Source organism: Strix uralensis, chromosome 4 (assembly GCF_047716275.1).
Source record: "Strix uralensis isolate ZFMK-TIS-50842 chromosome 4, bStrUra1, whole genome shotgun sequence".
NCBI lineage: Eukaryota > Metazoa > Chordata > Aves > Strigiformes > Strigidae > Strix > Strix uralensis.
Genome location: NC_133975.1, coordinates 122577219 through 122721397, shown reverse-complemented (window position 1 = coordinate 122721397; position 144179 = coordinate 122577219). Strand labels below are relative to the sequence as shown.

The 144179-nt window shown below is 39.8% G+C and overlaps 1 long non-coding RNA gene across 1 annotated transcript; it reads right to left on the bottom strand.

Annotated features, from left to right (window-relative positions):
* Positions 1-79310: 79310 nt before the first annotated feature.
* Positions 79311-133312, bottom strand: LOC141942293 (uncharacterized). The gene is made up of 3 exons (XR_012628594.1): positions 133180-133312; positions 90914-90955; positions 79311-79763 (listed from the first exon to the last, which is right to left on the bottom strand). It is a non-coding gene; the product is annotated as an uncharacterized LOC141942293 (long non-coding RNA).
* Between the last annotated feature and the right edge of the window lie 10867 nt (positions 133313-144179).

The following is a 144179-nucleotide window of genomic DNA, read 5'->3' as shown; positions in this document are numbered from 1 at the left end:
GCCAGCAGTGTGCCCAGGTGGCCAAGAAGGCCAATGGCATCCTGGCCTGTATCAGAAATAGCGTGGCCAGCAGGGACAGGGAAGTGATCTTACCCCTGTACTCAGCACTGGTGAGGCCGCACCTCGACGACTGTGTTCAGTTTTGGGCCCCTCACTACAAAAAGGACATTGAATTACTCGAGCGTGTCCAAAGAAGGGCAACGAAGCTGGTGCAGGGTCTGGAGCACATGTCGTATGTTGTTCAGTCTGGAGGAGGCTGAGGGGAGACCTCATCACCATCTACAACTACCTGAAAGGAGGTTGCAGAGAACTGGGGATGAGTCTCTTTAACCAAGTAACAAGTGATAAGACAAGAGGGAATGGCCTCAAGTTGCACCAGGGAAGGTTTAGAGTAGATATTAGGAAGTATTCCTTTACAGAACGGGTTGTTAGGCATTGGAGTGGGCTGTCCAGGGCAGTGGTGGAGTCCCCATCCCTGGAGGTGTTTAAGAGTCGCATTGACATAGCGTTGAGGGATATGGTGTAGTTGGAAACTGTCAGTGTTAGGTTAATGGTTGGACTAGGTGATCTTCAAGGTCTTTTCCAACCTTGATGATTCTGTGATTCTGTGAAGGCATTGTGGATCTGCTGCATCTAGGCATGTTTCACCAGCTGGAGGTAGACAAGGAGGCTTAGAGCTTTCAGATATGTAAATCTCTCAGATTGTTGATGTTTCAGATGGATTATGAGTTTCTTGAACAACCTGCCTGAACATGTTCAGCTCTTTGAGACTGGATCAGAAGTGCTACATAACATCAATCATTGGTGGGAAAATCTATCGGGGGCTATTAAATGCAAGTAAAGAGCTGACCCAGTCCTCCCCTCTGCTAGTCCACAACTATGAGCGCTGCAGACAGCAGATAGCCCCTCATGTTCTCTCTAAACATCTCCTACCACCATTGCCTATATTATCAGGCTGACACTTTGTGCTAAGGAAACCTAACAACCCTCTCCAGAAAAGGAACACCTAGCAGGGGAAAACACGAAGAAGCCAAATGAAGTCAGAAAACATAAAAAATAAATACAGGGAAAAGGTGTATGGGTCATATGTCTGAAAAATAAAAACAGGAAACCAGCAGGACACACAGATCACAGTGATCCCAATGTTTCCCCCATCCCTGCACATGTCCAGGGAGCTGGTGGACACTGACCAGACACTGGACTTGGTGGAGCTTTGTCCTGACCTTCTGCAGCCTTTCTTTTATTCTTTTTGATAAGTGAGGGGATGTACAAATCGGAGAAAATGGTATGTTAAGAATGGCTGATTTCTCAATGGCATTAATACCTAGGTCAAAAGAAAACTCTGAGACTCACTTAAAATCTGTAGGTAACTCTATCTACAGCAACTGGTCTTTAACGCTCAGACCTTGTCCTCCCTCTCACTTCTCCAGAGGATAACACAGTATGCATGTGAGTGGGTAGGAGAGGTTACGAAGAAAGCTATTAACCCTAAAATAGAAGTCAAAACACAACATTAAAAGAAAAATATGCAGCATTCAAAATACAGGTTTTTATTACTAAAATGAAAGAAAATTTTACAAAGCCAAAGATGGTAAAAAGAACGAGGCATGGTTTGGTGTCACCAATTTCTAGTTAGCATTTCTACATCATCCCCATATGTGTGCCATCTGCAACACAGTTGTTTGGCAGCAAATACAATAAAAATAACTAGCAACCACAGCATGCTTTCTGAAAGATGACAGAGGTACCCAAGAGACCAGAGACTTTAGGTTACAAGGCATAACTGGTGCAAGCCTGTCTCAGTAGCAAAAGGTATACATAGACAAGCAAAGCTTCCTCTTGCAGCAATTTAGACTGTCTCAGGTCCCCTGTGATTGCCTTGGAGATATCCACCAGCAGCCTACAGTGCTGACAGGGAATTTGAACTTGTGTAACTAGCATTTTTGAAGGCTGGCAGGGAATATAATAGTAAATGATTGGCCATTCTCACATGAATTTACTTGCGGGAGTGCTAGTGTTACCGCAACTCAGACCCTCTGGAAAGTCTACTGGGCCCAGATTCTCCTTCAGTCTAACCTAAATGTGCTACACGAAGGAATTAAAAACCTTGGTATACTCAGATTTTCATTGAAAATTGGCTCCATATGTATTCAAAATTTTGGATTTGGAGCCTGCTACATAGTTTTGATGAAGTGACCCTGAAATCATTGTGATGGTATAGCAAGTTCTTGGGTTTTAAATTGAACTCCTCTTACGAAATACGAAAAACTAGTATTTATTGTTACTCAGAAACAGATGTTGGTTAAGAGTTGACACCCATTCATTTGCCTCCTAATCTTAAATTGTCCAGATGGAAGTGGTCCTAGGGTGAGACCATAAGATGGGTCACTAGAGCAAAATTTTATAAACAATTTGGAACAGTACAGAAAGATCATTTCCTCACTGCAGTGAGAAGAGGGTAGATGTCTGATCCAGCGGTGAGAGCACTTGAGTGAGACTCAAAAGATCTGGGCTGCACTTGAGATCCCTTTTGGTAAGCCACTATACTTCTTCACATTTTGTATTTTCATTTTATAGTATTAGACTAATGTCCTTTTTATACATGCCTTAATAACCTGACTTGAAAACAGCACAAGGAGCATCTCAGTAAAAAAAGGGGGTTTAAGCAAGAACTCAGTAGCTCTTCCTGTAGTGCAGTTTCTAGTAACACACTGGGCTGCTGTCTAGCACTAGCTTACAGTGTTATTTAGGAACTGACCCCAAAGCCTCTGTTTGCTCACTTTGTCAGAACAGAGATTTATAGTGCATGTTCTTCCACTAGAGTGAAAGAGTCAAGACTTCCCTACAGAAACGGGATTTCCCCTGAGGGTTTTGAATCCAAGTACATCCTGACCTTACTCACTGTCTGACAAAAATACTGGTTGTAGTGCTTTGTTTCTATGACGTCTTGAGAAATGCTGTAGTAAACTCAACGTTTCAGGCTGTGTGGATTGCTAAACCTCTTAATTTTGGGATTATAGCAATTGGAAGAGTTGTCTTTTGTACTCCATTTGCCTTCCTCCATGAATAGCCAGAATCCTGAAAGCTGCTGTATTTTTCATGAACAAATGATTTTGTCCAAACTCACACCTGATATTTTGTCACCTGGCCTTTCTGGAGGCTTACTGCACTCAACTGCAATAGTAGAGTGGTTACGTGATACCTTGCTAGTCCAGAAAGTCTATACCTGGGTTACAGGAGCACACAAGAGGGTTCTTGCCTTGAGCAGACCGCCATGGGAAAAGTTTTGTTTTAGTATGCATTTTCTTGAAGGTACTTTTTCATCTATCATTGTTGCAGTTTGTAGCCATTTTTTTTCTAAATTCCCAGTCTTTTGTTTAAAGTATAACACCTTACCTGGCCCTCCCTTATTGTAAACATATTTGTAAGAATGTTCAAGAAAATGGTGAGCTTACTCCTAAGCAACTGAATAAACACCAGAGCTGAGGAGAGTGTCTAGTTTGTGGGGACCCCTGATCTGACCAGTCATGGCAATTCCAATACATGCTGTAGGTTGACAGTAGACACCAACAGTAGACACCAAAGTCAAGTACTGTATTGGGCTGAACTAATATTCATTCATATGTTATTTGCTTAGATGTGACATGTCAGGGATTCTGGACAGTATTGGTGAAATTCCACCTTCAGTGTCAAAACACCGTCTGATTTCAGCAGGGCCAAGATTTTATGAGTCTTCTTGTGTGGGACATCGACCATATACCTTTGATGGAAATGAAAATATCAATAAAGTTGCAGGATTGCAGGCACATTCTTCCACCTGGGACAAAGGTACAAAGAATTTCCTTGCCATAGATTATTCCAGGAAGCTTTATAAGTAGTTCAGAAGTCTCTGTAAGTGTTGACTGGACTTCCTGCTTTCAACAGTCAAGCCTCAGGTCATCAGACTCTTATACTGTAAAGGACTCTTACACTGTAAAGGAAAAAAAATCTTTAATCACCAGCGTGGACTTACTAAATCAATGAGAAAGTTACTTCTTGGCAGCATACGCATCACTTTTCCACTCTAGGAATGAGTTCTATATCTTCCACAATCTACTCCACTTTCAGGATAAATTCTGTTTTGTATCTCATCAGGATAAAGCTGGCATAACTCCAGTGAAGACAATGAAGCAACTCCAGATTTACCAGGATGTCATGGAGAGCAGATTCTGGTCCTTCAGTTTTATAGTTGAGACAAACAAGGCCACAGACAGTGTGTTCATCATTGAAGGGAAAACTGGAGTCTAATACTTACTGGTCTTTAAATGCTTGGCCTCCTCCCGAAAAAGCAAACAGAGGGAAACTGTATGAAAATTATATAAAGCAAATCAATGACTTGGTACTTGATAGCTCCCTCCTGAATCAAGAGTCATCAGTTCATACTGCACAGGCTAGCTAAACCCCCTCCCACTTATGACATTTCTTATTGATACTAAGAAGTGCTGAGAGACACCAACATTATTAAGAGACTGCAGAGGACATCAATAGAGGACACAGAACAAATTAGGAGTAGTTTAAAACTCTGGGCAGAGGGGAGGGAAAAAACAAGAAGCCTGCACCAGTGTTTGCCCTAGGAAAAGTATAAAAAAGGAAAATGTCACTGGAAAAATAGAAGCAGTAGAAAAAGGAGAGAAAAAGCCCTCAAAAGCAAATAAACAGATTGATGAAAGAAAACTAAAAGAAGGGCAAATTCTATTTGGGCCTATGCTGCCTGCTGAACATTTTTTTCTCCAGCAAGTATATGAGACAATCCATATTCTTAAGCAAAAAAGAAAATCATTCCACTGCAATCTAGATAATTTCCCACTCCATTTGATGACATAATGCACTAAGAGCAAAAAGCTCTAAATCATCTAGAATAACCTACCAGTCTCACTTTTCAGCAAAAAGGAATAAACCTTATTCTAAACTGTTTCGCTGTCAGTGCTAATGCCTTTTATAGCCCCTATTAGGTATTCTGTACTACGTACTGCATTTCTCCCACATGGAAGTGGAGGTGGACGTGCCAAATAAGTTCTTCACGCAGGTGTAGCTGGTCTAACAGGTGTCTGCCTATACATACAACAAGTAGTTTCTCCTTTCCAGAGGCCTCCCCAAGATCATTTCAACAGGATAGGCATAAGCAAATAAAAGGAAACAGAGATTGCATTAAATACCTCTAGCTGTGCTAAGTAATTGTTTTTAACATTATTCTGCCCTTCTCCTGCAGTAGCAAGTTGCTGTTGTGTTTTTTCTCCCCTTTTGCAGAGTGCTAAATCCAGCCAGAAAACTGTTATGAAAAAATACCCGAGGGAAGTGTGATGGAGAGTTTCTCTTCACTGATTTCTTTTCTAACATTGTTTCCTTCCTTCCTCCCCTCTCCACCCTGTGGACTCGATCCTCAGCCCATTGATGTCAAAGGAAAAACCCACACTGACCTCATGTGGTTCTGGATCACGCTTCCATTCCTGGGCCATTTGTTTTTATAAGTGAGCTAACGGGAGCACTAAAAAATCCTGTCAGTGGAGCTCTGAAAGTGCCATCCACTGCCCTAATGGCTGGTGTGAGTTTTCAATAGAACTGCATCATTTGAATCCAGGATAATATTTTACCTTCAATATACCACCATTATGAATTCATTTGACATTCAATGTACAGTAATAACAATGAATTTGCTGGATATTGAATGTCACATACTTTCACAAGTACAGCATTTCATTGTAATGCACAGCAGCATTAGTTTAATGATACCAGAGTTTTTCCAGATTCCTCTCTTTATGTCCCCCCTTTCTCAAGGAGAACAATAAATACTCCTTAGCAATGCCTAAGAAAAATAAAATCATCTTTTGCTTTTGGAGAGAAATATGATCTATACGCAGGCCTCTAGCAAGCTGAACAACAACGCTTCCTGGGACACTGTGAGCATGAATTTGTGCGCAGACGCTTTTTCTAACCATAAAATGCATGGCCTGGAATATTAATCAGGAGTTTTTTGATTTGTTTTGCTTTGCTTTGTGGTTGTTCGGGTTTATTTTTCCTTAATTGATTCCAGAGTGCAAAAGGAAATAACCTTGCTTCAAACCATCCTGCAGTAAAATATAAAAAGATATGAAGATGTTAATCTGAAGGATGGTCAGGAGATTAGTTTTAAAATGAGCATTATAGAGTTGCTTGCTGAATATTTCAAGTAGTGAGGAACAACATGGAGTTGTTTTTTGCAATAAAAGATGCAAAATTCATGGCCAAATCCTACCTCTGTTTCCTACACAGGTTATCTGTAGCAGATTAACAGGCCACACTGCACGAGTGTGGTGAGCTGGACTGAATCCCCCTACTGATGGAGTGAGGCGCTAGGAAGTGAGGAGGGAGTGGGTTTCTCCAGTGCCAGATCAAGGGAAGGCATGGGGTTTTCATCCAGCGTTAGGGAAAGGCAGTAACAAGGAGGGGCTACAGCCTTCTTAGACTTCTGGCCAAGCCTGCACCTTTGTGAGGATGTCACCCTTGAAGTATCTGTGCCAGCCTTCACCCCATCACAACTCAGGTATCAGCTGGATATCTCAGTCAAGGTGGACCCAGTTGGTTTTTATAGTAAGGATGCACACGTGCAAGTGCTTCACTGCATGAGGGAGTTCATGTCACTTATCTGCTGTTTTTGTGAGATGGCCATCAGCTGGTCCCATTTCTACACAGTGGTGCTGAAGCCTTGTCATCCACTGTCACATCTGCCGGGGAGGTTCTCAGGATGGCAGCCTCATCCTCCTCAGGAGACAAAATGAGTTGTATGCAGAATGGGTTTTTTGGCTGCCTGCTGGTTTTACAGGTTATTCTAAAAAAAAAAAAAAAAAAAAAAAAAAAAGAAAGAAAAGAGAGAGATAGACAGGCAAGTTATCTTTTACTGTAGAAGGAATGATCACCATGTAAATGGATTTTTTTTCTAACCTGTTTTTGTGCAAATTGTTTGGATATGCAGTGACTGTAAATGTCCATGAAGAAACACAGATAAACCTTCTTTGATTAACCAAACTATTTTCTGAAGCATTATTGTTTGTCATTTTAAGGGGAAAACTAGTAATATTTCCGGTGACAAAGTAAACACTGACATCAGCTGAACTGCTAGTAGTTCAGAGTCCCTCAAGACTTTTGTCATGGGAGGACTTTGATTATTGCCTAACATTTTGCTGAACTCTACTGAATCACAGATAAATCCATTGTTTCTATAAATGGTCCTTCAGCAAGGTGAAAAGAAATATTGAGTAATCAAATATGACAAGGATTGATTGAGAAAGACTCCTTGATGGGCATGTGGAAGTCCAAGGAATAAGAGTAGACTGCAATTAGCATGTTTTTATGTGGTTTATTGTAACACGAGTGTGCCGGTCCTCTCTTTATTTAAAAGCTCTTGGAGCTGCAAATTTTGAAGCTGTCTCTTCAGCTTTATGTTTGCTTGCATGTATTCTAGTTTTCATCTGAGAATACGGAGGCTGTTTCCAAGGCAAGGTGCCCTTCAGTTTAAAATACAGAAGCATGGTGAATATATTAAACAATGAAATGAGTAAGACAGCAACTGTAACTATTGCAGCTAATGCTACATCACTCAGCCTTGCACAGAAAGAGTTGAATTTACACAATTATTTGCAATGAATGTGCTCCAGAAGGCCAATCAGCATTTTGAATGAAAGAGAACCTAGGGGAAAAATTGCTCATCTCAGATAAAATAATGAAGGCAATAATCAGTGGGATAAGGCAAAATGGATGGCAAGACCCGCTTGTTAAATATTAGCTCTTCAGACCCGTACAACAATAGAAAAGAACTGCATCCTAAATGAGATACTGTTATGTCACCTGTCATTGATGTTTAATCATGTCTGGACAACATTATTTTTTCCCACTTATCTCCTAGTGCCAATATCTTATCCCCAGTACTGTATGTAGGCTTTCAGGCAGCTGTTCACATATGGTAGTTTTGGAGATGGCTGGGTTAGGAATAAGAAAGTCTGAAATCTGGGTTCCTCATAATAACCAATGTGACATTTCTATATCCAGCTCTCGCACCACTGAATGACCAAGAAAAAATTTCACCATAATTAGATCCTGTTGATGAAATGCTGCAGACAAAAGGTCTCTATGCATGAGGATGAAATGGGCTTGCCTCAGATATTTGTTTGTCACTTATTTAATGAGACATTGATTGATAACTTACCAATCTCTGCATCGCTTTTTGTAGGGCAAATACACCAGTATGTTCATGTATATAAACAGATAAAAGACAAATGGAAGAAGCAATGCAAGCAGACATGTTTTAATGAAGAATTACAAATAGTTAAGAGATTCCAGACAATACACAAAAGGCAAAGGTTTAGATCAAACTATCTGAACAAACAGTGACTTGAAAGATTTCAAAGCAAAGCATAGGGATGTCTCAGGAGGGTTTGTGAGTTTTACCTGTCAATTCATACAATTGCCTATCAGATCAAATCAAATATTTCACTTATAGAGTCCATGCAGTGATAGAGCACAGACAGTTTTTGATGTGTCAGCATGTCAGTGGTGAGACACTAGACACGTGATGTTGCACTCATGATGAGCTTTGCTTCATGAGCTTCACTTCTTGGGCAACAGTGAAATAGCAGCAGAACTGCAGCTCTACTACCTGGCTGATACAATTACCATCTTCGAACCAACGCAGGCTCTATGAGCAAGATGAGCACAAAGCCAAAGATACTAATTGCAATGATACCTCAATTGTGTATATCACTTTTCTTCTCCAAAGCACTTAAATCAAGAGCAGGGAGTGTTTCATGCACTGTTTAAAGGAACATGATTGCTTAACAGCACATGGCAACTCTGCTCGAGAACTTTGGATCAGAAAAGAAGACTAGCCCACCTAATTGAAAGTGTAAGGCAGTCACATAGGCAGTAATCTTTCAATATGCAATGAGAAGAGGATTTCTATCCTTACTCTCTCTGACAAGTGCAGTTTAATGCTTTGTGAAAACCAGCTACTGTGACTTGAGCTTTACATCTTTGCTGATGGCAATCCCAGAAAGTCAAACCTGTTAACTCCATGATGGAGAGGATGCTTAATTTTATTTTAGAGGAAAAAAGTGTAATGCTTACTGAATTAGCTATATCACTTCTTCTAGCAATTTAGAAGTCTTATGGACCCTGAGTTTTCAGTTATGAGATGTGACATGATAACAGCTTTGAGTGAGGCAGCTGCTCCTTATAATCAGATGGAATCTGATCATTAATCTAAAATGTCCAGCTATATTTACTGCTTCTTTTAATAAAAATATGAATTTCATACATATTCCATCTAGATATGTTCATGAGCTGCCTGAACACACAAAACTAGACATTTTTCATTTTCATCAAATGCTGTTATGTTGTGACACTTTAACTCTACAATTAAGCTCTTTTAATTTCCTAGAAAGAAAATCCATCATAAACTATGTGTCATCATTTCAACACTTCCTGTCCTTTTACATAACTCTTACTCTAGTAATCTGCATTTTGAAAAGGCCTGTTTGGCCACATGCAGCCTCCAACTTCAGAATCTGTTTAGAGAATTACAATGCTTACGAGGGGAGATGTGACATTTGGCTTGAGCCTCTTACAGAAGCCGGAAAAAAACTTAAAGATACCAGAAGCCAGATTGTTAGGAGATAAATGAAAACATGAGTTTGTGTTACTGAGGTGTTTGAATTTTTCCTGGACTTTGTCCTGTACAATTAAACAAGGTATTTAAGTACATGCCTAAATTAAAATCTCTCTAGCTTAGTCTCATTTCCTCCCACAGATTTTATTTCTACAATCTTCCCTATGCACACTTCCCTTCGTTCTCTTCCTCATCCTCATTGTGCTCACCCAACCTGTAATTCAGTTCCTGAAGCACACCGGAAACTTTTAAATTGTTTTTAGAGAGTAAAGTCTGATTAAGTACTGTGACATCACTCTAGCACTAATGTTCAATCCCAAATTAAATCTTTGGTGGTTTTGGTTCTGTGTGTGCGTGTTTTCTTTCAGACGCTAATGACAAGGCTTGGAATATCTGAAACTTGTCTCCCTTTCTCCACCCTAGTCACATCCTAAATAAACAACCCACCCATAAGTGCTTATTCTGCATTGGATCTAGTTTTGCTACATCCATACCCAAATTTGATACCTCTTATATGCTATGGTTATCCAGGTACTCCTGGATTCACAAGGCCTGACTTGCTCCAAAATCTCCTGTGATCCATTTTTTGGTGAAGTTATCTGTTTCTTGCATAGCTTCCTCTTAACCACATGTGCAATACAGGCATCCTCAATGGAGCTGTCTGTAACTTTTGCTGGCTTCTCACATTGCTTTTTGTCATATGCAGCAATTTCTCATGTTATGTCCAGCAGTTTCCCACATCCATTTGGTGAGTTAAATCTCAGCTCAGTCAGCACCTGGTCATCTGCCTGCTGCCCTAACACTTTCCCTGAAAGAACTGCACCAGCCAAAGATTTCTCTTCCCAGTTCCTGCTCCCTGTCACTGTGCACAGGAGTCAGTGAAACTGTCTTTCTTTGCAAACAGCTGCCTAGTTCTTTCTTCATGAAGCTTTGCCACAGTGATGTTTCCTTTTTTAAAAAAAATCTTATTTTGGTAAATAAACCATCATAAACTGTTAATGAAAAAGCAAACTCACTTGCAATACTGATGTCCCTACTGTATGGACAACTTGATTTAAAATCTAATAAAAGAGAATGTCTTTCAGGTTTTGTTCCCTGTTGCCCAGCGATTTTTAGTTAGTCTTTTTCACTTCAGGATGCTGTATTATTTTTGCCTTCAAACCTCATATTGGTAAGATGAGGAAAAGCAGAGGAATTGAATTTGGTTTCATCATCATTTCAGTTTTCTCTGATTCATGTCGGGTTTACTCACAATGGAGCAGTCCACTGCACAAAGGCTACAGTTTTTTAACCACCAAACTCCTTCTGCTTGAACCTAATATCACATATAATATGCAAGATTTTGCTGTTAAACTACCAGGTTGTTGCAGAAAAATGCAGACTATGCTATCAATACTGTATATGTTCCACCTTGCACTGACTCATTGCTTGCCCCAAAGTGCACTGAGCACTGTCACCACACTCCTTCACCCCAGCCTTGTGCCAGATGGCACTTCCACCCCAAATTTCTTGTCCTCAGTATTCTTGGTCTCTTCCTGTCCTTCCACCTGCAAAACCTCCTCCCAAAATTCAGGCATAGCACAAATGGCTGAAGGCAAGTGGGACGGCACAGCTCACAGAGTAAACTCCACACAAAACAGGATGACATCATCCAAAAGTCAGTACTGTTTCTGGTTCATCTTCTATCCATGCGCAGGACTGGTATGTACAGACTAAATCCATGCCAGGCAGAACTCTAATGGCTAAATAAGGATAAATATTGCATGCTCAGGTATAGTTGTAGAGATTAGGGACTGAGAAATCATCCTTCACTTTTTTAAGTCTTTTCTTTCATAATATATCAGATCTAAATATATCATATTCTTATAGTTCAGTGCAAACTGATGATATAATTCCTTTCTCTACAAAGCAGATCCTTGGTAGTAAGTGGTGGCAATATTAACAGAAAACCTAGAGAGGAACTAGTAGATTGCAACATGTCATTAGTGAAGATATGGGAAAAAATGGCAAAGGAAAATGATGTAGCTTAGTAAATATGTTTGTTTTTCAGTGGTTGTCACACCTAGAAGACCATTTAGTAAAGGGGTGGGGGGGGACACAAATGGGGGGAAAAAAAACAGGGAAAATGAGATGGGAGTAAGTGACAGTTTGTCAATTCTGTGTACAAATGCTGAGGTAGTGAACAGCAACCATCACCTACCGCAAGCTATCGCAGAGCATTTGATATTCTGCTCCAAGTATTTTTTTGTCAGCAGCTGACCACTCACTGTGAAAATTTCTCAATTTTATACCAAGCATTTCTATCAGTTCAATATTACAGTACATTCTTTCTGAGCTTAACAGCATCAGCAAAATAAAGAATGCAAATAATGTTCCTGATCTAGTAACAGCAGCAGCCAGACAGATCACTGTCTCTTTCCATTTAAACTGAATATTTATGTGTTGAATTTTAAATATCATCTTCCTATCACTTTTAAATAAATTAATTTCTTTTTCTCACCCAAAATGTCTTGACCTGTGACTGCATAATATTGGTGTTATAGGGACTGTCTTATTTCCAGCCACAGATAATTTATTTAAGAATGGCCCAATCCTGTCACGCAAATTTCAGCTGGCCAAAGAAGTCACCATTCTGTGAAGAGATAATAATGTTGACACTAATCTGTTTGCCAGCTGACCTCTGTTTATAATTGTGTACCAGTTAAGACCTAAGCTGAAAGTAAGTCTGGGAAAGAACTTGAAAAAACAACTCAGAACCTCAGACCCTGCAGTACACTAAAATCAGCAATATGATTTAGGTGAAAATGTAATTATTTTAACATTGCCTAGATGTAATTGCAGAGAGCAGGGTTTACAAGTAACATGATCCAGATCTTTGCCAATATGCTATCCATTCTGCTGATTTTACACCCACAGGGATTTTCTGGAGATTTAAATCCAGATCTTCAGGAAACATGAGCACTGAAGTGGTCTGTAAGCCACCAGCAAGTACATGTCCAGTTCATGTGCATGACAACTGGGTGACTGACTTGAGATGCTTCCTCTCTTTTCCATTTGTGTTCCTCCTCTGCCATTTGTATATTGCATATTACTGTACTGGTATTAAGATAAGAATGACCATATTTTCTCCTATCACCGTTTTTTCCCCATTTAATTTCAAGTAATTAAAAGAAAGCAGTAAAGCTCAGGAAAAAAAAAATTATTCAAAAATTGTACCTACCCTGGAAGACTCTTCTGCTGTTGTTCTGTCCCTAGGAAACTGGAAGAAAGCAGCAAAGTTATCCAGGAGGGCACTGCCAAGTTCATCGGTCATGGGAGCTGGGAGGAGAAGACAAGAAAGTGTGTCCTGGCAGGCAGTGCAGGTGCAGTCGTTGACGTCTGGCAGAAGAAACAGAATTTGCTAAATGATGACTGAGCCAGGCTAAAATGTAAAGGTTATAATGCCGTGACTCTTAGCACACGGAGGGCACGTTTCCTTTGCAGTCAAAGGTGTGATTAAGGCATTAATAGTAATAATAACCATTGTACTATTTCTGAGGGTTCCACAAAGGATGATGCAGGAAAACTCACTCATTTCTGCTTCCTCTGCCAGAAAATTTTCAGGGCTCTGGGCATCAAAAAGGATGGGAAGTTACTGAGTGAAATCATCTCTGGCAAGAGTGAAAGCATGTCGGCACACTGCAGACTTGCAGGAGAGTCTGTGAATTTCCTTAGGTAATAAGTCAGTGGTCAAGCCACTGCCACCTAGCTTTCACTCCTGTGGTACCTGAGGTACCTGCAAGATGGAGCTAACTCCAAAAAGCCTACTGATGCAATCACTTGTCTCCACTAGCAAGCATAACCTTGACTTCTTAAAGAAAGAGATGGTCATGTTCTCAGTTGATATAAATTGACATAAATACATGCTATTACAGAAATTTATATCAGCCATGACTTTGCTCCAGGGTTCCCACGGGTTTACTTGTATAATCACACTCTTTTATGGTGCAGGTTGCAAATCAATCTGTGGCTCCTTCAAATCAATCCATAAAAAAAAGTTACTTCAAATGCATTTGTGGAGTGGTACTTAGGTGTGACCTTGGAATCTGAGGCAAAGTTGAGGACTGCCTTTGGTGGAAGTTCTTGCTAGAATGGAGGTCAAAGCAACTGTCTTTTTATGTTGATTTTAAATCAACATTTTGAAATGTTAAGGTCTTTGAATCCTAGGTACAATAATAAATATGTGGTTTGAATAACTTTAAAGAGATTATTTCCATGGAACCTAATAAAATCCTACATAGTTTACAAAACAAAACACAGGTTAGTTGGAGGCAGGAAAATTCATTCTGGTTACATTTCCAAGAGATTAAGTTTAGCAGGATTAAAATTGCTACACTGGAATCATTCAAATGGAATTTTTTGGCTTTGCAACAAAGTTGCCTTATCTTTATTTAACTTCACTGTTTTATCAGCTGTGTCCTGTTTTCTGCTTCATTGACAACTCTGTTCACACCTAATCAGATCACATTAAATTCTGGATTGGAGGTTCGTCCAACAAAAGCTTACCTGTGGGGGACTCTGTGTGCTTTGCATCATTAAGATTTTTCAGCATTCACATGCCATTTTATAGTTTGAAGAGATTTTACAATTTTACTTTTCTTTTTAAAAAATCTTCTTCAGTATTGTCAGCTATATACAGCATCTGGCAAAGTGGTTTTTGAAGTAGTGAAATTCAGGCCACTGAGTTTATTATGTGTTCCACCAAAAACATGCATTTGTAAAATGGGTAGAAGAGATTTCAAAAGGATAGTAGGTCACATTTAGGAATCAAAGATTTGATAGACACAACAAAAGTGGAATTTAGTCTAATCTTGCACATTTAGAGACTTCTAAACTGGAAATAAATCTTTCCAGATACTTGTCCCATAAAATGCATCCCCATGGAATGTCACCGAATTGCACACACTTGAATAATTTCTTTAATTAGTGACATGGGAAGAAGTTTATTTCAAAAAAAAAATGAGTGCTTTCTTTTCCAGCTACACAAAGAAAGCTGAAAATGTTTACATGTGGAAACTAGAAATCTACTTTTTCACTAAGGATATTCTTTAAATTTCACCACAGATTTTAATACTGTAAACTTCTGGAGTTGTTTGATTCTCTCATATACTTTACAGCACTTCCAAGCTCAGAGTCATCAGGAGTGCAGGACAGTGAAATATAGTTATAAAGTCCATGTTCCATATCCAACATACATGGTCTGAGGAAATTTGGAGCAAGTGAAACACATAATGGCTTGATCTAAAAACTAAGGAAATCGATGGAAAATAATTAATTAACTAGGGAACTCCTGGGTAGATGCTAGGATCTCATTCTGTTTTCCTTGAGACAGCCCTGATCAGAATTTCTGTCTCCCTCTCTTTCCCACCCTCATATTCACTGCCAGTAGTCTGCAAAGATTCTCCATTAACTTTGACTGTCTTAACATAAACTGTCTACCCCAGCTTGGCCACCTAGGAGTTTCTTCTATATAGAAAAAGAGAAGGAGATCCTGTTCTAAAAGAGATGTCTGAGACCATCAGGGGAAAATATCTTTCTGGATGTATGTGCCTCTTTTGGTAAGTTCTTTAGACTAAACACTGAACTTTCTAACAGCTCTTTAGGTAAGAGGAGTTCACCTAGGTCAGACTATTCTCTACAGGAAGGAAAATTGATTATTTTAGCTGTTCAGAGCAGAGCAAAAAAAATAGAATCAAAATGTAACAAAACTTGGGTGGAAAAGGAAGAAAACATGGCCATCTCCCTGAGAAAGGAGAATCTCCCATAATATGACACCCTTGCATCTCTCAACCTTAACAGCAGGTTCAAAGCATCATGCAGCCAGCAGGAGCTGTCAGGTGAGCTCTGCTTCTCAGCTTTGGATGGAGGATCCTATCCGTGGATGCCTGCCTCCTCTTAAATGCAGAGTTGCGGGTTTCCTTAAGAAAATACATTTAAAATAGGACTCATACAGTACATTTGGAAATTGTTTTCCTTCCCCTTGACTACTTCTAAGAGCCCACGGATTGAGGTTTGATATAATAAAACATAAACCTGGTTGCTATATAATTAACTCAAAATTTAATGAGCAATAAAAGTACAATTATGCTCTTGTAATGCATTAAGCTTATACTCCTGCTTAATCCATTTGAAAGGGCTCTCTAGGTGTTCACTTGGCAAATAACAAAATAAAGCAAGTCAGAAATTATGCTTATTAAATGTAAATGTGTATCTTCAGCAATTGATAGCTAACGTCATAGGACAAACTTGCCAAACTTAATTAAATGAATAAATGCAATTTTGCACTTAATATCTCCTTAATTACAAGTCTAAATTATCTTTTACATACCATGCTGTACCAAGGTGTGAGCTGGCATGAGAAACCATGCTCTAGAGATTATGACTCATCATGTGAGAACCTACAGAAATGCACAGGGCTGAACAGATACAGAAGAGTTTCTCCTCCTTTTCAGAAAGGGGAAATGAAATATTACAAGATTACATCTTTTGCCACAGTCACATCAGAAACCAACAGCAGACCCAAAAACCAAACTCAATTCATGTAAATCTTGATTCATTACTTTACCTCTAAAACAAAGCAATACCTAAAGAAACGTCTCACCTGTTGCAAGGATATCAGCTAGCTCAAAAGAAGACTTCACCTTAGATAAGTGTTTCATTTACAATTTTCAATGTTTTATTTTTGTCTTTATCCATCCCAATAATAAGCTACAAATAACCCTTAATGTTCACGGGATTTTTATAACATACATTTCCAGATTGCTAGAACTGACTACCCCCAACCCTCCCACCTCACCCCAATAAAATACACTTGATGGGAATTTACCAGTGGTGTTCACTTTCTAAGTAACCAGATCAGAATCCTTTGTTTTAATTATTATTGTGCTTCTCCATTCCAGCTATATCAGTCTCTTTTATTCAAATCAAATGTTGATGTCTAAATGAAATGTTTCAACCTTCTCTAAATAAACTATTTCGATGAAGCATTTTGATACTTCCAAACTGAAGTTTTAAAGAAATGTCATTTTTTGTGCATACTTTTGCAATTTTCATTCCTTGATTTAGGACAAAAAAATGGCAAAATATTGCAGTTTCTCCTATAAAAGGAATTCCAAATTTTGACTAGCCCTATAAATTAAACTAACCCTCGACTCCATTTTGTATGCACAATAGGTAAATAGCACTGGAAATTTGAAGTGCATTTTTAAGGAAAACTCTGCAACATATTTCTCTCATCATCGTTGTGAGTAATGATATAATGAGGACAGCTCTGAACTTTTAAAAACTATCCAGAAAAACTGTAATTTAAAAAAAAAAACCCTACATTTTTTCAGTATATTTTACAAGTGCTTGGGAACCACCAAAAGTCCTTCAAGCCCATATTATGAGTACTGAAAATGCTATGTTGTAATTTTCTCTATTCTCCGGGAATCTTTAGAATCTTTAGTAGGAAGCACGCTGTTTTATCTTACATTAAAGGCAAAAGAATCAAAACACAAAACAGAGAAGGTTGCCCATTTATTGAACTACAGTGCATCAGAGATTTGCAGAATAATTAACAGAGGCCAAAAGGATTAGCAACAAATGCAAACTCCTTTCAGGAGATTCTTTTTGAAATGCTTTATTCATTAAAGAAAAAGGAAAGTTTCCAAAGTAGCTTGTGAGTGATATTATGCAGCAGCATTTAGGGATTTTTGCAAACCAGAAATTCATACAGTGTGCTTTCATACAGCTAAATGTTGCATTTGCATTCTAGAAGATTTCTTGTTAAAGAAGAAGCTTTGAAAACCTGCCACAAAAATATCATGAAAATCTACCAAGTCTGATTACTTTATATTGCTTTAACAGTATATAAGGGACCTACCAGCAGAGGTAAATTACATTTGCACTTGTTTCAAGTGTTATAAATGTGAATGTTCTGACTGGGTTTTTAGAAATTTTGAAGTCAGGTTGAGTGTTATTACCAGTGGTATTATATGCCAAACACGCTGTGGTGTCAGTGTGTTAGGTCAATGCATCTTCACTGTTACTTAGCTACTGCATCATTGAAACGAGAAAGATTTAGGTTGTGATTCTGGACAGAATTTGGCTCCCAGAAGGAGAAGAGTAGTCAACTGAAACTAAATCCTGACCATTTAAATTACATTCACCTCTGAAAACTCTGCTTAAGATGGTAAGAGCTTTGGTTTGGGGATCCCATTATATGTGAAGGAAAATACATGGTGCTCAGCTTCCCAGCTACATTTCCTCAGATATTAAATTCTCCCCATATTTAAATCCCTTTTCTGTTATTCTGTATACTGCCCTTCAGCTGAGGTCCTTGTCATACATTTTTGTTCTACCTTTGGGTGTTGGCATGCTGTGCTCTGCAAGAAAATACACATATACACTGACAGAAACACTCCTATTTCACTTACATCTCAGCTGAATTCAGTGAGATTTCACTAGGAGGAAAAGCTGGCCAAGGATCAAAATCAGGCACAGCCTTCTGGGTCTCTGTCAGGTTCCTCCTGAACCCTGTGCTACGGATGAGGATGCCCATCGGGAAAGGCTGAGGATAGCATCACAGGTGGTGCTGGGACACTTTTCCAAACCACCTTCAGAGCACTGGTCAGACCCCAGGTAAATACAGTCATTGCTCCCTGTCCCCATAGCTCTTACTGTCATTGCCCGGCCACTGCTCCACTTTAGCTGTCTCAGCCAAGGGATATTTGTTTTAGAGGTCTTGGCCATATAAAGGTTTTAAAATGTGGCTTGGAGTGGAGAGGATTCATAGATCCTGATAAATCTGCCCCAGTGTATACCCTCAATCACCCCTCACCCCGAGCACTTAAGGTCCCTCTGCTCCCCCTTGGCTCTCGCAAACACCTTGGAGTTACTCATCACACACAAATATGCATGCCCAAACCAGTGTATGAAAAAGAAGTAAAATTTCACAAGTACAACACTTGTGACCTGACTTGTTAACTATAAAGAGGCTGTAGAGATATCTCTGTCTTATTCCCTTCTCAGATTTATACATTATGCTTTCTCTCTATTTAAAGCTGCAGAAAGGTCTTTGTGAACCCCAGAAAGTGGCTTGTGCTGCATTAGTTTTCCATACCAGGGCCAAAAGATCTCAGGATCCATGAAATACTCTTAAGAGATTTATGGAAAGCATCTAAGAAAAGCAAACTTAAGGGGGTTTAAATTTACTTTGCAGAAATCCATGTATCTATTGAACAATTATTAAGACTCCCACAAACTGAAGAAAATATGTTCTCTAGTATGCTGGCTATGGATATTACTTGTGATTTGGGATCACAAAGTAATCCTTCATTTGAAGGATGTTCAGGAGATGACTGGGGTCTCAGGATGCATGACTTTAATTCTAACCTCATCTGCAAGTGAGGCAACCTAGTGCCTCAGTTTGCCATTCAAAAAATGAAAATTGTACATCTCTTCCCCAAAATGGTGTTTGGGAGATAATTGCACAGATGTTATGAAATGCTCGTGTATTATGAAAATCCTAGAATATAAACATATCCCCAAGCTATGGTCAAAACTAAACAAAAAAAAAAAATCTATTAGGAAAAAGTTACCCTACTTGGAAATGATCGATGATTTCATTTTTTACACGTGAACCATTTATTCAAGACAGAGGAATCATCTATTGAAACAGAAATATATCAAGTGAAATTTTAATCAAGCTGTCAGGCTTCATTCTAATTCTTAGGCAGTCTACATGGAGGAGAGAAAGGGAGAGGAAACATTAAAACTGATTCTCATAAAGAGATGGAGAGACAGAGAGCAACAAGCTGTGCTGATATATTAATTATCTATTTATAATACGTAATCTTTTCAACTTCTGTCATGTTAAAATCAACAAAGAATTTAGCTGAAGACAGCCATAAAATGAACTGATTACAGTTTGCGTACAACAGCGATGAAAGAGCAAATACACACAGCTATGCAAATGTGAAATATAACATGACAGAAAGCACAGCCACGGTGATAACAGCAGGTAATTGCTGGGCTCTGTAGCTCTCCCACCAGACCGACTCTGTGATATTTCCTTTGTTCTGTAACTGGCACATTTTTGGCACATGGGAGGGAGGGGGAGGAAGCAAGCTGAGGCTGAACTCCTTGTGAAAGCTGCTGCAAATGTGCAGAGTGCCAGAGCAATGGGAGGGCAGGGCTACACAGAGCTGAGCCTTCAAGGTACCACCACATCCAGCAACTCGGAAGAATAATGTCTAATAACCATACACAGCCAAAGGTGAAAGGCTGACATTCGCCCTTTTAATTCCACCACTAACTCTCCCTGAAGGCAACATGTTGAAGGCCTGATCCAGCTCACTGGAGTTAATGGTAAGATCCCTTACCCGCATGAAATGGCTTGGGGTCAGGACCAAGTCTGAAAGCTCACTAGGTAGCAAAAAAGACAGAGCCTTTAATGCATATATTTGCATGCACAGCAACTTAGTGGTGCTTCTCGTGGAACTAGAAAAATGTTTGACCTGTGAAGTGAAAAATCAGATTTTGTGGTGTCGTCATGTTGTATCTGGTAGCTGTATCGTTAATCACAGTCATATCATCATGAGCACAGCATGAAGCACATCTCTAGCTGCCTTCCTTCTCTTCTGTTGATACATGCCAGAATTAAAAGTAGACATTGCACGGGGGTAAGACACTTAACCATTTTCTAGTTCTGATGCCTACTATTTTTGGTTGCATTTTTGTAAGCATTTGGGTGGTTTTGTGCAGGCTTGTGTTTGGGGATCCAGACAGACATAAGCCCAGAAGGAATTAGGTATATCCTACCCAGAGGCAGGCTACACTAGCATGGACTCAGAACCAACATGATGCCAGAAACAGATTTTCTGTACTGGAGCTGGGTGAGGCAGACTGGGAAGACTAGGCTTGTCTACTTCAATATCCATCTGTGCAAAACTCCACGTGAGCCTTACTCCCATTTTCAGAAGTGACTTTGGCGGTTGCGTGTCAGCAGCTTCATGAACGTCCATAGCAGACCTACGGCAGTGGTGCAAGTTACTTTGGAAAGCAGTGTCTGAATCCACAAGACAAGCTTCAAAAGTATTACTCCCTTGTCTGTTTTGTGCTTTTTCTCAGGCACTACAACTACATCTGTAACAACACTTTGCTATTACTTCATTCAACAGGAGCTAGAAACTGGTCTTCCTGTACAAGACTGGGGTCTTGTCAGCAATATGTCACCTTCCTTCACCATCCCCTCTTACCTGCTTCATGCCATAGGATCTGGTCCCAGATCCACACTCCCTATTTGTCATGCAGTTCTCTTCCCAAGAGATAGTCCTTCAGGGCAACCCTGCTGTAGGCATGAGTGACAACCAAACATGACAATATGGGCTGGAGCCCAGGGCAGAGCCCAGAAGAGTCCATCTCCATCATTCCTAAAGGGAAAACATTTGAAGTTCTGCTGTACAAACAGTATGTGGAGTTGCAACACATCCCGGTTTGCACCAGACCTAACTCACCAGATTCCCCCCACCCTTCTGTGTTCAGTGTTAAGCAACTACACAACATGGGAATTGATGGAAGTATAATGAAATACTGGTCTGATACCACAACACAGTTGATCCCTAACTTAGCCCCAGTTAATTAAAATCTGTTACTGTGACAGCAACCTCATTGTGTATAGCTAGACCCAGCATAAATTATCAGTGATTTGCCACTTTGATAAATAAATATTAAATGTGTGTCAGGGCCTCTTAGAATCAGAGAATCATTTAGGTCGGAAAAGACCTTTAAGAACATCAAGACCAACCATTAACATAACACTGCCAAGTCCACCACTAAACTATGTCCCTAAGCACCACATCTACATGTATTTAAATATCTCAAGGTATGGTCACTCAATCACTTCCCTGGGCAGCCTGTTCCAATGCTTGACAAGCCTTTCAGTGAAGAAATTATTCCTAATACCCAGTCTAAACTTCCCCTGGTGCAACATGAGGCCATTTTGTCTTCTCCTATTGCTTGTTACCTGGGAAAAGAGGACCCAACACTTAGCCATGTTGAACCTCATACAGTTGGCTTCAGCCCATTGATCCAGCCTGTCCAGATCTTTCTGCAGAGCCTTTCTACCCTCAAGCAGATCAACACTCCCACCCAATTTGGAGTTGTCTGCAACCCTTACTGAGGGTGCACTCGATCCCCACATCCAGATCATTGATAAAGATCTTAAACTTAACTGTCCCCAATACTAAGCTCTGGGGAACAGTTGTGACTGGACATCAGCTGGATTCAACCCCATTCACAACTCTCTGGGCTCGGCCATCCAGCCAGGTTTTTACCCAGTGAAGAGTACACCCATCCAAACCATGAGCAGGCAGTTTCTCCAGGGAAATGCCGAGGGAAACAATGTAAGAGGCTTTACTAAAGTCCAGGTAGACAACATCCACAGCCTTTCCCTTATCTGCTAAGCAAGTCACCTTGTCATAGAAGGAGATCAGGTTTGCCAAGCAGGACCTGCCTTTCATAAACCCATGCCGACTGGGCCTGATCACCTGATTGTCCTGTATGTGTTGCATGGTGCCACTCCAGATGATCTGCTCTGTAGCCTTCCCCAGCACTGAGATCAGACTGACAGGCTGTAGTTCCCCAGAGCCTCCTTCCGGCCCTCCCTGTAGATGGGCGTTACATTTGCTAACTTTCAGTCAACTGGGACCTCCCCGGTTAGCCAGGACTGCTGATAAATGATAGAAAATGGCTTGATGAGCACTTCCACCAGCTCCCTCAGTACCCTTGGGCGGATCCATTCAGCCCCATAGACTTGTGTGTGTCTAAGTGGTGCAGCAGGTCACTAACCATTTCCCCTTGGATCATGGAGGCTTCATTCTGCTCACCCTCCCTGTCTTCCACCTCAGGGGGCTGAGTACCTGGAGAACAACTGGTCTTACTATTAAAGACTGAGGCAAAGAAGGCATTAAGTACCTCAGCCTTTTCTTCATCCTTTGTCCCTATGTTCCCCTCCCCCCCCCCCCCCCCCCCCCAATTCAAAAAAGGATGGAGATTCTCCACAGACATCCTTTTGTTGCTAATGTATTTATAGAAACTTTTTTTATTGTCTTTTACAGCAGTAGCCAGATTAAGTTCTAATTGGTCTTTGGCCCTTCAAATATTCTCCCTGCATAACCTCATGCCATCTTTGTAGTCCTTCTGGGTTGCCTGCCCCTTCTTACAAAGGACATAAACTCACCTTTTATTCCTGAGTTCCAGCCAAAGCTCTCTGTTCAGCCAGGCCAATCTTCTTCCCCATTGTCTTTCAGCACATGGGAACAGCCTGCTCCTGCACCTTTAAGATTTCCTTCTTGAAGAATGTCCAACCTTCCTGGACTGCTTTTCCCTTCAGGACTGCCTCCCAAGGGACTCTGTCAACCAGGCCCCTAAACAGGCCAAAGGCAGCCCTCTGGAAATCCAACGTAGCAGTTCTGATGACCTCGCTCCTTACTCCTCCAAGAATCAAAACCTATCATTTCAGGATTGCTATGCTCAAGATGGTCTCCAACTGATCACATCACCTCAAGCCCTTCTCTGTTCACAAACAACAGGTCCAGTGGGGTGCCTTCCCTAGTTTGCTCGCTCACCAGCTGTGTCAGGAAGTTATCTTCCACACATTCCAGGAACCTCCTGGACTGTTTCCTCTCTACTGTATTGTATTTCCAGCAGACATCTGGTAAGTTGAAGCCCCCCATGAGAGCAAGGTCTAGCGATTGTGAGACTTCTCCCAGCTGCTTATAAAACGTTTCGTCTTCCTCTTCATCCTGGCTGGGTGGTCTATAACAGACTCCCACCATGATATCTGCCTTGTTGGCCATCCCCTTGATTCTCACCCATAAACACTCAACCCTATCATCACCATCATCAAACTCTAGACAGTCAAAACACTCCCTAACACACAGGCCTACTCCACAACCTCTCCATCCTTGCCTATCCCTTCTGAAGAGTTTATAGTCTGAAGAGTTTATAGCCACCTGTTGTGGCACTCCAGTTCTGCGAGTCATCCCACCATGTTTCCATGATGGCAACTATATCATAGTTTTCTTGCTGCACAATGGCTTCCAATTCCTCCCGTTTATTGCCCATGCTGTATGTATTGGTGTAGATGCCCTTCAGCTGGGCTACTGATCCCATCACCTTTTTTTTGAGAAGAAACCCTAATTCCTACATGACTGTTCTCAGATACTTCCATGGTTTCTAACACATCAATAACCTTCTTGTTATCAAGCATGAAATAACCCCTGCAATAAAAAGGAAAAAAACTTTTAATTATAAATTCATTAGAAACTATCTAAAATAAAATGCTTTGAATTTCTAGTGTTAAAATGTTAAAAGTACTCAATGAACCAATACTAAACAACCAGAATGTAATCTCTGATAGAGATGACACTTGAAAAAGAACAGTTTAGTTTACAAAAAAATACTGCACTTAATAGAAAGAGGATCAGGTTGCAAACCATAGGCTCATGACTGTGTAACTCCTCAAAGTTCACTGTTCTGCAGTGCTTAAGTTTTGATTTATTTATTGTGAGATGTTTATTATACAATGTAGGCACAAGACTGTTCCATACTTTGTTCACTATTCACATTTTGGTGTATATTTTTAAGGTTTCAGGTTTAGCTCAGGCATTGCTTATCTTTTGCTTCTTCCATTTTCCAGTGGCTCCAGTGTAGCCAGGCACTCCTGCATATGCTAAGTAAGCTTTTAGAATGTCAGCTAACCACTGCAGTCAATGGGGTTAGCCTCATGGTCAACACTGAGGTTCAGCCAAAAGAATTACTCACAGATTTAACTCCATGTAGCTGAAAGAAACTGGTTAACTTCGACAGAACTCAGTCCTCCTCCAGCACAAAGCTGAGCATGTACCCTGTGTGTTGACAGATGGGAAATTTTAGAGGCTTCTTCAGTACAGGGTGATTGTTCATTTGGGAGATGAATGATATTCTTGCAGATTTGAGGAATAAAATTTCCAAAATGAAAGTGTAAATTATTCATTTTTTAATATTCAGAAATCTCTGGAATTTTTTTAAAAGTAGCTTTGGGACAAAGAGTTCTGTAGGACAAGGGTAGAGGTTCTGTTTCCTTGAGACAATCCTGAATAAAAGCAGGAGTTGTGTGCTCCTGCTGCTGTTACCTTGTACTGGGTCAGACACTGTCACCCTGTCATCAAGCATTTTCAAAAAGGCCAAATCTGGATTGTCTTTGATTTCAGTGGGAGATATATTCTTAAGATTACATCACAAGGGAAGAAAATAGCCTTTGGCAGAGAAATCAGATCTGTAACTTAAATAGTTGGTATTTCCCAGAAACATAAGGCACAGAATTTCAAGTCTGTTAGAGAAGCGATATGAGCTGTGGTCTTGCATATCTCAGGTAGATGCAGTAATCTCTGGTCTACAGACAAGTGATGGATGATGCAGGGGCTGGTTTTAGGTGATCCTTCATGCCAAACTTCATTTCTGGATCTTAAAAATCTTCTTTGTGTACACTTTACTTAAGCTGATATATTTTTCAGAAAATTTTTGCTGAATAAACACTCTGCCAAAAAAAAATTTTGTCATAATGTTCCCAGCAAATTTTAGTGAGACCTAAGAGTTCTGGATCTTAAGAATTCCTATAGTTATCTTTGTGAAAATGTTGAAAGCAACCTAATGTATTTTCTGGATTTGATAGTATGTAAATATGTATGTAGCACCTAATTTGTTTCTTTAGTTTCTTTTTTCTAAATAAATTCCTACATCCATGTTCGTGACAGTAGAAAGGCAGCCCAAGGACTTCTGTGTTCCTTTGCTATAACCAGAAGGAAGAAAACAATTCCTAGCTTCCTCTATTTCAGGAAAAAAATCTCCTCCCTGAAAAGATTATTTCTTTTCCACCCAAAACCTATGTTTTCCCAGCATTTCTACTCTAGACAGGTGGAAACAGGTCTCTTGTTGCTGACAGAGGCATCTGCTAGAAGGTTACACTTCAGGTCCAGAACTCAGCTGCTCTGAAATGAATGATTATTGCATCAACCCAGTGGACAACTTGTAATTGCCTTGCTTTTTTTTTGGCTGGAAATTTTTATGTCACAATGCTGACTTCCTATTAGTCTACTACAAATAACCCTTTGTTACACAAACATCAAATTAAGCTAATGTGAAAGAAACTAATCAATAGCTTTCTGCTTATCTTGCTTTAGTTCAAACTCTATTCTCCTAAACTTTTTCAGACATCACAAGTCACTCTAACCAGTATCTGCTAAGAACAGCCTTTTACCAAACTTGGCTGTTCTGGCCATTTAATCTTAAAGCATTCACCTGCAAGCTAGCTCCCACCATGCAGAGAGGGATGAGTATGACATGAGAGTTAATCTTGCATTAACAAATGTCCACTGATGGTGCTACTCAGAGAAGGGAGACTGAAATAGTGCACATTACCACAGACTATCAGTGTGGCAGTGCAGGGATCTCAATGTCTGGGGCTGAGGTTGCTAAAGGACTCATGTTCAGCCTACTTCCAAATTCACATACCTTCCTGCATGTTTCACATGCTATTGTTTAACTTTCTTCCTTAAGGGAGGATTTTTCCAGTGCATAGTTTGCAGATGCTTTTCCCTTTCCAAACTCCTTCCATATGTAGGTTTTTGGGTTTTCTCAATATTGACATTTCCATGCTTTCAGGGCTGGTAATACAAGCTTTGCAATGTGAGATCAGACGAATTGCCAGTCTTATCAGCACCCTGTCTCCTGAAGGAATGAGGTGCACTGGGCAGAAACTCAATAATCTTCCCAGAGAAGAAGGGCTGGGTGTTTTGTTCTTTGGGGTGGAAAGGAGGAGAGCAGTAAATACTTATCTTTTCCTGATAGTGATTGACAAACTTCATTCATGTGGATTATATTGATTTTTGTCTAATATAACTTTTTGGTTTTATACAAAAATATATCTTTTTTTTTTTTTTAATTTGACTTTTAACAAAATTAAACACACAGGAGGGGCACAAACAGATGTGTCCTTGCAGACCTGAAAGCTATTTAAACTAATCTGGCTGACTTTGCACTGTTAACAAGGCTCAGCTGTGAAGCCAATATCAAGTAAACAGAAAACAGTAACATCTTGAATCACTATCCAGCATGAAAGTGTTTGCACCATGGTGAATGAAGCATCTACCACATGAACTCTTTACATTCATCCAGTTCTCCATGTTGATGTGAGTATTCTAACCCTGAAGACTTTGCCCAGCCTTTAGTGCTCCTCAATTTTCAGATTTGTTTAAAAGCTACTTCTGTAAATAGACTGTCTCTCATTTTGTTAGAAAAAATGAAAATAAGTATAGACCTTTGAGGAATGAGTAAACTGTTATTATATATAAGTGGAAAACAAGTGGGTTGTGATAACTTCTTGTAGACAGCAGGTTGCCTAAGTATGTAATGAGAAATGATATGAAAGATAACAAGATTGTTTGATTACAAGTGACTTCAAAGATGACACCTGAAGAAGAGAGACAGTTCATCAACCTACATGATAACCAAATCATACCTTCATTCCTTCATTTTCAAGTGCCTATCAGGTTATTAAATCACCATGGGAAGGATAGAGATTGCAAAGTTGCCATGAAATGTCAAAATATTTGACCATTTTTCCCAAATTAGGGAATTAGCATTTTACAGGATTCCTTTATATATGACTTCCACTTCTTCTGTTAAAAGATTAGGTTGGTAGGTTGAAATGTAGAAAAGTGCCTGAAACATTGCCTAGGAAAAGTGGACATATCTAGAAAAAGAGAAACATACAGAAAAGTGCTTGAAACATAGAATTTGGGTTCTGACACCAAACTCAGATTCTAGGGAAAAAAAATCTGCTCTAAGTAGTCAGAAAATTCACAGGGTTACCTGAATAGTACAGTCTTCAGGAAGAAGACAGGGCACACCTTCTGCCTCATTTACCTTCATATATGTGTGTTGAGAGGGAGTACATAATCCCATTTGTATACTAAGCTAATGGCTAAACCACTCATCCAGGAAAAGGGAGATGAACATTTTAAACCCTCACATCTCATCTTCTTCCCAGAAAGATGCCACTAGCACCAGACTAGTCTAGTTCAAGGGGAGCAATAGGGAAAGTGTCAAGTCTGCAAGTGGTGGAAAAAGAAAAGAAACAGGCAAGAAATAGCTTTAATTTGTAATTTAGTGTTTAGGAAAAGAGGAAGAAACCATGTTTCTGGTTCACATTTCAGTTTCCCAGATGAGCATCTTAACCATGAGCAGATTCCTTCTTCTTTGTTCTCAAAGCCAGGAAAGGCTTCCCAAGATAAAAGCAAGCAATCAATGGGATTGGTGCCATGCTCCAAGTCACTAACACAAGAGGATGATCTGGAGCATACTGAAGTCAGCCTGTGGGGTCTGCTCAGGTAGGTCTCCCCCAGGTCCCTAGGCTCACCAAGTGCAAGTCCTGAGTGACTGTCACACACTGCCCTGGCTTCAGCTATGAGAGACTGAGATAACCCAGATCTGAATGTCCCCTGCAGGCACCGTTCCTCTTCATTTTGTTATTCCTTATACTTTTAAGTGTATATCATTAAGCAGCGAGTCTCCAGAGAGCTGTAGTTAGTGTTTTTATTTTTTTCTTTTAATCAAATTATCTCCTAACTGCTGTATCATGAAATTACACAGCACCACAAAATAGAGAGCTAGTTTGTGGGATACACATTTTTAAGAAAGAAAAATTATTAAGAAATAAGTAGAACTGTAATCATTTCCAGTCTACTTAATTAATGATGGTGTTGTCCTTTCCCAAGGGCCCTTGTCACCTGTTCTAATTTGCTGACTCTGACACTTTGAGTGCAACCACAAACAACTAAAATCAATGGGAAATGGAAATGTCCTGACAAGGCCAAATTGAGCCCACCTAGGCTGTCAATGATTTCTTAGCTCTTATTGATGCTGTGTGAATCTTCCTGGCTGTACAATGGTAAATCAAACAAAAGCAGGGCAATAGAGTGATGCAATGCCTAACTCTGATGTGCCCAGCAACTGGAGCAGAGCTCTGGATTTAGACACCCTGCAATACATCAGGGGAGTTAAGGACCTGAGAATGGGATCTAAACCAATCAACATGTTGACTGTAGAGCTGTCTTGCCAGTCAACAGGTGAACACTGAAGACAAGGGTGTACCTTACACCCTACTTGGAAATAACCAGCTAACCTCCCTCTTTGCACCTTACTCCAAATGTTCATTTCAAGCTACTTTAACTTTTCATTGTAGTCCTTTGAAGTGCTGACATACATGGAGGGTTTTTATGAGGATCCACAACAGAAACAGGTATCCATCACTTTTTATTTTGTTCAGGTGAGATTCAAGCCCTGTGATATATAGTCATTTAGGAAGGTAGACCTTGGGTCTTCTCTTTATTGTGCCACATGGCATCTCCATATTCATGTTTTGGAACATTTAAAACTTACTAATTTGCCTTTCAGATTTTTCCTAATTAAAAATTAATATGTTTTAAAAATCAGCTCTTTTACACTTCTCTAATTAAATTTCCACAGGATATTTTTTGGTGGGAGAATTCAATTAGGTTTTAATTTTAGTAATCAAAAAAGCACTGGTGCTTTGAGTATTTGATTTTTAATTTAAAAATTTGACATGGCATTCCAATTAAAATGTTCAACAGTTGCATTGTAGCATAAAAAGTCTATTACATCTGGTAATCAGGAGAATCCAATGACCATAAAAAATGCAAACAGTATATCAAGAACCCTCAGGTAATAACCATATTTAGCAAACACTAAACACTTCAATTACAGCAGCCTATAGCAGCTCTGATCACTCAGAACCCATGGCAGCAAGTGGAAGCAACTATTTACCTATCTCACCTTTAGACAAGGTTGTGCTTTGAAAATGTCATCTAAACTCAGGTTCCAGAAATATAACTAAGCCTGCTAGAAGCAGTATCAGAGGAAGTGTTGCCTCTGCTTCCCCATTCATGCAAGCTCCTTTCTCTCACCTTTTAAGCTAATTCATATAGTATCTTCTTTATAAACATTAGAGGCTGCAACTTGCAAAATCTGATGTATTACTGTGTTCTCTTTCTTATTTTATTTTGCTGCTTGGCTACATATTTGAGTCGGCAAAGTAGTAAATATCTCAGAAAGGTCTTGAGCACCCGATCTGGAAGAAGATGATACACAGCTTCCATTTTGTAGAACTGAGCGTCTGACCCCCTTCCCCCCCCAAAGAAAAACCTTTCCATTCTAATGAGAATTTTGAGAATTAAAACCCCTGCACGTAAAAATTTTAATGACACTTATGATCCTGCATCAAGAAGTATAGAACCTTTCACACAATTGAAAAACAGGAGGTTGGATGTGCCAATCCACAGAATGAAGAAGAAAAATGAATCATGTGTAGTCAAAGGAAATTTGGAATACAAAAAATTTGTTTCAGTTTTCAGCAAGTATATCATATGTATAAAACATAGACCAGTATCTTACCAGTGTCCAGCACAAGCTAGGCTTGTAGCAACTATATACAAGGCAACCCAAAGGTCCCTAAGGGTTTAGTCATTGTCATAATGAACCACAATTGGCTCCATCTAGTCTACTGACCTGCCTCTGACAATGACAAATGCCACTGAAAGATTCCAATATTGTCATTGCTCCCAACAAATTGTATGACATTTCAGAAGAATTGTATCTGTCTGTCTCGGCTTTCATATGTCCTCCATTGCTAAATAATGTAATATTCCTGTTAAATTTTTCCATTTTCCTTTAAATGTCAACTTCACCATGTACTGCTCGTCAATCACGTGATTACTACACATTATTTTTAGAACTCCTTTGCTACACATGACATTGCATGGTACAGACAGCAAGGCACAAGGTCAGGTGCACCTGCATACTTTAATGTGCGCTATGTTGCAGTGGGGAAAAAACATAAGTGAAAAATTTGTCAAGATGGTCCATTTTTTGTATAAAGAATGATATCATGCACTGAGAGAAACAGTGCTTCAAAGAGTAACAACAGGTGAATTCAGAATCTAACCTTGTAATGGACCAGGATGATGTTTGAGTGATGGCTGCTGTGGGTGTGTATGGCTGTGCTGAAGAGGTTGCTGAGAAAGGGAATTAAATTGGCTCATTAGTGGTTAATAGAGGTAATTCAAAAGATAAAAAATTGGAGAGGAATTAAGATGAAAACAAGAGAAAAATGAACACAGAGCCCAGTGGGACACCTTCTCTGCAGTGCTCTGCCAAAGGGTGAATACCACAGGGGCAGGCCTGGGGAAACTAGAGGGAAGAAATGCTAGCAAGAAGGCAAATTTTACTTTTGTCAGATCTAAAAACTATATTAAATTAAGAGGGGAAAGGGCTTCATGAAAGCAAATAGGCCCAAGGACTGCTAAGATATGAGACAAGTAATACAACAAAAGAGAATAAATGGAATTTTAATTAAAATAAATATGATGTGAAACTAAACAGGCACTGATGAAGTAGTCAACCAAGGACAAGCAGGCTCAATGCTTGCTTAAGAGTGCTCTAAGATTGGGATAGCTTCTCTGGATTTAGCACAGTTACACCAAGGTAGAGCCATTTATAGTGAATGAGAGTCCTTGCTCCTTTGCAGTACACTGTGCTGCTGCTCAGTAGGGATGGGAAGACAAGACAAACATGCTGCAAAGCCAATGTGTGATGAGAGCAGAGGAAGCCCCCAGTCTTAGCTAGGTATCTGCCGCCCAGATAACACAGAGCATGCACTTCAGCACACATGCTAGCAACAATAACTACAGGTCACCAGCAACTACACCAGAGTGTAGATCCACTAGACATGCCAGAGGGGAGGCATGGAGGGAATGAGAGCTGAAAGGAAATGTCTGGTTTCAAAACCTGCCTTGAGAAAACACCCATAGGGCTGCTAGAGCGATGCACACCTTGTTTCCACCCCACCACTTGAACAACGGCTTTGTACAGTAGTACCTGTTTCTGCTTATTATGATGACATATCTAATGGCAGCTGTTGTGGGGGGTGAAAGGCTAAAGTTCACCCAGCCCCTGTTCTTGGCACCTGAGAAAGCTAGGCCAAAATTAGCAATCTGTAGTATGCTGGAGGAGCAGCTCCATTTCTCTGTGCTCACATAGTCTCTGTAGAAAACAGAGAAAAAGAGCAGCTGGCATTTTAAGGAATGAATATAAAAAGAGATAAGCTTAAAAATCTAACTCAATATTTAACAACAAACAAGAAAAAAGCCACCAAGAAGATTAAACAAAAGTTGAAAACAGGCTTAAAAATAAAGGAGCAAGAAAAGGAATCATTTACAAACCAAATGAAGAGGGGAATAGATAAGATAAACTCTGAATATTAATGAGCAATCAGAAGAAGGGGAAAAAAGAAGCTAAAATAGATCTATTTTACTACAGGCAAAATAATGCACAATGTTTCAATCTCCCCAGTTAAATTACAGAATAAAAAGGAACCTTAATAAAATATCAGCGTGTAAATCTCTCTCCAAACCACCCACATGCTCACGGCTGCAGGAGACAAATAAGTACAATAACAGGTAGAAGGCAAAACGTCACTACCACAAATGCAGTCAGGTTGATTTTTCTTCTGTTGATAGTAAAGAAAGTATTTTAATAAGCACAAAACAGGAAAATTAGAGCGGCTGAACTGACCAGCAGAACAATTTTAAAGAAAGTGAGAATACATTGTGCACCATCCAAACCCTGTCTGAAAGTTTGGATGTGTAGGAAAGCTGCTAAATAGCCTTGCTAAAGTGTTTAGATATTTCCAGTCAGTAAGCTCTGAGTTTGCTGGTGACACTGAAAGGTGGTTGATGCATTCAAGGTCCAGCCTAAAAAGTCACACTTTCCTTCATAAATGTGGCAGGGAGTCTCTAAAAGAGAATGTGACTCTGCAAGAAAAAAATAATAATTTCTGCCCCTTTCATTATTTTGTTTGGGTTGGGTTACATTATTTAAGGGTGTCCTGGGGGCTTCAGGGCTCATGAGAGTTGCTCCTATTTGGAACAATGGTTTCTCTCATTTGTTGTGGGGCTGAAGAAAACCTTCAGCTTCACTTCTAAACTGCTCATGAGGCATTATGCAGTTCTGCTTGTTATATCCTCAGGGCACCATATACGCTAATAAGACAGAGCAAGAGAAGAACTTATGTGAAAAGCCTTTGATGTCTTGTGCTGAGACTCCATGTACTATCTGACATGTTAATCATGGCATTAGCCATTATAAAGAGAGGCAAAAAAATTCATTTCTACTATAATGAACATTTAGTTTCCTGGAAGTGATTGCACAATCTGGGTTCTTTTCCTGGCTCGCTCGGTTCTATCAGTGGCACGCTGCTGTAATTTGTCTTACTGGTCAGTGTACTTATTCCTCTCTGTGGGAAAGCTGGTCTCTCCTTCCTCTACTGGCAGAACGACACTATGGAAATAAAAAGAGTGTTGTCAGAGACTGCTGGCATCTTCTGTTCAAAGATCCTCCTGGTGAAAAAACCCAGGCTTTCTCATTGCCAGGATATCCTTCTCTATTGCCCTGCAACCTAGCAGAGACCCATGCAAAACTCTGAAGTTCAGTCTTCCTCTACTGAACACAAATTCTGCAGCCTGAACTGAATGAGAGATGACACTGGCTGTTCTTTTTTTTTTTTCTTGTTGCTTTCCAAAGATAATTGTCATGAAAGGTGACAGGTGAATATCTAGAAAAAATACTGGCTAGATCTGCAGTGAAATTTCCCCGGTCTCTGAGAGCCAAGGTGTGGCCTTGGTGAGCTCTGGTGTCCCCCCAGTTCTGAGCAGCCATGAGACTTACCAGTTGTACAAAGGTATTCTTGTACTCCCACTGAGAGGTTCAGTTGTTTTTTCTCTGGGATCCTTTTAGCTAGCATCAGAGACAGGATAACAAGAACTCATGCAGACATCATCCAGGGCCTGGAATTTCACACACTCAGAAGAGTTCCCCCTGAATACTGAGTAGAATCCTATATGATTCTATGATTCTATATTAATTTCTTTTAGACTGAGCAATACAAGATAAGTAATAGAGAAAATAATCCTGCAGAGGATAAGGGAACAATCACCATATATTGAGTAGTGAAAAAAAAATACTTTCATTCTTTTTATCATCCTGAAATTATCTTGTGAGGACTCCGGCTCCAATGAGAGACTGCCTTCTTGCTCAAGGGAACTTCAAATTAGCAGTCAGTTAAACTATAAGAGCTGTTTCTTCTGGGAATAAACATTTGTTTTGTTTATCTCCAGCCAACAGCTAATAGCACAATAATGATCCAATCCCCAGATCCCTTTGGCTGGAAACTGATACCTTAATCTCTGCAGTGCAAGTCTTATCAGTCTTTGCTCCTATGCAGTTTGAACACTTCCTTTATATCCTCGATGCCCCCTGCAATGAAAGACTGTCACAGATTCTGGTTATCTTTACCACGAATTACCTTTCCCTGACCCCATTCACTTCTTTCTCACAAATACCTCCTTTGAAATACTTTCTTATGGCCTCTGTATGACTGTTACTGAAGCCCAATGTTATTGTCTTAATTTTGCTTAACTTTCTCCATTGTTCAATATCCCAGCGGAATGACATTACATTTGATTCAGTGATCAAGACAAACAAGTCCTGTTGTTACCCTGCCTTTACCCAATGGCAATCAACAGAGATGTACAAAGAAAGCACAAAGTGGACACTTCTTTTGAATCTTAAACTGCACTGAACATCTCTATGCTATCGACTAGATCCAGCAATACCTCAATAAAAGATAAAATTAATATTCCCAAGGGTGGTCTTGCAGCACCCATAGGTGGTACCATTTCTTTGGGTTAATAGTCCAGACATATTGGATAGGGACCAGGTTCTAGTCTCATTTAGGGAATCTTTAGCAGAACTGAATCAAAACTAAGTTTTCTGTCAAGGTTTACTCATCATATATATCAAAGCATAGAAATAATTTTGTGAAACAGTGAAAACTCAGGCACAGCACAAGGAAAAACCACTATTAAAAATGAATGCACCTATCAGAAAATATCATCCATCCTTCCCTCTACACAGACCTAACTACTTACCATGCACATCTTACACAGCTTTGAGGCTTCCCTTCTCTTACAGACACCACCAATCTCTCATCTATCTTCCTTCTACACCCTCAGATGTTGCAGCTGTTTGATTTGGTAACTTGATGCATACAGGAGAAATAACATAGGATAACACAACATAAATTTGCCTTCCTCAGGATGCCTTACCAGTTTAATTGTTTTACAGGCACCCCACTAATGTGACCCTCTAATTAGAGTTGTCTTGTCAGATAAGTAAAGGTTAAATGATTTTTACTTTACCTCCTCCAAATTATTGCTTGGTTTGAGCACAACATATATTTCTGTATCCATGGTCATTCACAGTACCTCTGTAGCTGTAGTGCATAGCAAATATCACTGCTTGTAATGAATAACAAGGATTTTCTTCTCTATTTAGGTTTCATTTGTTTCTTAGTATGTTTAGATTTTCCCAGTATCTATATCTCAGTAATAAAATTACAGACAGACAGGAGATGTGGAAACATTCGCCCCACAGTATGCCATCCTCCCATTTATGTCATATACTTCCTTCTAAAAACTAAAGTTCATTGGAGCCTAATTTTGTCTAAAATAAAACAGAATGAGAAGAGGCCTCTAATAGAAGCATAAAGCTTCTCAGACACCATGAATGAGTCACACACCAGACAGTGAAGTTGTCCAGGAATGCAGATAACTGCATGATAAAAGGTTGCAGTGCATTCCTATTTGTTTTGCCTCAAAAGGAAATGTACTCAGAAGTAAGAGTCAAGAGCAGAGACTGTCAACTTGATGCCAGATTTCCTTAAAATGCAAAACAATCCTTAGCATACCTGACCAGGTAAATGCCATTTCTAATTACATGTTTACCATTTTTATGGTAGTCAGAAGGTCGTTAAGGTTAGGACTTTTGGACCAACTGTTTTCTCTTGTCGGAGGAGAAAGAAAGCGCAAGGGAAGAACATGACAAGAGCTTTTTTGTAGCATGGAAAAGTAAATCTACCACATTCTCTTTAGTACAATTGGTTGCACATCAGTTCGCCTGAGGAGAAGCAGCTCTGTCAGAGCATATGGAGTTTACTAGTGCTGTTTGGCATTTTTAAATTATTTTCTTCTGCCTTGTAAAGAAAAAAAAATCATCAAAGTGTGCTGCTAGAAGCCATTTTGGCCCAAAATCTGACTCTGAATAACCCTTTGTAAATACAGGAAAAGCAGGAATCGTTTGGGAATTTTAACATTCCCTGCTCTCCCTTTCTTCTCCTCCTTGTTTTTCCCTTCATTATTTACAGTCCTGCTGATTCAAGCTCAAGAGCCTAGAAAAGCACCCTGACTAGAAACTAACACTGGATAAAAGTGAACTTGACTGTTTAATTCTACAGCCCAGCCTGAGAGAATTGCAAAGAATATAGAGCAACCCAGCTAATGGAAAATAAACCAGTCATTTAAAGTTCTTTCTGTTTTAGTAACTGCAAGTGTTACTCATCAGTGACATGGATGAGGCCTTCTTTTTTAATTACGCTATGTCCTTGCAGCAATTTGGCAAACTCAACGGTGATCCTGGGCTAGCTCCTTTGCCATGCTCCGTGGCTCTCTGTCATTCACACTTGTTGCAACTGGTGTAAACTGGTGTAAAGTGCTACTGTTTTCAATTTCAAGTAGGGAGCAATCCAAACTCACTCACACACTGGAGAAGAGTGTGTAATGAAGACCCACCTTGCATTTGTATTTTGGCCAGCGCTCAAGATGCTTGGCCTCAGTGGGCTTGCTCAGGCCTGTAATGGGATTAAGCTCTTATTTACACTGCACACTGTAGTGAGCCTGTGGATATCTGAGCTGGCTCTGAACGAGCTGCCCAAGGAATCAGGATCAGGCTGAGAGGAAAGGGAAAGTCAATCGATGGCCACCAGCTCAGCCCATCTGCTCCCGCAACTTCTGCACAGCTCTGCCCCATGGCGTGGGTATGCACAGGGACCCCGCTCCCCTGAGAGAGCTGGCTTGTCATCCGCATGGGTCTGTCTAGGAGAGAACAGTTTAAATAGGTCTGGCCTTGAGTCAGACAGCAGGTCAGTGCAAAAGCCAAACAGCAGATTTCCTGCTTAGTGCCTTATCCACATGCCTTTCCTCTCATGGACCCCGTACAGCTCCACTGTTGAAGTCATTTTTGCTGAAACGCTCTGCACGATCCAAATAAGCACAGCTTGACACGTGTTTGGTAGGGGTGTGGGCAGGGAGAGACTCGGAAGGGAAGCAGTGGGTGGTGGAGGAAATGGAAAAACAAGGCAATGTCGGGAGGATTTGAGGGCATAAACATGACACCAGACCCAGGGTCTGCTGGGCAGGGTGCGAGGTGTGGTGGATCCCTGAGGGGTCACAGGAGTCATGCTGAGTTGCCTGATATGCTTGTCCCATGGCTCAGTGGCACTTGCTAGGACAATGCAGCTTTGATCAGGAGAATGCTGCACTGGCAGAGGAAGAAGGAAACATGGGTCAGATCCTGCACTGCTGCCCTTCCATGGAATACTGTACTGCTCTGACAGTTGCATGTTATTTCTCACTTCTTGGTGACAGAGAAATTAAAATGTGGCCTACCACATGCATGGCAAAATGCTCACATAGGAAAATGAAGAGTCACAGGGGAGTGGTAGGCCTCAGTTACCCTTCAACCACCACTGGGCAAGGCCTGGATCGTTCTTTATGTCAGTGAAAGCTGGTGTAGAAGTATGGAAGCAGAGGGATTAAAATGCCTCACTCCAGTTAAAGTATTGAATTTAAGCCTTGCCTCAGACTAGTGCAGTTTCCTAGTGAGCCCAGCTGTACACACACGCCCCTGATCACGGAGACAGGGGAAGCAGTGGTCTCTGGAAGTCCACTGTGACTTAATTACAGAAATTGATGTGCCTGAGCCATGATAGTTCAACAGGCTATCTTGCCTTGTTGTCCATGGGCTCCAAAAGAACTCCACACAGCAGTACAGGAGTCAGGAAGCAGCCAAGAGGCCAGTTTCTTTGCTGACAGACATGAACAAGGTCCCAGCACAGTGCAAGGAAGTGAGGTGCAGGGGAATACCTTTGTTTTAAAGAGAGTGCATGAATTAAGTTTTCTTTCCTAAAGCAGGGGAGATTTTCCCCTGCGCTCATTGAAGGTTACATCTGCATTGCACAAAGACAGAAGAAGGGTCTTGTGCTCTACAGGCAGGAGTTGCCCCGTTTCTGCGGTGTGTCTAGCTGTAGAATAAAACCTACCTGAGAGATGGTTTATCAGCAAGGTTTTTACATTTGTTGCTTGGGCATACAGAAAACCATGCCTCTGACTTCTTGCACAAGGAGGACACAGAGGGTCAAATGGCAACTAGAGTACCTGGACCACATCCTCCCCTGTATCAGAAACAGTGCAGAGGCTCTGACTGTCCTGCCTTGTCATTGGCTATATCTTGCAATTTTACCCCTGCTGCATGTTTCTATTCCTGGTAAATGTCATCAATTTTTTTCTGTCAGGACTTAAAAACAAAGTTATATGTCCATCACTCCACAGAAACAAACTTAAGACATGAGTTTCTCGAGCATCTTCCCCAAATGTGTAGTCCTCTCTCACTAACACAGCCCCCGCTAACTCAGTCAGGCAATTTAGTTATAAATTAAAGATTTCTGCAGGTTTCCAACACTGCATCTGCTGGATCAATGTTCTGTGGGAGAAGAATGTCGATAACTAGCATTAAAGTTAGATTTGTAAACATGATTTTAAAACTGCTTGAAAAATGGGCTTTTGCTGGAATTCCTAAATCTTTCCCCCATAACTTGTCCCTCAACCTTGGACATTAATTCAAGCACTGAACGTTTTCAGGGAAGATGGTTCCTCTCTGGAAATGTGGTCCTCCTGCCTTTTGCTCCTGCCTTCTTGTTTACACATGGTTTTCCCTATATTTCATACGCCACAACATAATCCCTCCCTTCTAGGAGAAAGGAGGCAATAAAGTTGGGCAGAAGCAAATATCATTTGTATGGGAATTCCAGCCTGAGGTGACTATTTGATTTGGATGTTTTCCTCCATTGTCCTGCTTTCTTGTTGGACAGCATGCTTTGTGATATACCCAAGTCTTTTCTCTCAGGGAAGAAAAGTGATGCATTATGGGGTGCATACTCTAATTAAGAAACATAGCTCAGAGACACAAATGGATCACCAAATAACTGATAAATTTAATAGTATAAGACAGTAATAGTTTCCAAGTAGCCAAATTATTTGGGGCTTTGGATACCTAGATTTTCAAGAACATTTCAAAAATTTTCATGTCATATAGAAAACTTTTCATATTATTATATGGAAATGTAAGCCTAATTTCTGTAAGATAAGAGTTTTAGCCCAAGAAAAAGAAAAGAAAAAATGTTGGCAATCGTAATAGTCTCCTTAGATGGCAAATCAAGAAGTATCTAACTTCTGCATTGGTAAATTGGAACCATTTTGTGAAGAGATGTTATTGAAATGATAATGTTAGTGGTTAGTGATACAATGAAACTGTGCCTACTTCAAAACAGAATCTGACATGAGCAGTGGATAAAAGGGATTATACACTACATTTATAAATACAGACTGTATCACAGATATTTGCCTGTAGTAGAGGAATGAATTGATACATTGAAATATAGTAATACAGGTCTGAAATGAAATCAGCTTATCCCTTCTGATGGAGTAAGCAAAAAAGTGTACTGTCTTTATAGAAAGGAAAATGAACCAGAATTAGTCACAGGGCATCTTCCATTTCTGCTCCGGGAACGGTGCCAGATCAGATTGGGGCTCTCTTGTGTACTTGTTCGTTCCTTTACAGCCCAGCGCTGGGAGTCTGCCCAGCAGCAGGATGCTGATAGTGTGTCAGACACACACTGCATTGAGCAAAGTGTAATAGCTAGAGATTTTATAAGCTGCGAGTGAATTGGAGGCAGGGTGAAAGTAAATAGGTTTAGAGCACAGAATAGCAAATCTTTTGAAAAGTTGGTACAAGATTTTTTTAAAATCAATTAAAAGTCAGACATGACTGAAATATTTTTTTTAATAACAATTAAAATATTGGATTAAAATAAGCAGTCTGGAAAATTCTTTAACTCTTAATGGAAATGATCTTTGTTAACATCTCTTTGTGTCAGCTACAGCCAGAGATTTCAAGTATTGGGCTGACAGACAAGAACATCCAAGTGAAATTTATTAGGATGAGGCTGTAAACAGAAGTGAGATAGACTGATCTATTTTCATTTCCCAAACAGAGAAACACCAAACTGTGGTCATCTGGCAGAGTGAATGGAAAGTAATGGAAATGGAAAGCACATTTGAGTTGTAATTGAATAACTCATTATCTGGATCACTGGAAAATAAACTCAGTGTTCGGGGGCTGTTTTGGTTTTTTAATATATGCTTAAAACAGACAACATCCCCTGAAAGATCAAAACTACCACTGTATTCAATCCCAGGTGCAGTTCAACAACAGGGACTCTGCAAAACACAGATGTGTTTCACTGAAGCAAAGTCAATGCGACTTAAGTGCTTTGCTGAACTGGAGCCATAACTGGACCTGAGTCAGAGACCCATCAACCTCACAGTCTGGAGCACTTCCACAGTTCATAGAAATCCTCTTTCCCAGCTGTAACATTACCTGTCCTGGCACAGAGGTGTGCGAGTCCTGCAGGGACCTCGAATAAAGGCATTTCCAGAGAGGGTCTGTTTCCTCATTTGTGCTGATTGTGCATGAAGCTGATGTGACATTGTTTGCATGCTCTTGCTTCTTTGTGATCTTTATAACTTGCAAATAAATTATTTGTTTTATGGAGCTGTAGCATATGGCAACAAAGAACCACTCTGTTATGAGGAACTCCCAGGTGACAAAAAGAAAAAGAATATTCATTGTTGAACTTCTTTATTGCTGTGAATGTGCGAGCACACTCTGATACCTGGTCCTAGGTGTCATATGAGTGTGCATTTCACTCCAAAGACAACAGTGAGGGAAAGAGCCATCAGATCTGGCATGGATTGGTTGAGGGGGATCACCTGAAAGCTCATTTCTGTTATTCTTCTTCCTTATAGCAAGGACCACATTATTTCAATTATAAAAATGGAAATGGAATAAATTATATAAGCAACTGAGTATGCATCTCTAGATAATTTTGTCCTATTGTGTTACAAATAGAAGACACCAACTACAAAGTTCACATCCAGTTGTGGAGAGTAGGTTTGTAAGATGATTTTAGTTTATCTTGCTGTAGAAAGACGGTCAAACTAGGACATGAAGTTTGAAAACCCATACAAGTTGAAATCTCCTTCTAGTTTGATTTGGACTAATCATTTATTAGAGCTGAACTCACCAAGGATCCTTTTCGCATATAAACCAATCTTACATTTATCCATTAAGTAATGGAACAGAATTCATTAGCTGCATCGTATCAATGTTTTGGTGTCAGGTTGTTCCTAAGCTGCGGTGCTGGGTGGATAACAGTCATAAAAGATAGTGAAAAATGTTCCTGAGGATATATTACTTGTAATTGGCTATTTTTAAAAAAGCTATGGATGTGCATGAACATTTAATATTTATTTAGTGCCAAAAATATGTCATGTTAGTATCAAAGCATTCCCTGACCCCAAATGATTACAGTCTAACAGAGAGACACAGGGGAGACATCATACAATAGAAAATCCAGCAGAAGCCTTATATTAATAGGTTCGATTTTTGGTTTAAATTCCCTCTTGTGAGTCTCATACTGCTGCCCTAAGAGTGTCATGAAGGACAGATCATGGTGACTGTCTTTATAATGCCAAATGCCTCATAAATTGCTGTCACATAATGGAAAAATTCTGCATGGGGGCTTGTTTCGCTTCAGCATTAATACTTTAATGCATGGGATATGAGTATGAAAACAGGATCTTCTAAAGAGCTGTTCATTCCCTCATCTGAACCTCTGATCACTGAAGTATGACTTGATAATGCTTTCCCCAGCAATCACCTGTGATGTCACAGGAAGAGGATTATGACCTCAAGTGAGGATCAGTAGCAAGATAAGAAAAAAATCTTAAACCAAAAAACTGCTTCTTTATGCAAATAGCATCCAGTAATAAAAGTGAGGAGAAAATATGTTCCAGTTGGTAATCTGCACCTTTGATCTTACTCTATTCCCATGGTCTCTTAATATTTGTTATGTCTTTTCCTCATTAACAGAATGGAAGTAACTGCCCTTGTTGAAATGGGATCATAAAAACAGTGATCTCGAAAATTCATATTCATAAGTCTAAGTACTGGTATGCAAATATTTAAAAGCAAATATTTACTTAATCAGCACTGTAAAGTCTCCCCTTCACATAGATATCAGTCACCTATAATCTTTGCTTAACAGATGTACTGCAGAATCCACACCTAACAGTCTTACTTACTCACAGGAGGTAAGTTTATTAAATGGGCAAAGTGTAGTATTCACCTTAACATACCCTTTGAATTCCAGGATGTAAGAGATCCTCTTCGACAAGGCCCAAACCTAACACTGGAGATCTGGACTTTAGCCCCTGCTCAGTCCCTGTCTTCCTTTAAATTTGTCTCTGAATTCCAGTTCAGTCTCACTTCTTTGTCTGTAGAAAGGTCAATTTTCACATTTCCAAATCCCATAATGAGTTTTATTCAATGACCACCTGTGTGAGGTGGAAAAGACCCTGACCCTTCGGTCCCGTCATCCAGAGAGCTTTGTGCTCGAGAAGATAAGCTGAGTCCAAGGGGAGGTATTTACTCATCTAATGTGCCTTTTCTTGGAAGAATAAAGATTTAGAACCTCTGCTGAGAAGGGTGGGAGCATGAAAAAGGCGAAAACGCTTTGCCAATAAGTGTGAGAGTCCCAAAACTCATTACTTAGAGGACAGTATGAATAGGGGACTTCTGAACAGACTCTGAGCCTAGAAAGATTTTAGTGGGTCAGGAGTTCAGTTACTCAGGAAAAGTTTCTACAGAATATGAATCAGCAACTTGAAAGCTGCCTCATTTTTGGATGCCAGCATAGCTCTCATGCTCACCAGATCTTAGAAGGTTGGTGTTGACCAGGAATTTCTTCAGCTCTCAGATCAAAAGCATGATCTGAGTTTTCTTTCACACTTTTTAAACCTGTCTTCCATTCTAACACTAAGCTGAATCTTAGTCTGAAATAGGTTAGAAAAATAACAGGATTTGGTTAAGAAATTTTCCTAGAACTTTGCACAAAATTCATGTGAATAGCAGGAGGGCCGTTTTCATGAAACTCCTCTTGGTGCTTTCCAATTTAAATTGACATACTCCTCAGGGCCTTTTAGCAGTGAAAAATTATTAACTGACAGAATTGCAATGGTAGAGTGTTGTAACCATGATGGTCCAAGCATATACTCTTCTCAATCTACGTTTTGTTCTCTTCAGACATAAAATAAGGCTCATGTGCCTGAAAGAGCATTTGTTGTTTTTTTTCCAGCAAGCTAATACCTGTGCTTACAAACCTTGCCCTGGCTATTTGACATTCTCACCACAGCGTGTGGGGACAGAAAGAGCTGGCTGCTGCCAATATTAAGCAGCCAGATTTAATGACCTCAAGGGTTGGACTTGTGCTCCCATGACCAACTTCACTATTTCAGGGGTTTCCCAGTTCTTTCTGCTCTCTTTCCCTTTGCCTCAGCCATATAAACCTCTGACCCTGGAGATCATAAGCACATAGCGAAGGTTTTCAGTGCTCAGACCTAATCGCTGGTGTTACATATATTCAGGACAAACCTCAGGTTATTGCTATCCAATACACTGATCAGAACAGAATAAGTTAAAGTCTGATTTTAGTCCACCTAAAAATTGACAGGCAATTTTTCTGTAGCCTCAGTGCTATGCATTCCTCTCTAAAAATGAATTTTAAAATTGCATTTGTAGTAGTCTGTGTTCAAGAAGTGACAGGACAAATCCATGCAAGAAAATAACCTGGTTTGTGTTATTAGCTATATCCCCCCTGCCTTGGGGAGGCCCTCAGCCACAGACTGCTGGGACGATAGTCTGGAGGAGTGTCGCTAGGTACTTGCTTAAGTGTTACATTACTCATTAGATTTCTACTTGCTTTTGAACACTGTATAATACAGCATACAGAGCTGGGCTGTCCACGGTGCCTCTTCCTGCACTTCTGTATAAGGGGGAAAAAACAACTTCCAATGTTAGTAGGGTAGAAGTGTTCCTGATATGCAAAACAAAGAAAAAAGAATGGGGATTATATTTTTTGTAAAGAGATTAAAATCTGAAAAGGTTTTATGAATGTAGTTTGAACACAAACTCTTGAGAAAATACTAAAAAAAAGAAAAAAAAGAAGAATCAGCAAAAATAGAAAAATGCAGGCCTATGAAAGCTTGCCATGATCATTCCTAGTGAAAACTATTAGAATATGGTTTGTGCAGATACTGAATAACCCCATGCTGGTTGCTCTGAGATATCTGAAGATTGAATTCTGTCAGATCAATATAAGAAATGTGCTTTCAATACAATGTCAACACTTACAGTAATAGGCAGCAAAATGCTGCATCCACATCTAACTCTGTATTGCCATTTCAGATTTGAGTTCAAATATGTAAGACATTTTATGACATGCCACAGGAGAGGGATATAGTTTCTGCAGCAGAGAGTATTTTCTCTCTTAGACATAATGCAGCCTACTATCCTCCATTTGCATTTTATGTGCATTTAAGTTTAAAAACCAAAGAAAACAGAAAATTTTAAGACATTATTCTCCCTGCCAGTGTGGGGATTTTCAAAACCCAACACCTGAACTCCTGTCACCCAGCAATACCAGAAGCAAGCACAGCAAGCCTGGCAAAAAGGGATTCCTTGACTGCACAGTGTGTTTGCTCTGACAGGAATGGATGGCTCCTCTCTTCAGACTCAGAATGATAAAAATACTGCCAAAGAACGCAAAGATGAACCAAATGAATTTTAAGCTCTGACATTTACAAAAGTATTTCCCAGACAAAAAATTAATAGGCTTCATGTGTTGAAAGACTTGCTGTCACCCGTGTCAAGTTTAAAAGTCCATGTCACATCCCTCTCAGGTGCCTTTCTTCTTAACAAAGATGCCTGATTCTAAGACGTAGCTTGATCTCACCAGTCCACAAATACAGAGAAGCCCTTATAAGACAGGTTCTTCTTACTCTGAAAAATAAAAACAGAATGTCAGCAGTTTTTGTTATTATAGCTCTAGGGAACTAAATTGGAATTTTTTAAGGTAAAGGCATCAGACCATTAAAGCATATCTGTTTATGGTTATAGAAAATGGAATAGATCTTTAGCATATACTGTATTCATAGTGTCATCAAACCGTTCATTTCAGGTCTGGAAGGTTTATTAAGTTTCTTTTATGGGTTGAGGGTGCAGGCACAGGTTTCAGAAACAAGGTCATTTCAGAAGCCAAACTACTCTGTAAGGAAATGGACATACTCCAAAACCAGTTTTTAACACGATATTTAATTGCACTTAATGTTTCTCTTGCCACATATCAGTGACTCAGAGAGATGTCTTTTTTCATGGATATAAGTTCACACTGTACTCCTAAATACAGTTAGCACTTTTCAGCAAATCTCTGCCTTATTCAATAGGGAGGTCATTTATCTTCCTATTCAAAAGAATGAAGTAAGGGGATCTCATTTTCCCTCTTTTTTCTTTTGTTTGAGCCTTCAATGCATTGGAGAGCGGGGACTTATTAGGTCAGGAAATGGAGTCAGAGCTACAGATTAATCAATCATGCCTCATGTCCTGATATTGCAACACACAGACTGATGTCATTGGGAACTGATGAATGCCACATCTGCATGTAAAACTCACAGGCTATGTCGGGAACTCATTCCACAGCTATTTTGTGGTTACCTTCAACTCTGATTGATACCATCTTCTCAACACTTCCTTCTGTAGTCCCTTGTGCTCTGTGAAGGAAGGGAACTTATTCCTGACACTTCACTCCCACTAAGAGATGGGGATTCCAGCTTTTACTCACAAACTCCTCCAAAGTTTGGTCCGTTTGGACGTTTAAGATCTAAATTTTGTGCAAATTCAGCAGTGTTTGCTCAGACAATTTTTTTTCTGACACATTTCTCCATTTCTCAGGGCACCTAAGAGCCTGTCAGGGTCCAGATACCATAGGAGGTGATTAATGCTCTGCTCGTTTTGTCTGAATATTGAATGCTTACTCATCCAATATGAGCAGATCAAGAACAAAGGACCACACACATTAAACTGCTAGACATACTACTAGAGAAGAGTTTGTTACAAAAAGTTACCACATTCAGACAAGAGATGGGAGTTAAAAGGAAAAGCAAAACCAGTTTAGTTAAAATAACATTCAATCTGAAGTTATGCCAAAAATGAAAATTGAATGAAAAGGCTTGGGGAAAAAAATCTGACTAATAATTTTAATTTTCTTTAACACAATGAAATTTTCTGTCTCTTGGCGTGAGAAAGTATCAAATGCTGAAAAAAACTTTTCATCATTTCATTGAAAATCCTCATCTCTTCTGTTGATGAGTGCTACAAGTAGTGACCTGAGCACAGAGATGCTGAGAAGTTAGACCACGTTCCTCGGTCTTTTAGCCAGGCCATGCAGCCTTCCAGGAGAGAGCTTGGTGCCTTTGCACTCCAGATAGGAGACCTTCACCTGGTCACCCAGCCAAACATGTACATTAAAATGTAAATTTAAAAATTGTGTTTAAAAATGTAAAATGAAGCCATCCTTATCATATAGTGGATTTGGTTGTGTTCATGTGTTGAGGTTCTGAGTGCACGTCAGTTCATGTCTTCAGAAACTACTTATCTGTCCAGTCCCCGGGGAGAGGCACAGCACATGACAAATGCTTTCCCTGGCACTGTAAGGAAATTAGGGTACAAAAGGCAGACCATGAGCTCACAAGACAATTAATGCAGCAAGCAGTGCATTCATTACATGTATCCAATGGGGTCTTAGGGAAAATGGCAATCAGAAGCATGTTCAGAAGTATTAATGAGAACAGCACTGAATCTCTAAAGTCCAAGTATTTTCTACTCACCAGCATGATGTTTTTTGGGATCCAGACCAGCTTTGGATACAATAACCAAGTCTACAACAGAGTTAATAAACATGCTTTGAAAGACAGGAATAGGGGAATCACTGCTGGGAATTGAGCACTGTGACATGTCTATGGTTCTGATCTTACTGAATTTTATGAGAAATAAGTAATTTTAATTACTGCTTTTCCAAACTAATTTCAAACATTTCTCCAAAATACACAGGATGCTACAGAGACTCATGTGCATAATGAACATCTGTAGTAAAACTACTTTATTATGGGTTGTTTGATGCTGTTTATTGTATACCCATTGGTTATTGGAATAGTATTAGCGAGCAGCATTTTGAAGATGGATGCTAAATTTTGCTGTGGCAAATTAGTGTCAACCAAGAACATATTAGCAAATAAAAGAGTGCATCTGCTCCAAACAATGGTTTTTCTTTGTATCATGATGATGATTGAAAGACTGTAATAAAGAAATGATACATATACTGTATCTCCCAAACTACATTAAAAAGCTGTTGCAAGTAAACAGTAATGTAGCAGGATAGACAACTGCGTTGCCTGTAAACAGCGTTTAGTGGCAGGACACCAAGCAGTTTTCCTTGTGTTTATGAGGAGAACACCATGCTCAGTACCCAAATGCAGTTCAGTGGAAAGCATTTGTTGTCTCCCCTGCCAATACTGTTTTGTTTCGACTATCTCCCATCTGTCCCTATCTCCTGGATATCTCTTTGTCTGAGTTTGTTCCCCTTTCCTCCCCTCTAGATTAATATCAATTCTAGGCCAGGGTGTGTAAACTCCCTTGATGATCATTACAGTAAAACTTCAAGAAAACATCTTTCTGAGATATGGATAGCAGCATATGGGGACAGTTTGGTTTATGTCTCATTTTTCATACTAATGTGGTTATTTTATAGGACTGCATCTCATCTCCTGTCTGACTAATGCCTGAGTTGTGTCTCATTCAAATGAGAGGTTCCTCAGGTTCACTAGAGCACAGGAGGTTTAAAGCTTTATCATGCATCCAATGTTACAGTGAATATTTCCTTAACATTGCTCAGTAGTGAATAAACTTCTCTCATCAGCCTCCTGGATTTTGCCATCTTGTAGGCAGTTCAGTTAACACTGAAATGCCATGATACATACGTGAATTTCTTTTTTTCTTAGACAGGAGGAAATCGTGGTTCAAATCATTCATGTGGTTTAGGTTTTCCTATGCCTGGAATGACACTCTAATGCTTGATGCTCACAGTCACTTGGCAGACTCCTTGTGGGTGTCAAAAATGTTCTTGGCTTGAACTACATGTCTGAGCAAGTACATGTCCTTGAGGACAGTGCTAGACACAGCAAAAATGTCATCCAGTGCAACTACATAGGAGAGAGAAAGATTTTAAATGGGGGCTTTGCGATTAAATTTCTGTTTCTAATTACTGGAGCAGAGGGAATCATGGGGGATGAGGATGGAGGGAGAGGACATGTCCATTAAGAATTTGGAAAACAAAGGTTCTTTTTTCTTTAAAATTCTCCCTTTAAATGGCTACATTTTCAAATGCAAATTCATTTTTAAGAAAAAAAAAATCTGTCAAAAAGATTAGTTAGAAATTCAGGTGAAAAATCTCAAAACCATTCATGTGAAATGTTTCAATGAGTCACATCTGTGTTTGGGGACATGATTTCAGGTTAAGCACATTTACAAGATTTCCACTTTGTCTTGCCTTGAGTTTGGATTTTTTTTTTTTTAATCTTAAATTCTCTTGGAAGGGGAAACTGGGTTTGTGCTCAAATCTATGTCCAAGAAACAGTTCATATTACAACTATTTTCATGCCCATAAAAGTGCAGCTTTGCCAGAAAAGTATATCCAGGAAAACTGAATGCTGGAATGAACTCCCTGATGAATTACAAGTGTAATTAGTGAAGGTCAAAACTTCATATATTAGTTAATGTATTGCGAAGCCCTTCCTCTTACAAAGTTTGCAATAGTACTCCAGCAGTTCACATGCTTTTTACATCTTGACTGCCAGCTCTGATCACAAAGATGAAGTCTTTGCAGAAAGCTGGTGGCTGGCAGGTTCAGTGTGAGCACTTGGTACCACGAAAGCTGCCCACCCACAGTTGTACCCTGCCACCTGAGTCACCATGACACGACTGGCTGAGCCAAGGTTTCCCTGGAAAATGACACACCCTAAGATTCAGGCTCTGGTCTGTGATGAGACTTCAATGCTCTTAGCAAAACTTTAGTAGGATTTAGCTGCCCAAAAGGACAGTACTCAAAATTCCTGCATAGCCCCCACCCCATGCAGAGAGTTATTCACCCTTAACTTCCCTGGCACCTGCTTGAAAGACCTTTGTTTTGGGAAATACATGCACATCACTGGAGGAGAAACCAGGTCCAACCTCGCAGCTACATGATCCAATCTCACTTTGTTCCCTCTGGCTTCCTCACTTACTCCTTAACTTCATACTGTACAGTAAGTCTCTGTTAGCAGAATAGAGGACAAAGCTGCTCCCCCACCTTCTCTCCTTCACATCTTTATTAGTAAGGGGAAAGGCTTGATCTTTGTTACAGCTACCTAGAGTGTGCTGTTTTGGGCACCTCATCAGGACAGGAGAAGTGGATTTGAATCCCATATTCAAAAAATGTCTGAAAAAGACAAATATCCTGTATGGCCGAAGAAGATAAAAAATGTGTGTCCCACTTCCTGGTAACTCCTGTAGCAGCAGCCTTTAACATAAAGAATTAAATATCACCTCCTCTTTCTCTGACAGTGGTTTAAAAAAAGAGGAAGCCATTCACCCAAAACAACAAGCTTGGAACCTAAATGAGGAAGGGACTGGATTATACATCCCAGCCTTACATGGATATTGAATTCATGCCTAGCTGTAGACATGTAAATAAGGGTAAGTAAGGTTACATGGTTAGAAAGGACACCTGAAACCTCATGGTAGATAAGGAGAAGGTGAGTAGGGAAAAAAACAATAACCAAATGAAATTGCCACGTGGACAAGCTCAGTACAGACAGATGGAAGGAATCTGTCACCCATAGAATAGACTATGACACTCATTGACACAGGCTGTTGTAGCTGACAAAAGTTTGTATGGATTTAAAATGCAAGAAGACAAGTTCATAGAATTAAATCAATTAGGAGGTACAGAGCAAAGAGATACCACCTCTGATCTGATGGCAGTTGTGGACTAGAAGACTGTACCAGGAACATGCCATTGCATACTTGCCTCACTGTTACATACTTCTCTAAGCATCTGCTACAGTTCACAGAGACCGGCGTTTAGACTAGGTGGACCTTTGACTTACTGATTTCCCAGCCAGCTTGTTCTTCTGGCTCTTATCTTAAAATGCCTCTTACTTGACTTTAGAAAAGAAGACATCATCTTTTCCCACAGACTTTGCCTTTCTTGAGCACTGTTGGCTGTGCATAATTAGGAGATCAGTTCTTGGACTCAGGAAGATGAAAATTTGGTGTGTTATGATGCAGACTTCACTGTATGAGTGGAACAAAAATTAGACCACTGAGTTTTATTCTTTCTTTTGAATCCAAATTAACACACAAAATTACTCGTTCAAGACCTGTTAGTGATTTTAATGGTAAAAATCACTGTCAATCCTAAATGCACTAGTCCTTAATCTCTGTGGTTTACATAGTCAGCTATAAATTACAACAGAAATAATTCCTTTTTCTCATGCTTCATATTTCTCCTATTTTAAAAATAAAAGCTTCTTAGAGACTTTATGTTCCTCTATGTGTGAATCTGGTATTATGTACAATACAAACATGAATAATACAAATGTTAGCTAGAATGTGGAAGCAGCCACGCAGCTGCCAATTCTTCGTGGTGTGTTGAGTGGTCCCTGGCATGGGATAAGCTGTGCAGCAGACAGCTATTTCTCTCCTATTGATAAAGACCTCATTTTCAGATCTTCTCCTGTGAAGCATCCAGCTCATATTTTCTCACTCTGCTCTTTCTTTTTAGCCCAGGGAGAGATTGGGAGACAAGATACCATATTTTCATAGCTGAGTGAAGCTGCCACATAGCTAGTGAAGGGTTAAAGAAAAACAAACACCCCCTCAAGATGTTCCTGAAAAACTCATGCAGATAAGCACATGGGAAGCTCAGACAGCCGGCCTTCTGTTAAGTATGTTACAGAAATTCCCCATCTTGAGGTAAGGAAGATAGAGGCACTGTTAAATTATGTTTCCCGTGAGTGTTGCTAAGGCATACTTACACATATTATATGAGGTAGAAAATTAGTACTTTGAATTGTTATGGTTACATTTGCAGTAAAGTGTAAGTGTTTGCAGTTTTTCAGAAGTTTGCCTATGGTTTGTCATGCAGTTCACCCACTGAGAAGAAAATTTATTTGCTGTAAAATAGCTGAACAGTTCAACGGCTACAAGGGAACAATTGCAAACCCTACCCAGAGTCCTGTTTCTGGAAGAGATGATTATTTTAGAGATGAAAAGACTTAAATGACAGCTCCAGGCTTCACATTTATCCACTATTTACCTTTAGAAAGATTTAGGCCTGATCCTCATTGCACACTCAGTAGCCATAATGGAGGATTTGCACACACTGGCGTTAGTCTCTGCCCCTCAGAGGTGTGAATCTGCTTGTGAATGAAGGCTCAACACCTAAAATAAGGTTAGGGTTTCTTTGGTAATGACAAGTGTCTCTAGCAATAGTAGAAAAGTGGTATCCAGGGCTCAGAATTTTTTAGATATATATGCATATAAATATATGTATATACTTAAGTATTTTATTTACATGTGTGCATCTGTATTTATGTGCATATGTATATATGATATATGTAAGCTATATACTTTAATTAGGTAGCCCCACCCTGTAAGAAGTGTGAATAAAGTTGAGGTGTGGCAGCCCTGGACAGTGGTGATATGAATTGCTCCCCTTTCTCTCTTTTCGACATAGATAACTAAGTAAGGCACCTACTGTAGACAGGCTGAGCAGATCCCGATAGCAATTGCAAGGGATAATCAACTCTCATGCATGCGATAAATTACATGCTTTTTCTGTATCTACACAGTACACATGTCAGGAAGAAAAAAAAAGGAAACAAGCATAGAAGCTGTCTGGTACCTATGCACCAGCAGTACCGCTCAGTCCCTTACCTGAGCACTGACCTGTCATGAATGCTGCTATCATCACACCATAAATTAGGACAAAGCCCAAGAATGGTAAATTAATGTGTGTAAGGCCACCCTGAGGTCTTGGGTCACAGCAGAGAACTGAATGTATGTGACCCTAAAGACCACTGACCCATTCTTCCCCTACTTGCAGTCCTAAGAAAAATCACTTCAATATTATGGGGTGTCAGATAACATGCCCTTGGTGTGCACATGTGTGTGAGAATAAGTTGCCATGTAATTCCCACATAATTTTCAGTGCTACCACTGTGCGGATGAAGTTTGGCAGCACCATTCAGCAGTATATCAAAACTATTCAATGGCAAAAAAACCAAAGCAAGAGCTTTTAACTTCAAATTCTGAAGTCAGTCAGACTGAAAGCAGAGATCCCAAACCCCAGCTTAATCAATCAGTATAACTTTGTTGGCTTTACCAGCTGTGTTTTTATCCTTGATGAAGATGCTGACCATTCATTTCAACTAAGCATTCAGCAAATGATTCTTGCCTTCCTGTTGCAATATCCTCTCCAAAGTTACATGCAATTGCTTCAAAGGGAAGTTTATTTTCAGTGTCCTTGTCACAGGGACTGTTTTCTTAAAAGCTGTAAGTGCTTTTACATAGAAAATCTCCATCTAGATCTAGTGGTTATTTACTCTTTGAAGATGCTCTGCACATCCAGTGGTGGAACAAGCTGAGTAACGTGGACTGAACATACAGAGAAAAATCACAAAAGCAACATTTAATTTCTCTCAGTGATTCATTTGTTAAGGGTCTTTGACTTTTCTTTTGTAGGGGTAAGGCAAAGATGGAAGTGCTGAATTTGTCTGATTTCTGTTAAATATTAAGTATTCTTTACTGAGTATCATAAGAACCCATGTATCCCCCATCAAATACTGAAAAACCTCAGAACAGGATGCTCTATGGCATAAAGTCACTTACAGGAACAGTAAGGTGAGCAGTCAGTACCTTATTTCCATATCAAAAACAAATGTCTGGAAATATTGGAAAAATGTGTTAGGGAGATAACAATGCCTGGGAGGGGAGAGGCGGCTTGAGGATAAGAGGAAGGGTATTGAGTTCCACTGTTACTAACCATTCAGCAGACAATGGCCCAAGACTGAGTATGTCCTTTTATGGCAGTTGTAAGAGAGCAAATACATCACAAAGAGGAACAGGGATGAGGAGAACTGATTTAGTGTGAAGCAGTTTTGCCTTCCCGTGTTGCTTCTTTCTGGGCAAGCTACTTGTTCACCTCTAAACTCGTCACCTACCACCACAAATGGTCACCTCATTAGGGCTTGTACAATAAACACTGATGCTTAAATTTAATCAGAACTTTTAAAAATGACAAGGGCAGTTAGCTGGATTGCCACATGCAGCACTCTGAGGTGATGTCATTAGTTAAAATCAAAGGTCACTGTTTTCTTTGTTGTCTGCTAATATGATTTTGAATATTACTGCTTTCCAGCTATTACTATTTACACTGGGTGATTGGCTAGACTCATTAAAGTGAATGAATGCCAGGAGATGACATCATTTACATTTAATTGTCTTGTTTATCAGTAAAGTCTATACAGTTGTTTTAATAAAGGGCAGGGGAAGATAAAGGCTACATTTGCATTCTCTAAGGAGCCTTTGACAAGGGTCTAGGATGCTGTTGACATTTATTATTTGCAAATGAGAATCAAATAACGTTTTGTTTTGCAATTGTTGCTCTTTTTTTTCCGTAAGTTATAGTTTTTCATTACTGTTATTATTCGTGGATGTTAATGAACAGATACTCAGTTTCAACTTTCTAGCAGACTCTTATCAGTATTCAGAACAACTAACACTTGTTCAGCTTGCTCAGATTCCTCTTGCTTGCAAGTAAGATGATGCATTAATGCACCAACTTTACTGTAACTAGAACAAGAGTTTAAACATAGGCATAAACTATGGGCTTTTGGGAATCAGGGCATTACAGCTTCAGAAATAAGATGGTCAATATTTTGGGGGGGTTTGTCCCTTTTTCTATCTAAGATTTCCAGACAATACAAATTAAGCATGCAACACATTGCTAAATTTGCACTCTTTTTTTCATTCCATATGTGATTAAAATACAAATGATTTGATGGGCTGATATGTGCAGATGCCATAATCCTTCCTCATGTGACCTCACAGCAGAACTATGTCAGCTGTTGGCTGCCAGATCTCCTGCTCTGAAGCTTCTCCATTATGTCTCAGTCACAGTTCATCTTTTTTCCTTATTTTCTACCCGCATACTCCCTTGAGGGTGCAGCTGTGCTAACTGGTTTTTGCATTTACACATTCAGCCCAAAGTGTTAACTTTATCCACAATAAAGCCAAGCATGCCATTGCCATCTATGGAGCCTACTCCATATTTGACTTTTAATTCTGTCTTCAAGGAATTGTTCTGTGGTCAAAGATACATCAGCCTGTTTCCCTTTCCAGACTAAGGAGGGGAGTGCCTGGCCTTCTTCAGAGCCGGTCTGTGAAGTGTTTTGCTTTTTGGTTTAGTGTGTCCTGACTACCTGTCATGTATCCACTCAGATGCTGCTGTTTGGTGAGGGAAGCTGGTATTTAATGCACACAAGAGAAAGAAGAAAATGAAGGCATATTACATTTCTAAATTATTCAGACAGTGGCACCTAAGGTAGACTCTGGATTTAAGTGATGTCTATGCTCAAGATAGTAATAAAGGATGGAGACTGCCTATTTAACCCTAATCTTTTCAGGAATAGGAAGGTGGGTGTTGTACCTCAGTTTGGGAGAGGTCCCTGTGAGGTCGTTGCAACCCCTCCTTCTCACCATTAGCTGTGTAATGAGCCGGAGTCCAGAAGCCAGTCTGAACTACTCATGGCTGTCTTGGACTTAGATGTGCTAAGAGATATCTGAGTCCATCTTGGGCTTCCACTATGGGTGTTTTGGATAAAACCAGTAAATCCTTTGTACCCTTTCCAAATTTCTCAAAGTTTTTCTTTTAAATTCTGATATAAAAGAGGAACAGCTTTCTTTCATCTTAAAAAAAAAAAAAAAAAAAAAAAAAAAGGGAAAAGGATCTGTGTGCTTGGGAGTGAAAATTTAAGTCTTAACCAGTCTCTGAAAGTCACCAGTCCATGATTATTTTGTGCAGTTCAGTCTACAGGCTTCACTTGTTTTGCTGAGAAGCCCAAGGCAGCAATAGAAGTATAGCTGCTGGTTAGATCCATGCCTGTGTTTAACATAGGTAAGAACATACTGGTTAGAAGCACTGCTCGTGCCAAGAGTATAGATGACATTTTCTCTTCAATTGCCAATAAGCACTTTGGACTTGATTCTCTGCTCCAATTTTACACCAGTGTAGCTTCAGTGGAATTACACTGACTTAGGGTCCATGTGACACAGCAAAAATCAATTCTTTCATTTGCAACAGGACCTAAATTCAATTACAGTGTATATTTGTATAATTTTTCTTTCCTGTTAAAAAACAAACAAAACACACCTAACAATAAGTATTGTGTTGTTTGTAACTGGTGAGTAAAACTAGTGTCAGAGTACCAAAGAGCTACCCCCAGTGGACCCCTGTGTTTGGGGTGATCTTAAAATAACCCATCATTTCTTAGCTGGTATTATGAAACAGTAGCAAGAAAAATAAGCAGACTACTACTTCACTTTTGTCTAATTACTCTGGCAGATGAAGGTGTGAAATGATTAGCCAGTAACATATGGGCTTGAGTTTGGAGAAGTTCCCAGTGAGAATTCATTTTATTCCAGGCATATTTTATCATTTAATTTAAGGGCGTTAATCTATGGGTGAGCCTCTGCCTGCCACTCTATCACTTGCTTTCTCACCCTTATGAAACATATTCCTAATCTTAATCATGCTTTCTTCTGCTTACTTGCAAACAGTGTAAATAACCCCCTGGCCTGATGCTGATGACACTGGTGGGCGGGGAGTCGCATTGTGATGTGGAGGCTGATCTTCACATGACAGCCATAAAACTGAGAATTTACTGTTTGGGTACAATAAGGGGTCTTAACAATGCTGATCATATCTATCAGTCCCATAATGAAAAGAAGATGTCCTTTGCTTTCTCTGAGAAACACATTTTTCAGTGCTGTGAAGGCGCTGTATCACTACTGGTTTTACTTGAACACTGAAGCAGCATTTCAACTCACTAAATATAGGCAGCGTAGGAAGGCACACCCACATAAACACCATTTTTCCACTTCTACTTTAGTTGCAACATTCCCCACATAGCTATATTTAGCTTATATTTGAGGTGCCTAAAATACTTGCATTAAAACAAGCAACTGTGTATTCTCTTCATCTAGCTGGTCAAGACCACAAATAAGAATTGCATCATTTGGTGTAATAATGCACAATTTTGCATGTGTTCATGTATTTAATCCCCTAGTACTCTGCTTGTGCTTGCTGAAGCTCTATAGCCAGCAGATAACAATGAGTAGAGTAGAGACAGGGTTTCAGTTTTCAAACACAGGAAACTTAATCCCTAATCTGGATGCTCCAAATTGCCACTTAGACATGTAAATGTCAATTTTATGCACCTAAGTGCCAATTTGAGTGTCCAAATGCATGACTTGGACATCACATTAAGGCACCCATTGGGTTATATTGCTTGTTTTATCTATCTGAGTGCACATTATGCGCTGTAAGCAATTATGGTCTGTTCCATACAAGTAAATCAATTCATTCAAGTAGCTTTCCAGAAGAAAGTGATTTCAGCACAGCAGAAAATATTAAAAACAAGTAGCTGGTCATGTGTCAGTGTCATACTCACCTAGGTGCCCCTTTGAGTCACCATCAGCGCCGTGTAAATTGCCGGTGCCTGAGAGCCTCCATTTACCATAATTTCTAAAAAGTATCTATCTTAATCTGAGCACGGCCATTTGGGAACCCTGTTCCTGCTGCTGCATTGTAGTCTGCCTGCTGTGATCCCTGAGCTCAGTGGAATATTTGGGGCACTCACAAGCAGGCAAGGTGGGTGCCAAGCCATGCCTCAGAGAGCCAGGAAGCCTGGGTGGTTGGGGAATCCAGGCGTTGCTCACACCACACATTCCAGGGCACTAATGGACACCTTAAAATAGCATTCTGGGTGTCGTTTTGTCCATCCTCCCCTTCAAAACAGTATTTAAGTGGCCTTGAGAAAATGATACTAAATAATACCCACCATGCTTTTCCCCAAGATGCTTTAAAATGCTGTAGGCAGAGAGGCGCAGACAGAGGCCACTTTAACCCCAGCCTTTTCTGAGCAACAATGTCTAATATCTCTTTCACATCACAGCAGAGACTGTAAAATGAGGTGTAATTTGCAGTTTTAAGAGGGTAAGGAAAAGAGAAGCTAAAAACTGGCAGCACATTCTCTTCCCAGGCAAGAATTGTACAGTGTGTTACCTGTTTATTTTCTTCACTCTTTGCCTGACCGAAATGACCATTTCAAAATTTCCAAGGAAAGAAAAGAAGAACCTGGAAATTACCCCTGAAACAAGCCCATACTGTTTGTCTGGGGATTTACTTGTTCTTTAATAGGCATTTTCTTTATCGTTTTTCTTTCTGTAGACATGCCATTGTTAGAGCTCTGTTCACACAGGCACCCTCACAAAGAGAGTCAACATGGCAAATGAGAAATATTACCCAGTAGGTGCAAGTGCAGTGCCAGGGACACTTCTTTCAGTGCTGCAAACCCTCACAGCTTTGCAAGGGCACTGCCTCAGCTCCTGCACCTGTGGGGCACAAATGTCCTTAGCACAGGCAATACCTTACATCCTCTTCCTCGGCAGGTAGGGTTTGGGAAGGCTTGAAAGTGGGAGATCCATCCCACTGTTAATGTCTCCTGAGCTCCCACAGATGCTTTGAACCCCAAACCACATGTGGGTTGAAAAGTTCTTGGTACACCTTGCTTAAAACCCAGCTTGCTCATCCTCTCATACAGTAGACCTAGCCAAAATTCACCCTAATTTCCTATTACATTGTGACTGTGGGTTTGGTACTGGAAAAGCACTACATATACTGGAAGTTACTCCTGTCCTGAAGAGGGTGAGGAACTGAGCCAAACAAGAGGCTGACTGACTCCCTCACAGAGAAGCCATCACAGAGGCAAGCAATTTGTGTCCACAGTGATGAAAGAAAACTGCAGCCCACCAAATGCAGTAACGATCTCTGTATAATTTTGGTGAGGGGAGCCATGATGATTAGCATCTCTTCATAATATAGTTCCCAGGATGCTTCAGCAAAATCCAAGCAAAGACAAGACCGTACATAGCAAAATTACATCTGCACATGTGTGTGGTTACTTGTTATATGCAAGGGATATAAGGGAATATAATAGATATATATTATATAAGGGAACATAAAGGAATCAAATTTCATGTAAATACTAGTCAGCCAATACTTTACATCACCTAATTTTAATTTCCTCTTATACAAACCTAAAAGGAAAAGATAATAAGTGAGCTACCATTCCCAAGCTGCTTTACTTACTATGCTCCCTCAGAGATTCAGGGCCTTTTCTCATTAAAATTATTTTCCTTGCACGTGCTCATCCAATCCACATACAGAATCAATACAATACAAATTATGTGACCCATCAGAACAAACAGTTCAGACTCTCATTATCAGACATTTGTGGCAATATCTAGGTCAATACTCTGTGAAAGAATACTTGCAAAACACTATACTGAAAAGTTACACGTATTTAAATTTTCTTATGGAAACTTCTTCTAAATATAGAGAGAATATATTTATCTAGGATACTATTCACATTATCTTCTAATATAAAACTGTAAAAGGTTTCTTCACTGCAAGTAAAAATGAGATGATTCATATGCACTGAAATTAAAATGGCAAAACACACTGTGCCTTTAGTTCCTCCCACTGTCTTATTCACAGGAAGCATTAAAGAAGTAGAGCCCAGTTTCTAGAATAACCCTACTGAGGTATTCTGCATAACATGAAAAAAAATATCAGAAGTCTACCACTGCCAGTGGGGAAAGGGGTTGTCCTCTTCCTGCAGCTATTTTTTATTCAGATAGAGATAAACAGATGGGGCAGGTTAGCAGAGGGAGTCAGGAAAAGAACATGCATCTTTTGTCAGCCAAAGTGTCAGCTTTCTGCAAAGTATAAATCATCTTCTTTTTCTACAAATTTGTTTCATTTTGGAGGAACAGTGCAGTAAGAAAACATACTTCTTCCTACGCAGCAGTTCAAAGTCTTAGTGCAATCCATGGAAGTTGTCCACTACTGTGTTTTTTGAAATAAGGTTTAGATTAGAGACCAGTCTCAGGAGTCTTCAACCCTAAAGCAAATGGCCATAATCCATCAGAGAAACTTTTCCACAAAGTTTTATTACTCTCAGATTAACTCTGAACACTTACAAATAGAGGTCTGAATATCTACAAATTAATTTAACAGTTCGAATTTAACTAACAAGATTCACATTGGCACTTCATGAAGCAATTTAAGAATGTGACACTGTCTGACATATTTACTTAAGCATTGAGGAGAATTTGGTAGTCCTTGCTATTTCTGCAAGGCTTGGCTGGGGAAACAATGAACACCAATTGGAAGCTATAACACAAAATTGATATAGTATTTTTCAATAATCTTGAGCTAAACAAGCAGACAGCATTTTTAGAAGTAAATGTATAGAAAAGTATGAAATTATATATGGAACGTACACACAGAGGCTTGCAGACATACAAATGAACGTCAGTCCATGTCTCAGGAGCTAGAGCCACTTTTCCCTTTGGAAAAACTTGACTACTCATTAATGTGTTCAAGGCCAAAAATTAGTCATTGGGTAAATGAAATTAAACTTACTTGAAATGGAATTAAAATTATGGAAAACTGCTGAATATAAGTTTTGTAACAATTAGAGTTGCTCTATGAAAATTAATGAAAAGCTCCATCTTAATCAAGTCACAGTCCTGTCAGCATCCCTCTTTGTCATTCTCTATTGTAATTTAAATAGCTAATCTTCCTCTTTTCCTTGCCACAGTTTCTACCTGTCATATCAGGTAGCATTGGTTTGCCTCCAAGTTCCATGATAGTTAATTAAACAGTTACGAAAAACAGCTGATTTAGGCTTCCTATGGCTGAAGGAAAGCAGATACGCTTGTCAGGAACAGAAAACATATAAATGAGTTGACATGCTATTTTTATAAAACTGTGGAAGACAGAGATCAAAACAGCCTCTTAGGTCAACTAGTTCATCTCTCCACTAGGGCAGAATAATTTCCAACAGGAATATTTTTTATGGCTTTAACTAATCTAGTTTTAAGAATCCCAAGTAATGAGGCTTTCATAATGTTGCCAATTTATTCTGATTACTCCTTTCATATACGATATCCACAAACTCTTCTCCTTCTTGTTATTTTTTCTTTTTGCTCTTGTTGTAAATATTATAAAAAATAATAATTATTTTAAATACCAGGAAACAAGCTCTGCGAAATATAAATATTGTGTTGGGTGAAAACATGATTTCAAATGTGAGCAGAGGAGATTTCTGAGACATCCATCAACATATGTCACACCTCATAGATTCTTTAGCTTTGCCCTCAATGAATGTCATTAACATATTCAGAGGCAGCTTTATCAAGAGAGAAGAACCAATTGCATGAATGATCCAATTAACTTGAATCTCTCTGGGAAACTAATCTGTACTGACCTGCTACAGAGATGCATGGATAAAAGTAAAGCTACACCCATGCTGACAACGTATTGTCCAAGTTACATTTATCCCCAAGCTAGTAAGCTGGTATTCTCTTTTCAGATACTAGTGTAAGGGAAGGATGCTGGAAGGAGGGACTGAGTCTTCCCAATAATAGGAATAGATGCTGTTTAATCTTTTTTCCCAACATTCCAAGAAGAAAAATGTTTTAACTGTTAGCTGAAATTCAATTAAAAATCGTAAAATACAAAAATGCACTTGCAAAAGTATACATAATGAAGCACCTTTTGAAGCTGTTTTGATGCTTTCCTGGCAGAGCAGCAGAGCAAAGGATGAGATAGAATATTCCTAGCAAGGGGACAGTCTCAACCGGGACAGGGAGGATCTGAAAAGGGCTCCTTAATCCCACCAGAAAGTGAACCAGATGGGCAGTCTTTGCTCTTCCTGTAATAAACAGAGCAGGAAGTAAAAAGAGACAGAGGGATTGGAGGTGAGACAACTGCATAGTGAATAAGAGACCAGACACACACCTACTCAGGCTGCTCCTTAAAGTGGACAATAACTGCTGGAGGATTCAACAAACACTTAATGAAAGAGTTTCTGTAAGCAACACCAGTTTTGCTCTTAAACTATATGACAGTTAGCTGCCATAAATCAGGAGGACTCGCAGGGATAAATGGACAACTAGCCAGTTCTTTTGCACAGAAATACTATAAGAACTATGCCCTGAGAAAGATACCCAGATACTGTTACAGTGGTAATCACAACACAGTAAAGCAGTAAAACACACCGGATGACACCTGCCTACATTATCCTCATTAGGCAATATCGATATGTCTTTCTCTTATTTGTCACCTGTTTTGTTTATTTAAACTTGGTGCAGAGACTGTTCTTTGCATGCAGCTTAGACTTATTATGTTCATATACTGGCCTAGGCAGGACTTCTTAGATATTGTTCTCACACAGCTAAAGAATAATGACAAAATCAAGCAAATATTGCAACTATCATATACTCCAAATAAAAATCCAGCCCTTTCGCTGTCCTTATGGTTTGTCAGAATTGCAATGTAAACATGAAGTCCAGAAGGCCTTTCCTTATTATAAGACAGTATTTTTTTCAGCAATGAAACCAAAAAAAACCTGGCTTCGAAGAAGTCACAGAGCTGCATAGTACTCAAAATTAAAGAGGACCGAGTAGTTCATTCACACTACTCCTACTCACTGCACCCCAAAGAACACGTACTGAGAGCAACTCGGGTATTCCCAGACACAGAGATCATTCAACAGAAAGTCTTAAGAAGTGAATTTTCTTAATGAGGATTATGTGCCTTTAAACAGATGACCCAGGTCTTTGAAAGTCACAGGACAGGACCAAATTGGACATTATACTTATACATTACACTTTTCTAAACCAGAGGATGCAACAGATGTATTAAAGAGCATTTATTATCGCAGTGTTGTAAAGGCTCAGTTTTTCAGCTGGGCACAGTTTGCTTTTTGCAGCCATGATTTTTCATCTTCAGACGCTGTGCCTGCAATTGGTGCCCACAGAAATAGCAAATTAATGCCTGTTTGCTTTGTAGGTACAAACAATCAGTCAGGACAGCTGGAGACCAACCCTATGGAATTATTTTTCTTATTTTAAGTATGGATTCCAAAAAATGCTTCTCAAAAGTAATCAAGGAGTTTGGGACAGGCCCATTCTCAGTTATTTCCATCTTTTCCAGCACTGTGATATCTCTGCTGGGTTTCCCTATTTTCTTTCATTTTTTCCTTCAAGCTCTTGCTTCTCTTTTTTATTTGCTTTCTGTTCAAGAAACTTTTTTCCCTTTTCAGTGGCTATCTCATTGAGCACCTGCTCAGAAGAAGTTAAAATACAGCTAGTTTTTCATCACAGAGGCACAATGCTCCCAAGAACAGACATGTTGTATTATTGTCTCTGTTAAATGTAACTGTGAATCTGAAAAATTTTACATGGGCTTATGTGTTTTGTTCCAATGTATCTTTGCAATGCTTCCCCTAGAAGTCTTTTATGTATCAAATTGATTTGTTGTGCTTCAAAGATATGATTACAAATCCCTGAAAACTAACCAGTGAATATCAGTAATTTGAATCTATGAAGCATATCAGTCAATACATTCACTCTGAAACCCCTGTGACATGCTCATAACAATGCTTCATTTTTATAAGCTTCCTTCCAGATCAATATTTATCGTATCATTCAAACATTTATTATCATACAACAGTAATGTTCAGGATCCAAAAAAAAGGAAACAGCATTAAATGCAGAGCACGCTTTTAACTGCCTGCAGATCTCAGTGAGTTTTCACTTGTTTGCTTTGCTTAGAGTTCAAACTGGAAGGCTGTGGTCCTTTCAACACAAGCCAACAGATGACCTTCCTGAAGCAAGGTAGCAAACTCTTTCCTGATAATTTCATTCATCACATTCAGGCTGGGCTTCTCCATGGTGCTGATGGGAAAGGAGAGGCTGCACAACTGCCCGTCTCTTCCCCACCACACCCGTATTATGTGTGCCTCTGCCGTGGCTCACTCCTGGCCATGATGACTGTTAAAGCTAGACACCCTTTCCCCTCTAACCCCAGTTATTCCCTCCTTCCCTGCATTCTCCTACATCTTAGGATCTCAAAGCCATTTTTAACCATTAAGCTACTCATCCTAATGACAGTCCTCCTCCGTAGCACAAAGATGAGGGGCCAGGGAGAGCAATAGGGAGCACAGCACACTATGAGGCACGTTTCAGTCTTTCCCCATCTCTCCTTACAGCCACTGCTGCAAGCTGCTACAACGCCGTGACCTCATCACTCCCACTCCCTGCCCACTGCAGAGCTCCAGCTCCAGTACAAGTGGGAAAGCTCCACCTTTGTGAGTGCTGCTCTAAATCCAGAGAGTCTTTTTTTTTCATGCCGTCTGTATGTGAAACTCGTGGCCTGGAAAATTTCAGTAGGAAAGACTAAACATTGGCAAAGTTGTGAGTATCTGAAAACAGGACCTAACAAGAGGAAGTGCCAGGCAATCTTAATAGGCTGTGCTACCAGCCTCGCCTATAATATATCTCTCTGTTTACTGAGTAAGTAGTGTATAATTATGATGAGTGATTCAGTCTGCTAACTAGCCAGAGCTGTCAGAACTTGGCTGTCTGCACAGCTGATGGAAAGAGGATCATAATAATTTCTAAATGTGACTGATAATGTGGTTTACATTTTTCACATTGTTAGCTCATGCACATTGGGATTTCTGACTGGTAGGGAATAGATAACGTTTCTATTACTTTTGCCTGGTTTTATCTCAGTTCTTAACAGTGGGTTTGCTTTGGACCAGTGGTATTAGCATCATTCTGGCATTCTTTATGTGTCTGGCACTTTTCTGGTTTTATTCCTGGACAGTACACCAAGGAAATATATTCTGGCATGTGGTCTTTACCTTTTCCTGAGCCAAGATAACCCATCAATGTATGTCTAAATAGAGGCACTTGCAATATTCATATCTGTTACTGCTAAAGAACCAAAGTAGATGCCAATGTTCAGAGAGTTTACAGTTAGAGAGGCAGTGGAAATAGTCCCTTTTATTTGGCTTCTGATGTGCACACAACTACAAACATCTTCAAACTCTTCAATTGCTCATGGAGTCCATAGACCCCCGTTTTAATAGCCTTCTGTGAGGAAAGATTAAGTTCTGCAACAGAATTCCCCTATTTTAAGGCAGCTTCCTGGTCTTCAGGAGAGTTAGAGGAGTTTCAAAGCTGCTTTAGCTCAGCTTTGAAACTCAGAGAAGAGGGACTAGATTCAGCTCAGGAAGCCTGTGTTCATTGCTTCTAGCAATCTGAAGATAGCAGGAGCTTGGAGAAGAGGCACCATACAGCTGACATAGGTGTTCTTCCCTTGCTCTGCCCAAGACATATTTTGAAGAGACTGGTCTTTCCAAGACCCTTTTTCTAATGAAAAACTTGGAAGCAGCCCCAGATCTTTATTAAAATAAACTCCAAGGCAAGGATTTTCTTGATTTGTGGCATTAAATATGATATTCCTTAAGGATGACTCCTGGAAAGCAATGCATTATTTTTATACACAGACCTGGCAGAGCACAAGAATACAGGTGCACCAGACTGAAACAGTCCTCAGGGATCCAGTTTCAACCTATGCCGTATAATGTGCTCCCCTTCAAAACCATGCCTAGCTTGATCTTAACTTTTCTCTCTTTCCTCTGTCTGTAATCAGCAAATTGTTTCAGGATCTGGTTGCTGAGTTGGTCAGATGTTGTCTTCTCATCCCAAAATAAGTGTGTTCCCATATGGATTATATCAAGAAGGTCTTTCACCTTGAAAAGATATTTTCCCTCCTCACACTGAGCCCATAAATGCATCTACATGGCAGTCATCATCATTCTTTGTGTCACTAAGCTAAACAATCTGAGTTTTTTGGTCTCTTACAAAGTAGGTCCTGCTTTTCCCATCCTCACTGTTTGCCCTTCTCTGTGCCTATTGCAGTCAGAAATCATCTCTCTTTATGATGACCATACAATGTACTCAGGCAAGGTACAAAAGCTTTGCACAGTTCTGCTTATGCTTCCCTCTCACTTCTGGAAAAACCTGCCCTTGTATCTTGAGAATGGATTTCGCCACCTTACTGCCCCATTATGGTAATATTCTCCAATCGTTTTTTCTCCCCATAGTCATTTCCAAAATATGAGCTCCTAATACGTAGCAGAACTATTATTCCCTCATACAAAACCTTGATTTCCAGCTCTTGAATGTAATTCTCAGGTCAGCCCAGCTTCTGTGTGCCAGTCCACTCCTCTCCATTAACAATGCCTCACATCACTTTGTCATCAGTAAGTTGCATTTGATAACAGTTAATTTCCTAATAGTCCTGCCAAATTCATTAATGAAAACAGTGAATAGAATCAGTGCCAGACCTTATCCCTGCAGAATTCCGGTAATGCCCTTTCTTCAGCCTTATGTTCCCCCTTTAACCCTCTCTGTTCCCATCTCCCTGGAAGTCAGGTTCTTACTTAAGTTTTTTTCTGTGAATCCCCATCATGTCCACTTATACATAGTTCCCACAAGCTGTTGCAACTGATACCTTCCCTGATTCCAGATAGACAAGATCTACAACAGAATTTTACCAGAGAAAGTCATTGGCTAGTCTGTTATGAGTTACTTTTTGATAAAATCAAGGTGTATTGTAATACCATTTTTCTTTAACATCTTCCTTTTGGATTCCTTCAAAATCTGTTTTAAAATTATGATCCAGTATTCAGATTAGATGAATCCAGGTCATTTTCCATTCTCTCTCTCTCAATATCAGCACTACAAGTCCTGCTGGTCATCACCTGGTGCGATCTTGCTTTTGCCAGGTCTGTTTTGGTTACTTATACACAGACAGGAGTGGGATGGAGAATACCTGTCCCCTCTACCTCTCCCTTCCCAAGTACCAGTCTTTGGCAAGTGTATGGCTTCATTCAGAAATGCAATTTTGGTTTTGTTGTATTAGCTTGGTGAGGTTTATTTATTTCTACTTTTCTGCTGTACAGCCAGACTTTCTTCATAGACAACACTAGCTGCTCTGACCGTGACCACTTTATGCATGCATCCTCCCAAGTCCAGAAGTACAAGCAGTATATGTTTCACTATTAGGAAACTCCTCTGCCAACAGTCTCATTTCTGATCCTGAAAGGTCTGATGGTATCACTCAGAATATTTCAGATAAAATCAGGATTGAGAGTTGTGAAAAGAAGAATGTATACAATGGTATATACAATTTGTTTGAAATGTTCAGTCTGTATGAACTTGTGTAAGCAATCAAAAATGCCAGAAGCAGTTGTTACAGATGAAAGACTGACAGGTTTCCTGCACCTGGACTAGTTGTAGGAAGAGGCCAAGTGAGCTGGGTGTATCTCAGTGTTGGAGGTGGCAAAGCAGCCATGGGGCCAGGTTGCACTTAAGTGTGGGGCAGCCACTGTTCCAAGAGCCAAGAGGCAACAGTCACCAGCTCCTCTCCTCACTCTCTCAACACACACAAATGCAGTAATACCCTTAGATAAATATCATTAGAGGTTCTCCATAGACCTCTATCACTGCTTCACCTCTTTATCTTGCCAATTTCCTTGGCAGAAGAGGCAAGATCCTCTGCTCCGACCTAAAGTGGCAAATTCAATTTTTCATCTGCTGTTGGGAAGATTTCAGCTATGCAGTCATCCTGCTTCCAATTTGTCATAAAATGCAGTATATCAAGGAGCATCCTGATAATTGATATGCATATACATATGGGTAAAGAAATATAACATTCATTTTTCATGCATAATTACACACAGAGAGATACATATATATATATGTGTGGTATTTCAGCTAGTAAAATGAATTACTGGAAATTTACTTTAATACACTGTATTTAAGCCTCTCTTAAGACCTGTATCCTAACTCTGTTTCAAACCATTTCAAAATATTTTTTTGGATTGTTTTTTAAGGAGGAAAAATATACTAGTATACACTAATTGGCGATGCCTGTCTTATCAGGAATAGTCCGATTGGAGAATAATTCTTCTCCAAGAAGTTTTTTATTGTCAGGCTAGTAAAAATGAGTTAAATGTAATTTTGACTCATCCATAATAATCTGTTTATAGCTATAATGGCTATTTCTGTTTTCTACAGAAACGATCACTTGCTAGATAGAATGGTACCGTAATCTTAATTTATCACATACATTTTTTTGCTAGCAGCCAGCTGAATGCAATAAATATCCCAGTCTGAACAAAGGTGCAAATAATCAATACATCTGTTCCATTTACACCAATAATGGCACATAGTAAGATTTATAGGCCTCAGTATAAAGGAGGTGCACTTCTCAGTTGATTATCCTTCAATAGCTGACATGCATTTGAGTTTCATTTGTCTGTAAATATGACAAGAGACGAACTATTCATGGAAAATGATTGAATGTACTACCAACACCCTCCCATAGAGAGTTTTTCCCTCCTGTTTTTTTTTTAATGAAACTGTTTTGGGAAAAAAATACCTTGCTTCCCTTCCATGGGAAGAAATTTCTATTAGCTGGCTGCCTACATTCCCACCCCACACCAAAGACAGGCCTCATTTTAACTCAAACCCAGATGTATTGCTTGCTACAGAAAAGAATCATAGCTCATGATGGCAAAATTTGCCTCAGCTGTCTAAGATTGCGCAGAACATTAAGGACTTTATTATCTAAATGCTGATTTGATTATCAATACTTTAATCGAAGAAAAAGAAATACTGTCACTTCTTGGAAGCTGAGTAGGCTGGATGGAGAAAATTTATGATGAAGAGAGCCCCAAGTGCAGGCACCTGCTGAAAGGGAAGAGAATTAAGTCTTTGTTAATGAAAAAAAATTTTATATACTCTCTTTTGACATCAGGTGCTACATTAAACTCATATCATAGTCTCTAAAAATTAGGTCAGTAAGAGTCCAAGGCACACATTGTAGGAATGAAGAACTTGTTTTCCATCTTTGCATGTACTGTTCGTTTAACTTGTCAGGTCCAGGAACATTTTCCTTTTGCTGCAGAAAGGTAAAGTGCAGTAAGATGGGCAGCCATTCTAGGATGACAGGCTGACAAGAAGCTACTGAGCATTACGTGTTACATATGCTTTTATTTTACTAGTAGCTGACAAACTGCAGTAAATAACTTCTGGGACAAGGGCAAAAATGACCAATAGATCCATTCTGTTTAAATCAATAAAATCATTTCTTATACATCAGGAATGACATGATGCACATTGATGAGGTACTCATGGTGCTCCTTGCTTCTAAAGGTAACCCTTCTACTCAGCATTTTCTAAGGCAAGTCCCTCTTTACAGTTTCTCCACACTTTTAAACCCCAAATTAAGACACTCATTATCGTTAGTTAGCTTTGGAAATTTCGGCCCAAGTCTCTCCACCGATCCCTGGTACAGAAAGATAAAACTACATTATGCTCTGTAGTGGTAGTAGTGACAGAGCGGGAGAACAGGAGACAGTGCTTTGGGCGAAGCATGATGCCCTGCCTCAATGGCAGAGGTGAGTGGTCTGAGGTCTGACTGCCAGCCCTTCACGGGATGAGAAAAAGACAGAGGAAAGAAATTGAATATTTTGTATTCTCTTTCCATAGTTTTATTATCACAAGTCTGCAAATAACACTTCTAGGTCTCTTTCTGCTGCTCCCCACCTAGCACACACAGCTCACAAGGTGGATAGGAGGGAAATAAATGAACAGCACAGCCTGCAGGCAGATGGTTAAGTAGGCAGATATTCTCCAGCAACAAGTGCAGCCTATTCATATCTGTGCTTTCATCAGCAAATCCCCACCAGGTGACATGATGTGCTTCATTATGGGTTGGGCAACTCATGAGCCTGCAGTAACCAGAATGTATCATCTAACAGTCCATTGACTAGGAGGCACGTGCCCAAATTTTCATCTCATCCAAGCTGTGGTGCATCTAGTTGTGCACAGTAACAGAACTATAAAGATGTCTTACTATAGCCCTAAGAAGATAGGAGCCAAAGTCCAGGAAAAAGGGGGGACTGATGGTCCAGTCTTCCTCTGCTTCCTTTATACCTGACAGAGAAAAAGAGACTTATTCAGGTCATATTTCATCCAAGTTCATTAGCTCACTATATTCACACTGTTACCAGTGATAGTCTCCCATTGCTCAAAAAAGCTGAAATAACTATGTACAGTGGCATATATGCAGAAGTGTGTTAAAGAAAACTAATTTAGATGGCACTCAAACATCAAGAAATGTCAGATTTCCTCTTACCCACAATTTTTCCTTCTGAATAAAAAGGTCCTATTGAAAGAGTGTATCATCTAAAAATGAGCATGAGGTTAAAGCTGCATGGACAACTGGATAATAAGTATTCACTTAAATTTGAAAACCTTTGATCTTGCAACTTTAAACTGTTCTTTTAAAATGGACATTTTTGTTTGATTTTTGTGATGGTTACTATGGTTCCTTTATACATTTCCTGTCATGTATTGTCAGTGGGGGTTTGAGTCTTTGCCTCCAGCACAGGCTGATCATATTTGCATTATGGGAGCTAATTAACTGCTAGGAGGAAAGTGCTGCTTTTCCAAAAGTGGGATGGACAGGTCCAGGTGCCCTGTCGAAGTACGAGGCCAAGTCAGGGGTTGAAGTGAAAAGTCCACCTCAGCCAAGCTCTTTCTCTCCTCCCTTGGTAGGTGCATTGTCATGAGAGGGTGGCAGAAACAGTCAAGGGGATTTGAACATGGGGGTCTCGTGAGATGACAGAAGCATCTTCTGCTCTTCACTCCTCCAGAAACAAATGGTTACTGTCCTGTCAGGACAGCGTGCATAAAAACTTCTTTGGAGGATTGAGAGGGAACCCCTTTATCCCTGATGAATCTGAGCCCTACCACCAGGGTCCATTCTGAGCAAGCATGCACACACACATGCACACATATGCTCAGAGCATGAGACTTCACAGAAAACTTGTATTTTAAAAGCCCCAATCTAGAACTCTCTCACTCTTTTTTTTTTTAAAAAAAAATCTCTATCTATCTTAAGAAGATCTGCTACTTTGTGTACCAAAAGAAAATAAGAATACTTGCATGACATGTTTGAAAAATGTTTCACCTGTAGGTATAAAATTAAATAGAGCTGGTTCATCACTTTCCTTGTTCTTTACAACAGCAAACAATAGTGGCCTCAGAGTATTACAATGAAAGAAAGTAATCCTGTGAGGTGAGGAAGCCAGAGACAGTTATTTCAGTCCTCAGTCTCTATCTGCCATGCTTTTGCCAGAGAGAGATTAGTCTGCCTCTGATTGCAGCTTTAGAAAGCTTGGCATGCCTTTTGGATTATCCAGCTTCCACTACAGATGTAACAGGCACCAGTCAGGCAGCAGCAAATTATCTTCTGTGAAGTTATGCTGCAGTTCAGTTACAGGTCTAGCTTGCACTGCCAGAGCACTTAGACCTCCTCAGACAAGACCAGGGCCTGAGCCTAACATGATCTGTGCTGCCTGTGGGGTTGTAAACCAAATTTCTCCAGGAAGACACATCTGATGATTGCTATCTGCAGAGTCACATGCTGGCGAGCCTGATTAATATGAATGTAGTGGGACAGAGGAAGAGCCTCCCAACCTTTGAATATATTTATTCCCAAGTGAAGCAGCATGTCTGACAAGAGCTCCCAGAAATGTAAAGGTTTATTGCCTCATAATGGAATAAGAGGATTAATTTAGAATAGGTCTGTAGCCACTTGTAAAATATTTCATTTTAATAATTTATACTAATGGAATAAATGATCTAGAGAGGGTCACATGGGTTGCTTCTGGGCAGTTGTTGACAAGGCGAATGTGGCTGGAGAGACCTGGGCTGGACTCTTATTTGATTGTCCCTGGTGGACTTGTAGGATGTTAAAAAGAGAGAGCAAGAACAAGCAGCAGACAAAGCCTTTAATTCATCTACTTCTCATGTCACTGCAGAGCGCTCATGAGATGGCAGAGCTGATCAGCTCAACAGCTTCCTAAAACATGCACAAGGAGAAAAAACTTAAGGTTTTATCTCTGTAATAGGTAATGAGTTCTCATTTCCCTTTCTAACATTAAAAAAAAAAAAAAAATAGCCATCTTGTGTGAGCACAGAAACCTCAGTAACAGAAATGATCTCAGCTCCAAGAAGCATGCAGAGATTTAGGGGTCACAGACACTGTTGTGGGTCTGAGTCTTAGAGATGTGACTGAAACAAATGCTAGATGTGATACGCAGGAATTATGCAGTCTGAACAGAAAGAGGGTTGTATCTCATTCCGCACATGTGCTGTAAGTCTGTTATCTCCCTTTATCCATCTGAACTGTGTTTGTGATGGATATTTCTGATGCATAGTCCTGTCCAAAATCTGAGAAAGGACTTTGGGAGCTCAGCATTGCACAGGGACTCTTAACCAAGAGATTTGCAGAAATTCTTCAGTTCTGTTTCATCTGTGTCTTGCTTTATAAATCCATCTGCACTCTGACAGTATCACGCAGAGACCAATGTCTCAGCAAGATATTTCCTTCAATCCTTCTATATGACCACTAAGTCCATGTAAGAAAAGGCATCACACAAATATTTTTCAACTGTTTCTGTCAGCATCAATAAATCAGAATCAACAGAACTTGTCCTCACTTCTGTCCTTATTGAAAAAAATGTACACAGAAATTCCTGATTGTTCCATTCTTTTTCATCTGACAGTGTAGAAAATCATGGGACTTTGTCTTAGTTCTGCCTCATTTTTAAACATTAAAACTTGACCTCTGCTTACTGCCTAGTTCCCCAGCTTTGCTTTCATTATGCTGCAAACATTTTTCTTTCATAACAATTTACATATGTAATTACTACAAGTACTTCAGGAATTGTTTGCTAAAGGCTTTATGTAAATACTAATTATCAGTAATTAAAAATCCACAGCTATTAGGAAGATACTGATAGGGAGAAAATACTGCTTAGGAAGCAGCTAACATTTGTCTAGGCAATATTAAACATCAAATAACTTTCTATCTATGTAATTATATAATGTGACTCATCATCTGCTGCATAAATGAAAGTGCAAATGGGAGAAAGGTGTCCCCCACACACATGCACATACACCCCAGCCTGCTTACAAACTGTTCATCTACAATATTGTAAACTCATTTCATGTTGGGAGCAAAGACTATTTAGAGGTCTCAGTTACAGTTGCAGAAATGTAACAGCTGCATGGAATGTTTTCTATGACATGCTAAAATCAGGTGCTTCCAGGCTGATGATATGCAAACTTAACTCTCCAGATTGTAAAATGCACTGGGATTCTTTCTTGCAGCAAGTAAGTGAAAAAATATCCTTTGTAAAGAGTAGAAATAAAATGCAGGAACAAATTACATCTGCTTCATATTTTTACAAAATCTCGTTTCACCCTCCTTGATGTATTTTTTAATTTCTAATGAATTTGTTTCCTTATTAAGTGTGGCCAAGCATCCATGTACTTGAAGTGGAATTCTGACCCATCTACAGATGTCAAAGGGCATTTTGCCACTGTTGTAAGTGGAATTATATTTTCATTTTAGTGATTTATTACAGATTTCAGCAGGCTTTGAAGCAGCCTTAGTCCATCTAAAATTAATCAACTTTCTGAGCCTGGTGGGAAAAGTAAACAGGTAATCTATGTGCATTATACAGCAATCCCAAAGTTTGCTCTCTGCTGTATCTGCTTCTAATGGTAGGGGAGAAAACCCATTAAGCAAGCAGACAGGCAAAGGGGGCAGCAATTTTACAAGGGGCACAAAATAGATTTCTGCTCTCAGAGCACAGGCTCCATCTCACTCAAACCTGTCACTGTAACGGGGCGGCATAAATTCGCCTGGAGCACAAAGCTGCTGCTGATGCTCACCTCTGACAAGAAAACTTCTCTTCCCATAATAATGCTCAGCCTTGGTGTGCTCGGCGCCTGCAGCCACATTGTCAAAAGTAGCAAAAAGCCGCCAGTTGCACGAAGGCAGCCGGGCTGAACTGCCTCCAGAATTCATTTTCGAGTATGTTTTTATTCACTTCGATGGAGTTTATTTTTCCCTTTCTGGCTCTGCCATTTTAGGCTCGGATTCAATACAGGGAAACACTTCAATTATCTCTGGATCAGGTCCTCAGATTGTATTGTGGCTGAGGCTTTGAAAATTGCTGTTATCAAAACTATTAGCTGACTTGCCTGTGCTATTTTGAGCTGGACTCAAAAGAGCTTGATGGGACATTGAGTCACTCACAAACCACGAGTCAGGCAAGAATAACAGGAGTTTCACTGTCAGGTTTTGACTTTTAGCTTTCAAAAGGGTTTCTCAGCAAACAGCCATCCTGTTCCCTCTTGGTGAGCTGCCAGACCCAAACTCCCCTGAGCCTAAGGCCAAGGTGTGGCAGAAAACGGCAGTTGTCTGTGCCGTCTGACCTTGCCTTGGCTTGGTTTTCTCCTGGCAACAGGACAACACCAGCCTGGTGCTGGGAGCTTTTCCCTCCTGGGACGTGAGGCTCACACCAGCTCATGGGTGTTGTGGCACACAAACCCAGCATAATGGGGCAGCTCCAGCAAACCCATTACTGGTCTATCTGCCACCAACAGGTGATGAGAGCCAAAAAAAAAAAAAAGTCCAACCCCTATGGCTCTGCATTTGCTTCTGCATATTCCTTGCCTTGGGCCCAACCTGCCTTTGCTACACACCAAGCATGGAAACTCCCTGACATCTGGAAAAGCTTAGCTGTCATGCAGCTCCCTAAAACACAGTTTTCTAGCCTGTAAGTAGTACTGGCTTCCTCAAGTCTGCCAGTTACTAATGCTTTGGATCAGTATTTTGTTAATTTACAGCATTTCCTCAGTCTTAACCCGGCATTTTCATTCTTCCCCCTCCTGCTTTCACTTCTCTTTTGCTTCAACAAAGCATGAAATCATTGTTTGTCAGAAGATAATCCGCTCGCTGCTGTATCTGGTTGTAACTAATGAAATTTTCTTCAGTCTTCTAGATTGCTGGGGAGACATGTAACTGTACTCTAAATAATTTGAGATCAGTCAACCTCACTGCTGTGCTTGCAGGTTACAAGTAGGTACATGTCAATGAGACACTCTTGGTCTTATTTTGTTTGGCTTCATTTACCAAAAAGGGTAAGTGCAGTTGTCCCAGAGAGACAGAGAGAAATCCCCTCCCTCTCACCAGTCCCTCTTCTCCCCCAGCCCAGTCTGGTGTGTTATGGATGCTGCGCTGGACAAAACACAGTGGCAAACAAGGCACAGTTTAAGCATTTAGTCACCTACCCACTTCACATTCATCATCTAGACCTCCTCACAAAATGGACATGGAGATTCAGACATCGAAGAAGAGGACACAAAAGGCAGCATACTGCAGGGGGTAGAGGGCATTCATCTGTGGGGACCAGAAAGAAAAGTTTGGGGCAGGAATGGAAAGGAAAGACCCTTCAGAGGGATCTTTGTTCGGGTCTGGATGGAAGGTCTGCATCCATGCACACCACTCAACCTCAACTCTCCCTGCGGAAAGGTCCCTCTCTTCCCAAACATGACCAGGTCTTCTTAGTTGAGAAGAAGTCCCATGCTCCTCTTCATCTCTTAACTCACAGGCTAAAAACTCAGCTAAAACACAGGAGAGAGGAGTTCAATGCTCTCTCCTGCCTGAGGGTATCACAACCTGTGGTGTCCAGTTACAGGTGGGCCACAAGGATGAGGGGAACTTGAAGGGAGGAAGAGCACTTTTTTATCACCCCTACAGAAGCAATTTGACTTTTCATGGAACATAAAAACATTCTTTACATATGTAAACAACATATAACTGTGTGTATTAGCTGTTAGCAACAGCATCAAGGATGAGAAGATCTGGCACCCTGCTTCAGTGAATACAACACCATGGAGTGTTATGAGTGACTTAAGGGGAAAAAAAACCCCACCGTGTTTCCAAGAACAAGAGTGAGATGAAAGTGCTTGTCATCCTCTGGTGAGTGGTGTGTCATTGTAATGGCTTCTGAAAAAAATCACCACTGAGCTATGCATGACAGTGTATCACTCAGGACTGCAGAAGGGTGGAGTACACAGAAAGAAAGGAAAAAAAAGCAAGCTATCAAAGTTTTATAGTGGCATACTTCACACACACCACACGAACTGTAACTACGTTTGGTGAAATGCTATCACCAAAGCATTCCTCAGTAAGTCGTCAAGTCCAAAGGGGACCGGAGGCTTGTCAGCAGGCCAGATACCAGCATGCCCAAGGTGAGGGTCGTTCCTCCAGGACCAAATGTGGGGCCCACCTGCTCTTGGCGGGGAAGGACATGGACCCAGACTCCAGGTACTCTTCCCTCACACCCACTTTCCTTCCCTTCACCTGATCCCTTCAGGTCATTCAGACATATTCATAGCCCTCGCTTCTATTTTCTTTTGCTTTGCTCTAGTGTGGAAAGAAAACAGATTTCAAAACCTCAAGAATTGATGGTTGTCCTCTGAATAGTTTCAGATGGGATGCCAAAACGCATCACTTACAACAGTGGGAAGATCAAAAAAACACCCCAAACTGTGGAATATTTATTCCAGGGCTGTCATTCAGCTCTCTAAAGATTGCTAAAACTAAGCTGGAAGCACGACAAAAACAGATTTTGAGACAAGATTGTCCTTATTTCCAGCTTCTTGCTGGCCTGTAAAAACATGAGCTCAGCCTTTCCTGTGGCTTCAGATCATCTGTGTCCGGGCCTGCCGGAGACTGGCAAATCCCAATCAGCAAGGGGACAGAATTAGTGAAATTAAAACTGGTTTGAGTGTGATTTTATATTCAACTCAGGACCAGCTTCCTTTGTTTTGTTGTGTAGTGGGGTGTGCGTGTGTGTGTGTTTGTATACACTCATATGTGTTTACCTTGTGGTGGTTTCACTGGTGGTGGAAATTGCAAATGTGCTTGCTCATTCCTCATGGTTTCACTGTACAAGACAAATACAATTGATTTAGAAGGAAAGAGCCTTGCCAAGGACAGTAATAATGGCTTTGTGCTAAGTAAATTTAATGCAATATGCTTTGGCCAACAGCTGCAGCTTTGGAAAGAAACAATTCACCTACTCCCAGAAATAACCATGAGAAGCTAAGTAACTGGCTGAGAAGCAAGTTTATGCACATGAAGATTTGAAGGCCTGCAGTGCTAGCTAATAGAATCAAACAGCTATCAAAAATCATGGCCAGCTGAGCTGGTGAGTCCCAGGAGGGAGGAGGGGAAAGGGGGAGAGATAAAATTCCTAACGGTAGGATTTCTGTGTAGATTGAATATATACTCTTTTATTCTGGGAAAGACAAAATGGAATAAAAGTGTCAGAGATGGCCAGTTTTAGATATTAACATATTTAAAGAAATAATCATTATGATATTAGTCCAGAAAGTATTATTTCATCTAGCAGAGGCTAATACATTTCATAGGTTCTAGGGCCAGAAAAGGCTATTAGGATCACCTAGATTAAGTTTACTATAATTCAGATTCAGTAATAGATGCAGAGACCTGTTCTACCAGGCAGACAGCAAAGTGTAAGGTCATTCCCAAAGTCCTTAAGAGAAAGGAGAGAGAGACAGAGACAGATTTGCCAACTAATTCTCCAACAGAAGCAGGCAGAGTTTGTCTGGAGACAGGATGTTGTTTTATGACCAGGTCCAACAGCTTCCCTGAAGCAGCGAGGTCTGCTCTGCAGGACCGTCCGGACCCCGGTGTGGTGAGGATCAGAGAGGTCACCTTCCCTCGTATGCAACAGCTGTGCTTTGCTACAGATGCACCTCATCACACCTCAGCTCTCCTCTTGCAGCGTACAGGAGTCTCCTCTCCTCCCCCACCCAGCTCTGGGCTGTTTTCTGACAAGTTCCTGCCAAGCAGAGCCTGAGCTGCCCTGGGCCAACTGCTATCATTGTCCCATGCAGACCATGCGATTCCTTCTCCCCATTGACCTCTCCAACAGGCCAGCTGCGGGGGACTGGAGAGCAGCTGGGCTGGCTCTTCTCACAGCTCTTTCAAGCAGCCGCATGATAACCAAGTGCGATAGCGCTGGTGGGTGGTCTGGCTGCAACCTGCGGCTCCTCGCAGGGAGCACTGAGCAAGTTAAGTGCTTCAAAAGGCAGTTGTGTAGGAAGCTGCCTCAGACGCTACCCGCTGCAGAGATGGGTAGATAGGATGCAAGGTCTTCCCTCCCCTGGGCTCCAGCACCTCCCCTGGAACTGCAGAGACCCACTGGGTATTTTTATTTCCACACCAAACTTATGTTGTTCACCTCAGGCTTAAACAGAGTGCAAACGTCTTTCAAATTTACTTTTTGGGTTGGCTGGTTGTTTTCTAAACCTGTCCCTGTTTTGAAGGAAAAGAAAAAGGCTTTTCAAAAAAGTAGCAGCTGGGAAATTTGCCCTGGTTTTTAAGTGGAAAAAAGTAAATATACAAACAAAAAGAATCACTTTTATTTTCACCACAAAAGATGTTTTGCTGTTCCCCCCCCCCCCCGCCCCCATCAAATCACTGCATTTACTATAAAGCCTCCTCTTTTTCCAAGAGTGACAAAGGGTTTCTTTGAAAAGCTTTTGTTCAGTGCTGGAATGCCCCGGCCTGCAAAACCTGGGCCTGGCCCTGAGCTGCAGGTACTGCTGGTCTCCTCTAAGCTTTTCCTCCTTTTGCCTTGGGGCAACACAGAAAGAGCAAAGAGACAGTGAGGCCACTTCTGAGCCTTATGTGTTTGTGTCTCACTCCTGCAAGAAATCTCAGGTGACTTTGTTCTCCAGCTTCATTTGTATGCTTGGAGCCAATCCTGCCATGGATCTAAAAACCAATCATTCCTATTGATTTCATTGTGAATTTGTCATGTGGAACAACAGTCAGAAGAAAAGGTTGCCTTGTGGCTATAAGCAGAAAAAAACAAAACTGAACCACCCCCCACCAAAAAACCAACAGTAAATAAGGAACCCAGAACTCTCCTTTGCATTAGATAGGCGTCCTGGCATGTTAAAATCATCCTTGAGCACCTCCTACTGAAAATTAAAAGAAAGCCTCAGTTTTGTCACTAAAGCTGAAAAATGTTATTATTTAACAATTGGTTGTGGGCATTGTTGGTGTTATAATATATCTCATTTCAAATCATAACAGATGAGTGATCTCTAAATTGTTGGTTCAGATGAGATAATACTCCATCATGCTTTCCTTTGCAACACAAATCCACATAACTAGCACAGTATAAATACAATCACTGGCTGGTATAAAAGCTTCAAATAGTATTTTAAATCCTGCAAGTATGGTTTGTGCTTCAAATTGACAGCTCAATGCTCTGTCAGTTCCTACTGCCAATCTCATTATGGAAGTAAACGGCTCTATCTTATTTTATCCTGTTCTATACATGATACATTTAAAAGGACTTAAAAAAATCTAGTAAATGGAAATATATGGTACAATGAACAGTTAAAAAAGTCAATTGAATTAGTGGTTGTGTGATATCTTTTCAGCATACAATATGAACACAAATGCTGCTTTTTATAGAGGTTTATGCATACGAAGAACGTGAAGTGGAACAAATGAGATTTGAATTTTATTATTCTTTTATAGCATTGCATTGCAGATAGCTTTTTTTAATTAGCTCCTATCTCAACACCTTTGGCAACTCTAAATAATTCAGAGAATCTTGTCTTTTGTTGTTGCTGTTGCTGTGGTTTCTTTTGCAGAGAAGTAGCCTTTGCGAACGGCAGGAAGCTTATCTATCACCTTGTTAAAAAATGATCCTCCAATTAAACAATTAAACTCAGAGGGAGTGTGCTATGAGTCTTAAACCCAACTCAGCTGCCAGACGCACAGTGACAAACCTATCCCAAGCCCTAAGAGGTGCCAGGATTGTAAAAGTTTGCTTCCCTGTTCATGAGATTTCCTACACACTCAACCAAGTGGAAAAGTCTGTAGAAGTCAGTTTGATGGAGGGGGGGCTCAGGGAACGGGTTCCCCACCAGCTCCTTAGCTCACCTAAGGAGGGATGACAGGGATCTGGTGCCACTGTGCAGCTTCATCAACCTGTTACTGTCTCCTGGCCTGGCATTACACTCTTAGCAATAAAACACGAGCTGGATATATAATAGGCACAAAATCCATCACTCCCAGGACTTCAAAGCAACAGGCGGTATTTTATGTCAAAATAAACAAACAAATGCATGTAGACAGAAGCTGATGTTTATGCTACATTGTACGGTGTGGGGGCGGGGGATAGTCCCACCAGCTCCGTTTCTAGACAGCACATCTTTGCACAACTTCTTTGTTGAAAAACTTCAGGGACACAGTGTCTTATAAGGATTCCCTCGGGCTCCCGGCCTCTCCCTCGCTTCACAATGTGTGGGCAGGATACAGCTGTTCAGCTTCACTGCGTGGTCTTCTCATCCAAACTGTTCACATAATGCAAAAATTACATCCCTCAAGGCACTATGGAAATTCACATCCTAACACAGTTTCAAATGCCTATTTATTTCACAGCCTAGTGCAAATATTACGTCTGCTCCAGAGTCCACTGTTTCAAACGATACCGCAGTGCCTCAGATTAAGTCTGTGGGATTTCTTTTTTACCTAAAAAGGACAAGGAATTTCTTATTCTTTGCAGAACAACAGAAAATAATTATTTATTTTTTAAAAAATCACAGTGACATGTTTCCCCACCCCCCACCCCCCAGATTCTTTCAAGGCAAATCCAAACTTCAGGAAATTTGTGAATTGCATAAAAGGTCATGCTGGGGGCTTAACCCAGCTCAACAGAAAGGAGTGGTTTATGTTCAGTATTGCTCCATAGACTGCTCACCTACTCCAGCTGAGTACTCCCCATTCACAGGAGAAACAAAAAGGATTTCTGCTGCTGTACATCATATAAATGCAACATGAGATGAAATGTTTATAGACATGGATTTGAGAAATTTCTAACTCCAACTTTCAGCAATGTCATTAGTTTGAAAAAGTAGCCCTTGTGTTTTCAGCATCCATTTCAAGCCTGGGAAGCAAGCACAGAAGAATGAGCTCAGCTCAGGGCGTCTGAAGAACCTCTGTCGGGCATCAGCCCTGACCAGGATCCCTGTGTGGCCCTTGGGGAGTCACCTAAAGCCACAACCACAAATGAAGGGGTTCACGCACACTCCCACTGAACGCAGATCCTGGGCCCACCACCACATGATGTCAGGGAACCTCTGCAGTAAAAAAACATTGTTTATTCCCACGTACATTCTGCCTGTCTCTCTTGCTCATGTCCCTCAACTCTGCACTTCAGAAATGTTGTTCACATGTGTCATTTAGTTCAGTTGTAGAAGAAAAAGACATTTGCCAGGTTATGCAATAAGAAGTTTGGTGAAAAATGCTATTGCAAACCCAAGCTGCATGACAAGGTCAACAGAGAGCCCTGGCACAGGCACCCTGTGTTAAGACCCAGATTTAATTCAATCCATCAGAAAAACAAAAGGAGAGAGGATAAGAGGCTGACATTTTGGCAACATTTGCCTCTTCAGAAGACAGCAGGTGCTGCCAAAATATTACACTCTCTCATCTTTTTTCCTCATATTTTTTTGTGATGGAGGGAATTAAATCCTACAGTTGCACGTGATCTAACGTGCCACGGCCCCTTCCTGATGATTGACGATTTTCTTGATCTCCTTTTTTTGACACACTCTGTCCCCAGATGCCCATTGTCCCTGCAAATCTCTCAGTGGCCCCTAAGCCTTAATTAGATCTTGCAGGTTCTATTTCTGTGGTGCTTTCACCACTGCAGGTTTTGTTTCCATTCCAGGTCTGTCTTTCCTTCAGGCTCCAGCTGTAGTTCAAAGATGCTCTGCTGTTCTTTGCCATCGGCTGCTCACCTGAACTACTTTTTTATAACAGTTGTTGTAGCAGCTACACCAGTGCTCTGTGAATGGCTGCTGTTCACCTCAGCACTTGTCAAGAGGTATTGATGGCAAAGAGTATGAAAGAGTAACACTGGGTTAAACCTAAGGAAGGAATTGGGGCTTCATGATACAATGTAGAATTCAGGTATCCAGCTCAGGAATGGAGCAGAAAAAATTAATTTACATCTCTACACTGTGTTACACATTATGCACTGAGAAATGGGATTCACAGGAACACATAAGCAAGCCCAGCTGAGGAGTGTGAAAGGCATTGCATTTCTCCCAAGCAGAAGGACCTAGCCCAGAGATGAGGTTTGGAGGTCTCTGTGACTTAAATCCTTAAATCCTCCTCCTGCTTACATGCCCAAGTCATGCATTTAGGGGTGCAGAAAGCAGCACGGATATTTCACACTATTGCCTGCCTCGTGGTTAAGCCATGGCACAGGAAGACAAGCCAGAGGAAACCCAACCCCAGCAACTAGGTCTAGGACAACCAGTTAGAAGACGGGGAGCTGATTCTCTAGCTTCTGCTCCCTAAATTTTCTAGAGAATAGGGACAAGGCAGAAGTCTTTCCTCTCCCATATGACAGCCTTACTCACTTGCCCAGAGTTGCACTTTCTTTTGGTTGCTCTTCAGGTAGCCCCGTAACTGGTTCCTACCTGGCTACAAAGTTTCCTAGCATCAGCATATTATGCAAAAGGTGGTTTTGAAAGTCAGCTCTCTGTAGCAGAGTGGTAGGTGTGTTTTGAGCATGTTTAGCTGAACTAAGGCCTGCAGGGCAGGGGATTTTTGAACTGAGAAGACCATATTTTTGTAAATCCAACCAAGCATAGGTGGGAGGTAGACACTCTCCTCTTGGCCAAGATGGCAGTATTCCCACTCTGGAGTACAGCAGAACTAACCTGGCAGTACTCCTATTCTGGAGTATAGCAGAACTAACCTATAAAAGACTTTGCAAGAACATTTAGACTTTTTTAGGGTATCTCAGGTTCTGAGCTGCTTAAGTAGAGATCTACTGGGTTTGAGTAAGAATCTAGAAAAGATCTCCTTCCAGACCACACAGAACATCAGACATGGTACGCACTTGTGAAGAGGGATGAAAGGGGGCTCTAGGCAGACATCTCCATGGGAAGACTGAATAAAAGCTGGCACATTGTGTGGAGGATACTGCTTAAAGCAAACCAAACTAGACCTTAGCCACAAAACTGCAAGTCACCAGCCACTTACTAACATCATAAGAGAAGGCTTGACATTTTCTTTTCTGCTAAAACCCCCAGCAAGGAGAGCAGTTTGTCTGCTGGCTGAAATCCCTTTGGAAATGCTGAAAGCTTCCCTTTTGACTTCCTTTCCCTAGTGTACCCTGTCCTGTGTTTTTTGGCAGCAGAAGTGGTGACTTCAAAGCAAGCAGTGGGAATGAACTTTTAAAAGGTGAGCACTCAGTAACAGCCACATTAGTAGCTGACTATTTCAGAGAACTTTTACTAAAAGAGAGGGGCCTCAGTAGTAAGGGATACATTAACAGCTACAGGGTACTTACAGTGCAGAGAGAACAGGAGCCTGTTCTTTATTTATCAGCTGCCATGCAGGTAACTAGCTTTGGCAGAGTGGCAGACTAAATCAGGAGTCTGGGGAACAGAAGAGGCAGATTTCTTGCTGCACTGTTTAGATTCTGCATTTGCAGACTTTCTTGCTAAAGACACAAAGAGAAGAGAGAGATTATGGCTGTGATAATCCACATAACAATGCAAGGTTTAGGGAAGCAGGATTCCGGTTCACCTGGGAGAAGGCAGGCAATACCAGAGGGCATTTGGATAGCAACTACAGTGCCAGTTTTTAATGGAAGCACACGGGGCATAGAGAGGCAATGAATCCTACAGTAACGACACATACTATGGAGGGTATGGCACAGGAGTATCACAGTGGCAGACTTTTAACAGCTCTGGGTGCTCTGGGCACACCCAGCTTTTCTAAACCCATTCAGCATAGCTCCTAACACAATTATCATAGCCACATTTTCAAGCCAACGTTATGTCAGAAGCACTCAGTATATGGAGCACTTTGGAAAATTGGCTCCTACTTTTTGGCAGTAATTGAAAGCTGAGCTCTTAGGAAAATGGGAGCTCTAAATGCTTGGATGACATTTCTCAACTTTGCTCGCAAATAGGAGAACCTGTAAGCCACAAAGGCAATGCCATCAGCCATCTTTTAAGGCTCATCAGATGATAAGCCATCATCAGAGAGACTATTATTACATTTGCTTTTTTATTTCATCCTTGTGAGAACTTGTAAGACAAAGTTAGCAATAGCAGAGTGACAGACCACTACAGCATTCAGATTCAGATATCTCCTGTTTTAATACACATCTATATCTAACCAGAAACACACTGATGTGCATGACTGATGTGCATGTAGGTAACAGTATGAGTAGTGCATGCCTCTTCCTTTAAATGAAAGGAAATGCCAGGCAGTTATCTCCATCAGATTTTATTATGTGACATAGGATGACCAATTACGTACTATGCAATAAACTAAGTGAGGTTTTAATCGCTGCTGCATTTATGGATGGTTTATCCTGACCTTTCATAGCCTTAAAAACTAATAACTGAAGCAAAACGAAGTTTACCAGCTCCTCTCAGAAACTAGCCATGTGAGCATAATCAAATCCCAGGCATTAACAAAGCTTGGATTCCTGAGCTGGTGAAGAACCGAGTCACTTCCCATGTCAGATGGTGCTGGACAGGCAATGTCTTTTCTTTTGACCAAATTGGAAAAAAGGGTATGGGGTTTACAGCTAAGGCCAAATCATCACCCGAAGTAAATTACACTGAATTTGCAGCTTTCACTGTCTGCATACTTAATTTATAAAACAGTGACAACTGTTGTGGTATCTTTAATGAAGAATACTTATTCTGAGAAATGTGATGTATCTAAGAATAGTTATATAGAAATTATGCTAGATAAATGTCATACTAAAAAGGGAGAGCTCTGTCTTACAGAGATACCAATTTTATGGAAAGATGATTTTAGGCCAAGAGATTTGATGAAGTCCATGTGTAGGTTAGTAGCAGAGCTATAAACAAAACCTGAAATCTCACCTTCTCTCCCACTTCATTATACCACCATGGCTTTCAAAAGAGGTGGATGACAAGGAATGACAGATGGTATTTAACACAATTTTCACATTAACATTTTTCTGCTGGTCCCTTGAAGACCCACAGATGTTGTTAGGACTTTAATCCAGAATCTTCTCCATTCCAGAAAACTTGGAATAAGAGTTGCTTCCCCTTCATGTGTCTTTGCATGCCATTGATTTATGGACTTTCATGCCTCTTGCAATCAAGTGATGCCTTGCAGCCCTAATGCATCCAGGAGGAAATCATTTGAAGTAAAAGACTTGAAGAATCACTACCATGAAGATAATTCTAATAATAATCTCTTTTCACCATAGTCATGTTTGTAAACACAGGAATGCAAAGCTGCCCTGTTTCAATTTATTTCAGACATGAAGGAAACAAGATACTGTGATTCTCTCTTTTTTTTTTTTTCATTTGTTTCTTTTTCCAAAAGGGAAGACACATGTGGCCTGCCTGCAGCAAGCCCTGTCTACCTGTGGTCTACTTCAGAAGACTGGCTTTTCAAGGCCTCTCGAAGGCTGCCTCATTCCAGGCTTGGTGACAAAATTGCCTACAGCAATACTTAGCCATTTTATTTGCCACCCTCAGCTGCAAATGCAAAGGAGCTGACACACCTCAGATTAAACTCACCACAAACATTCAGAGAAGTTAATTGTTGTGATCCAAGCCACGGAAGAGAGAGAAAATGCACATATCCGATGAGTTTGCAGGCATTGCTCCTTGCAGCTGCACAGCTGTCCTTCACACATGAAAGAAACAGGTCCAGCTCCCAAACACCTCTTTCAGCTTTTCCTTTTGTACAGTTATGTTCAGGTTTCTCCAAAACACACTCTGCACAACATTACAGCTGCCTGGGCCAGATCCTCAGCAGCTGTAACCCAACCTGATTCCATGGATTTCAAACGCCTTTTCTACCCACTGGAGAATCTGTCTGCAAGTTGAAAGTACTTCCCTGTCCTCCTTCCCTGCCTGCCATGCAAACATGCACACACGCATCCACATACATGGTAAATGGAATGAGTCCAAAAAGTTTTTCTCAACTCTGGTAGCATTATTTTTTTCTTTTTCAAAATAACTTGGAAGATAAACTTTGAAAGCTTTCCAATGCAAATGTTCCTGGGGCAAGAGGGCTGAATGTAAACAATAGCTAGAGCTTGGTTCTGCGAGAGCTTTTAACATGGAGTCCTAATTCAAACATCCGTTCCTCCTCCTCTTCTTTCCCTCCTACAGCTAATGTGTACTGTACACACTTGTGCATCACTCCGTCAGACACTCCTCATGGCTGCCAGGTCACTGAGTACATGGCAGCTTCTGCCAGTGAAGTAGAAATGTGCTGGTCTGACATTTTTTATAATGATTTTTCCCCACCAAGTCAGGGGAAGATAGCCATTTTCCCTAGTTCATGTGGTTCACTGAGGAATAGGTAAGACATGCCAGAGAAGCATCTCCTGCTTGGCTACGTGCATGTGAAAGCCCCTGGGAAAACCAGAGAGAAAGGATCCTATCTTGTGGTAATTAGGGCAAGGGGAAAAAAAGGTGGAACCTTTGGTCCCTGTTTCATAGTTTCTTTGCACCTTGAAGTGGTTAAATCAAAGAGCTTCTGATTTTCAGAGTTGTACAATGGCAGCCTTCTCAGATCAGACAACATCATGAAAGTGGGAACGATCACACGATAGGATGCTGGGAAAAGGGGTCAAAAGATAACAAAGGTTTCTGTTTTGATTTGCTAAAGAAAAGGTAATCACCAGAGCGGGATGTGATGAAGTCAAGTGGAATAGACCTACCTTTACTCTGGAAATAGTGCAACTTTTCACCAGAGGAACTGCAGTTGGGCTGGGTGAAGTGAAGATGCCATGAAGAATTCAGGGAAAGACCATGAACTTTGGCCTCTCCATCATCTACTGCAAATTCAGAGTATCTCTGAGCATTTAGTGAGTTCTGTATGACTCCCCGATAACTGTCCAGGTACAAACATATACAGAGCAATTTTCTGAGTTTATACAAGTCTGGGGGCCAGGATGATCCCATTCTGACACATGTACAATGTTCAACAGATGGAGTGTCTCAACGCCTTTGCAATACAAACCACCATAAGACTATTAATGAGGCACTATCTTTTGAATTAATCTCTCCAGCATAAAGTTGTCATTGGTGGGCTATTAATATATTTCAGATAACCACACTATCCAAGCATCTTCTGGGTAAATCAAACTCATGCAAAGTTTTTAGATGATTTCATCATTTCACTGCCTCTTTTCCTTTTGCAACGCTTTAACACTTTTTGGCATATAGGCTGCTGTTGCAAAAATTTTGTTGCAGTCAATTTGTTTTAATTGGTTGTTCAATTAGATTCGAAAGATGCAGGACTGATGGAAGAAAAAACTGCTCATTTGACTAGATACTTGATCCCCAATGATACTTGAATGAATCCTAAATTCATATATAGGATTGTTGATGCTGTTGATTTTTTAACATCCAGGTTCATAATTCCCTTCATGCAATGAATATCTGTAACCATATTTCTGGAAAAGAAGATGGCCTGTTGGAAACTCTGGCCATCTGAAAGTCTGGATTTATATATGAGTGTTTCCATTCTTTGATAAGGAACACAGGGATTTCCAGATTGAGCAACTCGGCATCTTCCTTTAAAGCATGCACCAAATTTGTAATATACTATGGGCTGACTTTATTAGATTAATTAAAGAAACCTATTAATTTCCAAGTAAATGAAAAATATTTTTAATCATTGCCTGTGAACCACTTAACACATTAACTTGTCCCTCTGAAGTCATTTACTTAAGTGTGCCCTCAGTTTGCTTAATCCATAACTGGTCAATAGTATATTAATATTACAGTCTCATTTTGGATCTAAGCATGTCTGAGCCTATTAAACTGTCACCCTGGATTTACTTGCAGGGAAAAATTATCTGCATTCAGAGATAGAGGGAGAAAAGTATTAAAGTGAATCGAGCACTAATGAAATTAATCATAATCATCGTAAGTACATTCAACTGCTATCACCCAGTGGGAGATGCTGCTACAGGAAAGTCTTCCTGCTCTACTGTTTTTATGGCTGAGCTGTGGAGCTACTTTAGCTTTTGTTCCAAAGAGACCGATAACACTCTGGTGATCATTTGGAATCATCCCTTTTATTTTTTTACTAAGAATCAACCTTAGAGACAACCTTGAAATACAAGCACTTCATGCAAAGCTTGTTCTACTGAACTAGTTTAATGTAGGTCAGACCTACTGTAGTTTGCGATATAATTCATTCAAACTGTGAGACTCCATCTCTTGCTGTTTACTTTTACTGCACTGCTTGTGAACCTAATATATATAATTTACAGGTCCAAGACAATAAGAAAGAGCAAGTCAGGAGAAAAATGATCTATGTCCCTGTAGTGTAAGATACATTTAGATATACAGAGCCAGATCCTGAGTTGTGTAAATCAGAATAGATGCACGGTGCACTAAAGCCAATAAAACTATGCAGGTTTATATTAGTGCTGTAAGATTATTCTTCACAGCACTCCTCTTAATTCATGCAAAAATTTTATAATCCTTTAATAATACTTGAATTTAAAAACTCTTTTTTTTTTTTTTTCCCTTCCAACTGCTGGGGTCTGTAGTGGCAAGACACTAATCTGTATCCTGCTTAATACTCTGTGAAACTTTTGAAGGGTTCCCCCATATATCCTCTTTGAATTCTTCAGTTGTCTTGAAACTCTGGTGTTGTATGAATTAAACAGTTGAAGGAAACCTCTGATGAAGAGGAACATGACAATGGAAAAGACGAAAAATAGCAGCAGATCAAAAGCAGTTATCTCTAAAAACAAATTCGGTGTTATCCACAATTAAGCAACATTTGACATTTAAAAAACATTTGATCAGTGTTTTGACTTACAGAACTGCTTAAGGGGCACTGTGATGTGTAAATTAAATTCAAATGAAGGTTAAATATAGTTCTTTTGGAAAGACTGCACGGTTTAAATTACCTAATTATTTGGACAAAATCTGTTCTCCTGTAATTAAATGTATACAAAAGAATGCGTCTTTTTACTAAGTACATTTGGAGAGAAGATGTTTATCAGCAAATGGTTACTTCCTCTTGAAGATCATAAAGATAATGTCATCACTCAGAACTCTGTAAGAAGGAGGAAAGTTAGTGTATACATTTATTGGAGCTCTGTTGAGGTTGAATGGAATTGAGACAGAGTGCTCCTCTATTTTGCTGCATGCAGCCTTCCAGGTCCGGATCTTGCAAAGCCCTGTAATATAGGGCTAGAATTTATGCCTATGCAGGAAGGCATATACCAAGGCGATGTGCCCAGGCAGTGCTCTGGTCATGAAAAGAGCTGATAAATCATCCAATCCATATCTGCCACAATGCAGGATTGCTGTTTACAGTACCCAGGACCAGATTTCTGCCTTGTATTCAGCTCAGACCCTCTCGTTCCACCAGTGTTCCCAGGCTTCAGAAGGATGACTGCTGGAGTGAGTTATGGCCCATGTGAGTGAAGGGATGAGAGTCTGGATCACTGGGGTTTGTTTAGTCTATTTTTAAATGTGTTGAGTGAGGGGATTTCACCATCTTTCTAAGGGAGACTTCCTGAGCCTAGCAGATGTCAACAGCGGGATATCTTTTGCATGATATTGGGCATGAACTTTCTCTTCATCTTGTCCATTCCTCTTCGATATGTTCTTTTTTACTTAAGTGTAACTCCATCAATATTCACACCCTTTAGCATTTCTGTTTCTTTCTCCAGAGCCTTTGCTCAGCCCCATAAACTGTAGTTCTTCCATCCTATCTTTGGTGTCATTCCATCCACCTCCTTTCTGCTTTAGGAGGACACCCTTTCCAGCCTTTTCTGCCTCCCTCCAGTTTGCCAATTCAGTTCAAATCTTCTGTGCTTGGCTGAGAGACAGAAATGTCAGCTTTGCTTAGGGCTCAGAGCTCTATGCCATCAATTTAATATTCCAATACATGCATAATGAACTTGGATTGTTCAATTCCTGCTCATGACCCAAAGTCCTGTTCTCCAAAGGACTGGAAATGAAGTCTGCACAGTGTGCCTAAGCTTCACAATGCCAGTCACAGCAGCAAATATGTAATATGGAATAGAGACTTGGGAAAGAATATAATAAGCAAGGTCATACTGCTTAAAATTCTGAAATTTCCAATATGTACCTGGAACTATGCAAATATCTGTGGTTTCCCAGGTTGGAAGAGTAGCATCATTCTGCATATCTGGTCCCCAGTTGCAAGATCTGTCATAATTATATCGGGGCAAAAATTGCATGCTCATTAGAAAAAGTGCACTGGTACACAAAACTTGTGTCTGGTGGGCCTAGAGCATCTGAACTGCATGTGGGAGGAATGTTTGTGTTTCACACATATGTCAAGGAGGCAATTTTCAAAGTGAGTGGGAAATTAAAGGCAGCTCATCAAACTTTCCCACAAGTTATTTTACAATCCACTCTATTCAAATTCATTCTGCAGAACATAAGATTACTTAAAGAAAAAGGAAGAGAAGGCAAAAAAAAAAAAAAGAAATTGATTTATTGCTAATAGTCATAAAGGGAAACCATAAATCTACGGGAGCCATGCAGTGAGTCTAATAGTGAGTAAGAACACATGTAATCAATATGAATGTATTCATTTTTATTTTCTCTCAGCCACAATCAATATGCATGGTATCTCAGTGTTGAATAGGAAGGCACAGCTTTTGCCCCAGTGAGTTTACAATAATTCAGCAAAACTCCCGCTGAGTTTTGATTGAGTAATAAGTCTGGTTCTAGCTAGATAAATTGCACGGGCAGCGATATGCTGATAGGGAGCAAAACTGGGAGCCAGCAATTCTAGGAAAGACGTTGGGTGCAGAAAAGCAAGAGAAGAATGGAGCACTAAAGGGTGACTTGGAAAGAAAGACAAAGTGCTGCAGTTATTTCTCTGGGTGGTGGAAAAGATCCCTTTTACAGAGCAGAAGGAAGCTGTCCCCAACCTTTGGTGCAGGATGAAAAAAACAATTCAAAGGTGATCCTTGCAGCACTGCAGGAAGGAGTTGCAAACACGCAAGGAGCTGACCTCTGCAGAGCTTCGAGCTTCATGTGACTCCTTCAAATATTCATTTACTGTGTCATTATTAATTGTCTTCATAGCCCCTGTCCCATGGCTACATGCACCCAAAGGACATGAAGCAGCACCACCAGAGTTGCCAAAGTCAAGAAGGAGGAGACGCGGGCCTCAGGGGAATCTGGAAGTGCATTGGCTCCTGCTATCACACCCCAGGCAAATGTCTTTGTACAGAGCAGGCATGGACGGTGCAGAGGAAGCCTCCGCTTTGCTCCCCACTGCTAACACTGCTGAGCAAGCAGCCTGTTGCATTCTCCACTGACTTTAATTTGCAAATAGCCTTAAAGCATTGCAGAAAACAGCATGGGAATTTTTTTTTTTTTAATGATGGCAACAAAAGCTTGGCTGTCTGTGTAAAGCCTGTAATGTAATCACTGAACAACCAAAGAGTACACAAGGTGTCATGCAGAAACAAAGAAAGAGGTCATCCTGACCAGAGGAGGGAATGAAAGCAGAGAGAAACATTCATATTCATTGAATCACGCGTCTGCACTATCATGTCTGGACATTGAACCTACCTGGGGCACTGATGAAAATCCAAACAAATAAAAATAACTGTTTCACATGCTCTTGAATTTACCTACCAGAGTAGTAGCTGTGTTCCTCAATCCACCCAAGCAGGCAGCCTGAAAACAGTTCAAAGAGCAGTTAGGTATCTAACTTGCACTGAAATTCAGGAGTGACGGCCATTTAGCTGCTCTTTAAAGACACACACACAACCATGACCTGCTCTGTGTCAGACAGTATGTTTCTCAATAGCCTTTCTCTTTTCCTGGGGAGAAGTTCCTGAAAAATCCCTCTGGATGAGCTCTCCAGGACTAATCACCGTACACTGCTTACCTATTCACTTCCCAGGCTGGCAATATTCTAGTTACAACACTGTGTCCTGTCACACCTTCAGTTTTTTTGCCTTTTAATGAAAAGACCTAATTCCTTCCCTGGCTGGTTGGGGAGGCCTGGCTAATGGTGCTGTGTAAATGAAGAAGACAGTTATTACTACAATTATGAGAGTCACATCAGTAATAACAAGGAACTGCGTTCAGATATGGCAGATATACAGGAAATAAGAGAAAATATCTACTTAAAAAGAAGGTTAAAGAAACAACTGCTTTTCATGAACTGAGGAGAGAGATTTGCATATGAAACAGAATGATGAGCTTGGCAAAAAAATCCTACTAGCATTAACTCCAATTTAAATATTATTTAATATTGTCATGCATTTTAACCCAGGGAACACCGGCTTCCTGCAAGTGTGCAGGCAAGCTTGTGAATTGCTCACGGGAATACTTGCAGGAAGGGAAGGGTGAGCTCATATATTTGGTGATTCATATTCCAATGAGAACTGCATTACGCTGAGTGAGAGGAGGATTCAAGGAGATCTCTCCTCTCCTGTCCAGAAAGGCCAATGACTAAGGAAGCAAGTAAAAGACTAGGCAAGTTAAGGATGGTCTTTCCTACTGCATCCTCACAACTTTTGGCAGTCAGTAGGTTTTTGCCTCCCTGAAGAGGGATCTGGACACAATAGTGCTGACAACCCCATGAAAGGATCTGGTTCAACTTTTTGTTTGCTCTTGAGCTTTGGCATACCACTGCATCGGGGCCAGGTGTAAACATTTTTCAGATAGCAGAGTAGAGGGAAAAAGAGTGGTGTAAATCCCACCTGTAGTCCTGAGTACAGTTCTCCAAGGCAGAGATACCAGTTTAGCTGTCAGGTGGAGTTAGGTCCAGTTTAGCTGAACAAGGAGAGACCCTAGATGATAGTGATCAGGTTATCTCCTCACAAGCGATGTGCAGGCCGCAAGTATTTAAAATATGGCACCACAAATACTTTGAAATAGCGATCTGCTCACCACAGCTTGCTTTCGAAGTCAGAGGCAATATTTTTTTCCAGGGAATGATTCCTTGCAGCTCATGCACCAAGCCTTAAGCCAAAAAAGCCCATTTATGCCATGGAAAACCTCTTACCAACTGCAAGGGGCTATCTGTAAAGTCCTTTCCGAAGAGCAAGCTGCTGAAATCAATGTTTAACAAAGACTGATCCAACATTACTCCATTCCTTCAAATGCCCAACACACCAACAAGATGTGAGTCAGAGAAGTACTGCTGTGTCACAGTTAAACATGGATGGAGAAACCAAACGCAACAGCAAACATGTCAAATCAACCATCTATTGTATTGGTCTGTTTATTCTTTTCCTTTCTGACATTCATCCAAAAATCTCATCACAATCCATCTGTGCCCTAAGCACTGTCTGACATATTTTTCCAGAGAAAACCAGGAAGCTCATTAGATTCCTTTAGAAGATACAAATCTGCAGCTCAACATAAACTTCAAGAAAACATATTTGATTTCCTGTACTGGAAGGTAATTTTTGCAAAACTAACAGCAGAGTAGTTGATACATCTCCAAGATTCTTGTTTGCTCACAGCCTGTTCATGGGACACCTCAGATATCTGAACATGGAAGTAGCCGTACTCCTTGTCAAATGCAAAGTCTTGGAGGAAAAAATTAGGGGAAGAGGACAAATAGGAAGATAAATTTTGTAAGGAGTAACAAAAAAGCACAGAAGTTATTTCAATTAAACATACAAATTAAAGAAATTAGTTAAAAAAATGTGGATGCAGTTTCTTCTTATTTTTACAGCTGGCTAAAGCTTTAATAGTAGCAATTCAGTGGTTGTACAATGGCATCTGCACAAACAGCTGTAGTTCCCTTGTGTAAAACATACTGGATATGGCATCGAATTTGCTTGAACTTGCTTTCACAGGCAGCATGGTCTAACAAAGGAATGGTTAATGATTTCTGCTAAATAATAGAAAGCTTCAGACACATGGCAGTGTAGGATGTTCCTTACTCTTCCTTTGTCTAGGCACACATCTTAAACCTTTCACAATCCAGAATCTAATCTGGGGGGAGAGTTTGGGGAGTGTAAGGGAGTGGCAGTGAAGAGAAATCATTTACTTTGCCTGGCTGTGGAGTAGACCACATGGATTATCTTTTTATTTACGTTTACTCTTCTCCGAGTATTTGTGTTTAAAAAGCCTAATATGCCCTATCATAAAGGATTATGTGTAATTGGCTTGATGCTCATCTCCTTGAAACTGATGCTGGGAGGCATACCAGTGTATTTAATTTAGAAGTTTGTACATAGGGCAGCACCCCATAAAAGTCTCTGAAAAGTGATAAAGTTGTACATTATACAATTTCTCTGTTGCCTCTCTTTATTTTTTTTTCTTTGTGCAAAGAAAAGGTAAAACATTCCTGTACTTGATTAAGATCAGTCAGTGGAGATTTATTGGCAAGTGTTGCACTGTGTTTTTGGTATTAACCTCTTGGATCACAGCAAGTGGCTTTTGAAGTTGGCTGGGGGCTGGACGAAAGTTCTTCGTCAGGGGACGTACCACGCCTGCCTCCTTCCAAGGGGGGTCGAGGGCAGCGGGGGGAGCAGGAAAGTCGCTCAATTCTACCTGCCACATTATGCAATAAATATTAACCAGAGATGATTACTGAATGTAAAGAAATAAATAGCAAAGATCTTTAACAAGCCTTACAGCTTGCGTGTATCTTGTTAGATGATTAAAGAAAATCAGGGTTAGGAAAGAATGACACTTTCAGACAAAATCTCATATGTTTTATTCCTAGCTGCATTGCAAAGAAAGTGAAATTATTTAGGGCTTTATCTGCCCTTACTTCTCCCTCCCGTTCTGATTCCTCCTGACCCTTCCAGCAGTCCCAGTAGCCCTATTCCTGGAACCACACTGCTAGGTCCCCCACCAGCAGCAACTGGTTTTGTTCCCCTGCTGGTTAGCACACACAGAGCATCTGCATTTTCCCAGTGGGAGTGCACAGCAGTGCCACTTCTGCCAGGGGAGGACAGCAGAGCAAGTCCTCCCAGTCCCACCAGCCAGGTGAAAGGGGACTTGCACACCCTGCACCACAGGGCAAAACCTGACTACTGCAGCTGGACCTGAAAGAGAAAATTAAGCCTGTGGAGTTTCAATTTCCCTGATTAAATTTCCCTATTAAAAGAGAAAGAAAAAGAGAAATATGTCCAGTAAAAGAGGTTAGAATCAGACCATGGACTTCATCCCAGAGCACAGTGTTTCCAGGCAAGGAGCAAATGGATCTGCAGCTTTATTTCTACCATTATTAGGACAAAGGCAAATTGACAAAATTCACATCTTAGTGCAGTTTCAGGTAATGAATGTGCCACAAGATGCAGAAAGAAGAGGTTTAATTGACAAGTCTTCTAATTGTATTACTTTAAATGCTGGAACAAATAATCAAAGAAACTATTTGTAAGCATCTAGGAGATAACGAGGAGATGAGTTACAGCCAGCATGGATTTGTCAAGAACAGATTGTGTCACACTAATGTAATTTCCTTCCCCCACAGGATAATAGACCTTGCAGACATGGAAGAAGCAGTAGATGTCATATATCTTGAGCCTAGTAAGTTTTTTGACACTGTCTCATATAACATTCTGATAAATAAGAGAAGAAAATGTGGACTAGGAGAAACCTACTAGAGAGTGAGTGCAAAACTGGTTAGAAAACCATACTGAGGAGAGTAATTATCAATGGTTCACTGTCAAAGGCTGCATCAAGCAAATTCCACAGAGGTCTCTCTTGGCCTGGTACTATTCATTGTTAATGAACTGGATGATAGAAGAGATTGTGGTGCTACTAAATTGCACATTGCCCGTTACTGGGAGAGGTTCCGCATCTGCTGCAGTAAAGGACTAGTATTCCAGAGCAGGAATAATAGGATGCAAGTCAAGCAAAGTGACTGTTATATTGTAGAATGACCCAGCAGTAGTCTGCTACATAAATTAAAAGTTAAGAATAATTGACTTGGTACTACAGCTTTGTAGGTAAGGATCTGTGTATTACAGTTGGTTAGAAGATGAATATGAAAACTTAAGAACAAAAATTTTCCTTTACTTAACACATGTAAGACCTCAGGGCATTGCATCCAGACTAGGTTTTGGCCACCTAACTTTAAGGAACGTGTAGGTCAATGAGGTCCAAAGGACAGAAACAGAATTGACTAAAAACCTGGGCATCTAGGGGAAAAGAGCTGGATCTGCATAGTCTAGGGAGAAAAAGACTGATGCAAAACACAGCAGTGGTCTTTGAATCTGTAAGTGATTGTTGTAAAGAGAAAGCATACAGTCTCTTCTCTGTAACCATGATGAACAGAACAAGAAACAAATGGTTTATGATTTAGGAAGAGAGTTTAAGTTTAGGCAAAAGGAAAAATTTCCAGTGTTATAGACAGTTGAACAATGGAATAGACTCCTTTAGGGGTGCTGTGGGATCTCTGTCACTGAGGGAAGATCCATATACAACTTGATACTGTCCTGGAGTAGGGAATGGACCAGATGACCTCTAGAGACTCCCTTCCAATCCACTTTTCTATAATCACATGAATTCTATGAATAACACAGTCTAGCTATGTTTAATAAATTAAACTGTAAGGGAGAAAAAGTAATCCCTTAGACCCAGAGCTAGGTCTGAAAACACTAAACATGTTGTAATAATAGGCCATAAATTTGCTTTCATTCCCTAAGGAGTTTTTATTGCCACAAAGACTAACATACCAGAAGCGTCCTCTAATAATTAAGTAACTCCACCACATTTGCAGGTTCTTTGATTCGTATCCTGAAAGTAGTTTATGCTTATAGAAACAAATTGGTTGCATCAGAAATACAGGTTAGGTCAATCTTCTGGGCTCTATATGTCTCCAGAATGTCTCTTTGTAAATCCTCATATGTCTTAAGCAGCAAAAACACAATTCCAGACCATTATTCAAAGACACTTTGAATTATTTTAATCTTATTCCTATACTCACTGTTTCTCACTGTAACATTCAAATACCCTACAATCAGAATGAAGACAAAGATGATGCAGACAATATGCGGTATGGCCTCATCATCTTATCAGAAAACAACATAAAACTGTGCTGTTCTACAGTGTCAGACATCCATATTTTATGTAAAGCAGAAAGCACTTTTTATCCATAAGTTGATGGAAGGTACCCTGAGGAGTTTCCTTTCTATACCATGAGCACAACAGTCTTCTAATTAAAATCTTCCTAAGAAAGTACGGTTTCAAGGAAAGGAAAAATTATTGCTGTATAATGTCATACCAGTAAAGCAATCCAAGTTATCAACCAGTTTTTTAATTTTCTTTCTGCATCATCAGGCAGATTCCATAATACATTTTCATATAAATGCCTAAGTTTTATTCTTTCTCACTTGGGTTCACTACTATGGTGTTATAGGAGAATGAGCCCTCTTGCTCGTTTTGATGAGCAAGACCTGGTGAAGGGAAACAAAAGCCATCAACTACTTTGTCTGGAGTGAAACTAAACAATTCACTCAAGGAGTCTGAGCTTCCAAGCAAATAAGGTCAGAATGAACTGCCTTTGTAAAAGCCTGTCCCCCAGCAGTTCATGGGGTTCACACAAGCTACATTTGTTCAAAGCGGTCCCAAGAGGACAATGCAAGCCCTGTTTTACTACCACAGGGTATAAGGTGGTATCAAATACTGAATCCAAGTATTTCCCTTCTGAACTCAGCCCAAAGCACTTTGAAAGTTTTCTAATATAAAATAATATACCATGAAGTGGAAATCTTTCTGATATTTTGTCATTTTAAGATGCGGTAATATATTTTCCCTTGGAAAATATAACTCTGCACTCATTGTGTACTTTTTTGTTTTCTGTTTAATCTGTGATGCATATCTGAATGGAATTTTTGCCTGTAAATCTATAAAATTTACCGCTGCTTATGCTCTACTGATCACAACTCTGTTTTAAGGATTGGCTCTTATTTTTCAATCTTCTCTTCACTGCCCTGTAGCTCTATTAGAATATGAGGAGTAAGAGGGAAACAATTTTTGCACATTTAACACTTTGTTTCCCCTGGACTTCTCTCTCTAGGGCTATGGGGATCTTGCTACCTCACATGGGCAAACTAGGAAATCATACTACTGGAATGACAGACAGTAAATCTGATAGACACACACAAGGCACATTGATCGATATTTTTGCTGTCCAAAGTTTTTCAGAGTTATGTTTCAGCTGTGAGAGTTATGGCAAATGTTATAAAAGAAGGAGGCTAGATCCTCACCTGGTGTACATCTACTTAACTGTGAAATCCTGAGTCATGGTTTACATACCTGTATGTCAGGTCAGACTTAATCATGGCTCTAGACCATAACCTCTGGTCATTGCCCTCCAGTGGCCACTGGTTCTAATGAGTGTTTAAAAATGATGCTGATTGAAGAAGCTCCACATCATTTAATTCAGCTTCTGCAGGAAATATCTTGATTTGTTTTCAGTCCAAATGAAGCCTAAAATCACTTCCGAAAGTGATTTTAAACTGAAAAGTATGACAACTATGCCAAGGCTAAATTGGACCCTGCACTTACAATCACTTAGCAGTTTCCCAGGTGCTGAAGTATCCTATTTCATTAGCTGCTAAGAAGATGGTGCTCCTTGTGCAAGTTTACAGTCTGTTGAAGCTGCCTCAGTTGGGACACTTTAAAATCTCAGAAATCATAGGGAAAGTCCATGCTTCATCCATGCTTGAATAAGGTAAACCTTTATTAGGTTTTATAAGGTAAACCTTTAGGTTTTATAACCTTTAGGTTCAGACATTCTTAGTTGACTTCTGGCAGAGTACTTCAAATATCTGGTTTACTCTCATCCCACGTACATCGGAGCTAGGAGTTCCCACTGAGTCCATACCGCATCTTGTCTGCATCATCTTTGTCTTCATTCTGATGGTAGGGTGTTTGAATGTTATAGTGAGAAACAGTGAGTATAGGAATAAGATTAAAATAATTCAACCTATAAAGGTTTACCTTATAAAACCTAAAGGTTTATCTTATAAAACCTAAACCTATGAACGTATATCTTCTTAGTTGGAGATGTGATGTTCAAAAGATGTCACAGAAGAGGTGACTGGACTTCTAGCTCATCCGTGTCTAACCACAGAACTACTGCACAAGCTGCAGTCCTTGTAAGGTGCAGCACAAGTTAAGACTGATCACTAACAGGAAAGCAAGTGAGTGAGATAAGGATAGATAGGGAAAGCAACCTCAGAAAGAGGTGCAAGCTTCAAGCAGGTTATTCAGTGGTCTGAGTTAATGCCTGGGAACTCCTAGCTCTGATGTACGTGGGACAAGAGTAAACCAGATGTTTGAAGTACCCTGCCAGAAGTAAACTAAGAATGTCTGAAGTTGCTGTGCATTTGAAGTAAACATGACTTTAAACATGAATACATAAAACAGATCACAGCTATTTATAGGAAATCAACAGTAAATGAAACGGGATGAGCTTCCATGAAATAGCAAGAAAACAGGGAAGACAAAGAAAACAAACAGGAATGTAAGGAAAGCACAGTCAGCATTTGTAATACGGTCATTAAGCATGCTTTGTACTTCTGAATGCCCTTTATTTGCTGGCTTCAGAGTCTGCAAACATTAAGGATTTGTCTACAGAGAGGCTGTGGTAGTAGATGATTTATTTATTCTGCTGCCACTTTTGTCTCTGGTTACCCTTCTGCTGTGTCAAGTCTATTTACACTCTTTATGGATGTAGTGTGTGTGTACACATGTGGAACCAAGGAAGGACTGTCCCAGAGCATGCCCATTCATAAGCAAACATGCTCTATCTGTACAACGCACACAAGGCGCCTCCACATCCAGCACTGGCACACAGTGCAAACCCTGTAGACCAACTAATGACAAATTCCAGCTACCAGTAATCACCAGCACAAACTCCTGCTTCACCCTCGAGACCGTTCCTCATGAGTGTCCATCAAGCTGTGTGGGGAACCTGGGAAGATCTGCCCAAAACCCTCCCACTGATAGCTACCGAGTTCTGTGAATCCTTAAGTGCTGTATTTGGGTCTTTTGAAAAGTCTGGGGTCAGTGCCTGACAATGTGGCTCTGATATCGTTAGGATACATACCTGGGGAGTTCTTCTAGCTTTTACTTTTCCACTTGTAAAAAGAGACGGTATTTATTATGTCCTGAGCATTAGGAGCTACTGCAAGGATTACTTGTACACAATAGTGATCTAGAAAAGAACATTTCTAAGTGATACCAAATGGAAGTGCCTTCTTTTATTTGTGTTGGCATTTTTTTTCTCATTTTGTGGTGAGTTTAGTGCCTGTGAGAAGTGCTCAGAAATCCTGTTTTCTTAAAAAGCAGCTCGATGAAATCAAGTATTGCTGTCATGGTACAGTCGATCCCAACATGTTGCAAAAGCCTTGTCACTTTACATTACACACCCTGATGAGATACAAGTTGAGATCTGTATCTAAATGGTTTCATGGGTGGTAAGAGGGTCACACATGAAAGTAGTCGTTCTCCCTGCAAGACAGCAGGTTCTCCCAGGAGATAATCAGGATTTTCGTCCTGAAACAGTTAGTGGATCTCTCCAGTTAACAGCCCATCACACATAGGAGTAGCCAGGGACACATTTTTCAGATTTGATTATTGTGAGAGCTCAGAGAAAACTGGGCGCTAGGTGATCGGGTACATGGGAACCTATACTTTGATGTTTCTATTCTGCCACTACCTTTATATTTGTGCTTTCTCTCCAGAACTGATGGATTCATTATGCTGCACCACCTGCTTTAGGCATTCTGGAGCTGCCACAGCAGAAAATGGACAGATATTACATTGTCACTGAACTAACTGAGCTATCGCTTACTGCTTCCTTCCTACAAAGGGGAAGACGATAGACCTGTTTCCCCCAGCACATTTCTTACATAGAGATGGTGCTTTGTTAATAAACCAAGCCCAGTATTTTAACAACTCCAAGGTGAAGGGTTGAAGGCAGTAATATGCCTTAAGGTCATGTGGCACACGGTCATATTTTAATTACCACTGCCTGAGGCTATCTCCACAGGTATGTTTCCTTCCTGCATAAAACATGAACCTGGGAGTGATTTCAAAACACACTGTCAAATAGTCTGTGACTCCAACAGGATGTACACAGTATCAGACTTTAATCCAAGGGCAAATTTTATTTCAGTATTTTATCTTTTAGGCTCAGAGGGGCGAGAAAAAGAAACACTTTTCTATGGGTAAACTAATAATGTTTAGCAATGCAAGGTGTATCATATGTTCTAGAGATCTTTCATTTCCTTAATAAATACCCAAGCATAGCAAGCTCTCAACACCAATATCCTTTCAATAAAAGGTAACCTTATATGGTCACTACATGATACATGATTTATAAGATGTCATGTTAAAGTAAACTCCCAAACACACTGAGGGAAGGAAATGGTTGTCTGGCTCCATATGGTGTTTTCATGTTTCTATTAAAACCAGACTATTCAAACACTGTGGATACCAGCACAGGTTTTAGCTCTAAAGGAAGGATAAAGAGAGTCTTATCCATACCATCTGTATCAATAGCATAAAAATTGCTGGCAACACATGAATGTGGTTAAAACACTTAGGGTCATCTTACTGTTGGGGATTAAAAAGACATTGCTCCCGCAGACTGGTTTGCTCAAAGAGCTATCATGAAAGTGGATCATTGAAACCCTTTTCTAGCCAAATATCATGCAAAAAAGAATAGGGATAGTTGAACTGTAAAGACCAATTCCTTTGAGACAACCTCCTTTAAAGTAGGATATAACATTGCAGAACTTGAAACCTAATCTTCACTATCATACTTGACACTTAAATCCAAAGTCCAGATTTTTGTGAAGTCATACTTTTCTGACTGAAGATATTATACTTTTTTCTCAAACATCTTCTATCTATGAATTTATCGTGCACCTTAAATAAATAAAAAGTTGCTTATTTATTATAGATGATCATAAAAAAAAAAATCTAGGGCATTGAAATAATTTTTCCCTGACTGTTCCCTCTGTTCTCCTTCCCTGGCAGATCCTAGGAGACATGCTTCTACAACAGGCAACTTCAGGGACTCCCAAGCTCAGCCCCTGCCAGGCTCCACCCAGACCTCAGCAGAAGAAACCTGATGTAAAGAGAAGGTGGTTGAATTATATTTTTCCTTCCCTATAGGGGGCAACCCTTCACCACTTCAGTGAACGGGGGACCACCAAATGTCTCGGTTCAGGCCCAGGAACATGCTGCATCACTGCAGCATATTGAAATCAAAGAGGGGGACAGATTTCAACACACGTCACAGCAGGTCAGTGCATTTGCTTGGTAGTGTGCTGCACAAAGCTCACATGCTTCCTTTTAAAGTTATTTTTAAATCCACTGCCATACCACGTTGTCGTAAAGCCCAGCTGAGCTGAGAACCCGCAATAATCTCAGGGAAGTACAAGATCTCTCCTAGATTTTGTAGGGGAGGGCTCATCCCACATATTTTCAAGACGTCCTTTCACAGCGCACCTTAAGTTACACTAACACTTTGAAGCATTTCACTTTGCTTGGAGATTAATGTATTTATTGTGTACTTTTTACTCTACAAGAGTTTTGGTTCATTCACTTCAATGGATAGACAGTGGTCGTTAGCCTTATGCATCTACCACTATTTCTACTTTATTAACACAAGTACCTTCAACAACTTTTGCTAATGAGAATGGCAAAGACCCAGAAAACACTCTCAATTCTTTGAACCTCACTCACATCATATTACAAGGCTAATAGTGTCACTACTCCATTAAAATTTTTAAGTATTACAACCTCTAGAGCCAGTAGTACTTAATGACTGAAACACCTCCCATCCTCCTTTTCTTCCTACATTTAACACTATAGCACACATCAGCTTTTCTTTGAGCTCAAACACCATCCATGGTTCTTGTGTGTAAAGGTCCAAATGGCTTCCATTTAATTTTCCATGTACACGACACATTCCTTGCTCAGTCAAAGCTACCAGTGAAGCCCAGGGTGCAAAACATCTTCTTTCTCACTGCCATCTACAGTACACAGACATAAGGGCTGTGTGCATTGATACATGGGGACCCGAGGAACATCTTACTGGCTGCAGCAGGCACAGTGTTCCCAGCTGCTTTCTTATCAGGTCAAGGGACTTCCATCCAGCTTTTTCATTCCTACACTTTCCTATGGCTCTTCAGAGTTTCAGAAAAATAGGCTGGAGTTGGAAGAGAGTCAGAAAAGTATCTTAAGGGTCCTCAACTTTCATAGCATGGTATCTAAAGTGAGGCAGCTGACCCCAACAGAATAATTCAAGGGTGTGGAGATCAGTACATGAAGCATATCATAAAGCCAGTGAGAAGAGCTGGAAGCTTCCTCAGTGTGATTCACAATGTGCAGGAGAAATTCAAGATAAGGAACAGAGACAGGTGCTGAGCTGGAGCTGCCTGGTGCTAGGCAATATGAAATGCTGAGCACAGAGCATATCTGTCCTCCTGCTGGTTTTCAGGAGCATTGGTATCCCTCTCGATGGGATTAGGGCACTTACCTGGGAAGAAGGATACCAAATACTCAGACTCCTCAGAAGACCACACTTGACCACAAGCTCTAGAAAATTACCTGTTGCACGTGGGACATCAGGCACAGTGTAGGATTCCTGGGCTAAAAGAGCACAAGCAAGTGGGCCACGGGCTTTAATTTTGCAGTTACAAGTGGGAAGCTCTGATCTTTGCTGTCATGCTGGATTTTATCACAGACAGAAGTCCCATGCTTCTTCATGCCAGAGCAGTATCCTAAGCACAAAGCTCACCCTTCCTTTCAGGCCATTCAGTAATACCTGTCCCTATATCATGGCAAAGTTACCTGCTGTCCTTGTGCTGGAGCCAAAGCTGTTGGTTTGCTTGGATCTCAACCTTCATCAGTTAAAGGCTGAAGAATAGAATGTCCTATTCCCTACGTCATTCCTCTGTGCCAAGCAGACAGATCTAATCCACAGAGCAAGGCAACAGCATGATATCCAGAGGCCTTCAGCCTCATCTGAGAGGAGGAAGAGGCTCGCTCATGTCACACTCATGTTGTGGGTGTTAGAGAAGAGGAAAACAGGGGTTTGAGTGTGACTCCAGCATGTGCAGTGGAGGCAGAGTGGGAAAGGGAGAAATCTGTAAGGAGACCGTTTCTGCAAAAAGAGACCTCAGAACAAACTAAGGAACCAGAAAACTCCTTTTCTGCTCTTTCTCCTCAACATGATGCTCTGTCAGCCCAACAGCCAACACCTGGCCTGGCCTCACTCAAGTGATGGAAATTTGCCACTGGTGAAGATGAGGTCCTGAGTTTTTCTGGCTGTTTTTTGTGAAAGGATGTACCAGGAACAAGGGCACACGCTGCCATGTTAACATTGAAATCTCTACAGCTGGGTGAACCTAGGTCTGCCTCAATTGCCGACATGATTTGTCAGTTAATTATTCTGTGGGCTGACTAGCAGGGACAGGCATTTTAGGTGGGCATTGTTTTTTCAGGGTAATTGCTATGGTTGTTTTCTTCTTTGGAGTGGTTTGGCTATAGGCTGTTTGTGCAAGCATACCTGGGGCAGCGGGGGGGCTCTTTTAAAACAAGTGGCATAAGTGAGACTACAAAAATTTCTGCTAGGTGCTGACATGGTCCTCTTTATCATTTGTTCCTGACAGGACCCGAGTATGCTGTGAGCTACACTTGCAACTGCAGTCACTCACCCAGGATTTAAGTTACACTAATACATTTCAGCACAAATTAATATGTTCATCTGAACTTCAGGCCAATTTCATTGCAGTGACACAGAAATAAAGTGACAGAAGCATCTGCCAGCAGTCTCAAGCACAGGGCAACAGTATGCACAGCATTAGAAAGACTTTCAAAGAATAGTATTCTTCCTTAGCTTATTATCTTGCTGTTTACTATGTTGGAACCAAGATTAAAATGCCTTAGTGTTTACTGAAGCAGCATATACGGTATCTAACAGCATGTTATTTTGTGCACACTGTTTAACATTCTTTATTGCTCCAACTCATAAGGTTTATTTGAAATCAGTGAAGGAATTCATCCCATCCACCATTTACTCAACTATTATCAGCTACTGCAAAAGTGCTGTGTGGAGAATAAACACCAGTTATTTATGAGCGTTTGCAAGCATGCAAACTCCTGATAGAAAATTACATTTTTAAGATCCATTATTATTTATGGCATGTATGAGTCACTGTGTGCAGTTGTATTCTGTATATAGGTTGCTCCAGAAGTAAACCTGAAAAGAACCATAGCTACTTCATTTTACTTGGTATTTCAATTGTTTTATACTTGATTCCAGCCTCCTTTTCTCCCTTCCACTCCCCTACCCAAGCAAAAGAATTCTTCGGCTGGTAGCTACAATGAGCGTGGAGCTGATGGAGGATTAAACTCTACCTAATGTTTTGATCAAATCTTAGTCAAATCAATGGGAAGACTTCCTGTCAGAGGGGAAGAGTGATTATGCAATGTTTGTCCCAAACACCAAGAAATTTCCACCACGGAAGATCAATAAAATGTTAGGCAGACATTGGTCAGGAATAATTTAGATCTCATTTACACAGATGTGATCAGAGAGAGGAGAGGTTCCCACTCAATGCAACATGAGCCACTTCACATGGGGACATTGTTTGGCTCAGTCTGAGCCACGTACCAATGCTCCTCTACAGCAATTCCTGACTGTCAGCCCAGTGAAGGAAACTATTCTAAATTCTCCAGCTAAGTAAAGGAATGTGTTGTATGTTTTTTCCAATATTTCCACTTATTCCACCTGGCTTTTTAAGTTTGGTGCATTAATAGAGTTTGCAATCTACTCCTCCACCTTTGTGAAATTTTTCTTAGTCTTGCTACCCAGCTAGAGACAAGGGTGTATATAATAGCTAGTGATTGCTTCAGCTGAGCAATTTGAGTGGAAATGTTTAGTGCAGCTTCATGTTTCATCTTCCGAGAACCTCGGTGTGACATCTCGTCCTGAATACACGGTTTGCATCACGTCTCTGTATATGTATTCCCAGGCTTGATTATCTGAGCTCTCAGAGGAAATAAATGCCAAGATCTATGTACCTTTGCTAACTAGTATTCTTATGCTGGTTTTGCATAATCAAACAGCACCTTTCATCCTATAATATATTTAAAATATCTTTTAGACAAAGCCCAATTTGATGAGGCTGACTGCAGCAGCAGGGAGCATGCATGGTACATTGGGCTTTAGAGTAATGGTTTAGATCTCTCTACAGCATGTAGCACACATAAGCTTTGAAGCATAAAAATCATAAATGATTAACCTACTTGATTTCACATAAATGATAGAAATATGCTCTTCATGGTTTATTTTATTGTCTAAAAACAAAGGCATTATGTCATCATGTGATGAGGTCTTTTTATGGTCTTCAGCAATGCTAGACCAATTTTGTTTTAATTGCCAATTTTTCACTGTATTAATTGCTAATTATTATATATTTGTATATGTGACACTTCAATTATCATCATGTGATCATAACTGTTTGGATTGAATATTGTGTCATCTCCATGAGCTATTTCCACTACAAGCTAGGCAGCCTTAAAAAAATTTCATCCAAACATTTTTCTTTTTCTTCTTATTAAAAATTTTTTTCAAATAAGAAAGGATCTTACTAAAACATCCAATTTGCAAGAAAACATGAAGGGCCTTTGTAAGAAAAACTAAATCAGAATTTGATAACTTTTCAATAAAACAACTTTTCAAGTCAAAATTTGGGGGAAGATACTACTAAAAATAAAAGTTAATGGACACCAATACAGACATTTCCAATAGCAATTAAAACAAAAACAAACAAACAACACTTTGTAAGAACTTCTCTAAGATCTACAAGTTTCTTAAAAATAAAACGGTGCATATTTTTACATTTACCTATTTTAAAAGTTCTCCAGAAGCCTCTTTTGGATTTTCAGGTAATGTTTGAAAACCAATCTTATGGACTATTATTTTCCACAGGAGCTACTGGCTACACGCTATGGTTTTTTTTAAAGATAACCCTTTGGGAGAGTATATCCCTGCCTGGTTAAAATTAGCAAAGTCAGACAACTTGCAAGACATGTCAAGCACACTTCACGTTGAGCTCATGCAGGAAACAGAGAATTTAGGTTTTTTTGCAACTTGGCTACTTCATCCTCACAGTGTAGAGAAATTATTTTCAGAGAATAATGAAATTCCTGTGGAATTTTTGAAGCTTTACTTCAGTTGATCTTAATCTCAATTGCAAATTGGCTACAGTGACTGCAGGAATGATGAAACTAAACTGACTGTTTAAACTTTAGTTTTAAGCACCTATGTGTGGTTCATTAGCTCATCCCCTTCCCATGTCAGAAAACAGGTGGAACCTGCTGGAAGACAGCTGAAGCAGCCAGGAGACTCTGGAGACAACCCAAAACATGTCCCAGTGTCACATACACGAGCTCACCCAGAGATATTACAGCAGTGTCACCTACAAAACACGTTCAGTCATATATTTTTATACCTTGGCCTCATCTGGAGGCATGATCTAAAATATGCATCTCTCCTGCAAACTAAGAGGCAAAGATAAATTCCCCCACTTTGTTTGAAATGCTGTTGTTCTTGACCTCTGGGAAATAGAAAGATTTATATAAATAGAATTTCTCTTTCTGCTTGCTTCCCTGTCCTGGAGAAATATGTATAAATAAGAGATCAAAGATCCTATATAAACATTCAACATAAAGATGACAGGCTGAAAAAGCAGACCTTCTTCCTCAGTGTCTTAGAGAACGGTGACTTAGTAAGCCCCTGGGACTTTACAGAACTGCTTCCTCCACTAGACTATACCCTGTAAGAGAGGCCTTTTTTAATTTCATTTTCGTTTCAGTGGTGCCTTTGAAAATGTAAATATGTCAGAACGATTAGGTGGTAAATGGTTTATATTAGCTGCTGCAAGATATTTTTGCAGCCCATTCAGAATCACATGGTTCTGTCTGTGACCTGATCTTGTCATCTTTCTAGAGGCTGCTGAATTTCCATGTGGCAGAGAAGACAGAGGACTTGTGAACTTTGGCTTCAGCTAGTCCCTCAAAAGCCCCAACAAACTTTTTTTTGTTTATTTGTTTTTCAGTTAAGATTCTAGCAGGCAACATGGCATTTCCTGGTCTAACTTTATTTTGTTTTGTTTGAATGTCTCATCAGTTACCTTCCAATATCCCAGACAGCTGTGCAGATTCAACTGAGCAAATAAGGTCCGGTAGGAAGTTATTGATGGCTTTATCAGTATGAAATACTCACAATGCTTCACCTGCATGCTTAGGAGTGTAATGCTGACAATAAATATGATAATAGTTGTCACACATCAGTGAGAGAAATGTTGAGCTTCCAAAGCACTGAATAAATTGCATTTCCCTTCATTTATTCAGTGCAATAGATGGCACAAAGATGGTAGAACCAACCAACCATTTTGACATGTTTACAAGGCTTTTAAATCATGAAATGGATTATTGCAGTGCTGAAAGTATTTGGCAAATGCATTTTATGCACAGCACATTCTGCTTGAAGAGGCAGGCTTTTTAATTTATGTTTGTTAGAAGCACCTATGACAAAGAAGGATTGTATGTCAAAGAAGCTACATCTTTGGTACCAAACACAGTAACCTGCACTGTTGCATCCAAACTGCTTTATACACAGCCAAACAACTAGACAGAGAGGAGGCATGAGAGTCAGAAGAAATATGCAGATGCCCACAAATCACCTTGCTGGCTGTAGCCTCATGTAAGCTGGATGCACAATAAGGTCCAAGCATGACGAAGCTCTTTCTCCAGAGTGGTTCACAAACCCAGCTGATGGTGAGTTTGGATCCAGAGATCCTAATTAACAAATCTTTATTGGTCCTTTCCCACTTCAGGAATTTGGGTTTAATATAACAAATCTATATCCATTTGAGCCTGATGTAACAAAGTGCTAAGTACTTTCTGCAACATGTACCAGACTTGTTTCATTTCCCACTGAGTCTCACAAATAACCAGTAAGAATAAAATCAGACCTCCATGACTTCATGACTGAGAACTGGTAGCAAATTTCTTGATGGACCGGGCCCATTTTACATACAGCACGGATTTTATCTTACCTAACTTGAGCTGTCTGAAAGCGAAGCATTGTTAAGCAGATAATCCATGGTACTTGTATGCAGGAGATAACTCGATCCACATACCCTCCTGCATATGCTTGTCTGTCTCTCTCCACTGGCCATGGTTAGTCTTGGACAACTAGCTCAGCCCAGAGTTGGATTCAGGTGCCATGGCTGTACCATGATGCTAGGACTTCCTTGAGTATCAGAGCTACCCATGACAGCCTACTCACATCACACAGAACCCTTCTGGCAGCTGAAAGGCAGGATGCCACAAGCACCTATGACAACAACATATGATTTGTCTGGTCAGCAGTCCCATTCTGGTTGTTTTAGATATCCAGGTATGGATGAAGTAATTCTCTATGCAGTATCATCTGATCAGCACTTGGGATCCTATCCCTTGCAGGACAGCAGTTGTTAATGAGATTTCCCATGAAATTTACCACATCCCAATGGTGCTGCTTATGCCAAAATCTGATGAGAAGTCTCTAAAGAAAACCGTTTTCCTTCAACCATTTCGTTTTTCCTTTCCACTTCTGGATTCAATAAACCAGACCTTCAGCAGCTGTAAGCCAAACGCATTTCAACTCTGCTGGTTCAGAGCAGCTGATGGTCTGATCGAAGCTTCTAAATCAGCATTTTGGCTTCAATTAATCTTTGGTACCTTAAATACGGTGTTCAAACATGGAAGCAGTTAACATAAACGTGAATTGTTTGAGGAATTAAGAAGCCAAAAACAAACCTGGTAAGAAACAAAGGGTGCATTGTAAGCTGTTGGAAGACTTGGGTTTTATTTGGGTTGTAGTTACAGGCTAAATAACCGTGGCATTCTGCCAACAGTAAAGCTGTGGCTTTACAGAAGTGCTTTGGTTTTACTTAAAACAAAAACCAAAAAAAAAATACAAGAGCACCTTACAACAGGGGGAAATATTAAGTTCAATATGAAATAGAATAAAGAAGGACTGAAATTCCTAAAACTCAGTTTAGAAAATGAACAAAGAGAAATAGAATATTAAGGATAGGTTAAAAAATTAGAAAAATAGCTAGTTCTTTGTTCCCATAAACCAGAAATTAATAACATGTACATATTTAATGTGTTCCGAGTTTAGACATAGTACTGTTCCCATTGAATTAGGCATGTATGCATTATTAACACACATCAAACTACATTAAAGTAACATGAATGGTTTGATTTAAAAATCCACAAATGCCTGGCAGTAATGTATCTTCACATCAAGGAAAGAAGTGAGCAGAAACCTTTCCACAAGTTTCTAGTTCCGCTGAACAGTGTTAGATCCTTCACATGATTTCAGGGCACACTAAAATGAATTTATCCTCTAAATATCTGTGGGATTTTGTGTATTTGCTTGGCCTTGGTCTTTAAGGAAAGGAGAAACTGTACCAGGAGAAATATCTGGGGCTGTCTTAGAAACCACAAGCTATTGGCAGGACAGAGAATAACAGCTCTGAGCAGTGCCAGTGGCTGCTAAAGACCTTTCTTCCACTGACTCTTTATGCAGCAGAGTGGTGCATATTTAAAAAAATAATGCTGTGTGCAGTCTATATGCTGCCTGTGCACAATAGGCCCTTATGCTAAATGGTCTCAAGAGAGTATTATTTGTGTGTTCATGGTGCACCATTCAAGTTTGAGATTTACTGAGCTATACGAAGGCTCATAGAGCAATTTCATTCTCCCCTGTTTTTCTCCACACGTACCCCACATTAGCACCACTTGCTACACGCTCCATTTCACAGCAGAAGAGACTGCCCTCTTCATGGCTGTACCCTATTCAAGAGCTATTTCATAAATTATTCTTCAGTACCCTTTTGTTTATATTGTGGAACACACATACACGTACACACACTCTGTTCCCAGACAGTTGCATTTGGTACAAGTCAGATAACAGTTTGCTCTGCCCTGTGTGCTAGACTGCAAACTGGGCTTCTCTATCTTTCTACAGTCTATTCAGCTACTGATCCATCAACCAGAAAAATTTATTTCCATTACAGGAAAAATTTGCAGAATTTTGTTCTGATAAGGACAGGTTTTTTTCATCTCTAATGCAGTGTGAGGTGGTGAAGTTCAAGGAACACTGTAGAAAAATCTTTTAAGACAGAAATAAATAACGGAATAAAATCAGCTAATTGTTTTCATCTGGTTTCTATAAGAATGGAGACTTGTTTAATTATGTAATCTGAATGTGCACACATGAATTTTTCTGTCTTTTCCCCACATTGAACCTACCAGACATATTGAAGCAAATTTGCCTAAGAGGTAGGAACCTCAAAGATATGCTCCTATAGATATGATGACCACAGGTAGTCAGGTAAAGAAAGATTACTTTCATGCTTCCACTGAAGAAATGACAAAAATATGAATTAAACTCTTATTAAACAGTAGAGAATCAGCACAGAATTCATCATAAAGCTGCAGGAAACCATGCTTTAGAAATTCTTCTCAAGGAACTGCTTATTGTCTACTCAGAGGAATGTCAGAAATAAAGGTTTCCAACAAAATATTAAATTCCTTAAATTAATTTAGAATATTGCACAAGGGAATTATTTTGCAAGTTTCTGTCTACTGAAACAATAGCACACTCTTGGAAAACACAAAACCCACAATCTTCTATTCATAAACCGGTCTTTAGATTTAGTGTTGGCTTGCAGTATCCAGATGTAAAGCTTACCATGGCCCACATTGGTGTAAATTAACATAACTTAAGAAAATGGATATAAGTCCACTTGTCTACATTAAGCAAGGCTGGAAAAGGGAAAACATAACCCCCATTTTTAAAAAGAGAAAAAAGAAAGAGCCAGGGAACTACAGGCCAGTCAGTCTCACCTCTGTACCTGGCAAGATCACAGAGCGGATCCTCCGGGAAACTATGCTAGGGCACATGGAAAATAAGGGGGTGATTAGTGACAGCCAACATGGCTTCACTAAGGGCAAATCATGCCTAACAAATCTGGTTACCTTCTACAAGGGGGTTACAGCATTGATGGATAAGGGAAGAGCAACTGACATCATCTATCTGGACTTGTGCAAAACATTTGACACTGTTGCACACAAAATCCTTGTCTCTAAACTGGAGACATGGATTTGATGGGTGGACAACTCAGTGGATAAGGAATTGGCTGGATGGTCACACTCAAAGTGTTACATCAATGGCTCCCACGTCCAAGTGGAGAGCAGTGACAAGTGGTGTTCCTCAGGGGTCAGTATTGGGACCAGTGCTGTTTAACATCTTTCTTGGAGACATGGACAGTGGGATTGAGTGCACCCTCAGCAAGTTTTCTGATGACACCAAGCTGTGTGGTGCGGTCGACATGCTGGAGGGAAGGGATGTGCCATCCAGAGGGACCTGGACAGGCTGGAGAGGTGGGCCTGTGCAAACCTTATGAAGTTCAACAAGGCCAAGTGCAAGGTCCTGCACATGGGTCGGGTCAATCCCAAACACAGATACAGGCTGGGTAATGAGTGGATTGAGAGCAGCCCTGGGGAGAAGGATTTGGGGGTGCTGGTTGACAAGAAGCTCAACATGACCTGGCAATGTGCACTCACAGCTCAGGAAGTCAACCGTATCCTGGGCTGCATCAAGAGAAGTGTAGCCAGCAGGTCAAGGGAGGTGATTTTCCTCCTTTACTCCTCTAGTCTTGTGAGACCCCACCTGGAATACGCTGTCCAGCTCTGGGGTCCCCAACTTAAGGACATAGATCTGTTGGAGTGGGTCCAGAGGAGGGCCACAAAGATGATCAGGAGACTGGAGCACCTCCCTTATGAGGACAGGCTGAGAGAGTTGGGGTTGTTCAGCCTGGAGAAAAGGTTCCAAGGAGACCTTATAGCAGCCTTCCAGTACCTAAAGTGAGCCTACAAGAAAGCTGGAGAGGGATTTATTACAAGGGCATGTAGTGATAGAACAAGGGATAAAGATTTTAGCAGAAACAGGGTAGATTTAGATTAGGTATAAGGAAGAAATTCTTTACTGTGTGGGTGGTGAGACACTGGAACAGGTTGCCCAGAGAAGTTGTGGATGCCCCCTCCCTGGCAGCATTCAAAGCCATGTTGGATGAGGCTTTGAGCAACCTGGTCTAGTGAAAGGTAGTCTAGTGAAAGTGCAGGGGAGTTGGAACTAGATGATCTTTAAGTCTCCTTTCAACCCAAACCATTCTGTGATTCTATGATTCTAAGGCCTTTAGTCTGAGATATTTGGCAAGAAATCCATGAAATAGTATGAGCAGAAGGCCCTTGACCTTCTAGAGCTCAGTATTAATGACTTCTTTTGCTTTACAATTTAAAAAAAACAATAAAAAAACCCCTATCTACCCTAAAATTGAAATCAACAACAAAAAAAAAAAACAAATAAGAGCAACCCACATTGCTGCAAAAGTACATAGAAAATATTTTGCATTCTGTTTCTCCTGGCAATTTCCCTGAGGTCTAAGGTGATGGCTGTCCTAAACCCTAGTTTCTGCTCAACAGCTTCTTGCAGCAACTGAGAATCAACTCCTTATATGCAGTTTCTTCAAGTTTTGATTCAACACAGATGCCTCATTTTCCATTGTTTTAAAATCTTCTTCCCCCTTGGACACATTTTCTTTTCTTTGCCTTCTATGGTATATCTTGAAGAATCTTCTCTATTTTTTTTTTTTTTTTTTTTTTCCCAATGTCTTTATCCTGTTGCTTAATTCATAGTTTTTTTCAAGGCCCATTAAACCTTCCCTTCAGCCACCTACCCAGGCTGTGTGACGAGATGGCAACAACCATCTGATGGAGTCTGGATGTGTCTGGTGTTGCCTCAGGCATGAAGTTAGAGAAAATGTCTTGAGGTTCCTTCCAGCTTTACATTTCTGTCATTTCCACTATCTTTCTTCCTTGGCCCTGATTTGTTTTATTTGACCATAGAACACATGATCCCAAATTCAGCAAAGCTCTTAAGTATATGTCTGTGTTCATCTTGTCAAGAAAAATAGCCAGGAATGAACTTGGATTCCACTGGAATGACTTCTTGAGAATCTCAGTAAAGTCTTTTCTCCCAGTTCCCACTTTTCCTCCCGTTCCTTCAGAGTGTCTCTTATTCCCGTATCAGTTTGCATGTTAGACCTTCTAGCCAATCTTGTTCCCCCAGTCACTCTCCAGTTCTTTTTCCTCAGATCTCCTCTCTTCGTTCTCTACATTGCAGGATTATTTATTTGTACCCTGAACTGTTCTACCTATATTCTCACTATCAAGATCCTGTTGTTCCCATACTCAGAGCCTACTGGTGAGGGAGCATTGAGGATTAATGCAGCTCCATCTGTGCAGCCTCTATCAAGCTGTGCTTCCAGCTATCTCCCTCTTCCACTGCTCCTAACAACAGGTTTCATCATTGGTGCCCAAGAAGAGAAAGAAACTGCAAAGGTCTTCAACCTAAATGTAAGTTAAGACTAGGAAGGCCAGGAAAGGGGCAGTAAAAGACTGAGGACCAAAAACTGAGGACTGTGATATAGGTTCTTCTGTACAGATCCAGTGAAATAATAAACAGCAATCAGCTCTAGAGTTACCTCTCTCTGTCTCCAGCAATGGGTGGCAATGGTTCAAATAAACATAAGGACCAAACTGACAATTGCACAACTCAAAGACTTCTCAGTGGGATATATACCAAGAAAACAGACAGGTTCTTTTGAGGAAGATCTTGAAAGGTATTTTTTTTTTCTTTCAAAAAATTTAATGTGATAGGAGCCCAGTTCTCTTAATACTAAATAATATTCCTGTCTTAAGACATTACATCATAAGTATGCCACCCCAGAATAAGTTTTTGTAGTTCATCTTGAGATACCTGGAAATAGGATTTATGTTTAAAAAGGTAGGGAGGGGAAGGGCACTACTGATCGTTGTTATAATAATGAGGCTTGTGCTTGCAGGTTAAATTTGTTTGTGCTAGGCAATGAAGACTTACTGAAGAAGAACCTGTATCTCTGGCATAAATGCAAGGATATTATACTGACTCCAGGAAAGACTGAAATCTGGAAATAGTTTTCAGAATTTGTGGGTTGATTTTGCTGCACCTGTGGGTTTAACTTCTCAGTTTTAAATTATTATCATTAGACTCTTATATTGTGTGGGTTTTTTTTTTTTTTTTTTAATATGAGAAGAACAATTAGTGATCCTTCTATCTAGCAAAAATGGTCTCCTAATAGCAAAATACCAGGAAGATGATAACATGTTATACTAAGTGACTGATTTACCCTTCTTCATGCGGGCCAATTTATTGTAATTAAAGATTGTCACTTCAGTACAGAGGTCAAAGACTAAGGCTTGTACAATCATTTTCTAAAGAAATTCTGAAGAGATGGAAGAATGGGTTTTCTGCTCCCTCCATCATTTTGTTCTGCCTCTGCATTGTTAGCAAAGCTTGTTGCTAAAATGCATAATTTGCACGCACAAAAGGAGCTTAATTTTGATCTCAGTTACAGACTTGTTATTCCAACCCAGAGCAAATAAAAGCTGCTTTATGTAACCAAAGATTGAACTAAGCTCTTAGGGCCAGTCCTGTAAGACCTTCCTTATGTGCATTTAAATTCAGTTGACCTGGTTGCAAGGAAGGATTGTACAGACCAGATCAATACAGAATTGGCTGCCCAATCAGTACAAAAGTGGTGAGTATTCTGCTTGGGTTCAGTCCTTACCTGCAGGGGTAACTACTTTACCTACATGGAAACTACTTCTGATACATGGCTCACACCATTCTGGCCTTTTTATTGCTTAGTGTTGTATCAACATTATTTGCTAAGTAGGAAAAGAGATACACAGAGATCTCCCAAACATGCAAATGTATCTACCTTGGGTCTGGAAATTAGAGGCAGTAGGAAAACAATAATGCTGACAGGCATTTATGTTGCTGGTGAAGAAAGTGGGCATGGAAGGAGCAGCAAAAGCAGAAGCAAGACCTGGGGAAGGGAAAGACATGGATGAGATCTGATGCTGATGGGAGGAAAGAGAGGTTGTTTGTAAATACTTGCATGCCCAAAAGTGAATCTGCTCTGTAGGATGAAGTCAACAGTGCCAAATAAGAAGGAGGCTTCTTAATTGACCTTGGGTATTCCAGTATTTAGGGCTTGTTGTGGTGAACTCCCTGCTCGTAGTATGCTCATTTTACGTTGGGGCTCTGGTACTTGTACTCTGATATACATTTGTTCTTCTCTTGATACACATTTTCTTACTCTAAGTTGTCTTGAGCACTTCTTAGCTTTGCCCAAGAAGCAATTTAGTGCCAAATTGTAAGAGAAACAAAATACACTAAACACCAGACAACCATCAGATGGGCAGGTGCAGTAGTTTCTCCTCTTTATATAACAAAAGTGCATAATGACGCATGAATAACTGTAAGATATAATTCAATTTAAGTTAACGGACAGCTAAACCAAATAAGGCTGCCAAGTTCTTATTTTCCAAAGGAGTTAACACTGAGGAAAAAAGTGAAAGAGTGACTGAAATTAATGAAACAGGTGAGCTCAAGAATTTGCAGGCTGAGGGAACATATCAAATGTATCAAAGATACCTGGAACAGGCAAACAAAGCACAGAAGAGAAAATGTATAGATGTATTCAGGTTTGATTGATCTAGTTTAACTGGGTGAATCAGTTTAAGGTTAATCTTCAAAATCATCAGCTCAGTGTGCAGCAGCAGCCAAAAACACCAAGACAATCCTGGGCATCCTGAAGTGAGTTACTGAGAACAACACAAAGGGAGTCAGTGGTGAGTCCTCATACTGAGTACCAGGTGCTACAACTGGTGTAGTCCTGCGTTTCCAGAAGGGTGTCATGGAGTTACAGAAAATGTAACATCAGGCAGGGAAATGTTCAAGGGAGAGATGAAAAAAGCTGGGACTCTGAGTTTGGGAAAGGGAAGGCCGAGGGGGATGTAATCAAGGATTTCAAAGTCATGAAGGTGGTGAATAAGCTGAATGCAGAGCCTGTTCACCCTTACCTGTAGTACGAGGGCTAGGGGATGTTCAGTGAAACTCACAGCGTATCAATAGAAAAGAGATGAAAGACAGCAAGGACATCTTTTGCACTGGGACACTAAACTTGTCGAAGCTGCTACATGGGAGGTTGTGGAAGCAGAGGTGTCAGCAGGGTGAGAGAAGGATTAGAAGAATTTATGGACCATAGACAGGACCATGAGTGGATACAAAAATGTCTAGGCAAGGACATACCTTCTAACATCCCTAACAGTAAATCTGGAAGAGGTTTAGCAGGACACACACTGCAGAAGATGGCAGGCTCCAGTGCTCACCCTAAACAGCATCTCCAGCCTCCACTGCTGGAGACACAGCCTCAGGCCAGATGAACTGCAGCTGAGATCTATTTCTTATGTACTTAAAAATCAACTCAAAAGGCATAAGAACACTAGTCTTAGAAATCAAAATGTAGTGTTGATTTGATCCCACTATAGAGGAAGTGATAACTGCCAAAGTGAGTCTGAGTCAGAGCTAGAAATGCAAAGGAAAACAAACTGTTCTTGTTATTCCTATCAACAAAGAAACAATATAGAAGTTAAAAATGTAGCAGCTGGGACTGAGATTACTATATTGGCCACAAATGTATAAAAGACAGTATTTCCAGAAGATGCAGTATTACCCTGTGAAGCACTGGTGAGATCTACATAGAGCTCTCCTCAACCTTAGTCAAAATAAAGTAATTTAAATGGTATACAACAGAATGGAGAGTCTAAATTAGGAGATGAAACTAAAAAGGTATATGTTGGTTAACTCAGCCAAAGAAAGCCTGAGAGGAGAGATAATTTGTTCTCTGTAAACATATTAGTGAGGTAAATGTCAGAGGAGGAAGATGAGGTAATTAAGCTAAAGGAAAATGTTGTCACAAGAACTAATGAGCAGAGACTAACCAGAAATGTCCTCGGGCTGGACTTGCTAATCTTCAGAAGAGTTCGATTCTGGAAGAGCTTTCTGTTTGGAGCAGGAGGGGAAAACAAGTAGTTTTAAGCCAGTCCTTCATCAGTCTGTGAAAGGAATGACACAAGGAGGAGATCTGTAATAGCAAAGGACCAGACTTGATGACTCAAGAGACCCCTTTCTTTGCCATATTCCTTGCTCTCAGTGTCCCTTAATTGTTGAGCATGGACATCAAATAAGAGTGGCGAGTCCTGTGGGATTTCTTTTGTCATGGACCTTGAGGAAGGGGAGGAGCAGCTGCCTATCATTTTGTATGGCCACACCATCAGGTCAGCAGTACCTCATGATCAGCAGTGTCAAAGGCAACCAACTAATCAAGCATGAGGCTTTGAATGGCTTTACCCAAAAATGGGGCTCATTAGCAGGACACCGCAGCACGTGGTGTGGATGGGGGATGTCAAAGGCACTGGACATTGCGTTGTATGCCCTTTCTAGACCCAAGGTCACAATCATGTTTACTGAAAACCTTTATTGTATTTTCCTTTGGCTATTTCACTGTTGTCCTTTCTTCTGTTTTGCGGGTTTATTCACTTAAAGCCTGCTTTCATTTCAGTGTTTCTGCTTTTCTTCTTTCTCTATTCTCTTTTGCCTGAACCACTCCCACCCTTTTTATCCTCACTGCTTCTGCATCCAGAGGGAAGCAGAGATGCACTAAAGCAACCGAACACCACATCCAGCTTTGGTCACAACCTTCCTAAGCCTTCATATTTACATGTCAAGAAACAGGTAGAAGGATAGAGGTGAAGAATCTGCTGGGGAGGTTCTTTAAGCTTGCACTGCTAAAGAAGAAAGCACAATATATTGAATATTGGCTATATATTTAAATGATGATAATTAAAACTTCACTGCTGTCTCCTGTGCTACCTGGAGTATTGAATAATACCACCAGGGTTTCAAGCTTTTGCCATTAAAGCTGATTGTTAGTTATTTTCAACACCCTCAAGGCAGTAGTTTAACACTGTGTCTCTCCCCTTTTTTCCCCCATGAAGTTTTTATCTTTCCAAGTCACTGAACACAGTCCCGTGATTACTGCTGTTTAAATATATTCTTAGAGCATTTAAAATCTACAGGACCATAATCAACTCAACCCACACAGTAGTGCTTTGAACACCAGAGTGCTAGTGAATAATGGAAAGGCCACACATAGATATATATAGATATATATATAATTAGCTAATTTTAGGGGCCTAAGAAATCTGTTTAATATTATAGCCAAAGGCCTAGAAAGCCAAGTTTTCACTGCTGATGTGTCAGCTTTTCCAATATTCCTGTGACCTGTACTGCTACAGTCCCAAGAATGACATCTGTACAAGTCTGGCTAGGTTGTCACTTGAAACAGAAGATGTGCGGAAGATATTCCAGCTGACTATTAGTCGTTTCCCTGCAGTCCTATCTGCTCCACTCCTCCCAGGCAGGAAATGAACAGCCTAAGGAATGATGTAATGTATCTATCACTGATGCAACCTGTCAAAACAAATGGAGGGCTGAAAGTTTGCATCTGGTGCCATGGTTTCTATTCAGGCTGGGTGCATGTGGCCAGAAAAGAAATGAAGCAGATATTGACACATAAACATTGCGAGTCCCTCCAGCCCCTTATAAAAAATAGTTTTAGCAAAGGTGTTGTTAGATGTATGGATCTAAAAAAAGAAAAACCTTTTACAGTCAGCAAGTAAAGCAGATACTGTAAAATTATCAACAGGGTAGAAAGCCTGTTTCTTTTGCCTGACTTCATAGAGGAACAGATCTGTGATGCAGCTGTTTTCAGCTCTCTGTCAAATTGCAAAACCAAAGTTGTCATACCTTTAAGGATAGAGAGAATAACAGCCTTTTAAACTCTACTCAAAGTGTCAGGGCTTTGCCCCTCACAGCCATCCCACCTCTAAATCAACAGTAAAGGGTTCACTGATTTTCAGGGTAATAGGAATTTGCTCTTATTTGAATGTGACATTAACATGGATATACTGTTCTCAGGAGAACTGACTGCTATGGGCCAGAGCTGGACATCGATTTCACACCAAATTCTCCATTGATCAGGCATGGTAGGAAGTCTATTCATTGAATTGATAGCAGGATATAGCTATACAGTATTTGTTTTCCTTTTAATATACAGCTTCAACAGCAAGCCATGCATGAATTTAATAAAAGAAGATAATAATCTATCCATTCAAGGAGCTATAGACTGAACCTGGGTGGTTATCAGACCTGCCCTCACTGCTATAAATCATGTCAAATAGGAGACTCATTTTAGCTTTACAAATGAAAAGAATTCTCCTGTTTTAAATATAGACAACCTGTGCTTTCTCCTCACTCACATTCAGTAAATTGGTAATTGTATTCAGTTATGGTTTATCAATGTAAAAGCATCAACAGAAGACAATCAGACCTATTTTACTCTTAAAAAAGAAGCATTTGAAGACAACAAAGTAGCTCTAAACAGTGAATTAAAGTATTTGTAGTATCTGTTGCAATGATCCTTAGTTGTTTAGTAAGCTCTTTCAGCCATTGCTTTATATTTAGGATTGGAGGTTTTGTTAAGGTCATCTTATAAACAATAAAAGGAGATGCTTTGAATATGCTAATGCCTTCTACTGCAGGAGAACTAACACTGGTAATAGAGAAAATGGGTTGATGTAAAAGTCATTGACAACTATAAGAGAAACTGAATGGGTGGTACAATTGTTAGCAGAGTGCTGTGTCTGCAGCTCAATCTGGGAATAGATCCTTAACAATCATTTTCTGCTAGACACTTGCTTGTAAATGACAGAAGTTAGGCAAGAGGAATTACACCCATAATGCTTCTCAAGAAGAAAAGATCTGTACTTTTAAAACATAGGCTGAAAGTTACTTTCTAGATGCAGAAATGTTTCAAATTCAGCTCTTACTCTACATTTAGGGAGCATCAATAAAGCCAAGAAAGGGAATCTGGATGCAGACTGGCATAAATAAGATCAAAAACTGGTCTGGCATGTGTGAACTGTGCTGCCTAGCAGACAGCATTCTCATTTCATAGCACAACAGGATGGCACGGCTGTTCTTACAAGCATAATTAAACATCAGAGTTTCAGTAAATTACGTCATCTCTTCTTTCTCCTTTACCAGCTCATGTGGAAAGAATTAAAGGTTTGCTATCTACCTCACCTGACCTAGCAAATGAGATGTGGCTTTGAGTAACAAACCTCTCAGAACATTGCAGAATGATATCAAATGGTTGCTAAAAGAACTGGGGAGCCTATAGGCTGCTTGCTCTTATCCCAGGGCACGGCATGCCAGCAATTCTACAGTAACAAAACTAGCATGAAAACCTCATTATGGTAATGAGCTCTGCTGAGCTATCTAAAGTAAAAGACGAACAAGGTAAAGGAAAAGAAATCCTGCTAACTTTCTCTTAATCATAGCATTCTAGTAATCCTGCACAATTGTTATAGTGATTTTAAATGAAGTAGTATCATAAAAAATATAAATGTTTGGGAAATAAATTCAAACTCACTCATAGATTCATTTATTCCCCCATGCTTAGCTGATGAGAAAAAAAAAAAAAAAGACTGCTCTTGGTTACATGCAATTCATTCCCCCTGTCAGCAAAAGCATAGAAGATGATAACATCCTAAAAAGAAGCAATGGCAAGTGAACAGAAACAATGCAGGATAGCAGGGCACAGAAACTGGGGCAAGCTTACCAATTTTAGCACTGTTCATCATTACCTGGGGTAAACTGCAGGACTAGCTGAAACTTTGGGAAAGGTGCAATAGGGCTTTGGGTTTTGCCCTGTTCTTAATGAAACATCTAGAAGTTTTGTTGAGACATCTTTGGAAAACATACAATTGAAGGAAACAGTGAAGGCAGCCTCTGAAAGCCCTGCCACTGAGCCAGTCGTGGCTGGGTAGATCAGAGGACAGATCAGCAGCATCATGGGTGATGGGAGCACAATTCAGAGCATCAGAGACATCAGAGGACAGTGAGGGAAAGTCCTCTAAGTAAGTGAAACACAAGACACAGAAGACCTTGGAAATAAAGAGAAAACCAGAGTTTGTTTTCATTGTACAGAATACAAAAACAGTTGCTGTACCAATATAAATGCTTGTTTGAGACCAATATGTGGCAGCAGCATCTCCTGTTACCAGTATTAGTAAGACACAATCAAAAGACAGTTGTAAACCTAGCTGTGTCTTAACCTACGTAAGATCTTTCATCTGCACAGCTCTATGTGCTTTTTTTTTTTCCAAGACTCAGAGTGTTTGAGGCCAGAAGGGCTTATTATGTGGCTTGACCATCCCTGCCATCAGATTTTATCCAGTTACTAAACCAAAGAACTAGTAATTATCTAAGAAATAACTTATACCCAGCTAAAACAGAGATTCTCAAAAGATCTTTTACCTCAGACTGAAAATGTTGGAAAATGGAGAATCTGTCTGTCCCAGGAGCATATTCCAACAATTAGTCATACTGATAGTTAAAAAAAATACATTTAATCTAAATTTATCTGGCTTCAGTTTCCAGCAATTGATTCTTCTCTGGCTTTTCTTAGATTGGCTGAAGAGTTCTTAAATTTTTATAGTTAGGTACTAGGTCTAAGGGAACAAAGCTTAAGATTAATATAAAAATCTGGAATTTAGGTATGCATCTTCTATGAACATCAGTGGGAATATAAGGAGATGGTTGAAATATCCTGTATTTCCCATTTTCAATGGGGTTTTTTCCCCAAGAGTGTGAGTTTGTCTGAAAAAGACCTCTATCATTATCTAAAAGGAAATAGGAATGCAGAATATTAGGTTGTTTCAGCAGTTCATGAGCTCACAAAATAGTTTGAAAAAAATCCCACCAATATATTTTCTGAATTTTCAGAATGCTCTAAAATTCCTTTTGCCACTCTAAATCCAACCGGGAAGCATAAAACCAAACCAAACCAAACCAAAACAAAAATCAAACAACCAAAACCCCGTTCTGAACATGGAAATTAGCCAAAACTCAAATTCATTTTCTCATGGTATTCAACAACTACAAACTCTTAAACATTTTGTCAAATTAAAGTACCAGAACATTAGAATGACTAAATCTCAGATGACTTCATCATTGACCTTTAAACTACAGTGTAGAATGGGAAATAATACTACACAATGGGAACTGATAAATATCAAAATATTTTTTTAAAGAAAGGACATTTTTGCTGTTGATAGTTGAGGTGAAAACTTATGTGATCTAAACAAAATCAAGCTAGTACCTAAAAGCTTTTCCTTCTCACTTGATAAAATAATCCTGAATAATAAACAAAATACAGCATTTTTATTGCTGTGATACTGCAAAAGAAAAAAAAAAAGAATCTGTTAAGTTTATCAATAGCCATTTTTCATATCTAGTGAAAAAAATCAGCTGGATTTAGGCAGAAGAAAAGTTCTTAATTTGAGGTACAGATCCATACCTAAATGTGTAGAGGAATTTCTTCTCTAGAAGTTGCTTCCAAACCATCATTCTGGAAGGTAAAACAAACTAACCACATCTAAGCCATATAGGCAAAATCATGCAAAAACCCATTTCCCCCAATACTCAGCCACATAAATTAGCACTGCTAGAAGCCACAGTAGCCAGTGACATCAAAGATAAATACAGAAAAAAGGTTTATAGAAAGAAGATACACAAGATCATCCAAAGGCAGAGAACAGGAGATGAGAAGCAGTTGTACCATGCAAAAACATTGGATAAGGTCTGTGAGATGCTGGGAGTCAGAAGCGATTTTCAGGAGGATGATAAAGAATGAACTGAGGGCAATGTACTTTGCTGTTGTATATTTGGGTTCTCCCTGCACTACAAACTAAGATAAACTTTTATGAGTCATTAAAAACCACAAGAATTACATGACTGAAGCTTGAACACTACTTTTTACTACTAGCCTTTTTCCATCCACTGCTACCTGGTTATGATTAAACCAGGAGGGTACAGTTCTGGATCCATGCTGTTGTTGGCTTCAGTTGGTGCACAGCCTAGTCCAAAAAGTCAGAGTTTTAGTAGTTCTCAGGAGCCTAAAAAAAGTACATCAATCCTTAACACCTACCATATTCAAGTTTGGCACCTGGCTCCTTTTGAATATCATCCTCAGCATTTATCTATACCTATATATTTCTAAATGTATTTTAAAAATCTGCTCCAATAAAAAAAGTGGGGGATTAAATGATACCTCAAAACGAATGTTCAGAGGAATTTATTATCCTGGCACACATTCATTACATACAGTTCTCCGTATCCTGGGTCATGATAGCTAAACACAAGCAGGTCTTCTGCTGCCTGACAAGGGTCTTCTGTCCTGAAAACTCTCCCTCTCTTGAGTTGTCGGGGCCTCAGAGACTAGTTGTGCTTATGGCAGTTTGTCAGCTCCTTTTGCTAAAAACATAAATTTTGATGATTATTTGTGCTTCCCAGGAACACAAGAACAATTTCATGTCTCATGCTTCTCATGAAAAAAGACCTCAAGACAAAGTGGAGGTTTGTCACAAAGGGCTGTGAAGAACTGTATCTTGTATTGTTATATAGAGAGCTCTGCCACTCCACTTAAAAATCAGAAATTCTTCCCTGGCTCCAGCGACTTCTAGAGTGGAGTTCATTACAGCAGGAGTGATTAAAGAGTTGATATAAAACAGAATCATGGGATTCCTTAAAATAAGAGCAATATATGTTTCCCACTGTGTAGCTGTTTTCCTTACAGAAAACATCATTTTATCAAAATAATTGTTAGATAATACCAACCAGTGACCACATTTCATAGTTCATGGTATATGAACCAAACCTGATTATTCTGCAGTCTCAGAGGGGCACCTTATTCATCTTCTACTTCTTGTGTGTTGGTCCATTTTGATGATTGATACACCTCTTTCCTCAAAACTTCTGTATTTTACAAAACCTTATATTCCATCTCCCTGCTTTCTCCCTGAGAAATTAGTACCTCATACACTTCCTGCATGGACAGCTACATACCTTTTGAGTGTCACTGAGGATGGAGTTCAGGTTTTGCACCATAAGACCTATAGGATTATAGCTGGACATATCAAAATCTCATGCAGTTTTCAGAGATGCTGACTGCAGAGAATGCAATTAAGCAAGTAGTTGGGTATTCAGCTTGTGTGAAAATCATGACAAATAATGAAGGTGTTCAAAAACTTCTGTAGAAGTCTTATGTCTCAACAGCTACAGTTTTGAACATCTCCCACTGTACAAATATCTTACAGGAAAACAGGCACATCACTTTTCCAAGTGACCACCATGCAAAACCAGTTCACAGTCTACCAAGTCTGATTCTCAGCAAAAGTGTCCTGGTCAGACTACATTATTTTAACTACTAATGAAAGTAGCAGTCAGTGGATCAATGTGTGCTGAGAGAGGAGAAGAAATTGAGAAAATAAATGAAAAACACTTGAAGAAGGAACTTGTTAAAGAGTGCACCTTTTTTAGAGTACCTCCTTTTAATTATTCTTACAGAAAGAAATCAGGTTTGGACTCATCTTTTGTACTCAACTTATATTAAGTCTTTCATTTTCCTCACTGACTTAAAGCAATGTTCTTTATTCTTCCCACTTCAAATGAAACATCCACATCATTTGTTAATGCAGGTTGCTGGTTGTCAAAGCTTGTAAGGGTCCTTCAGTTTTGGGCAACTCACTTACAGAGCCTTAGGCTTCAATCCATGAGATGCAATAAGGCAAACTGTAATATACAAGCCTTAAACAGACTCATATCTATGGAAAAAAGGTTTCACTTTCTAATGCTTATATAGCTCAGGGTAAATTCAACTAAAATCCCGTCTGACTCTGACATAGCATGAAAGTAATTCTTATTCATTGGAAATTAGATGGTAGAAGAAAAAAAATTCCCTTATTTCATATAAATATAAGAATTCCCTCTAAAGTGGTTTTCATTTTTGTCCTGGGGGAAAGGAGGGAAAGGAGTTATAGGGAAATCTTATTCCATGTTTTGTTCTTTGTGTGTTCATGTTCCTATTTTTTTTTCAGTAATTTAGGGAGCGGGGAAATTGTTCCATAACAACACTTTAACTAACTTTACCACCCTGATCTCAAAGGATAAACTAGGTGTTCATAGTTTACCATTCCTGCTTCTACTTTCTTGGTACAAATCCAAGGAAAGAGGTTTCATGAACACTGAATATCCCATATATCCTGATGAACAATTCAGCCCTAAAATAATTTCTATGTCATTATTTTTGTGTGATTTTTACCCATGTTAAAAGAAAGATTATGTTTGAACAGTCATCAGTGCTAATGCCAACTCCAGGTCCTCTTACTTGAGTTGAACAAAGGCAATTTCCCACTACTTTTTTCATGACAAATTATAATAATAATATATAATAATAATTTGTCATGAAAAAATATTGATTTTAATGGCCATGTTGTTAAATCTTCCTACTATTCCTTAGTTCTCATATCAGGTATTACACTCTGATCCTTAGATGTCCCAAGCCCTCATGAAGGCTTGTCTGGTTGTTCAAGAAGAAAAGGGATTTCCCTGAGAACCAGTTCTTCCCAGATGTCTTGGCAGTATGGTGCCAACCCGTATTGCATCCAACGTGGATAAAAGACATGCAATCTCTTATATTATAGCATATATAATAAGACATAGGTTTCTAAAATCAGAAAAAAGTCTAAGCTAACTTTAAAGTCCTTATAGCTTTGAACTATAGAAGCAAAAAATGCCAACGCTTAAATGTTGTTGAACTGGGAGAAGAATCAGGCTTTAAGGGGCCAGTTTCAAAGCATACAGCAAGTAGTAAAACTGGTTGAAAGACGTATTTCCTACTACATTTCCATTTGTTGGAAATGAACAAGTTTTGATCATACTTTCTTGACTCTAACCAAAATTCTCTGGAAAGAGAGTCCTGTCAAAACTCGGATAGCCCAGTCAGTCAAGAATTAACAAAATGATAGGGATGGAAACATCCCTGGGTTAGGAGTATGACTGTACTAGGTGGAGTGGTCAAGCCTCCTGAGCTTTTGCTGGAGCCAGTCCACTTCATTACACATCTCAATATTTAGCAATCCACAGCCAGCAGCTGCCTCCACTGACTTGCCATGACAGCATTGTCCTGGGCCAGCAGAGATACATGTTTGACTTTACTCTGAACTCAAAAGAACAGAGATTTGATCCTGCCTTTTCAGAACTATTTGAAAGACCGTTACTACCATCTGAAGACATGATACAAAGTCAGGTTTTGAATTAGAAAATAATTTTTTAGCAAATAACAGCATCTTCTGGCCAGCAAACTGAACTCACTAAGTGTGAAGTACATGGAGAAATATGTCTGTGCACTCAGAGAATGCTCCTCACTAGTTAGACACGCACAAATCTGTGAAACAGTGTGAATATTCCCCAAAATTGAGTGCTACAGCAGTGAGAGAGTGGGCTACACCCTGCTGAGTTCATTGACATGAATAATCCCAGGGCTTTCTGTCAGACTGTTTGTGTCAATAAGGCAAACAAGTTTTGGCCTGTCCTGAATATTGTTCATTACAGATTGCAACAGAGCAGATGTAATTATGTAAGTGAGAGAAAGGCAGCAGGAGCAATTCCTAAAGGCAGGACATCATTAAGATTTCACAACAGGCACATTTTCCCAAGGGATCTAGAGGAAACGAGAGCCATGGATTTCCCGAGGCCAGACTCTATGTTTGGCTTCATACATCCAAGTGCATTCTTAATTGCAACATTCACTTGAAAGAAAGTTCCTCGAGAAGTGAACAGGATTTGAAACAGGTCCTAAAAAAATGCCCAGTCCCTCATCCTACACAGCACAGAACACGCACTTGAAAAGAAAATCCATGATCAGCTTTGGAGATTTACCATGTACAATTTTCTCTAGATAATAGACAAATAAATGTGTGTGTCACAAGGTGAAGCGGTTGCTGTGTGTTTTCATGATCAGGGCATTGTCGATGAGAAGAACCAAGTCTGTAGGACAACTCTGAAACAAGTCAAGAGGCATTAAGGTTACAAGCAATCAAAGCTGTCTGATGAGTTTAACACATCCAACAGGAATGGAAAGAGGTACTGGCTGGGCTTGGATTCAGATTAATTATAGGATCAAGAATCAATAAAATACTTTGCCTTGCCTTAACATCTCAGCAAATTCTTTATTACAAGTTGCAAATGGCTCTCAAAGCAAGCTAGTCACACCTTTGTGTGAGGAAAGTCAACACATACACTCAGTCCAGGTTTGTTTGGGTTTTTCTTAATTTAGTGAAAACGGAATTAAGCATTAAGAAAATTCACATGCCAACTGTCTTTAATGAAAGGGAAATGCTTCAGAAATTACTCCTTGAAGCAGGAAATTTCCTGCTGTAAAAAACCTTGAGAGAATTGCCCCATTACATGTCTGTGTTGGGGTAACTAAAACTGTTCATACATCACAAAAACATAATACCATCACATTGCCACCTGAGCTGTTTTGCAACAGGGAAAACAGCTGTAACTTTGTGTGAAACTATGCTATGTAGTTTTCTAAACACACATAAACACATATACCACACATATATGTAAGACAAATAAGAAGGTACTAGAGCCAAATTCTGATCTGATAAAGAAGGAGCATCTCTATTAGATTTACTGTGGGAGAACCCCTGTGTGTGAATCTTGCCTAGCTTTGTTACATGGCAGTACTATTTCTGAATTGCCCCACTTCAGCTTTTAATCAGATCCACTCCTTTGTGACTATAATGCACTGCTTCATAATAAAGAAGCTTAATGAACAGAATTAAAAGTTGATTAATTGTAAGCACAGTTAAACACAGAAATGCTTTGCTTCTTTGCCATAAAATCTGTCTACTGTTAAAAACTTGTCACTTGCTGTCTGTCCTCTCTGTCTTTGGATTTCTGAACAGCTTTTATTGGCTTTTCAATTCCTGCCTGCAGATCAAATCCTCTTTAATTTTTGTCCTCCTTGGCCCTTCATTCTCCTGCACTTCCACTTTCCTTTATCTAAAGGCAGAAAGCCACATCAAGTTTAGAAAATCTGTGATACATACCTGACAGTACCACAACATTTTTTATATTGTTTAACAGAACTCACAGTGTAACTACACAGGATGGTATTGTCCTGTATCTCTGCAGAGATTCACACAGAACCACTCTATGCACTAACTCATTAGTTGATCTGGTAAGAGTATGGCACTGCCTTATGACTGATGAGATCTCAGTTCAATCCTCAGTATCTTTCCAACCTCTAAACATAAGAAAATGGAAAGAAGGTTTACTACAGTGAGCAAGGAGATAAATAACCAAGAATCATAAAATATTGAAAAGAGAAGATAAAGGTTGACTTTGATGGGGGAAAACATGTTGAAAAATAATGTTGAAAGTTTTATGCAGCATCATGTACATATGTTTTTGTCTGATTTTGTCTTCCTTGATTTGCTTTACCTGGATCATGTTCCTTTTGTAGTCTTATAAATGCCAATACAGCCAAGGTTTCCACAGAAGTGTATTGAGCAGACATGTCCTTCAAAAAGAGCTGCTGTGAGACATCCTAAAGTACTTGCATGCCTATAGGCAGTAGACTTAAAGTTAGACAAATACTAACTAAGCAATCTTAAACTCTTTGGAAATCTTCTTTTGAAATATACTACTTGTTGAACACTAACTACATCTGGCTGATTTTAAATTATATTTTAAGCTCCTAAGTCATTTGGCCAATCAGGAAAAGGGGTATTTTTCCTTTATACACTGAAATCAGCAACTATATGTTCTACTGTCTTTTTCCCAGGAAGGAAACATGATCTTTCAAATAATTCCAGTCTCCAGACATCTAAAGGAGAAGTATTAGTTCTAAGTGAACTATTTTAATTTCTTCTTACCAGACCTTCACACATATGCCAAGATTCAAAAAGGCATAAAAAGTTAATCAGAACATTGAAATATTTTTAAAGTTTCAAATTATATATGAAAAATATAGATTCCTGAGATATTACGTATTTCATTTATGTATGTCTTAAAGCTCTAGAAAATAGGCAGATGATACAAAGTCTTATCAAAAATATAAATGCAATATGTCAAATGAAAAATAATAGTGATTGGTTTAACAACATCTTTGGTATGTATCTTTTATAATACATGATGTATTGGGAGTGTGTTTTACTCAGGTTACAGAATTAAACCAGTAGGAGATCTAATTTGAATTAATATATAGGTTCACTGGGAAATACTGATAGGTTTAAGTATGATTCCTTGTAATATGCTGTTTCATACATCTACAGTTTGGTCGATGGGGAAAATGAGCTGCATAGACTAAAATTATACAGCATTTGTGAAACACATTGAAAATAAGTTTTGAAGAAAGCACAACACAACAATTGCTTTCATAAATCCAGACCCCAATTCATGTGTCTCATGAAAATGCTGTGATTTTCCCTACTGTGCACTGTATCTTTAAAAGTCTAGGAGGTGCCTGCCATTTTTCAAGAAAGAAACAATGATACATGTTGTTTACTGCAAATCTGCCTTTGTTGTTGTTTTGTTGCTTTTACCTGTGATACACACTATACGTCTCCTAGCAAGGACAAGCAGACCACACTGGTGGCAAAGCTAAAGCTATCCAACAAGTGTTATGCCGTTCCCACGTCAGGGCCACCATATGGATTTCTGGGTAACCTGAATCCCTCTGGGATGAAACAAACCTACAGAGATCATGAAAGCTGAGACTGTGCTCACTGACCCTCAACCATCACAGAGGAGCCTGTGCAGCATGGGAGCAGATCCCAGTCAAGTCACTGGTATCCCTTTCCTGAACCCTCTGTCCAGACCTCCCCTTTCCCTTTCCTCTCTGATCTCTGTAACACCCGTTTTGCACCTATGAGCCTTCAGAAGATTGAGGTATGCAGCTCTGAAGGATGGTTATCTCTGAAGATTTGTTACTTTTCCAGGAGAGTGCTGAAACCCTTTCTTTCCATCCAAGGGACCACATTCCTTTTCACAGTTCAAATACAGGGTATTAGTACACATTCACCTCTTGGCATTGAATACCAAAAGGGCTTAAAAATCAGACTCCTAAAGTGAGATGGCAACAGAAGTAGCCATTACCCTGTAAAACACTTTTAAACTTCTAACTATTGGGAACAAAAGAACATATGGATAGCAATGAGCTCTCGATGGCCCCAGAGTGCCAGGTGACTACACCAAGTTATAGTCAATCTGCTGCTATAGAGAAATACTGCAAATTTGCTCCAGCAAAATGTCCTGCTCATCACTAGACAGCCTGGCTGAGTGTTTCCTGGTAGCTCCTTACACTTGTGAGTGCCATTGTTATTTGGTGAAAAAAATGAAACCATGTTAAGTGCACAAGTAAAACGACAAGCATCTTACTGTTCTCTAAAAATCTTCCCTGATTACATGTCACTCACTTTACATTCTGATTAAAAGAGGGCATTGAGAATCTCAGCTGGGAATGCAGAAGGATAAATGGACTTATCATCAGCTCAATTTTGCACAAACTACTAGGCTGGGTAGCATTCATTTCAGAGCAAACTACTAGGGACCACCACTACCCAGACATTAGCATATGGGGTCACACTGCATCATTAAAAAATATTGCAAAATTGTTTTTTTAAGAAAAAAGCACCTCTCATGCAAATAGAAGTGCTCTATCTAAAACCAAGGATAGTATTGACATAGAGCAGTAAGGACAGCTTTATTTATAACCTTGGAGATGGGGAAATAACAATCCACATGGGAAGTGTAGTCAGTGCTGAGAGGTTAAAATCAGGAAGGCATGGTGAAGCCTGTCTTGGCATGACTTTGAAAATACCTTGTTGGAACTTGGATACAGACACTAAAGCAGAGTGGAGGACCAGCTGGGGACAAAACAGACTGAGGTAGGACATGGTCATGCTAATAAACAGTGTAACTATCTGCCCATTTTTCATTTTCAGATGGTTTTCATCAATTATCTGCAGAGAGAGAAGAGCAAGTCTTCTGTGTGGTGAAAACCAACATGGGAAGATTCATCAGCCGATATAAGCTGAGTCAAAAAATGAAAATAAGTCTGTTACTGAAGAAGTGTTGGTGATGGCTGAGATGCAGGATAAGAAAAGCAAATACTGAACACGTATACAGAGTCTTGAAGGTGAGAAGAAGTGCAGATTGTCTTCTTAAATGTTCAGAACTTGCAACAAGGCTTAAGTGTTTTATTAGTCAAAGGTAGAATAAGGCCCTCCAGGATACCATTAATTGTTTAGGATATCCTGGAGCAAGTGCTTCTACATATTCACTTGATCTCAATCCCTTTCTATGCATTATGTTACTACACTAACACCCCAGCTGTATTTAGTGTTCATTGTCATTTTCTAGTAGTGAGCTAATGACACTGCTATAAAACAACAAGCAGCTGGTGGCACAGTACGAATAGTATTATTCAACATGAATTATGAATGGCATGGAAGCACTAAAGAAAACTTTTCAAAATACATCTGATAATGCATCCCAACTCCTTTCCCATCCCCAGCTGCTGACTAATTTCTGAAAACTGCCTATGGGAGGGAAAGTGCCAGCAAAGATCTCTGGTTTAGCTCCGATGCCTCACCTCAGGTTGTGTACGTAGCATTAGAGCAGCTCACTGAAGCACTAGCTTGACAACACATCATACCAAAAGACTGATATTCCTCATTCTAATTAGCCTGCATGCCACCAGACCTCTTTGTTAGTACTGCACCCACTCGTGGCTGGGAGTAGGCAGAAGTGGTACAAGAGAGCGGGACCTAAAACTGTTGAGTCCCTAGACTATTCTGCAGTAACCAGTAAGGGAACAATTCAGGGTTGCCTAGTAGGGAAACACTGTCAGAATTTGAAGCACTGGTCTTAAAAAAAGGATGAAAAGAGATATCTAAATCCACCAGCACTGTGGAACAGGCATGGGAGATGACAGTCAGGTTGCACTATAGTCACAGTCCATCTCTGAGACTGTGGTTTCAGTAGAGGTTTGGTTTGTACCTTGGAATTCACTGGAGTGCACTAAGCTTGACATTCAGCCATGAAAACAGTGGTGTGAAGAGGAGGAGAGGACTGTCTGCTTGTGTTTTGGCAACTGTCACAGGGAGAAGACAAGAAATTTTTGTCTCTATGAATTGTTGAAACAAGGATATATTTAGTTTCTGTAGCTACCAATAATATCTAGGGAAAGCTAAATATACAGGACTGCATCTACCTATTTGTAGCATGCTGTAAGGCCAGTGCACCTGCTGATTTCTTTGAAATGTCTTAGATTTGCATTTTTTTAAATAAACACATAAATAAATTAAGATCTCCAGAAATGTATGGTTTGTTTCTGGACAGTGTGCTTTTCAAGACTCATAGAGTTGCTTGTTTTTTAAATGAAATTCTGTTTTAGAAAGATGGTGAGAATTCAGTGGAAAAGCACTGTATTGATACAGTCAGAATACAGCCTCAGTTAAGTCTTTGAAAAATGGAGCCTTTAAGTCACACACTGAGGCCTTCAGCCTGCAAGGACTTCATATATATATTTGCCTTTATGCACAGTAGTTAGTCCCACTGATGTCAATGCAATTACTTTCATGGCTAAAGTTATATTCCATGTGTCTCAATAGATCACAGCCTGCATATGTGCACAAATACTGCATCACAATATCATCTATATATACAAACGGTAAAGTGATTCCCTATTCACACATTTAGACAGCCAATTCAGATGAGCAAATACTTGATTCAAGAAAAGCTTAGTGTGAATGGGGTTTTTTACTAGTGCACATCTTCAAAAAAATCAACTTATTTATAATTGAAGTTGAAACAAGGACTGCTATTTGATTTGGTAGCACATAAATGGTTTCATAGGAGAAAAGAGGGTGGGTTGTTTTCAGATAATCACATATAAAATTACCTCATGTGACAGTTCTCTCCAGCAGAGATCCAGTGTAGAGCTGTAGAGGAGAGTTACTACCTTCATCTGTAGATGCAGGAGCCTTCTGAAGGCAGAACAAAGTCTAGGTGCCCTCCATTTCACAAGAGACATCAGTATGAGCTCAGAAACCTTCATAAAACAAAGTAGAGCTTGAGTACCACATAGATAGCACCAGGCTCCCACTAACTCTAGCATAGTTTTTGTTATTATTATTGGACCACTGGGGTACCCAGAAGTCAGGGAATTTCAATACCCACACATCCTCATTGAATATTAATGCCAAAACAATAACAATAGTGGCTAATAATGCAGCTTTTTGCTGCCATGTGAATTACACATCAATATTAATGAAGCCTTTGTTAACAACATTCAGTGTTCTTTCCTTTCTGTGCCTCTGCCAGGATTTTGGACTATTTTATGCCAACCACACAGACTTAGATGTCAACCCTGAGCAGGTCCTAGACACTTCAGAAAGGGCTTACTTTTGCAAATGTACATTTAAATTAAGAATTATGCCATAACAAGGTTGCTTTAAATTGACAGTTGTTCAGTTCTTTCCCCCTACACAGGACAGATGTGGCTTTATATGTTTGCATATCCTAAAAGAAACACACAGAGGGCTGTCTTTTATTTCAAAATGTTATTACAAGAGCCTTTGTATACAAACCCTACACAATCATTCACAATTATATATGGTTCTCCTTCTTGCCAGAATCAGACACATCAATACAAGACAATGGTTCTGTGATGAGAGACAGAGACAAGTATTTTCTAGTTCTGTAAGAAGCCCCTGGTACACATTGCTAAGCAAGTTCACCCTGAATTCTGCTATTCTTAAATAGGAAATTGTTCCAGTGCTTTGAACCTTCATATGAAATTTAAATGTAATTGCCAGAAGCATTACCTTATTAATAAAAGTAGAAAAGCATCATTACTAATTATCGTGAGCTTCATTTGCATTTTCTAAACATTTACATTATCTAATCTAACTATGTAACAGATGCTTGCATGATTTCCAACTCAGCTTTTCTCCAAAACGAATACCCAACACCAGTAAATAATAAATGTTGCTTTGGACTACTCCTGTCAGACGTAGTGTCTTACTCAAAAAGGAATTTCATCAGCTACAGAAGCAATACATTTTTTAATGAATACCAAACCACTTCTTTTCAGTACAGCTGATCAACCTTGTTGAATGCTGTATCAACTGATCCCATTTCAATGGTAGATCCTACAAGATGTCTGCAACAAATTGCCTCTTTGAAAGAAAGATTCAATTGATTTGCACTAATCTAATTTAGAGGAGGCTAGAATAAAATCATACTGGGACTTAATCTCATCTGAATACAAACAGTACAAAAATGCTGCCGATAAGTAGCTGATGTAATGCTCTAACACACCAGGGGGCTGATGTACCAATCCCGCTCCCATTGAGGAGAGCACTCTGCAATTCCCAATGGTGCCTCTCGGATTAAGACTTGAAATTGCATGTTTAGCATAGAATATCTGGAACTTAATATCACAAGATTAAAAAAAAAAAAAAAGAAAAAGAAAAAGAAAAAGCAGGCTATTCTTTGCAACAGTTGTCATAAAAATGGAAATTACCAGCTCCCAGATAGATCTGCTATGACCAGCACCAGGCTCCTGGTGAGAAAACACCCAGAAAGAAATCAATGTTTTACTTCTCACAGTAGCAAAGAAGCAATAAGGAGTGCAAGGAAGCCAACACAGACCCAAACCTGACCAAGTCATAGCATAGTTCTTCTCAGAAGAATTGTATTTTTCTAATCTTAAGGTGAGGGTGGTCTGATGTTGTTGCTAGTAATCATCAAAAACAAATGAAATCACTAGTGTTGCTTTTCCTTCTTTCAAAACAAGCCCTCCAGATTTTGGTAGACAATCAGGCAGCTGACTTCCAGCAGAACCATCATTTTGATATATGCCATCCAGTCCACTGCAGCAAAGAACGGAACCGATTTTACAGCACAGGACAGGATGCTCTAAAAGCCTGTATCTACAGTAACTGGACTTTGAGTCAACACATTTCCTTTATAGACATTTATTTGCTGATTTACTGTGTAGATTTAGGGTAACTCAGTCCTCCATCTTACTGTGTCTGTAAAATGGTGATAATAATCCATGCTCCACGGGAAGCTCAAGGTTGAACTTACTAATGTTTGCAAAACACTCTGAGGTACAGAAATTCAGGTAGTAATATGAATGTAAAATGTCACTGTACTATGACTATTATCTTTAAATCCATCAGTTTCACCTGAAAATGTACTTTTTCTAAGGGGAAATACAAGAATTCTTCCTTATTCTATACTACAGAAATAACTGTGAATATGTAGGGAGTAATTTTAAATTACAATAATTGTAATTTAAACTTGGAGAATTTAAAGCTTGCAACATAATCTGATCATCTGGGACAGGAAACAAAAATAAATGGATTAAAAGTCAGATACAGAGATGCACAGATGAATCAAATTAGGGAAGTAGAAAGGATCTTTGGATCATAACCTCCAATCTTACAAAACTGCTTTGTTTGCAATTGCCTTTCTGGTTGTTCACAGTTCTGTTACCTTCACAGAGTATGTCAAGAACACAAAATTAGGTAGATGGTTAATATTTCCAAGCCTTGGGACAGAGTGTGTGAAACCATGACCCACTAAAATCCTCTTTGGTCTCTGAGCAATCCTTATTCCTTCACACCTTTGCAAATAAATGTCTCAGTTATTGTAAGAGTATTTTTTGATTCCTTTGTCCCTAAATCAATATAAAGTTTCCTAGATGATTTGAAATTTTATGCCATGATTCACATCAACTCCCTGGAATGGAGCAAAACAGTAGGTCAGCTTTCTATATAGCCAACAGGAAGAATGGCAACAAAACCCCTCATCTTTATAGTTCAAAAATGAAAACCTATAACATTTGTCATTACTGTGACTGCAATTTAGTGAGTTTCCCTGAATGTGAAGAGAACACGATTTCTGACAACAGGCACTGTTTTGGCATTAACAGCTGTCTAAAACCACTTCCAATTATGAGCTCTTTATAAATGTCGGCCTTCCAGGAGTACTCACATCTGAAACCTGGATTTTACTTTCAACTTGATTTCAGTAGCTGTCTGGAAGTATACACCCAGCAGGCTGACTTCCTGCTTTATGCTATATTCATGTATTTAAAATATGCCATTGGAGAGAAAAGGATTCATGGATTAAGGTATTTACCCTATTTTCATTTTCTGTTTTCATGGCCTCAAACAGAAAGCAGAATTTCTTGATAAACAAACCCCAATATGGGCTTAATACAATTCCCACTTATTATTCACAGCAGAGGTAAAGCAGGATTTCAAAGGCTAGAAGATGCCCTCAATTTGCATCCTGCTTCATTTGTCAGTAAATCTGTTGCTGTTGGGAAGGCGTTTGCCATTCTGTTCTATTAGTCATTCAGTTAAAGCAAGACTTGTAATTAACACTTGTGATAATTAGGCATTGGTTTGGTTTGGTTTGGAATCAACCTCTGTGTTTTAATTAAATTTCAGGAATTGACAAAAACGGATATGGGCTTTTGTTTAGCCAAATGATTAAGCGGTATATTTTTACTATCTTTTGTAGAAGCCATGTTATCTTCTACCCTAAGCAAGTGGGAATGTTTCATTGTGGATTTAAATGAACAGTTTATAAATAATTCCTAATTCTCTATTTAATGTTAATAGGAAACTCGTTCTAAAAACAAATCACTAACCTCACACAGAATGCTTCTCTCAATGGACAATACTATCTTTATTATGACACTAGGTCAGCCAACAGTACCATATATTACACATGACTTATTTTTTATTGGAAAATGGGGGAAAAATACTCTTCACTGAGCTCAGCCTATCCCAGTAAACCTGTTACACAAACATTTTGTCCACCAGCAAACAGACAAGCCAACCTGCCATGACAGATTCCAATTACAAGAAAAATATATCTTAAACAAATGAAACCCTTGTGTACTTAATGGCGCAATACAATAATTACAAAGACGATTGGACCATCTGTGCATCAGATTTACGGCCTTATCATGTACAGTTAGACCTTCCTAAAGTAGCTTGTCAAAGGAGCAGAACTTAAAAGGAAAGAGCTGAATGAGTATGTGCCTACATCTTTATGTAGCTTGAAAAAACTTGAAGACACTGTTTTGCTGATGAGTTTTCAGAAGGTGAAAGTTCCAGGTCAAAATTAAGATGAAATTAAGACTCTGGTAATTAAGACATTTTTTTGTTTGGCAAATGCCTGGTGATGAAAGATGAATGGCCAAGAGGACAGGCTGTATCAAGGAGTATCTTTAAGAATATCTTACAGGTCAGCAGTGAGCTCCAAACATTGCCTCTCCTGTGAGTGGGGATGCTCGGGGGAAACTACCGTCATAGAGGGGATTTGAATAAGGCAGATAAGGGACAAAATTTTTGATTTGGTGGTGGTGGTGTTCTCACTGAAGAGGTCGGAGGAGCTGGCATTTAGGAAAAGCCCGGACTGCCCCTGATCACTGAGTGTGCAAGAGAGGAGCTGGCTATAGGTGACTCACAATAGGAATGAGCAAAACAGGGAGCAAGGGGTGGCTTGAACTAAATAAGAGCATGCTGTAGTGAATTGCTTAGGGCCCAGTCCAGGGCTTCTTTCTCAAACAGAATGCTCTTGGGAGCTGCATTGTCAGTAGGCAGAATAAAATAATTAAAATACATTTTAAAGAATCACCAAGCTTTTAGTTTTAAACTTCAGAGGAGCCAGAATATTCACTACTTTAAACAAAAAACATTACAAAAGAATGTGCTGAAAAATGTGGTGTATGTCAAGGTCCTTTCCTAGAGATACATCTTTCCCAAGTAGCATCTAGTTCAGAAATCTGTGTATTCTAAAACCACAGCAGACAGCCAGAGCAGCAGAGCTAGTCAAGCTTTTAAAGCAAATTCATACTCCAGGATTCGTTACAGAGCCTTTTAAATTACTCTGGGGTGGAGATATGAAGCCCACATAGAAAGCTGAGGAAAAGCCGTTCATCATTCAGAAGGACTATTTTGCAATGTCAGGAAGGAGTCCGTTTACTTCCCTCACCTCCCACCCAAAAAACAGAGATTAAATGGTATTATTTCATACTCATTCAACTGTTCCTTGTCAAGTAATTTTAACTCAGAAGTTATAAACATGCCACGGATTAAAGAACACACAGGGGACAGCAAAACAATGACACAACAAGCTAATCTGTGCACAGAGAAATTAACAAAGACCATTTAAACTCGTTGGAAAAAGATAAAGCCACCAAAGGGTTGTTCCTGCCTCCACTGCAAATAGTTACAGATACGTAATGAGCATAACTGTTACAGCGAAACAAGTTCTTAAAAAAACTCTGCTGAGTTTGATGTCAACTTTTTTTTCTTCTCTCAGTACAGTTATTGATGAAATGGAGCTTTGAAAGAGAAGGAAAAGAGACTGTGATAAAACTCGGGGCAGAGGAAAAAAGCTAAAACTGAAAAATAAAATAGAAGTAAGGAAAATACAGGAAAGTCAAAATACTGGGAAAACATACAGAAAAGTAGATATTATAAACTGGAGATAAGAAGAATGAGGGAACATAACTCAGAATCACAGATAAAGCACTAAGGAGGGAGAAAAAGGAAGAAAATCTGCTTTGAATAAGATAGGAAAAGACACAGAGTGCAAAGCACTATATTAACGCTGATGGCACTACCACCCCCAAAAGAACTCAACATTAAAAATCTTGAAATCAGTGAAAAAGAAAAATTTTTTTAAAAAAAGACAGCTACCAAATTTTAAAAAGGAATAGAAGTCAAGATACAAGCAGCATGCTGTGAAAATACCATCTTTCTACAACATGTAAGTCCTGTGCTAAGGGAAGTAAGAACATTACTCATATTGTTTTTCATTGGCAAACTGAGGCATTAGGCAGCAAGGAGACTTCTCAATGTCTTGCAGTAGTGAGAAAAATGGGACTTTTTGCTGACAAGCCCCGGTCCAGTTGCCGCTGGCATGCCTTTGGCTGGGACTTGCCAAGAGGATATCATTCTTACAGAAACTCTTATCTGAAAGGGAGAGGGACAACCACCAGCCACTCTATGTGAAAATGATCCCACCCAAAGGTGGAAATGACTTAATGCTTTCTAGCTTCAGGTTTGTCATGAGCTAAGCTTCTGTCCCACTCAAGAAGAAAAAAGAAATAAAGAAAAATATCAGTATTGTGGAATGAGTAGAATCTAAGTCTGCTTTCTCGCTTGCCCTCTCCAGCAAGGAAACTGAATTCCAGGCATTTAACTTTGGGCACAGGTATTTCTCATTCATCTTTGCTTCACTTAAGGGCTCAGTGCTGGAGACAGATGGGTTTTTCCAACTGTTCCTTACTGTCACAGAGCTAGTCTGGATTTCTGCACTTTCCCCCTCTGAATTAGACAGCCATAGCCTTCTTCACGGATGAGGTCATTTTTTTAATAATTTTTTTCTCCCTAAAGGACAAGCCTGTTTTATTATGTATGAGAAAATGAAGAAGCCTTCAAAGCTGCAGGAGGCTGACAGGAGTGGGTGGTTTTTATATTAAATGAAGCCCCACATACAGAATGAACCTCCCATTGCCTGCATCAGGAGCAGAATTTCAGCTAAGGTTCATCTCTGCTTTACCTTTTCTATCTCCCACTTTCTCCTTCTTACTTTCTGTTTGACACTTGGATGCCCAATTCAGCTAATCCTCAAATGAAATCATTGCTCTAAAGCTGCATTGAGATATGTACACAAAGAAACAAAAGTAAAAGACCTATACACGTTAGTGGAGTTTTATATATATTGTATAAGAACTTGTGCGTGGTATCCCCAAGGTCCTGTCCAAAAGTCAATGAATTGAATAAGACTTTTTCTCTTGCCTTTAAAGCACTTTTGAAAGAGGCCTTAGAAGAGCTGTAACACTGTCAGCTCTGTGTGTCCAGTGTAGGTATCTATAGCAAGAGACAGTTATTTTTCAATCTCTGAGTATGTCTTAGGTTTCATAAAAGGAGGAGAGGAAGTGACTGTGATCATGAAATCAGAGCATGGGACAGACTGCCACACATGCCACACAGGCAACCATCTGGGCCTTGGCAAACAGAGGCATGTGAAGATGGATGGTGGCTGAAATCGTGACCCTGCACCTAACGTTTTCAACTACAGCACTACGCAAAATGTCTTAGGGGATGAAGTTTAGTCTTGGATTTAATATTGCAAACTCTAGCCATTTTATCTTAACTGTTGCAATATTTTGGGGGTGTTTTCTTCTCATAATCACATTCCTACCTGTGTTTCAGTAAGAATTTGAGGTGCTTTAAATAACTTTTTGCATGTCCAATTGAAAAAAACTTTTAGAAACATGCGCTAACCATGGCACACATTTCCAGAAAACAAAAATAATCTTGAAATGACTGATATTTTAATAACATCTTTGTTTCAAGTCAGCTGCAAGATTCTTTGTGGCTTTAATACTAAAAAATACTAGGGACAAATAAGAGCCCTTTTCCCCTTTCTCTCCTTATAGGTTGTCACCATACCGGCTGCAGAACTGGGGGCATTTCTCGTTTCCTCACTTTTAGGAAGCACTGAGACCGAAGGATGCTGTTGGCATGAGAAACAAGCAAAGCCTTGACTCCAGTCCTTAGCTGTGCCCAGTGCCACTGGCTGGAAGGAGACAGAATGGTTAGGGGAAACTCCTGCCTGCAGGGACCAAGGAGAAAAGAGTGGTGAAACTGCATCAGAGACATTAGTCTCAACATCTCCCTGCAGCACCAGAGCTGATACTGCTTTCACTCTGGGTTCTGTCACAATCAAGACCTATGTGCTTGTGCTAGTCCCTTCTGACTGAATTTTCCCTCTGTCTCGCTGCCAGACCTTCTGAAACATCTTTTTCTACTCTTAGTTGCTTGAACCTAAAGGAACAAGCCCATAGTTCATGATGCTTTGTTACTTGAAGACCAACTGGAAGGCAGTACCATGTTCTAGATATGGTTGAAGTGACATCCATCACCTCACCTGTCAGAAACAAGCTGAAATTTCTGGATGGACATGTGGATACAGTGGGGGAGGATGGTGGGAGGAGAATTTTCCCACCCTGGGGAAAAGTTTTACACAAAAAGAATCATAAAACAGACCAAAAAGTTGAAATTTCAAATAAAAAATATCAAAGTATGTCCAAGGATTTGACCTTTGGGTAATTTTGTAACTGCCTTTTTTTCAGGGTTTTTACATCTACTTCAGACCCACTGGGCAGATTGTCTGTTTTCTTCAGCTATGTAAGTTGGTCTAACAAAATATATTAACTCTTTTTATGCATTTTGTCTCACCACAATGATCAGAGTATTCTCTCTTTTGGCATTTTTTTAAAGTTTTCCAATATTCTGACTTAAATCTTTTTAAAAAAATACTATGTTTGGTTTATATATCAAAGCAAAAATTCATTTTTAAATAAAATCATAAATGTTTTCTTTTCAAAAAGTGTCATGCCCAAGTAATTTTTCAAGTTTTGAAAACTTATCCCCAAATACTTTTGAAATAGGTTATTTTCTAAAGCCACTGCTTTCCAATAAGCAATGAACTGACATTAAAAACAATCAAACATACAAAAAAACCCCAAAACACATCAACAGAGATTTTTTCCCAAATTAAAAAGGCGGGAAAGAAAGATGGAAATAAACCCTGCATCATCTTGAGAAGTAACAAAAAGAAAGGGAGAAAAAGAGGGAAGAGGAATCTCCGAAACTTGCCCAAGTAATGGATTCCAAAGGAAAAGCCAGTAAAGTATGTTAATGAATAACCAGATGTTTCCAAAGCCAGGAAATCTCCTCTTCCCCTCAGCCAATTTCAAACTAGAGCGAACTCCCCTACTTGCTCCCAGTTCATTGGTATGCACTGAATACTCAGTCAGATGTGTTCTATGTGCCTCCTGCAGTGCTTATTAAAACCAAGGAAAGTCTTTGCACCATTTGGTTTTGGAGCAGTCTCCAAGCATAGCTATGCTGCGGTTAATGCAACACTTCAGTTTGCTCTGAGACATGACACCATATTTTCCATTACAATAAGTTTTCCTTTCTTGTGGCCTTTTTAATTCTATGCAGAATAAACTGTTCTTCTAGCTATTGAGCCAAGGTTACAAAACATTTAAAACAGAATCCAGTATTCAGTCAGTCAGTTACTTTTACAAATTCATGTCAGAGATTTAATCAAATGATCATGCTACTATTTTGATTTTGCTTAACTGTTGACTTCAACAAGACTATTAAGTTAAGCGTATTCCTACATGTTTTCAGATCAGAGTCTCCATTTATAGTGAGACGGCAGTCTGAGAAATTAGCATTTCCTCATCTTCTTCTAACGTTCAGCCGACAAGATGGGTCTGTAGTCTAACACGTCAGAGTCCCTTTGGACAAGCTTCTGTGAGAATTAGATCTTAGGATCATTTGACAAGCGTTGTTTCTTTTTCTTTTGTTCTTTCTGTTGTCCTCTATGGCAGGTAGAAAATGAGCAATTAGAAGGATCTTATGTCTTCCTGTATTCAATAAAAAGAGATGTGTAAGGGGCTGTCATTGTGTCAACCCATTTCTTCATCACTGCCTTAAAGACATGCTTTCTCATCTCCCACCCCAGCCATTAAAGGGGCAGAAACTAATTTCTTTGGCCAGGCCTAAGCACCTTAAAGAGCAGTCCCGCGAATGCACTCAGAGAGAAGTTCCACAGCTTCTGCTGGGAAAGGAGTTCAAATAAATTAGAGCTCGTTGAGCATTATTACAGCTTGTTGCCTATGGTATTTCCTCCCCCCAGGGTAAAGGAAATAATCTTGATTAATGACACCCAAAAAAATCATTTTTCTCCTTAATTCACTAATTGGTTAATCTTTTATGACATCAAAGAAGGCTGCAGCATTTGCAAAAAATGGTCAATGCAAAAGCCAGATTTCCTGTGCATTTTCCATATGTGCTTTGTTTCCTGATGTAATTTCTAACTGAAAAGGAATGAAAAATTGAAATCTCCAGTTTACATGAGCAATGGCAGTTTTGAGCTCCCTATCAGACACCTCATTTTCTCTACATTAGTCACAATCAGACAGACAAGGCTCTGTCTTGTTGAGCTACATTTAGCAGTCTGTCTGAACTGCAAATTTAGATGACATCCAAATTACACAGACTCAGCCAGTAGGTTACACTAATGCAAACTAGGAGAAAAAGAATCAAGACTATTGATTTTTTTGGTCCTTTCTCTGTCATATTCCCTTAAAGGCATTTACCAAGCCTTTTAAGATCTTCAGCATTTTCACAAAGGAACAAATTATGTGCAAATAAGACTGCCTTAATCTATTCTTCCCTGCTTAGATTGTTCCTTCTGTACAGTCATTATGTGGTTTTTACGCTGCTGCTGCAGTTTACTTGATCCGCTTTCATGCACCATGTGGTCAATATATATGTTGAAGAGTAACTGTGGAAAAGCACATCTCTTGCACCTGCCTATGATAATCAAAACCTTGTTTGTTAATTCTCTGCAATCCAAATACATCACACATCTCTCTGCTCTTTCTTGCAGCTGTTCCAGCAATTTGATGTCATATTCTGCAGAAAGCTCTTCTGATCACATTTCCATTTTCAGACAACTTGATTTTTGCAATGAATATTTACAGGGGATTCGCAACAATCTCTCTAATGTGAGAGCAAGGACCACAGATTCTAATGACAAATAGAGCTGATTTCCAAAGTACTGAACCTTCACAACTCTGTCAAAGCCTAACGTCCTTGTCCCTTCTGACTCAGGCTAACATGTCTCCACTGAAGCCACAAGTAGCCCTCATACAGTGAGATAATTGGCTGGTGTGAATTTCTGAACACCACTGAAGGGAACAAATGTCTGTATTATTTTTTGCCTACCAGTCTCTGCAGTGGAGCTACAGCCAATATCTAGCCCAATAGTATGTTACTG